Raw genomic sequence first — 144,179 nt, 5'->3', positions numbered from 1 at the left:
AATATGTAGTGGGAAATTCCATTTATTGCAATATTTTATTTTTAAGGATAAAATTATAATTGTACGTTAATTTATTTTCATAGCCTTAGCATCTTATAAAGTGATGGAATAACCTCAGCTATCTCTCTTATTTTTGGAAGAAACAGACATACACACATATGCACACACTCATATACGCATGTCACTGGGGGTCTGTCTTCTTGGTATGTAAGAACAAATTTTGTTGGATTTATTAGGCCAATAATTGCTGCATGTAGTGAACCCTGAGTAGTACTCTGGTATTTTATAATTGATGGGAAACTACAAAATTCCCACATAACTTTGTGTTGTGATAAGGCTGCAGAATGAACTATAATATACAATTGTTCGGTGGACATTCATTCTTGACACATTTTTTCTGTAAAAAAAAAAATGTAACTTGAATCTATGCTCTTTCTTTCCCATACCATCTTTATTTTTTTAATCCTTCTGACCAGCTGAATTTTTTTTTGTTTAGCATATGAGGGTATGGAAATAGTATTGGGGCTATGAATATGTCAAAATGATTGTGATTTTAAAAATGACAGTTTATGGGACAAAGAGTTATTCTCTGAAGTAGTATTTGGAGTAATTTGGGAATTGAGAGCATATAGGTCAAGATTGTTTTTGGCATATGGGAAAGAGAATCATTCTGAAAATAAATTGATTTGTAAGGTCTAGATGGACACCGTGGGAATTGGAAGCCCAATCCTAAAAACAATGAAATGAGAAATACTTTAGCTTGTGCTCTCTTTTACTCAAAAAATGTATTGGGTCTTCTTTGAGCTAAAAACTTCAGACTTTAGTGATGTGCTTCGGTTGCTGTACTATGCACTGGATTTCCTGAGCTGGAGGATACCCTGGGAACACCTAATAGCAAGATGCCATATAGATGAAAAAATTCAAAGTTGTTATTACTCCATCCTGTTTTCAAAGAGGAGAGGAAAAAAAGTATTAGCAATTTTCAATATTTGAATAGCTAGTAAGAAAAATAACCAACTTAAAAGCTTTGATTAAAATATCAATGAATTGACAGGGATGAACATTTCCAAATCAATTTGAAGTACAATTAAGTAGTTAGAAAAATATTTATTTATTTGTCTTTATTTCAAACTTTTAGAGGAGCATATCAAAGTAAATTTTGTACATTGATGTGTTCAAGAGTATGTGAATATACAAAATTTTTTTTTTTTTTTTTTGAGGCAGCGTCTCACTCAGTCGTCCTTGCCATGGTGTCATAGCTCATAGCAATCTCAAAATGATTGTGATTTTGAGCTCAAACTCTTGGGCTCAAGTGTCCCCTTGCCTCAGCCTCCCAAGTAACTGGGGCTACAGGTGTCTACCACAACACCCAGCTATTTTTGAGAGATGGAGTCTCTGTCTTCCTCGGGCTAGTCTACAAGTCCTAATTCAAATAATCCACCCGCTTCAGCCTCCCAGATTCCTGGAATTACAGGTGTGAGCCACCACACTTAGCACACTAAAAATTTTAAATTATTAATAATTTTAACAGCTTTACTGAAATATAATCCAGTCCAGTATAATTCACTTACTTAAAATGTACAATTAAATGGGTTTTTTTTTGGTATATTCACAGAGTAATGTGACCATTACTAATATCAATTTTAGAAGAATTTCATTAACCTTTTCCCCCTAAAACCCTTGCCCATTGGTATTCATTCCCTTTCCTCAGTCCTCACTACCTGCCATATGCAACCACCAGTGTACTTCCTGTCTCTGCAGATTTACACTGGGACATTACACGAAAAAAAGAATCACACAGTGTCATATTTTGTGACTAGTTTCTTTTACTTAGCATAAATAACATTTTCAGGGCTCATCTGCATTGGAGGATGTATCAAAATTCCATTCCTCTTTATTGCCAAATATTCCATTTATGGTTATACCACATTTTATTTATCCATTCACGAGTTGTTGTATATTTAAATTCTTTCCATTTGCCTGCTATTATAAATAATGCTCTTATAGACATTCATGAACAAGCTTTTATATGGACATAGATTTTCAGTTCCCTTAGGTATATACCTAGGAGAGTAATTGCTGGGTCACATATGAATTACATGAAAGATTTTTCAGTTCATATATTTTAATTTTAGTTGGATGCAGGGTAGACAGAGAGAAAGAAACAGACAGAGGAGAAAGAAAGGGAGAGAGAGCCTAAATATGACAGGTGGAAAGTGGTTACTTCTAGATGTCGGTTGCACCTGGAGAAGCACCAACAGCTCTATATACAAGGACAAATAAAATGAGAGAGGCCATCCACGGTGCAGGAAGGGAGGACACGCACCTGAAATTTATTCTGCTGAGTAAATCTTATTCTCAAGCATTGAATAGAGCTTTGGGTTTTTTCCCCCTTTGAGAGCACGAGAAAGGTAGGAGGCCTATGTGTCCACACAAGCACGAGGCAAATGTCAAGGCTCTTTTTAAAAAGCTGTTAAGTTCATTCATTCACTAATCTATAAAATTTTGAGCACTTATTTATGTTTCAAGTTCTTTTCCAGGTGATTGGGGTTCATCACTGAACAAAATAGACAAGTATTCCTACCTTTAGGGAGCCTACTGTCTAACAGGGTGTGGAAATGTGTGTTAAGAAACCACTCTTCAAAATAATGGTTGGAAAAGACAACAAAATAATGTTGTAATGTATACAAACATGGTTTGTACACATTAAAGTAAAGATATCTAGAGTTAAAAAAACACACCCCCAAATCTTTTACTGAAATAGAAATGAATCTATTATCTAATCAATTAATTATTCCATTGATATTAAATAAAAATTAAAAATCCCCATTCATATGACCTTCCCCTACTTCATTGTTTAGAAATGGTATTTGTTTCTATGCATTTCATAATTATCAACCACATTCTCTGGTTTTATGAGGTTACCAATTATGCATTTCATAATTATCAACCACATTCTCTGGTTTTACGAGGTTACCAATTATGCATTTCATAATTATCAACCACATTCTCTGGTTTTACGAGGTTACCAATTGTAAGCTACACTGTTTAAATGCTAATATTTTAGCAAAGATATATTAATAAAAGAAACATTATCAGAGTAAATGTACACATTGATTGCAAGAAAACTAGGGAAAATGAGTTTCTTAGATTTGAATAAATGCAGTAAATGCAACTTCAGTAACCTTTCGTTCTTCACCTTTATTGCATGTAGTTACTGAAGTCCAGTCCTGTACAGTATTTCTAAAGATTCTTCTGAGGGATTCACTCCAAATTCTTTCTTTGTACTTCATTATTGATTACCTCAAGCAATCTTATCACCCTACCTGTAAGTAAAGTAACTACACCAGACCAATCTGGCTCAACTTTTAGGTAACAAAGTTGTGAGATATTTTTCAGTTACCATGGACCCTCTAGGTGGAATGTCACACAACTCAACGATGACCTAATGGACCATGCATGAAAACAAGTGCAACCCAAGTGCTTGGATACAGGAGCAGGGACTAAATTAAGAAGTGGACACTACATAGCAGGATTCGGGATGCAATCAGATTGAGCCCTGACTTCACCTCTTGGTATGATCCAGACAGATCATGCCTAATTGCCCTGTGCTTATAAAACCTAACCTAGCCCCTAGCTTGGGGAGATGGATTTCAGCATTTCTTCCTGCTTCGTTGACAGTTGACCTGTAGTAAAGCTTTTCTTTTCTCAAAGGCTAGTGTCATAGCATTGGCTTCTATGCACATTGGACAGCAAATGCATTAATTCTCAAAACCATAACGGGACAAAGGCCTGAGGCCTTGTGGCCCTTTGGTGGATGTAGGCCTCCTCATTGATCCCTGATTTGTCTAGAGATTCAACTAAAAGGACTATGCTTCCCCTTGTTAACAAGAGCCTACACCTAAAAGCTGTCCTCAAGTATTGTCCTTTGGACAAGGGCTGTAGGTTTTGGTCCCACCCTCTCCCTAGGATTATGGACTTACATCCCACCCTAAAAGGGGAGGATCAGGATTGAACTAGAGCCTCAGAACTGATTTAGGTTTGAGCATCAAAACCAAATTCGGGTTAGAGTCCCCAGTCAAAACAATGCTAAAAGGCCGTAACCACTGAGATGCTCACTATGGTCTAAACCTTGGATTAGAGTCCTGAGTCTCAGGATAAAGTCCTGAGGCATTTGTGTTTGTGTTAGATTCCTAAGGTGTTATTGCCGGGTTCTGGTCTGGTCCTGGCCTAGTTGTGGTCCAGTTGTGGGTGCCTATGGTTGTCCATGTATTGATCTGTATAGCACAAGCAGAGGTTAAAACCTTTGATTGCAAGAGGGACTTTACCTAACAATTGCAATCAGTGTAACCTGGCTTATTGTACCCTCAATGAATCCCCAACAATAAAAAAAAACAAAAACAAAAAAAAAAACCCTTGAGGAAATATGAAAAAAAAAACAAACCTTGAAGAGTTGTAGCCAACAACTATTTAACATATTAGAAAATTATGTTAAAGAGGGTCCCGTTGGTAATTCCTTGTGATGGAATCCCTTTAAGTCTCACACTCCAAAACTCCTCCCTATTACAAGATCTTTCACTGGCCGTTTTAGATAAACCTCCACCTCAAATGGAGATTGCTTATCATAGCAGGACTCCAGCCATAGGAGCCATACAAGTAGAACAGTAGCCAAAATGTAAGCACTCCAATTTGTACAAATTATCAACACACTGAAATGGGCATACATGTATTTATGATCTATGTACAAAAGACTTAATAAAAAAATAATAATAATTAAAAAAAAAAAGAAAAGAAAATCCCTCTGCCTTTCTTGACATTGATCCTGAACACTCAGGTGACATGAAACTTGTTTATATGAATTTCATCATCCACAGTGTCCCTGATATGAGAGAAATCCTTTAAAATTAAAAGGGGGTGATTAGGGATGCCAATATCTCAACTGGTCAAGATTCCTTTCAGGTATTTGGCAGCTGTGATTAAGTCCAGTTAGGGCAAAAAACAATGTGGCCGGAGACAACATGATCACCATGGTCACAGCCACCAAGGATACAAGAAAGTCCATGTTGGGGAAATAAACAGCCATGAGTAAGACACCCAGGGGCCTCCATTGTCTAGCCAAAAAAGCTGAATCAATGTGCATACTGTAAACAAGAAAGCCACTGTCAAGAAGAGTGTCCTAACCATCCCTCAGGGGTGAGGGAAGAAGATTCCAGCCAGTTAGTCTACCAGATACTATACTATAGTCTGCTAGTAGTGACCAGAAATGAGGGGACCCGGGGCTGCAGTGCTGTCTAAAAACCCTGGATAATAATTGCTGTGGGAAAGAGGCTTGAGGCTTTCTAACTGACACTAAAGCTAACCTTCTTTTTTTTTTTTTTTTTTTTCGTAGAGGCAGAGTCTCACTTTATGGCCCTCAGTAGAGTGCCGTGGCCTCACACAGCTCACAGCAACCTCCAACTCCTGGGCTTAAGCGATTCTCTTGCCTCAGCCTCCCGAGTAGCTGGGACTACAGGCGCCCGCCACAACACCCGGCTATTTTTTGGTTGCAGTTCAGCCGCGGCCGGGCTTGAACCCGCCACCCTCGGTATATGGGGCCGGCGCCCTACCGACTGAGCCACAGGCGCCGCCCACTAAAGCTAACCTTCTTCCACTAGCTTTTGGCCTCCTTCCTGCCGCCTTGCCTGTCTACTTTGCTACCATGTTCTCTCTCACATTTAGTAAAGGGCTTCCGTCATTCGGGATGGATAAATTTCAGTTAAAATTGTTAGTTTGAGAGAAACACAAGCTTTAAAAATTAAAGGTATAAGATCATTGTGAGTATCTAATGGTACATATAGGTCTAGTTACATTATTCTATAGTGCCTAATTGCCTTTGAAAGAAACGAATTCTAGCACTTGGGGAGGCCGAGGCAGTAAATTGCTTGAGCTTATGGGTTTGAGACCAACCTAAGCAAAAGTGAGACCCCGTTTTTACTAAAAATGGGAACACTGAGTCTAGAGGATCGCTTGAGCCCAAGTTAGAGGTTGCTGTGAGCTATGACACCATGGCACTCTACCCAGGGCTTGAGACTACCTCAAAAATAAATAAATGAATGAATTAGCAAAAAGAAAAGAAATGTGTACTCACAAATTAAGCAAGTGAGCCTAAATGCTTTTCTTTTCTTTCTTTCTTTCTTTCTTTTTTTTTTGAGACAGAGTATGTCGCCCTCTGTAGAGTGCTATGGCATCACAACTAGTAACAACCTCAAACTCTTGGGCTTAAGTGATTCTCCTGCCTCAGCCTCCCAAATAGCTGGGACTACATGCATCTGGCTATTTTTTTTTGTTGTAGTTGTCATAGTTGTTTGGTAGGCCTGGACTGGGTTCAAACCCGTCAGCCCCGTTGTATGTGGCTGGCGCCCTAACCACTGAACTACAGGCGCCAAGCCTGTAAGTGCTTTTCAAGTTCACATGGCTTAGTAATCTTTTGGTGAATAGGCCTAGTCTAAAAGTTTTGATTTGAAGAAAATGGCTGTGTCTTCTGAATTATTTAATTTCATGTTCCAATTTTGATGTTACTTGCCTGTCATGCAGTTATATAAAATATTTAAATTCTCGTGATTATTCTTGGTAAATCATTAAAATTAAATAAATTAGGTAAAGGTACATAATTATTTATAAATAATTTTTGTGTAATTTCAAATCCAAAATTGAGTAATGGTTGCCAATTAAATAAATGAGTCATTTCAAAATGAGGTAAAAACTGAAACAGTATCACAAGAATGGAAAAGCAAGTATCCAATGTACTCAATACTAATATGAATACTACATGCTCACAAGACAGTAAAACACAATTAAAATCAAGAGGTGGGAAGGGGGAGGAGAGGAGGAGAGGAGGGGAGGACGCCAGGGGATTAGTAAGCCCTCATCTAATGGATACAATGAGCCCTGGGTGAAGGGCTCAACTAAAACTTGAACTTTACCTAACAAATTCAAACAATGCAAACTAATCATTTGTAGCCTCATATTAATTGAAATTAAAAAGACTGAAACAAATTGCTAAACATAAATACATTTGTCCTTGGCTTCTTAAATTTGACAGACCAATTATGTTTGGGTCTATAAACACACATAAAAATTATAGATAAACACATTTTTATAAAAGTTATACAATTTGTCTTGCCTATAAACACTGACATATTTCATACGTCAAGTCAGGATTTTGTGCTTCCTAGATTTCTGATAAAATTTAAAATTACTAAGAGCTAAAAATTCTAATGAATCACATTTATGTGTATAAAGCATGCCAAAAGTAAGGTGTGTTTAACAAGAAAAATTACCAAAGGGCATAAAATATGTCCTTTACTAAGGAAAAAGTACAATTTTATCCAATTCAGAGGTTCTTTAAAGGGAAGATAAAAATATGGATTGGGAAGGAGATAGAAAGAAGATAAAAGGGAACCAGTAAACAGGAGAGAGAAATGTGAAGAAGTTACGAATGTGAAGATATATAATTTTGCAGGAGGGAGAATCTTGTGTAGTAAAATCCTATCCTGATTACTTAAGAAGGAAGAAGTAGAGAAAAACTGAAAGTTTAAGCAGGGTGTAGAAGGTCCATGAGAAATTAATTTTATGAAGAGAATTTTATGTGTGATCAGGTGGGATGCAATTGGAAGGAAATTGTTCGTGGGCTTTTCTAAAGGTTGAACTTTGATGTTAACATGCATTGATATAGGACTGAAAAATTTGGCCTACTGTATTAAAACTACAGGTTTTTCTAAAAATATATTAATTTACCCTTAGTAAGATTATAAGGTATTTTAATTTTTAATTCTGAAACTTGTATCTTTAACAGCCATTCTGTGAATGATCAACAAATTTCAATTTCTGCCGTAATTCTTCCTGAGAACAGCCTGGTTTCCCTGATTCAGGTTTATCATGGAGGTCTGGCAGAGCAATATTTTATCTCGATTCTATACTCTTCGCTTTCCTTGGTATGTCTGAATTGTTTCATGTAACCAAGACTTCATTTATTGTTACTAAGAAACAGGTATTCCCTGCCCCAGGTAACTGGCCTAGGAAACAAAGATTGCTTAGGAAAAATGAGCTTAATAAAAGTTAATGTTGGGCCGTGCCTGTGGGTCAGTGAGTAGAGTGCTGGCCCCATGTACCGAGGGTGGCAGGTTCAAACCTGGCCCCGGCCAAACTGCAACAAAAAAATAGCTGGGTGTTGTGGTGGGCGCCTGTGGTTCCAGCTACTCAGGAGGCTGAGGCAAGAGAATCGCCTAAGCCCAAGAACTGGAGAGGTTGCTGTGAGCTGTGTGACATCATGCCACTCTACCAAGGGCAGTAAAGTGAGACGCTGTCTCCACAAAATAAATAAATAATAAAAAAAGACAACTTAATGCTGTTTGCACGTATGTAATGTTCTGTATTGCTTTTAAGTCTTTAGACTATTACTGTTCTTGTGATTGAATAGGTAACTATTACTTAGCAGGGAGGTATGATTCTGTTTAAGGAAGTACTGTGGGTCTTTTGACCTCTTTGACAGGTTTTCCTAGGATCAAAATCTTAGATTAAGTCTTTGTGGCCAAAAATTAATTTAGTGATTTTCCAAGTGGACCTCCTGGAGAGCCTCAAAAGACATATCTCTTATCTTATAGAAATATTAAATGATTAGGAGTATCTGGTAAATAATATAGAAAGGGCTGCCATATAAGGAGTGGTGTTTAAATTCCTTTAAGTTACATTGTACAAATGTGCTATTAAGTGTGTGAAATTATATGCGATTCCTAAAGTTCTGATGTATTGTGATATATATTATCAGTCATTTTTATAATTATTGTGTTAAATAGTTAAAATGCCTCAGGAATAACTGGACTGCCCTGTCAATTGTATACTCTCATTAGATGGTTGACTTTGGATGTTCTGGGTTTTTTCTCATCCACAGTTATTGTTTTAAATTCTTCTCTGGAAGCATTCATAATCAGCTATAGTCCAAAGTTGCTCATAAAATTAAGTAATTGATAAAGACAACATTTTATGACTTAAATGATTTTTCAGATTCAAGAAAATTTCCTGTCATATGTTATGTATATTTTGCAGTAATCAGGTAAAGTATGTTTTTGTGAACAAATGTGGAAACATCTGCTTTTTCTCTATATATGATTCCTCCCCAATTCAAAAACTATTGGTGAGCATTCTTATTTTTATTTATATAAGTTCAGTAAAAATCTGTTCCCTCCCTACAAACAGGATACAATTAGAAATATTGTTTATATTACCAAGGTTTGCAATGTAATGTTATATTTAAGAATGCTCAGAAAATGCCTGGCTTCAAGAATTTCCAAATTTTCAGTGAGTGAGTAAAAATGGTCACTTCCTGGAAGGTCCGAGAATTTTAAGACTGTGAGTAAAATCTCAACCCTGGCTTGGTTTGGCTTCCTAGCTTCTACATGTTCTAAATCTGAGATTTTTCTATATAATCAACATGGAGAGAAAAAAATTATACTTCTAACAAAAGCAAAATTACACCTGTTGTTAGATTGTAACTCCGTGCATTGTTTTCAAGTCCTTGTTATTCGCCTGTAGACTGGACTAGATCTTGAGTTCTCCTAATTTGGCTAAAGCAAAGTCCTGATAAAGTCCTGGACCCTTTTCCTCTAGTTAAAAACTAGGGATGCTCCAGAAACAATCAGGGGATTTCCCCTTTCAAAATCTAACCAACTAGGGGAATTAGCTGTCAGAATTTGAGGCTAACTTGAACTACAGGATGCTATAGTCATCAGTTGGATCCCATTACTCAGGGATGTGCCCCGGGTCTCACAGCAGTTGATACTGTCTGTGTCTTTGTAAACATCACAGAGAAGATGGTTTTGGTGTCACTTCTCAAGTTTACCTCCCTCACTGTCAAGACTCTCTTCAATTGACATCACACTCAGCCCCTCTCTGCCAGCTGCCTAGAAAGTCATAAGGTTCTTTCTCTATCATCATGTCATCTTATGATCACCCAATGTAACTAAATTAATCCTGCCACTTTCCTTACTTTTCCTGGTGCAGCTCTTCCTGACAAGCAGAACTGAATATCCTTTGCAGGGCAAGTCTTTAGCCAAATGTGAAATAGCCATTATTTATACAAACAGCAGGTACGTCTTTGGGGTCTCTCACGACCTTGGTACCTGTGTTAAATTTGTCCACGATATAATACTAGACAACCATTGCACATCCCCGTGGGCCACTTCCCGTTACCAAAGGTCCCTTTGAGGTCTGACCGAAAGCTTCTATTCAGCTCCTACGTCTCAAGAATACCAGTATGCACTAGCTGTCATTTGCATGTTTTCATGTTGGGTTGAAGCCTTCCCTTGCTGACACACCACAGCCATGGCAGTATTTAAGGTGCTATTAAAAAAAAAAAAAATTACCGGGCAGTGCCTGTGGTTCAAAGGAGTAGGGTGTCGGCCCCACATGCCGGAGGTGGCGGGTTCAAACTCAGCCCCAGCCAAAAACTGAAAAAAAAAAAAAAAAAAAAAATTACCAATGTGGGGAATCTTTCCACTGTTTCATTGTTATTGAGTAATTAATTTTGTATGATAAATTAATTTGGCCCATTTATCAACATTTCTGTCAGGCTTGCCACTGCCAGTCCTCTGGGCTGGTGGAATCGATTAACAGAATAAAAAAGATGAAATTGGCAAAGATCTGTGTGGCAATTAGCCTGCCATGGCCCAAGGCTCTTTTTTATTAGTCCTCCTCAACCTTGACACTCTTTCAAAGTTCCTTCCCCAGAGTTCTGAGTTCATACAGGTAGGCAGGGTAGCCAGCCAACTGATGGCGTAGTCCCTCCTCTGTACCTACTGCATTCTGACCAGGATCCCTCACTGGCAATCTTTCCTTTTGCTTGTTCCATTGGCCCCCACTTACCTCCAGGGAAATGGCTTCTTAGAAACCTGCCAGGCCCATATTTCCTTCTCCCAAAGAGAAGGCTATAATACTTGAATTATCCTTGTAAGAAGATTTGTCCATGGGAAAGTTTTTTATCCAACTTTGCATCTATTTACTTTGCCTTTTCAGTGTTACTAACCCTGCTCTCTAAGAACTACCTAAGGGTCTTGGGTCATAGTACACCACCAATTATAGCTCATCAGATTGTATAATAGTTGGTGACAGTCTCAAGGGTACAATGTACTCACAAGGATTAATCCTAGTGAAGGTGCAGTATTAGGAAAGTTTCCAAGGTCCTCCTCAGAAACCTTCCCTGCACTATTAATAGAGTTGCTCACTTCACTACCCAAATTATCAGGATATAACCAAGGTCTCTAGAGTCCCTTGCTTGTGTCGTCCTGGACACACGGGGCAGACTGTCACCTCACTGCATAAAGTGAGTGAGGTGTTGCTAACACTTCCTTCTTGCAGTCAGGTTGGAAACATCTGAAATCCTGAAGCTGGCCAAATCTCTGAACCAAGCAAATTTCAAATTTTGATTCTTTATTTGCATAAACAGATTTGATTGAGAACTTGTGTGGGAACTTCTGCTATAAAATTTGAACTTTCTGTTTTTCTCTGGAATGAATAATGTTTAACTCCTTCTAAAAACATCATCTTGACACCAGGTAACTCCTAAAGCAAATTGCTAAACAATTTTGTTCCTCTAGCCCAGGTATACATCCCAAACCAGCAGAAAGCAGCTCCAGTTGCTGTTCCTGCATGTCCCTTAGGACTGAGGAATAGACACAGAAAAGGAGAGATCTGAAATTTTACCAGACCAATCAGTTGCCATGGACTCCCTCTAAGTTGAAGGTGACATAACCTGACCTATGTTGATGGACCAAGCAAAGCAATACAGGTGGAACCTAAGTACTTGGGCCCAGGAGCAGGAGGTGAATTAAAACTATTAAGAAATGAGTATAATTGTGATGGATGTGTTACTTAGTTCAATGTAAGCATTTCACATTGTATATCGAAGCAATACCCTGAATCCCATAAATGCATCAATGTATAAAGTTATGATTTAATAAAAATGAATAATAAAAATAATAAGAAAATATAAATGATTTATTCCAATAAAAAATGAAATAAAAGATCAAAAAAAAAAAAAAAAGAAAGAAAGAAAGAAAAAAAGAAATAGACCCTGCATGGCAGGATCCAGGAACTAAGTAGATCAAGCCCTGCTCCATGGTATAGTCCAGTCAGAGCATGCCTCCTGGCATTACCTCCTTGCAAGACTCAATCAGATCACACTGCATTACCGCATGCTTATACAGTAATGTTTTATACTGTACACTATATACTTACCCAGTCCCCCAGCTCAGAGAGATGGACTTGAGTGTTACTTCCTGTTTCCTCACTAGTCAACTTGTAATAAAGTTTTTCTTTTCTCGAAGTCTGGAGCCTTGACATTGGTTTCTCTATGCATTGAGCAACAAGCCCCTTATTTTCTTGGTAACAGTAACGATCTGGTTAAAGCTTATTGTCACTTTGTACCAGAAGTAATAGTTTTCCAATTGTCTCTTTAGATTGGTGGGATGTACTGGCATCCTATACAAAGATCTTTTGTGTTTAATCTCTTTGGTTTTCCAAGTCTCAGAACTCTGGGGGAAAAGATTCTCACCATTTTGTAATATAATGTAATTTAAACCTATTCTTTGACTCAAATCCATTATATTGTGGCCTAGAATAAGAAATTCAAACTGTAGTTGTCTTTTACAATATGAATTTTCCTTATTTCTATGTATGTAGGATTATATTTATAAAAATTATAATCACATCACACATATACTATGTACAAATGTGTGTGTGCATTTTACGTAACTAAATATTATGGACAATGATCTTAATCATTTTACTTGGATATATAGAGTTCTGTATTAATATATGAAACAATAATTCACAAATATTTAGGGTGTTTCCATTTTTTATCATTACATAGCTATAATTCACATCTTTTATAACACATATATTGAAGATGTATATACATATACGTGTGTATGTATCTTGATACCAGGGACTATAGATAATTTGAAATTTAAATATTTTTGATTAAACAGTATCTCATTTCACCCTGATAGTGTTTCCAATGTCCTAGGCTGGAAGCCATAGCTGACACTGCCCTTTGCTTTGTGATAGTCGTTACAGGCACTAAATGAGATGAAGAAAATGTTTAGATCTATTTTTTTTTTTTTTGCACTCTCAGTATATTGGTTAAAAATCATGGTGAATGGAATAATTTTGGTCTAGGGATTTGCGACATCCAAAAAAGAAATGCACTCTACAATAATAGTTTCCTATGTGTCTATGTCTTCGAACTACAGGATGTCACTATTAGGGGGAAGTATTTGATAGATGATGATAAAATCTAAATGGTAATTAGGGCCATGACAGTAACAATAGCAAATTGAGATTTAGAGGCCATGCTTTAGCCCTATTCTCACTTGTTCAACCTATTTTTATTGTATTTGTGTGACTCAGTATACTTATACTGAACTTATTATTCATTCCATTTTTTTCTATTTTCAAGTAACTCTCTAAACATGCAAATAATGGCAGAAAATCAGCTTGACACAGATATCTGTGCTTTTGCATTGCAGCATACTCATCAAGCTGACTGCTGAATTATTTCATGATAAGATAATTTTCCTTCAAGTCTTAATACCATCAAGGTCACATGGTGTGGTGATATTCATGAGGGAACTGTCACTTTCAGGCTTCTAATATCAGTCACTCTTCTATCTATATTTGGTTTATGGATTCGGGAAAGTGTGATAGCAGTTATTAGCTGCTCTCAGAAAATCCTCTTGCAAGATAGATTTATTTCCTGATTAATGATGGAAACGATCTAGTATTAATTTCAGTTTTTGATATCAACAATTTTATGTTAACATCATTCATGGTATGTTCACCTTTCAAATTACTATGATCGTTCTAATGATTAAAAAGCTATTATTTGATTTAGATTCATTCTATAATTACCAGCCATAGCATTTCTGATATTTCTAACTAAATTTAGGTATATGAGGTTACATCTTGACTAACAAAAAAATTTCTATAGGAGTTTTTCCTCGTGAATTCAGATAAACTTAAGGCATAGAAAACGAGGAGAGTAGTATTTGTCATAAATTCTATCTGAATATGATTCTTGATAGGTGCTGAAAAATTTGTTTTATACTTTTTTTTTTACCTTGAATTAAGATACCTTATGCAATCTTTCACTTGGCTATATTTCTCGACATTTATTTTATAACAACACCAAATTGCTTTGTCTTTAAGTTGCTTATTTTTTGAGTTGCATTCTTAGACTAGTTGATCTTTTTATTCCATGTTATTCACTATGATTAATGAGAATTAGAGTTGTAATTGTACTATAAGAAAAGTTCTCTCAGTTGCTTACCACAAAATGCAATAATTACCTTACATCTGTTCAGTTTTGAAGGTGTTTTGATGAAGTAAATCAATGAAGACAGCAAGCAATTTGCCAGTAAGTGCCAAAAATATTATTGAATTTATTCATTTGGTATTTTTGCCTATTTATCTATCTGTAATTTTTCCAGCCTTATTGAGCTTTAATTGACAAGTAAAATTATGTATATTTAAGGTTTAAACATAATTTAATATACATATAACTGAGAAAGGATTACCAGAATCAAGTTAATTAACATAGCTGTCACTCCCACATACTTACCTTTGTGTGTGTGTGTGTTGAAAATGCTTAACATCTACTCTCTTAGCAAATTTCAAGTGTATAATGCACTATTTTTTGTTTTTTTGTCTTTGAGACAGGATCTTGCTCTGGAGGGCAGTGAGATCATCATAGCTCTCTGCAACCTCAGATTCCTGGACTCAAGCGATGCTCCTACCCCATCTTCTCAAGTAGCTGGGACTACAGGTGCATACCACCAGGCCTGCCTAGTTTTCCTACTTTATCTATAAAGAAGAAGTCTCACCTAAGCTGGTATCCATGAGATCAATTGTTTTAATATTAAACTCCCATATATATGTAAGTTCATGTGAGATTTGTCTTTCTGTGCTTGGTTTATTTCACTTAGCACAATATTCTCCACTTACATCCATGTTGTTGAAAATGGCAAGGTTTCATTCATTTTAGGCTATATAATATTCAATTGTGTTTATATACCATGATTTCTTTATCTTTTCATCCATTAACAGGCAAGTGGTTTGATTCCAAACCTTGTCCATTTTTTTTAAATTTATTTTTTTATTAAATCATAGCTGTGTACATTAGTATGATCATGGGGCACCATACACTTGGTTCATAGACCGTTTGACACATTTTCATCACACTAGTTAACATAGCTTTCCTGGCATTTTCTTTTGCTAAGACCTTTACATTCCACATTTACTAAGATTCTTCACTCCTATGTTTACTGCAGCACTATTCAAAATGGACAAGGATTACACCTGCGGTGCAACCTTGTCCATTTTGAATAGTGCTGCAATAAACACGGGAGTGAAGATATCTTTCAGATACACTGATTTCCTTTATTTTGGATATATATTTAGCAGTGGGATTGCTCATTGTATCAGCTATATGTTTAGTTTTTGGAAGAACTTCTCCACAGTGGTCACACTAATTTACATTCCTATCTATAATGTATGAGGGTTCCCCTTTTTCCACATACTCAACAGGATTATTTTTGCCTGTCATTTGGATAAATCCATTTTGAGTGGGGTGAAATGACATATAATTGTAGTTTTGATTTGTATTTCTCTGTTGATCAATGATATTGAGCATTTTTTCATAAACCTGTTGGCTATTTGTATGTCTTTTGAGAAATGTCTGTTTGGATCCTTTGCCTATATTTTAATTAGATTATTCATTTTTCCTCAATAAGTTATTGAGCTCCTTATATATTCTAGTGATTAGTTACTTGTCAAATGGGTAGCTCGAAAATATTTTCTCTCATTATGTGGTCTGTTTCTTTGTTTATTGTTTTTTTTTTTTTTTTTTTTTTTGCTGTACAGAAGCTTTTTTGATTGAAGTGATCCCATTTGGCCAATTTTGCTTCAGTTTCCTGTCCTTTGAGGAATTACTCAAGAATTCCTTGCCCAGACCAATGTCTTAAAGCATTTTCTTATTTTTAAAAATGCTTCCATAGTTTCAGGTCTTAAATTTAAGTCATTATTCCACTTGATTTTTTTATGTATCTATTGAACATTGAAAGTCTAGTTTTATTCTTCTGCATATGGATATACAATTTTTTACAACACTATTTACTTGAGAGACTTCCCTTGACCCACTCTATGTTGTTGGCACTTTTGTTGAAGATAAGTTGGCTATCGAAGTGTGGACTTATTTCTTGGCTCTCCATTCTGTTTCATTGGTCTGTGATTTATTTTTGAAGTGACTAATTCTTTCTTATGAATGACTGAGTTTGTGTAAAGGCTGTTTCTTGAACTTTTCAGTTCTGTCATTATAGTTTTCACCTCCAGAATTTGGTACTTTTTGTTATCTATTAAACTTCTCATTTTGTTCAAACATTGTTTACTGATTTCATTTAGTTGTCTATTTGCATTCTCGTGCATCATGTTGAGTTTCCTTAAAATAATTATTTTGAATTATATGTCAGGTAATTCAGATCTCCATTTCTTTGAGGTTGGTTCCTTTGGTGTTGACATCATTGCCTGTTTCTTTGTGATCCATGTATCCTGTGGGTGGTATATCTCATAGTCTGTATGTTCTACTATAAAAAATAGTATGACTGGGGTGGCATTTGGTGGGATCTCAATTAATGTAACAATGTGAGGGTATTCAGCACACCACCCTGGGTGAGGGGCTCTCCTAAAACTTAAACTTTACTTTGAAAGTGAGAACAATGTGACTTAAAAATTTATTCCCTCAATTAATTTGAAATAACAAAAATAAAGCAAGAAATAGCATGACTGAGTAGCTTATAAACAACAGAAATTTATTCTCACAGTTCTGAAAGCTGAGAAGTTTGATATCAAGCCATCAGCAGATTTGGTTTCTGATAATGGCTCATTGTTCCTTAAAGACAGTATCTTCTCACATTGTGCTACCATGCTGGAAGGGGAAAGCAGACTCTCTTTCAAATATCTCTTCCAGGTTTTATAGACTGATTTTGACAGGTAAAGCCTGCCTACTATTAGGTCCCCAGGTTGATGGGATTTCCTCTGGAATCTCAACTGAGTGGGGTTAGAATATATCCATATGGCTGCTATGTCTGCAGTGGGGTATGTTGTTGGTGTACTTGTTAACCAGGATCTCTAACAGAGATAGAATCTAGTACCTGCGTAGACCGGACTACCTCCTGGACATTGAGTAGAACCAGCTCTGGGATCAGGGCTGGCCTTAGGCTCCACAGTTGGGTCTGTGGGTGGTGAGCCTATTGCCAGATGGATGGAAAGGTGTGACTCCTGCTGGTCTTTGGGAGGTTTCTGTTGGGTGAATATATGTTAGGCATATCTCCCTGGGGCAGGCAGGACTATCCCCAAACCACTGATGAAAATGGCTGGAACAAAGTCATAGAACTGCAATGCCACAACTAATACTGGTTTGCAGGCTTGCTTCTGGGTGTGTGTATGCATACACTTTTTGCTGAGTTTCTGGATTGACAGCAATGTTCCTGGACCAGTGCTGAGGAGGACTGGAACTTGGCCACTTTAAGATCCATAGGGAGACTGAGATCGACAGGACTGATTATAAGAGTGGAGATGAGCATGTATCCTGAAAAGTCTCTGGGAAGGCAGGACTGCTTCTATACCACAGCTGAGAGGGGCTGAAGCAAAGTCACAGGCTGTTTCAAGATCTGTTGTGGAGTGGAAGTACGCAAGTTTGTCTCTATAGGCATGGATATGTGTGTCCCCTGGTGGTTTCCTGGGCAGCAGAACTACTTCTAGACCATGGCCAGGAGGGGACTAGAGCTAGGTCATCAGCCACTTCAGGGCCTATAGCCAAGACTACAATCAGTAGGTCTGTTGCCTGAGGCACAAATGTATATGACTCTTCCCAGGTCCCTTGAAAGATGGTGCTGGTGGCAGGACCAAGGCTAGATGGGGCCATGTGGGTCCTCAGGAAGATGGGGCAATTTCCAGGTCTGTAGACAGGACGAGAGTTTGTGAACCTGACACCTTGGCATGGGCCTGCAATTTTAAAATTGCTCTCTCTCATCTTGGGCTCCACCAGGCTTTCACAACTTCTACCTGGATCCCAAAAGCATTTATGTTTTTAGATATTTTTTGTTGTTGTGGGGGGATACAAATGAGAGACTATCTACTCTGCCTTTTTGCTAACATTACTCCTCTGGTTAGTTAATTGTGATTTTTATATTATTTACCATTTATAGGGTTAGACTAGAAAGCATCATACAAGATTTTATAGTCCCCTTGCTTAGTGAAATCCTATAACTTTGAATGGATGATATTTGTGAAACATCTTCAAGTGTATCTTTAATTACTGAATTTCATGTGATTTATATTCCACTACCAGTTATATTTTTGTGATGCCATAAAATCTTATCTAATAAAGTATATCTTATTTAGGGCATTTTCTTAAGGCTAATTCAAATTAAAAATACCCATTTTTTTGTTCCAAATGTCTGAAGACTGCAAAACAGTAGAACTTCTTATTAATACTTTTGTATCATTTACACTTAACCAATGTTTTATTTTATTTTGCTTGTTTTTGTTGTTGTTGTTTTTGAGACAGAGTCTTACTTTGTCTCCTTTTGTAGAGTGCTATGGCATCATAGCTCACAGCAACCCTCACTGACCTCAAGTGATCCTCTTGCCTCAGCCTCCTGAGTAGCTGGGACTAGCTACTTGTCGTAGCAGGTGCTAGCGACAACACCTGGTTCCTTTTTTTTTTCTTAATTTTTATTAAATCGTAACTGCATACATTTATGGGGTGTAATGTGATGATTTGATATACAACATGGAATGCTTAAATCTAATCAACATAACCATCACCTCACTTAACTTATTTTTGTGGTAAGACATTTATAATATACTCTTAGTTGTTTTGAAATATGCCCTTGCGTTTTGTACATTAGGTGAGATCCCACCAAATACCTTCCCTCCACTCACCCTCCCCCCTTCTCTCTCCACTCCCTCCTCTCCTTTCCTACTATCTGGACTATTTTTGTGTTTTATCATTCAATTGATAATTTATCATTCAATTTAATTTATCATTAAATTGGTTTCATAATAGCATTGACTACATTGAATATTTTTTTTCCATTCTTGAGTTATTTTACTCAGAAGAATATGTTCCAGCTCCATCCAAGTAAATATAAAAGATGTAAAGTCTCCCTCTTTTTATGGCTACATAGTATTCCATGGTATACATATTCCACAATTTGTTTATCCATTTATGGGTTGATGGGCATTTAGGCTGCTTCCACAACTTGGCTATTGTGAATTGGGCTGTAATAAACATTCTGGCACAAATGTCTTTGTTGTAAAATGATTTCTGTTCATTTACCCAGCAATGATATTGCAGAATCAAACTGTAGGTCAACTTTTAGTTCCTTGAGATTTCTCCATACTTCTTTTCAAAAAGGCTGTACTAGTTTGCAGTGTCAACAGCAGTGAAGAAGTGTTCCCCTCGCTGCACACCCATGCCAAAATCTGCAGTTTGGGGATTTTGTGATATGGGGTAATCTTACTGGAGTTAGGTGATATATCAGAGGTTTTGATCTGCATTTCTCTTATAATTAATGAAGATGAGCATTGTTTCATGTGTTTGTAGGCCATGAGCCTGTCATCTTCAGAGAAGTTTCTGTTCAAGTCTTTTGCCCACAAAGAAATGGGGTTGTTTGTTCTTTTCATATTGATTAGTTTGAGTTCTCTGTGTATTTTAGTTATCAGACCTTTGTCAGAAACACAACCTGCAAAAATCTTCTCCCATTCTGAAGGCTGTCTGTTTGCTTTACTTACAGTGTCCTTAGCTGTTCAGCAGTTATTTAGCTTGATCAGATCCCAGTAATATATTTTTGGTGTTGCTTCAATTGCCTGAGGGGTCCTCCTCATAAAATATTTTCCCAGGCCAATATCTTCAAGCATTTTCCCTGTACTCTTTCACCTTTCACCACTAACAAAAATTGATTCTCACTGGATAAAAGATTTAAACTAAAGACATGAAACTTTTTTTTTTTTTTTTTAAAGACATGGTCTCACTCTTGCTCAGGCTGGTCTCAAACTCCTGATTTCAGGCAATTCACCCCCCTTGGCTTCCCAGAGTGCTAGGAATACAGGCATGAGCCACCACGCCTGGCTTTAACATTGAGTTATTTCTTTTTATTTTTCATATTATGCTTTTAATACTATGCTTTTTGTCAAGTACATCATCTACAGTGGATCTTCATTGTGGAACATCAAGGTTAACTTTAATATTTACTCTACATGTTGGATTATCATTGAATTGAAAATGGAAGTTTGCTAAATCAAGTTCTTTTAAAATCAGTCTGATCCTCATGATTAGATGTCCTTAAAGAAGCAAGGAATTAGGTAAGAAATTGAAACAACATTGAAATTTAGGAGTATAAAATATATTTTGGGAAGCTTGTTTCCTAATTGTATTTCTGTATTTTTGTATTTCTGTATGCAAAATGAGTGTGCTATCAGTATTTATCCTTGGTTTCACTTGCTAGGATCAGTGCTGCTGGTTGATAACCCCTAAAATGTTCTCTGAGTATTACAGAGAGAAATAATTTCTTAGAATAGAAAGTGGTGCCCACACTATATAAAAAATTTTTTTATACAAATCTGTTATATTAAAGATAATCTTCCATTCAAGAGCATTAAAGGAAAGGTCAAGTTTATACTTAACTTTTTTTTTAATATACTTTTAATCCCCATACAGATTTAAAAAGAAAGTAAAAATGGCAATTTAGATGACGCCAGAGAGGACAATTTAGGAAAAAAAAATCTTATTTAGTAAAGATATCATTGAATATTCAGAATTCTCTCTAGAATTGAATGATATCTAAAGTTCAAAACCAGAAGACAATATCCATCATTTTATATTACACTCATTTTATTGATTTAAAAGAATGGAATTGGAAATGATTGCAAAAGGTTCATAAACTTTAATAAATGACAAGGCGGGTTAGCTACTTAGTGTTAGAGGCAATTCTGAAAACCAGTTCCCAGGTTCTTATAAAAATGCTGCTTTGCTTCTTAACTATCCCTCACAGAAATCCTTCCTTACTTGTTTAACACTATTTCCTGAATCTCCTTTTATAGCCATTATCATCCATTATCAGAAAAATGTTTCATTTTAAATTCCTTATAATTCAATATAAGCTTAACTTTATAAATATTAACAATCAGAATAAAATTGAACATCTTTTTTTCTTCTTTTAAGCTAAGTGTCCTAATACTTTGTGATGCTAATCATTGCTTTGTAAGATCTTGTAATCAATATAGGAAAGTTATAGTAATAATTTTAAATGTAAAATATTTCACTCTTCTCTATCTTTATAAAATATCTACAAAATGGGTAATAGATAGCCTAAAATGTAATGTTTATGTCACAAAATTATAGGTTACATACAATGTATTTTTGTATCATCTGCAGAGTACACTCTAATTTATCAATCTTAAAATTGCCATTTTCTTTTGAGAACAATATGTCACAGAGTTTTTATTCATTTCAAATACATCTCTTTCCTTCTACCAAAATCTTTGCTTGGTCCATACTTTCTGTTTTTTCACTTCAGGATACACTCTTCTTAGAAAGCATTCCCTTTACCTTATATAAATCAGCTTTCTTTTTTTTTTTGATTTTTTTATTATTATTAAATCATAGCTGTGTACATTAATGCGGGGCACCATACACTGGTTTTATAGATCGTTTGACACATTTTCATCACACTGGTTAACATAGCCTTCCTGGCATTTTCTTAGTTATTGTGTTAAGACATTTATATTCTACGTTTACTAAGTTTCACATGTACCCTTGTAAGATGCACCGTAGGTGTAATCCCACCAAGCACCCTCCCTCCGCCCATCCTACCGGCTCTCCTGACACTCTCCCCCTTCCCCATATTCTTAGGTTATAACTGGGTTATAGCTTTCATATAACTGGGTTATAGCCAATTGCCACATTAACTTCTGTATAAAATGTACCGTGATGGACTTGTCTGATGATTCCCTACTAAGCTCAGCTTTGTCTTAGAATTCACATGCTCAATTCATACTGGGTAAACTTGAACAGCTGCTGGTGTTGCTTCATACATTTTTTTTTTCCTGAAGATCTTTAAGAATATTTTATGTGGATTTCATCTCCCCGATGAGACTGTAAGTTTTAAATTGAGGTGTCACATTTTTTGTTATCTTCATTATTTCCTTCCACATATCCTTCTTCCTGCAACTTATTTTGGTGCACAAAGATGGTTGACTTTTTGATTTACTGAAATATAACAAAGGGTTTTCCATTCCAGATCACTGTAGTTTATTATTTTGACAGACTATAAGCCTCATTTTCTGATTTGGGAAGATAAATGGCTTAGACTGGCAAGCAAACATGAAGATGAAGGTAAGTAGATTGTAATATTATTTATTAATAAATAAAAGTAAACTCTGTAATAGTATTTTCTTAATATTCAATTCTACAAAATACTGCTGATTATTATTTGTGAAAGAAATATGAACGTTCCCCAAAGCTATTTTGCTTGATTTGAAATGTACAGTGTGCTCTCTCTCTCTCTGTACATATATGTCTATTTAGACACTTAGTGTCAGTACTTTCAAGACCAAAGAAATTGAAAAGGCAGCTTGCAGTGTTGGCACATTAGAACACACAAGACATCAGTTATAGATCTTTGGGTTAGTCACAGGTATTCTTCTGGGTGTGGATATGAAAAAGATGCCCGGCCCACTTTGCAGGTGGAACAGACTAAGTGTCCCTTCTCGTTAGATTGCTCAGTGTCATCAGGCTCTTAGCAGCCTCAGAAAATTTGTCCACTCACTTCAAAAACATTTATACTTGTCACCAGGCAAGTTGTATATATTTATTTTTATTAGATTTTATAACAATGACTTCTTCTTAAAGGCAATAGTGAATATCTTCAGAAACTATTAAGAAAATTGTAGTCTATTAAACAACTTGTGGGTACAAATGGCTCAAGTTTGCAATAAATATGTATTGACATCACCACCTTAAAGTAAGAAAATAATGAATAGAATTTTAAGATTTTATCTAACCAATCCAATGGCATAATGACACTAAGTTTATCACATATTTTATTAAATGATTTTTGTTCACCTAGTTAAATAATTAACAGCACAAGTTCCATGTAGGGTAGTTTATTTGCATGTGTGTGCTTGAAAATATTAATATGTAAGACTGATTGATGATGTTCCTGAGGCCTGCATTAACTTGAACCATGTTAATTTCTTAAATAATAGTATAAAATGTATTTAAAATAATTAAAAACTAAATTTACAATAAAAATTAGTTTTATATATTATGGGCTGTCTGATGTTTAAAGATATTTAAAAGAAATATGGCTACTGATTTTTATATAATAAAAGGAAATAATCTTCATTAACATTATCTGAATATTTTATTTTATACAGTAAATTGTTTTTACCTAGCTCATTTGTAACAAATACTCAAATGAGTTGTGAACTATTTGTATTTATATATATATATTTTTCACATAAGTGTGCATATAAGCAAGATAAGATATATTAAAAATTACATTTATCTTAATTTTAAATATGTTTAACAGAGTTTATGGAGTACATTAAATAATTTAAAAGTTTTCAATAGGTTTTAAAAAAGAACACAGAAATGATTTATTTCTCCCCTGAATATATGTAAATATATTTACTTTAAAAGATAATTCATTAAAAATTAAACAAAATATGCTACTTTTTCAGATTTGCCTTGTGTCACAGAATATTTAAAGAAGAGGATTTATAAATAGCTATTTCGATTGAAGAATACAATGTTAAAATCACAAAAACACTATGTCTATTACTTACAGGTGGAAATTATCAAGGAAATGGAATGATTAGATTTCTTACTAATTATGGTAGGAAGGGGGAGTGTTAGCTTGCAGAGGTAGACAAACTTTCATGGCAACAATTTAAATAGTTTTTCTAAGTCTCCATGCCCAGTGTTGAATCATCAACTTTGTTGCAGATAACATATGGTTGTTATTATATTTGAAATAAATGTTTTAATAAATGTTTTAAAATGTGTATATACTCCTAATATATTAAAATAAATTGTTTTTCATGTGGGGGTCAGGAAATAGGGGTGGACTTGGTAAAATACATTTAGAATATCAATTGAGTAAAATATCCTCAGGGAACCAAATAAATCTTTTGAAGAGATAAGGCAAAAGATTTTCTTTTGTCTAAAATCTTCATCAAAATGCCATCGAGGTTGACTGGGCACATACACTCTAGGAATTTTCCTTTCCTCTGAGCCTCTTTCCTTGTTGAGGAACAATTCATTCGGGAAGATGTTGTATTTTACCCTGTTTGTTCATCCTTGGACTAGGAGAAGGGCTAGTTGTCCTTAATGGTTTCAAATGAACACTAACTTCATTTTATTTGCAGGTGAGGTGAGGATGGTGTTTGAAATTAAGGCTCATATAAGATAAAGATGGGTTTCCCGGAGTGCCTTCTGTATTTGTACCATTCAAAAAATGTTGCCTGCAAGAATTTCAACAGTGGCACCAATAATGGGATTCCAGGAACCATTCGAAACTCTTCTTTCACATGAAAGCTGTTGCCTTTTGATCATTTAGAAGTGTATCTTCAGTCGTTGTAATAGGTGTTAATTGCTGTATATACTTGGGTTTTGAATAATATAAAATGGATTTCTCAGTAAGTTGACCAGTTTGATCTGAAATATTGTGGAATTCAACTCTGAACGCTGGAGATCCGCTTTAGGAGCAGGTCACCCTTTTATTATGTAAGTATTAAATCATTGTGCTAAATAATTAAAATTAGAAGGTCTGAAATTAAAATATATAAAACTACAAATTAGAACTAAAAAGATATGATTCAGTAAGTATAAAGATAAACAGTTCGTGACATTAGTCTTCCATATTTTTTTTTTTTTTGTAGAGACAGAGTCTCACTTTATGGCCCTCAGTAGAGTGCCGTGGCCTCACACAGCTCACAGCAACCTCCAACAACTGGGCTTAGGCGATTCTCTTTCCTCAGCCTCCAGATCAGCTGGGGCTACAGGCGCCCGCCACAATGCCCGGCTATTTTTTGGTTGCAGTTTGGCCAGGGCCAGGTTTGAACCCATCACCCTCATAATCTTGGAAAAATACTTCATAACTCTCCATTAAACTTCTTGATTAATGAAAAAAGGATTATAGTTGAAAACATTGTGAAAATATTAACTTCTTCATTGATGTGCAAAATAAATGAAGACCATTGTCTCTATTTTTGTATTCTGTTTTTCTAACCTAGACAAACAATAAATATTTCTTTCAGATTTTAAGAATATTCACAGAAATTAAGTATTTTATTAAATTCACCAATAACCGTTGGTTAAACATAAAGAAATCAGTTATTCCTATTTTTTGGTTACTACTACCTTAGTTCTTAAAATATGAATACAAATTTACTTGCAGCAGAAGAGTTTCTTGCAGAAATCAAGAAATAACTAACACAAATATTTGTTATGTTAAGTTGTGGAGTTTATAACACCATAGGACAAGACATGTAAGAACAAATACTGTGAATAGAAATGGAGAAAGAGAATATTATATACTGAGAGAAAGAGAGAGAGAGACACCTAGATGTTAGGGATTAGTTTTATTCTCTAATCTTGAGGAATTAATTTAATCATTTCTCTCAATTTGTCTGTTTTGACCATTGTCCAACATGTCTCTGATACTCTATACCCACTTCCTAGTATCACACTACTTCATAATTTCTTTCTTTCAAATTCTTACATTTCCCTGGCTTTTTTTTCTTTATTAAATCATAGCTGTGTACATTAATGCAATCATGGGGTACAATGTGCTGGTTTTATATACAATTTGAAATATTTTCATCACACTGGTTAGCATAGCCTTTACGGCATTTTCTTAGTTATTGTGTTAAGACATTTATATTCTACACCTAGTAAATTTTACATGTACCCTTATAAGATGCATCGTAGGTGTGATCCCCCCAATTACCCTCCCTCCACCCATCCTTCTCCTCCCCTCCCCTCTCTATCCACTTTCCCCATATTCTTGTGCTATAGTTGGGTTATAGCTTTCATGTGAAAGCTATAAATTGGTTTCAAAGTAGGGCTGAGTACCTTGGACACATTTTCTTCCATTCTTGAGATACATTGCTAAGAAGAATATGTTCCAGCTCCATCCATGTAAACATGAAAGAGGTAAAGTCTCTATCTTTTTCAAGGTTGCATAATATTCCATGGTTTGCGTATACCACAATTTATTAATCCATTTGTGGTTCAATGGGCACTTGGGCTTCTTGCATGTCTTAGCAATTATGAATTGGGTACAATAAACATTCTGGTACAAAATCTTTTTTCCTGGCCTAAAATTACCTGATTCTACATAAATCTGTCTTCCTTCTTATCCCTTATATTTAGGAAACTGATTTTGGCTAAGAAAAATCACAGGGCTATATGTAGTAATGATCCTGCAAATTTATCATCTGCACATGTACTGAGACCTCAATTTTGTTTAAGATTATTTCTGACTCAACTTCCATTTCTTTTCCTCTCAGGTGCTTTGAAACTTTCAGTAAACTCTTACATACTCTCTTTTATTTATTGTACAATGTTTCTCTTTTATAGTTCACGTGATAGTAATAGAGTTTGTTGCTTTCCTCCTTCCAATCAATTTTTCATATCACTATCATAACGATATTTCTAAGATGCAGATGACTTTATTTATTTGCTTAATATTTTCATTATCACTTAATATTCATCATTATAAAACCTAACCCTTGATATGACCTTTGAGACTTTGGAGTCACTCACTCAATAAACACTGTTGATCAGCTCCTATGTCTAGGCTCTATTCTTTGTGCTTGAGACACATTAGTAACAAAATAGCCAAAACACTGCCCTCACAGAGATTACAATCTAGTGCTGGCAGAGAAAATAAATGATAACTATGACCTGTAAATAAATTATCCAGTATATTAGGAGATGATAAATGCTGTAGACTAAAAAAAATGGATCAGGAATCTGGGGGTGATTGAGGCAGGTTTGTGTATAATAGAATGATCAGGGTCAGTCCCTGTGAGATTTGAGGGCACGTCTACCACCACATCCTCTATACTTCCTATCATAACTTTTCTTGTCCAAAATTGATTTTCTTCTTGCACTTATTAACACTGTGGTTTTACACAGAATGCCCTTCCTTTTTTCAGCACATTTCCACTTTTGATTCTATATTTTCCTGTGCATCATGCCCCCACAACACCTTCACTATCCCTTTACTTCAAGACAAGGTTGATTTTTTGCAATGACTTATATATTTTTATATTTTGCTAAGTTATGCTAGCAGATAAAAGAACTCTGAATTTCAGTGGTTTATTTCTCGTTCATTGCTTCTGGGCTATGGCAACCACAGGAACACGGTGGCTCTGCTCCCTGCATCCTTTCATCCCAAGAATAACTCGTATTTGGGTGGGACATGCCCTCCTCATGGCAAGAGGAAAACAGAAATTGTCAAAACCCATAATGGCTCTGAAACTTCTACCCCATTGTCATAGCATACATCACTCACGCACACCTTCTTTTGGATAAAACAAATTACGTGGCCGAGCCCAAAGTCAGCAGTGTGGAAAAGATTCCTAGAGAATTCTTAAAAGTCATATGGCGGGAGATGGGAGCTACAATCCTCTTACAGCAGCAAAGAAAGAAATAGTAATCAAGCTGATCTACTACAACCGAGCATCTTTTCACAGTAGGCCCCGTGCAACTTGAATTAAAGTTTTGTGGCTTTCTTTCATTACCAAGTGTACTTCCTAGAACATAACTGCAGGTTAATACACATTTCTAAAAAGTGGTAAGAAAAATATGGAAGGAATTAAGATTTATTTAGTGCCATTTTGCCAGATACATCCATGCTTTTTTACCTGAATGCTACAAACTAGGAAAATGAGATTTCCAAATAAAATAATTTGTTCATGACAGATGGTTGAGAAGCAGTACATTCACGATTTAAATTCCACTCTGTTGGACTTTAAAACTGCTTCCTACTTCACCATTCTGTCTCTTTAGATGTGTGTAATCTACAAATATTATTCAGTGATTTCCTGATATTGAAATAAAGAATAAAATTAGATTCTATTTCTGCAACAACTTTTCATTCGACCAATTCTTATCATACCTCCCACCTCTTTTCTATTTCAGATGTTTGTTACATCTCATTTAGATTTTCATAAAACCCCTTAACTATTCCCCTTTCTGTCTAAGTTGTATTCTACATGTAAGTAATATTGCTAAAGCATATCTTTTACCATGTCATTCTTCTGTTCAAAAGTGTTTCAAGGTTTCTAAGTATCTACACTACAAACTTCAGTTTATGCTTGTAACCTACATGATCTCACTGTTCTTCTTAAATGCCTATGCTGAATTGTTTACAACTTTAGAATCCAATCATCACTTTTTCAGATGCATACTGTGCTTCCTCTTGTTGCTCTATCTGGAATAAATCTTTTGCCTTTGTTTATATAAATGCTTACAGGAAAATGCTGCTTATGCTGTAAATACAGTTCAGTCCCCACCTGAAAGTTGATTTCTTCCTCCTTTTGCATGGTCCTTTATAGGTGTAAAATGACTGAAGTTATCAATTATCAGTATGGTAGCTACCTCCAGATATTTGAAGGTGTATTAGTCTATTTGGGGTTGCTATAAAGGAAATACCTGTAGATGGGTAACATATTAAAAAAAGAGGCTTATCTGGCGCATGGCTCTGCACACTGCCCAAGCAACACTGTGCCAGCATCTGCTTCTGAGGAGGGCTTCGGGAGCTGCAGGTCAAGGAAGAAGGTGAAGGGGGAGCAGGCATGGCGTGTGGTAAGAGCGTGAGCAAGAGAGGGAGAAAGAGCATGAGCAAGAGAGGGAGAAAGTGCTTCCATGGTCCTTTAAACCACCAGCTCTCAAGTGAACCAATAACGCTGATAATCACAAATCACTCATGATTGTGGGGAAGGCACCAAGTTATTCATGGATGCTCAGCCCCCATGACCCAAACACCTCCCATTAGGCCCTACCTCCAACAACAAGGGGTGTGCGTTAAATATCGAAACCTTATTGGGACTGTCGGCTGAAAGAATAGACTTGCTTTTTTATGGTTCTAAAAGTAAAAACAAAGACAAGCATGGATACATCACTGAATCTTAGAACATCAATATCTGCCTCAAGATAAAGTAAATTATTTATTCACAGGGGTTAAAAAAATCTAGCTGATTGATATTCTGATTTGAACATCACTACTTCTCTGTCTGCGGTGCTTTTGTCTTGTTTATGTTTGTGTCTTCCACAGTGCTCGCCAGATCGGCCTTTCTCTGCAAGAGGTGTATGGACACATAACCCTCACACCACATGGTATAAATATAAAATGGATATTACTAGGAAAAAATCTTCAAAAAAAGAAACAGCAGCGTGTAAGTCATCCTTCCCACTCTTACCATCCCCATGGAGGTGGGCGCTGCTGTTTCTATGTTGGCTGTGTGTGCCATGGAAAGTGGCCCAGCAGAAGGGGCTCCAGTAGGGATACACCTACTAAGCATCAATTGCCTAGAGAGGAATCGGCCCTCCAAGGAAAGTAGAATCTGTGGATATCGGCCAGTGATATCAGTCTATCAGTCTATTCTGCCCTTGAGCTAAGATTTGCTGACTCAGTATTGCTAATTTAGCAAAAGGGTTGAGGAAATAGGTGCCAGGATATTCCTATTTGTTTCCTTTTATGCTTGAAAGGCCTTTGAATGAAAACAAATACCACCAGGAAGTGATCGTTAAAAGGGAAAGAAGGTAAATAGATGTCTGTCATTTTTATATTTTATTTGACACCAGAAAAGAGGGTAGAAAATGGAAAGAAAGCATTTGACTTTGTGTCTAGCTTGAAGTTGATAGCAAATGTGCCCAGTAAGGAAGTGTTTTGACTCCTTAACCCTTGTGAGAGTACAGAAACCAGTGACCCTGGCTGACTCCAAGAAAGGAGAACTATGGTAAGGAGGAGGCACTAACAGACCGGTGGAATGATTGAACAACTGGGTTTGGGAGGTGAAACCTCCAAGATGGGACCAGATAAATGAAAGAGGAAAGCTAGGGAAGCTCTAGGACCAAGAACAGACTGGTCAGTACTAAGAAATGCTCCCATAGAAACAAACCTTGAAAACATCACGTTAGATGAAATAAGCCAAACCCAGAAGGCTGTGCAATGTGTGAGTCCATTTCTATGAAACAGTGATCCTACCTGAGTCCATAGAGACAGAGAGCAGACCAGCAGTTGCCAGGTGCTGGGGAGAGAGGAGAATGGGGAGTGACTGTTAATGGATGTAGGGTTTCCTTTGGGTGTGATGATAATGTGTTGAATTTGGTTAAGTGTGATGGTTGCATAACCCTGCAAATATATTGATGATCTTGAGTGGTGTGCTTTGAACATTTTTTAAATTAATTTTTAATTGAAATCACAACTGTATACACTTATGATATGATGATTTGATATACTATGTGGAATGCTTAAATCAAACTGATAAAATGGTGTATGGTTCATTTTTTTGTTAACTAAAATTTTATAAATAAGCTTTATAAATAAAATTTTACTTCAGAAGAAAAGACAGCTCCTTTTTCCATTTCCTATTGCTTATAACAGAATATCTGAAGGTGGGTAATTTACACAGAAAATGAATTTATTTCTTACAGTTATGAAGGTCACAAAGTCCAAGGTAGAGTGGCCGCATCTGGTGGGAGCCTTCTTGTTAGTGGGGATTTTCTGGGGAGTCCGAAGGTGGTGCAGGGCACCACATGCAACCCATACATGAGAACAGAGGCTTCATCCAATCACCTCTTAAAGATCCCACATTTCAATACTGCTAGATTGTAGACTAAGTTTCAGCAGGAGTTTGGAGGGGACCTTCCAAAATGCCCTGTTTGGAATATTTAAATCATGGTAGACAGGTTGAGACTACTCTGGGAGCAATGGATTCCAACAGTTTCTTCCTTTTTATGCTTTGCTTGACCGAGATTACAATGCTTTAGTTTAGCTAAATTTAGGTTGTGTGTCCTTTTTGTCATATGAGAGAAATGAAAAGAAGTATCTCATCCTCAGGCTTCGTAGTGGCAAGTGGGCTGCAGGATTTCACGAACCATCACAATTATAGAAACAATTGGAAAGATGTAATTTCCCCCCCAATAATAACAGTGTTGTTGGGAACAGATAGTAGATATTGGGCATATAAGATTACCCCTAAAATATCCCTATGGAAGTACAAAATAGTCTTTGTGAGTAAAACTGTTAAGATGTCTTAAAAAATAATAAGAATCCTGGAAGGTGCCTGTGGCTCAAAGGTGTAGGGCGCTGGCCCCATAAACCTAAGGCAGCAGGTTCAAACCCTGGCCAAAATAACAATAATAATAATAATAATAATCCTCAAACATATTTACTACTCTTTTTAGATTCTAACCTTAAAAATACATGTGGTTTCTCTGTGCCTAAAACCGATGTTTTGGAATATTCAAATAATTAATGAAATTCTATTTCTTCTCAGTGATTACCCTAACCCTAAACCCTAACCCTAACCCTAACGGTTATACTGTAAGTGATTATACTATATTGTACAGAATTCAGAAGATAAATAGAGCTGGCATACAGCCTCTTGGAATGTAATACACATTTTGAAAGCAATATGGGAAAGAAGGCATAACAATTAGTTCCCCACTTTTCACTAATCACAGTTCTTTGAATTTTTTGCAGATTGTTTTGATTAAAACGTGGCAATTTAGATGGATTTCCTTGAGGTGCCTGACAGTTTTGAAGGGAGACTATTGAGTCATTTTGTTTTTAGGACACAAGGATACCAATAATCCCGCTGAAGTTTATGTGTTTCCATTTCTGTGCTATGTATTTAACAAGTACAGTTTGCAACGATGTTTGTTCTCTTTGGCAACTGAGAAGGTTGCACCAGAGAAAATGCTTAAATGTTGTACAAAATTGAATACAACCACATCAAGGTAGCTTTTTTGTGTATCAAGGAAATAACTTGGTTAGTCACCATTTATCACAATAGGAAGCCAGATGACCTGTATTGTAATCTTGCAGTCTAGCAACGTATCAGCAGTATTCATCCAAAGAGGGAGGGAATTAATTTCAGATTCCTAATCTGCAATGTAATTAGTTTTTCTTGGCACACAGAACTGAAAATGTACAAATTTGGACATAGGTCTAACAGAGTAGAAGAATCACTGGGTATAAATTCCAGATACCTAGATTTAAGTAGTGTATGCTACTACCTCTGCAAGCTGAAGCAGGCCAGCTGAGGTCTCTGTATCTAAGACTGATGCCTTAGAGTAATGTGGGAAGAGACGTGTACATTTTCTGTTATTTTATGGATTTTTTTCTCTAACAACAGGTATATTTCTCAAAATACTGCATGTGATTTTAATGCTATTTAAAGTGAAAGAGTAATAAAAGCAAGTTTAATGCCATGAATTACCCATTCTAAGAATAATCATTTTTCAAAATGCTGTCTTTTTATTGGAAAAAATTACACATTTGCTACTATTGTGTGGAGAATGCAATCTTATTACTAGCATTTTTTTTTTTTGCAGTTTTTGCAGTTTTTGGCTGGTGCTGTTTTTGAACTCGCCACCTTCGGCATATGGGGCTGGGGCCCTACCCCTTTGAGCCACAGGCGCCGCCCTACTAGCATATTTTGACCATGATTACCTCTTACTACCAACCTTCATCTCTTACTATCTCCCCACTCCCCACTTTACACATAGTGAATTCACTTAACATTGTTTTTGGTTCTAGTTTAAGTGTCTTGCGTGATGCAATCCCTGATATTAAATAAAACAAACAAAAAAAACCCCACAAAATAAAATAAAATAAAATAACCCAGCATGAAATCTGTAGATGACAGGGTGTAATAGTAGGACAATGGGTATGGAACCAGTAATATTAAATAAGCACCGGTGGAGAGTGGTGACCATTCTCTTATTCTATGAGATGGTGAGAAGTGGAATAGAATTGGAAGGTGTGTGGTTATGGGGAGGGGAAAAACAAAAGGAAAACTAGAGAGTCTGGGCTGAAAGTGAGGGATGGGTACCCAAGCACAATTGGTTGTACATAGATTCTATTTTAGATTATGTCAACGAACACTTTTACCTGTGTAGCTATCAGGAACTGACATTTAATTAGTGAGTGACAGGCAAGAAATAGTAAGGTGACATGGAAGCACTTAGGAATAAAGCCATCATTAATTCTGATACAGTTTATACTTGCAAAAATGTTGTATTGTCCTTTATTAAACCTTCACAATATTACTGTGTGAAAGAGGGATAACAAGAACAAACCACTCTCTCTCAAATGTGAACTTAACAAAAGGAAATTGGTTTGTAGTAGAATAAAAATGTCTTGGCTAAAAAGCTCATATCTGTGCTAAGAGGTATTTCCTGAATGAATTGCCCATTTTAGCAAATGGCTATTGAATTTACTATTCTTTGTTTTTACAACACATCAGCTTTATGCCAAGGTGATTACATTCTAAGACCCAGGGTTGAACATAGAAGACAAAGTCAGCTTTCCACACTGTATTTTTAGCTTCCTTTTGATTTCAAATTTTCCTCCATGGGTCTGTGAGATTTCCTAAAATTTTCACATTAATCATTCTTAGGAATGAGTCACTGGGATCCTGAAAAAAGGAAAATAGTATACAGCTTACATTGTACATTACTTTTAGCCATCTAAACTTATATGGATAATTTTTTCAGAATAATTTCCCATCATCTAGGAAATTTCAACACAATGGAACACAGGCGGGACTGGTGGTTTTCAATGGAGTAGGGAAGTGAGTAAAGAGTCACTTAAGACAAGAGTTACTGAAATTTCATGGTGGTGGATGGTGAGCATGAAAATCCCTGGTAGAGGAGTCCAGCCATTTGAGAAGATGAAAGACACATCCAGGAATTGAATTGTCCATTCAACAAACATTTACTGACCTTGTAAAAATATACCAGGCCCTATCGATGGTGCTGAGAATAGAGTCGCAAATAGAACAAACAAAGATCTTTGTCCTCATGGAGCTTAACTTCTAATGGGAGAGACAGATACTGACAAATGATAAAAATGTATCTATGATAGTATACTAAAAATTGGCACATGCTAAGAAGAAAAATAAAGCGGGTAAGGGGCTAAAAGTTATATGTGTGTGTGTGTTCCCCAGAAAGAGGGCTGTTTCTGATGAAAGTTAAAGGAAGCCCAGAAATGAGCCCTGTGGGGGAAGAGCCTTCAAGCAGAGGAAATAGTCAAAGGCTTTGGATAATGTTGGGAGGGCAAAAGGAAAGAGAAATTTTAGCATGAATGATTAAACAGTGAAACGACTTCTTTAATAATTCTGGTAATGCCAGTCCTGCCTTGAACCACCTCTTCAAAGGAGCATACAGCTGTGGCTGCTCTGTCTCACCGCTCCCCTCACTGCCAAGCCTCTGGCTCTTTGCTAATGAGTGCTGTTATCTGCAGGCACTCGTCCACAGTGTCATCTCTTCTCAGCCCACACCCCTTCTCCTCGTATTTATTATTTGATTTCCTGATCTCTGGAAATTGATTTTTTTAAATCAACTTTCATGACTCTACTGCTCTCTTATAAATTTTTAATTTACAAGCTCCTTCCCTTTTGGGAAAAATCAGTCTACAACTACCAACTTGTAATCATTCCCATCACCCTTGTCTTGGAGTAAGTCTTCATCTATTCCTGCCTTAGGGCACTATCTTTTCCTGACCAAATCCCACTCCCATCCCTCTCCCACAGCCTATTGTTCCCCTCTGCTTATGTAGAATTTTAAAGCTACCACTGTTTGTCCAATATGTATATTTCTGAACTCCACTTTAATTATCATATTCAAGATTTTGCTGGATCAAAATTCAAGTTGTTTGAAGAAGAAGTTCTGCTTCTATTTGCAGCACTGGACAGTATGTGTGATATGACAAGTCATGAAGACTGTAAGTATAGTCACTGTCCCTCCATATCCATAGGGAATTGGTTCCAGGACCCCCAGGAATGCCAAAACCCATGGATAAGCAAGAACTATACAAAATTGCACAATGTTTCCATACGAGCTCCACAAATCCTACCATATACTGTAAATCCTGTGATCACTTATTAACATCTAATATAGCATAAATGCTACACAAATAGTTGCTATACTGTATTTTTATGTTGTATTATTATTATTTTCCGTGCATATTTGATCCTCGGTTAATTGAATCCACAGATCTACAAACTGCAGATTTGGAACCAACCGACGTTAGGATCAGCTGTAATTTCTCTCTAAAGCTACAGAGTCAATAGGAATAGAACTAAAATAAGTGTCATTGACTGCAAATGTAATAAATCATGAAGAAAATGAATAATTTGTTTCTGAAAGTATAGAGTCGATAGGAACAAAACAGAAATAAGCAAGTTTTTCTACCTACCTCAATTCCATTTGTATCATATTACTTTGCATTCAGTAACTGAATTTTACATAGAAATTAGAATTATGGTTAAGGTAATAAAGAAGATTCCTTACTCTCTCCATAGAGAATAATGATTTATATGTTATAATTTCACAATTATATTTTGTGAACTTTTCTTAGCATTCTATAAAACTTAAGAATAATTTACATGCAAATCTTTTCATGTAAACATAAAAATACTTAATAGGGAATTAAGTCTCAGTGATCTTTGTAAATATAATTACAATAATAATCTTTTGTGCCAAAATACAGTATATCCCACTCCATTCTGTCCTAATCTTTCAGTAACTTTCCTGTAATATACTTGCTCACATCCTTTGGCATCTTTCTTCTCGTGGCATGCAAGAAAAGGTGTTCTCCCTGCTGCCACTGTGATTTTGTACAGCTGGATACATGAGATGCTAGTTCAAGGAGTAGTCCTGATTTTGCTATGAAATGTTTGCATTTCATCATTTAAAAAGTTATTTTAAACACTACTTGGTGATGGCAATTCATCTTTTCTTCTAAATGTGTCTATCCCGCTGAAGCTGAACATTGCTAATAATATGTTTGCATGCTTCTTTTAATAGAGCATGTACCTTTTTAATTTTTTATAATACCTGGCACAAATTCTATCATATAATAAATGCTTTATAATGTTTGTGAACTAATGGAAGAGTTTTTATTCTTAATATTTATTAAGCATGATTCATAATTTTCAAGTTTTCTTATTGATGGTGCTGATTATTCTCTGATATTATTAAAATGTCCCAGTTTAGAAAGGAACTACTGGTTGCGTGTTTTGAAACAGAGCCACTCCTAAAAATAGTTGAACGTATGGTGCATTTTAGAAGGGTACATGTCAAATCGACTAAGTATTGAGTATAAATGCCTTAACACAATAATTAAGAAAGTGCGGTGAAGGCTATGTTAACCAGTTTGATGAAAGTATTTCAAATTGTATATATAACAAGCATATTGTACCCCATAAATGCATTAATGTACACAGCTATGATTTAATAAAAAGTATAAAAAATATTTGAACAAATATGTCTTTATTCCTTCCAGATAAAGCTCAAAAGTTATCTTTTCTGAGAAACATTTTAAAGTCTGATTTAATCATACACCTCTATGTATTAAGCTAAGTAAAAATGCAATGTGATCTATATATTGAACATTATTAATGTAGCCTGTTCCTTTGCTTTTCTGAACTATATTCCATTAAAGATACACCTCTGCCTTGTTGTAGATTACCACTTCTTCCAAAAGGAATGAAAAGAAAAACACTCAGGTAATAATTAGTATTCAAAAATAATTTGCAGCAAGGCAATAATAGTCTCATTTTCAGTGATTGAGAATTGGATGTTCACATTTGTTTACATCTATATTGGCATAGACTTGGGAGCCTAGTCCTAAGGGATGATGGAGGACAAGCCTGCCCCTTTCTAGTCCTGGAGAAATATAGCAATAAAAAGAAAGATGAAAGAATTCATTGAACAGATACCTTCTTTCTGTGAGTAAAGATATTGGGCACAGAGTGAGGTTTTGCCTCTGCCCTCTGCCCCGTTTGGGACTCTAGGTAAAGGTGTTCTCATAATTTTCCTTGTACCACCCTGGCTGGAATTCAGTTATAACAGAGTAATTTTGAAGGCACAGCCTGAAATTTAAGTTTTCCAATTCACTTTCTTACCCTTTCCTGTTTATTATAGACCCCAGGGTGGCTAGGGGTCTAATTGGCGACTTGCCAATACTTGCCACACACGACTTGCCAACACTTGGCAAGTGGTGTGTTCCTGTGGTGGACCACCTAGGCTGGTTCTCGGCCAAGTGTTTATAGCAACAGTGTGAGCAAAAATGAACTCAAACCTTCTAGGGGAGCAACACTGGCACATGGCGGAAACCAAAAGAATGGTTTATAATTTTCTCAGTCAGACTCAGGTATTGAAGAACCACAGAGTATCCTGAAACCAGGCCATCCAGGAACATTGCCAAGGACCTGGAGGGTCCAGACCAGCCCATAAAGGAGCCTTCCAGTCTCACCATCCTCATACCGTACCCAGATGCCAACTGGGAGGAACCTAGGAAGTGGGGGGAGAGAGCGAGACATGAATCTGACAGGTTGAAAACAACTTGCTGGAGTGACTACATTTTACTAAAATATCTTATTTCACTTGTTGTGTGGGACTAAATTTAAATTAAATTGGACAATTAGTTAATACTTCTCCCAGCAACCCACAGGTGGAGTCTTTTGAAGAAGACCAGATTAGCTATAGATAAAAATAATGAAACCGTATTTGCCCTAAGAATTACATTTTGTAACTCAGCTTCATCTTTTTATTTAAGAAAACTAAAATGTATTCTCCCTAAATATTTAATCTGTGCGTTTATTAGTCTTTTCATATTCTTTTCTCCGAAGTGAGATATGGATCTGTCTCTGGGTTCGTCTGTGAGGGCTCCCATAAGGGAATACCACAGGGTAGAATGGCTTAAACAACAGAAATTTGTTTATCTACGGTGACAAAGATGACAGTCCAAGACTCCGTGATGACTTTCTCCTTGGCTTGCAGATGGCTGTTCCTCACGCGTGCTCATGTGGGCTGTTATCTGAGCGCACGCACTCCTGGTGTCTCTTCCACATCTTACAAGGATACTAACCCTATTGGATTAGGGCACCCACTTGTACGGATTATGTAATTATTGCCTTAAAGACACTATCCCCAAAAACGTAGTACATAAAGGACTAGGGATTCAACATATGAATTTTAAGGGGGAGGGGGCGAAAGTCAGTAGCAGTGCCCATCATTATATTAGTTGCCCAAATACATCATTAAATCCACACTCTTTAGGATGGAGACTGGCACATAGTAGGTGCTTAATAAATAAAGAATAGACACAAAGGAAAGTAATGCATGTACAAAGCAGTGTAATATGGTAATTAAAGGTACAGAGTTTTGCGACTTTGGTTTGCGTTGCAGCTAGTCCTCTCTGATGCAGACCCAATTTCTTTATCTGTAAAGCAACATAATAAAAGCACCTCTCTTGAACTGTTAAAAGTTAAATGATTTATTAGTTAGTGCTCAATAAATACTACTTATAATTGTTGTTTAACTGCTTCATTTTGTCAGCCTACATTCATTTGCATATTAGCTAAAGCTTTCTTGTCCTATCATCAGAATCAGAACATCCTAAGTTGTAATCAGGCCACACACACGGGGACGGAGCGAGCGCATTGTGGAGCCCTCATCCTGGGCTGTGTTCTCCATTGGATTGTTGCCACAGGCTTGGGGGTAACATTTTGGCCATCATGATGGCAATATTCTTAGTGTTTTCAGGCAAAGTTGGTCTGAATTAATTTTAGAACTGACCCACTTACATATTTTTTACTTTAGATTACTGCAGCTGAACAGCTAAGATGGGCAATTTAAAAACTATATTACTGCTTATATGGGGCGAGCCACTCTCGAAATAGGACCTAGAGGCCTGAGTGTCCCAGTGAGTGGGTGCTTGACAGATTCAAAATATCAATTAAATTTTTAACTCCTGGTCTTCTGATGGAAATTTCAAAATTCGGAGGGAGAAGAAAAGAGAACGTGCTGTATTCTGATTGGAGAATCAAAAACTGAAAAAGAAAAATGAAATCTAGAATGTCAGAGAATACTTATTTAATAAACAGGAACTATAGCAAGTTTCAATTACACTAAACTGCATTGACTTCTAAATTTAGATTTTGAAAACTGAATTTATTTGGTAAATTTCCAGCCTGTTCAGGTGTTCAGACGATGATATAGGACACATCCTTAACCTCAAAAAGTATTGTAAAATCTCTTACCATCTCCTCCATGATTCTTTAAAAAAAAATAAAAAATCCTTGGAACTAAAATAATCTTTTTCTAAAATGCCAATTAGCACTTCCTCTATACCCTTCAAATGCCACTTTTATCATTCAGTGCAATATGGTTTATTTTTCCTTCTCCATCCTTCTCACTCTGCTGCCTTCCTTGAAGTCAAGAATTATAACCAACTTAACTTGTATCTCTTGGAGTAATGTTTGCTGAGACTTCCACCTTCTAGGTGCTGCATAAATATTAATTAAATCCAATGTCACCAGCCTCTATGTAGATCGCACTCCCTGCTTTTTGCTAACATGTAGGATTCCATATAACATTTTCCTATTGGTCCTACATTTTTTTTCCCCCTGTAGTGCTCTAAGTTGCTCTGTCAGTTGATCTTGACATGAGAATGAAACATCTTTGCCATCTGGTTCTACATTTCTAGCTTGAGATTTTTACTCTGCTTCCCTCCCTCTTCCCTTCCTCCCTCCATCCCTCTTCTCTCTCTCTCATTTATTTATTTAGAGAAGCGGTCTTGTTCTATCACCTAAGATAGAGTGGCACAGCTATAGCTCACTGCAGCCTCGACTTCTGGGCTCAATTGATCCTCCTGTTTCAGCCTACCAAGAAACTAGGACTACAGATGCCAACCACCATGTCAATCTAATGTTTTTCATTTTTTTAAAAAAAGAAGAGGGTCTCACTATGTTGCCATAGTGGAACCCAACTCCTGAACTCAAGCAATCCTCCCCCTTAGTAGCTAGGATTATAGGTTTGAGCCACAGAGTTTGGCTTCCAACCAGAGATTTAATCTTAAATTTTGGTGATTTATCTAAGCTTTGTTAACAATAAATGACATGGGGTGCTTTCAAGTCAAGCCATAGTTACTACTGGTATTTACAAAACAACTCATGCAATCTATTATATTAATAACTATCAATAGACTATTTAAATATAGTCAATTGTGACTAAATAATTACAAGAGTTAAATGTAAAATAACACTCTTAAGTATTATGAGTTACATTGGGTAAAATTAATTGTCTTTAAATTAGATATAGGGGTAGTGCTGTTTTGATTATTTTAATTCAATTGGGTATGAAATAATTAAAAGATGTTGGCCTAACATTCCCACTAAACAATCAAAATAGTTTATTGAAGATTATTGAGTTCTCCTTTATTCTTCTTTTAGTTTAAATTATTTGATACTGTTATTATGTAATGTTTTTAAAAGAAGTTATAGACCTTTGCTTCTAAGTAAACAAGTTTATTCTTTTTAAAGTTGGACAATGTTAATTATGGTATTTATTTTTATTATTTATTTATGTATTTGTATTTCAGAATATCAAGGGGTACACATGTTTTGTTTACATACTTTGTTTTTGTACAGACTGAGTTAGGGTTATAACGGAGCTCTTCACCATGTTAGTGTGCATTTTACCTAACAGGTGTGAATTTGACCAACCTCTCCTTTGATCTTGATTTTCATTGAGATTTACTACCATGTGTGCCCTTAAGTGTTGATCAATTTGTTCTAATTTGGTATTGAGTACATGTGTTTGCTTAGAAGAATGGTTTCCAGTTCCATACACATTGTCACAAAAAAAATACTTGTTTGCCATTTTTGTGTGTGTGTGTGTGCGACTGAGTAGTGCTCGACAGTTGGCATATATAGCATTTCATTACTCTATCATGTATTGGTGGGCACTTGTGTTGTTTCCATGTCTTCCTGATTATGAATTGTGCTGCTATAAACATTCCAATGTAAGTGTCCTTTTTCATAGAATGACCTTTTTTTCCCTAAGGGCATATACCCAGCAGCAGGATTACTAGATCAAAATAGTGGGTCTACTTTATGCTCTTTGAGGTATCTTTGTGGAATTTTCTGTAGAGGTTGCATTAGTTTGCAGTCCCACCAATAGAGTATAAGAGTTCCTTTCTCTCCACATCCATGACAGCATCTGTTGTTTTCAAACTTTTTAATATGAGCCATTGTCACGGGAGTTAGGCAATATCTCATTGTGGTTTTGATTTGCATTTCCCTAACAGGTAGAGATGTTAAGGATTTTCCCATGGGTGTTTTGGCCACTAGTGTATCTTCATTTGAAAACTTTCTGTTTATCTTTTGTCCAAATTGCAATCAGGTTATTTGGTTGTTTCTTGCTAATTTGCTTGAGATTTTTGGAGATTCTGGTCATCAGACCTTTATCTATGGACTATGCAAATATTTTCACCCATTCTGTGGGTTGTCTATTTTCTCTACTGATTGTGTACTTGGCTATGCAGAAGCTTTTTAATTGATCAATTCTATTTACTTTTGTGTGCATGGAAATCTATTTATCTTATCTCTACCACAGGTAAAAAGCGCATGACCACATTTGACCAAGGAATCCATGAACACATCAGCTACACTCAAGAAAATGCTAGGGAGGAAGGCCTTTATCTCAGTGGAACCAGTGTTCCCATTTGATTAGAGTTAAGAAGACACGCCAGTATTACCCTAAGGTGAGAGTCAGTTTGGGGTTATAATATCCGTTCATTTTTGTAGAGAAATCCGTAGTGATAACCAGCTACTTTCCTCATGGAGTGATGCCTTTATACAAGTAGACCCTAAAGGCATTGCTGTACTTGCTAGTAGCATTGACGCAAGAAAAAATAGGAGAAAAGATTACTTGACCAAAAAAGAATAATGAAAACAGAATAAATAAATGCTCACAATCAAATCTGAATATAGTACTATTTCTTCAAGTAGGTGATACTGTATAGCCTAGTATGGAAGATTCTTTCAATTGTCTTTAGAAGATACATTAAAACCACATAATCATATAAGATTTAAATTTCTAATGTCAAAAAAGTACTACTATATTTAGAAGGAAACTTAAACATATTAGAATTTTATCTTGTCAAGCAAACTAAAGAATAAGCTTACTTCGTAGTCTAGGATTTATTTACTAGCAAATTGTTTCTCGTCAAAAATTCTATAAGGAACTGATTTGATTTTCTAGGCTTATTAAAAACAATACAGAAATCAATAATAATTTAGTCAACAATTTCTTTCTACCTCACCCTCCCTCATGTGAAATGAGTGTGAATATTTTATGTGGACACTTATTGAAAGAGAAGTAAGGTCATAATCTGTTGACACATAATCAATGTCTCCTGCTTTACCTCAGCCTCGCTATTTTATCTAAAGCAAGGAAAACTTATCATGTGAAAAAGTTTGGGAGTAAGCATGTGTATGTAAACTTGATAAATTGTGAATACTCCAGTCAAAAAATCTGAAATCATAAGAATGTTCCTCAGTGTTTATCAATACTATTGAATTAACATCTGATTATGGAGCACATTTAAACAGTGTGCTACTAATAGTTCTTCTAATATAGGAAAATAAAAATTTACTGCAAGGGTTATATTCACAATTACTAGAATTAATCGGCAATTATATTATATGAAATGAGTCTTCAAAATTATTTTAATATAGACTAAAATCTTTACAAATTATTGACAGAAAATTGGATAAAAGTATTTTTAATGATGAAAAAATTATATAATTAAAATAGAAATACCATTCAAAATTAAATTCACAAAATCTTTGTCAGTATAGGCTGCTTTTATTTTTACTGGAAAAATCACAAGATAATTCACTTCATTATTATCTAACATCTTTTGTCTCCCTCAGAAAAAATAACTTTGAAAACTAAAATCATATTGGATCTCAACTTTGTGTTTCTATAATTTTTTTTATAATTCTTTAAAAAAAGAAAAATATTCTTATTTGTAAGTGTGATGAAAACTTTTGAAAGTTTTAACTTATATTAGTTGTAAAGTTCATAAAGTTCTATTTGCTTATTGTACATGATTCCATTTTTGTTTGGTGGTATTTTTTTTAAAGTTAGGTGAATTAAATATGCAACAGGCAGAGTGTTTAAAAAAAAAAAAAACAACAACAATGGAACACCAACATTTAACTTTACTCTGCCTTGATCCCTGCCCTGCTTATAGCCCCAAATCTATTTCCAGTTATGTCTTTGTTCTCATGCTATATTTGGAACTTCATATGAAGACCTTACAGGGAGTCCATGCGTGGAGCATGCCTGCCACATGCTGGGCAAATAGAAACCACTGTAATTATCTCCATTTTATAACTGATGAAACTGAGATGCAGAAAGGTTAAGCCATTTGTGAGAAACCACATGTAAGTAAGCATTCTTGGAGATGGAGATAGAAACCTTTAATCAAGAAAAGGTTAAAATGTCAGATTCCAAATCTGAAATAGATGGTCTGAAATGGCAGATTCTTAAGGGAGAATAATTAAAGGAGTTGATGCCTCATTGTCTTTAACGATATTCCTCGCTGTTCCATCAAACCATTGAACAGATAAGAGGTGAGCAATAAGTATCAAGCTGATCTTTTGTGTAGCTGGATAATTTAGACAAAAGCTCATAAGGATAGTGTGGAAAGTAAATTCACCTAACTGGCCCCTAAACTCCTCAAGTTTCAGCAGAGGGTGAATGAGTAACACCTAGACACAGGGACAGAGAAAAACTAGTGTATATTCTGGCTTCCTTTCTGGAATTTGCTATGTCGAGCCACAGAACATGTATGCTGTGATAATTGTGACTGAACCTTGAAAACAGATGGATAAGCCACTTCTGAATTTTCAACTAGGCAAATGAATAGATGCACATATTTTTGCTTCACCTGTGATCATAAGACTTAAACTATAATTATATAATATAAGACAGTTAATCTTCATTCTTTCCTGAAGTGATTGTAATATCCAGTGTTTACAGGATGGAAGAAAATGTCACCTTCCAAGTAGGCTAGGACATATTTTTTTCCAGTTTTTTCTCTCCATGTCTGGAGAATTTCTGGATTAGAAAACCTGTCAAGCACCTTCCCTCTCTCTCTGATTTAAATTCTGATTAGCCTCCTCAGGAAAGGAAATAGGCCATTCCTAAATTTAAAACCTTTACAACCAGGGGGAAGTAGCGACAGTATATATTTATTACATTTCCTCTAATGGTTCTTATTCCCTCATATCAATATTTAATGGATCATTACTCTCCGATTTTCATATTTTATATGAAACTATACTTCTCAAACATGATCTAATGTTAGTCAACTGGTGTATGCATTTAACTCTTTTTCTTCATACTCCACTCTTTAAAGTTTTTGTTACCTATTCTTTTTTTTAAAAGTCTAAAATTTTCAAGGATTCAAAAATAAAAAAGAAATCTATACAAAACACAATGCAGATTTATCCCATAACGCTTCTTATATAAATGTGTATATAAACTTCATGGATGTGATGCCGTCCACGATGTCTGCTTAATACTGTATATTATATCCCGTTCAGCTATTCTGTTGAAGGGGCTCTTTGAGAAGATACTCTTTACTCAGGTAGACAGGTAGACTCATCTAAGCAAAGATGAGCAGAAAAATGATGATGCAGCAGAGTGGTAGGAATTCCTTTTCAACTTGAGGAATCTTCTTTGGATGTTCTCGTGTCATGGGTTGTGATAATAAATCTTGTGTGTTTGCCTTATTTAGAGCACAGATGCTACTTCCCTTCAGGAGACCTGTCTGATTCTCAGTTTGATTTTATGGGCCATCCCAGTGTTTGGTGTGAAGACAATTAGAATATCTAGAAAAGGAGGGTCCCGCTTCTAATGTTTAGGAGGGTACCTTCTGAAGAGCTACAGGGGCATGCTTTAAAGAGCTTTTAAAAATTATTCAGCAAATATACAATTAATGAGTTCAAGGGGAAAGACCAGGCGCTAGTTTGCCCAACCCATAAAAGCACTAGTGTAATAAGAGGAGGGAAAATCCTCTTTGTTTCCTTTTAGGCCTTGCTTTTTACAATCAAATGAAGCAGAGAAATCTAAAGGCTTGCTAGAATACCTTCCAATTAAAATTTGCTCCAGTGTAAAAACATCTGCTGGTAAGGCTGTGGTCTTGAAGCTATGAGGGACACAGATCATTTCTGGCTATTTATTTATTTATTATTTTCAGTGATGAGAGGACCAACATTATCAGTAGTCTCCTATATACCATGTTTTTCCAAAAGACCCTTAATATATGTTAGATACATTGCCTGTTGGTTTACAGTTTGTAACTCTATGATAATCATCCTCATTTTATAGATATGGAGATTAATCTCACATATCCAGGGTACAGCCTTTTCAGTGCCCTGCCCTGCTTCTTTCTGATAGGGAGATTGACCAGTAGCTTCTGTAAAATGTGGTCCCCAGAGCCCTAGAAATCCCCAAAACTCTTACAGGTGTTTGATGAGATTTAAACTGTTTTTATAATATTAACATGATATTTAATTTTAACTCATTTTCTCATAACTGTACAGTAGAGCTTTCTAGATGGTATATGCTATATGACAATTCATTGTTCTGACAGATAATGGTATGTGTGGTTCTAAACACTTTCATTAATATTTCTCAGATTTTTTCACATGGTAAATACTGATAGATATGAATCAGGGGGAAAAAAACCCATTTTGGTGTTAAATGCCCTGAGATCATAAACTTGGAGAATGAATGTTAAATAGGAACTGGGGACCTGAAATGCAAAGGCCTCTGAAATTCCCTCTTATTCAAGATTTAAGGATATAAATAAGGGAATTGTCTGGAAAGAAAAGGTAATCCCAAATTGTGTTTTTTTTAAACACCAAGTTGTGGCAATTCTTTGTTAAATGTTAATATCCTCTTCACTACCTCATTCAAAATCCTGGAATTTTCCTTTGAAGACTCAGCATCTTCACCAAAGAGTCATCCAACTTTATGGCCAGGGACAGAGAGAGTACAATAATAATAAGGTAGGCTCATTTTCAATATCCTTGGTTAGCTTTCTTCTGGGGATTATTTTACTAGGAGTTTTGTTGCAGATAGTTTTTTTTTTCCAATTTATAAAATTGAATCTTTAATTTATAACATTAATTTTTAAATTTATAAATATTAAAATTGATTTTATAAAAAATCATTAACATGCATTTGCTTGCTTGTGTTTTTTTTTAATTTTAGTTTAGTTTTTTTAAACTTGGTTTTATTGTGGCTTTCTTTGTTGTTGTTTTTGTTTTGTTTTGTTTGGGGGGGTTTCTTAGTCACAGTTTTCCTCTTTTTAAAAAAGATATTTTTTCATGTAGAATCAAATTTTATTTTTTCTTATCAGTTATTCTTTTTCCTTTTTAGCCATTTTAATTTTTATTTATATATTTATTTATAATTTACTTCAAAATATGGGGGTACAAATTTTTCTGGTTACATGTATCAACTTTGCCATGCTTTAGTCAGTGTTGTAAGCATGACTGTCACTCAAATAGTGTTTTTTGTACCCAGTTAGCCAACCTGTGCCTCTTTAGAGGACAATTTAAGCCATTCACATTAACTGTAAATATTGATAAGCCTGGTAGAATTTGGGATATCATATTTTTCAAAAGTCCAGTGGACATTTTTAATCCTTTCACCACTGGGAAGTTGGAATTGATCAAAAGTTTCTGAGTGAGTTTACTTTTGTGGTGGAGGATTGCACTGGTCATTATGAAGGATAGGTCTGAGAATATCCTGAAGTGCTGGTTTAGTTATGGCAAATTTCTTCAACATGTGAATGTCATTAAAGTATTTAATTTCTCCATTATAAATGAAACTCAGTTTCACTGAATACAGGGTCCTGGGTTGAGAATTATTTTGTTTTAGGACAATAAAATTTGATGACCACCCTCTTCTGGCTTGAAAGGTTTCATCAGAGAGATCTGCAGTCATTCTAATATTCTTCGCCTCGTAGGTTATGGTTTTCTTCCATCTGCCTGCTTGCAGAATTTTCTCCTTCATTTTAACTTTGGTGAAGTTAATTATAATGTGCCTAGGAGATGTCTTATTCGAGTTGAGTCATATTGGGGTTCTGTTTGCTATCTGAATTTCAGAATCTCTTGGCATGTCTTGAAAGTTATCCTTCATAATCTCATGAAGAAGAGCCTCTGTGCCTTGTGAAGCCACTTCGTTGCCTTCAGGGATTCCTATAAGATGAATATTAGTTTTCTTTGAATTATCCCAGAGCTCTCTGAAAGAATGATCCATTTTTGCTCTCTGTTTCTCTTTCTCTTTGAGAGTTTGGGAGCATTCAAAAGCTTTGTCTTCAATGTCAGAAATCCTTTCTTCTGCTTGTTTAATTCTGTTACTGTTGGTCAAAACTACTTTGAGATATCATCTAACTCTAATAAGATTAGCCAACGTCACAAAATCCCAAAACCAGAGATGTTGGTGTGGATATAGAGAAAAGCGAACACTTCTACACTGCTGGTGGGAATGCAAACTAATACGTTCCTTTTGGAAAGATATTTAGAGAACACTTAGAGATCTAAAAATAGACCTGCCATTTGATCCTACAATTCCTCTACTAGGTATATATCCAGAATACCAAAAATCACATTATAACAAAGATATTTGTACTAGAATGTTTATTGCAGCCCAATTCATAATTGCTAAATCATGGAAGAAGCCCAAGTGCCCATTGGCCCATGAATGGATTAATAAATTGTGGTATATGTACACCATGGAATATTATGCCGCCTTAAAGAAAGATGGAGACTTCACCTCTTTCATGTTTACATGGATGGAGCTGAAACATTCTTCTTAGCAAAGTATCTCAAGAATGGAAGAAAAGGTATCCAATGTGCTCAGCCCTACTATGAAACCAATTATAGTACAAGAATATGGGGAAAGGGGCAAGGGAGGGGAGTGGAGGGGGGAGAATAAATGGAGGAAGGGTAATTGGTGGGACCACACCTACAGTGCATCTTACAAGGATACATGTGAAATTTACTAAATATCGAATATAAATGTCTTAACACAGTAACTAAGAAAATGCAGTGAAGGCTATGTTAACCAGTTTGATGAAAATATTTCAAATTGTATATAAAACCTGCACATTGTACCCCACTATTGCATTATTGTACACAGCTATGATTTAATAAAAAAAAAAAAATAGTGTTCTTTGTACCCATCAGGTAGGTTTTCCCCACTCCCTCTTGCCACTGGAACTTGCTTGATTTCCACTGAGTTTTAATTCCTTCAGTGGACATGTGTGCTCATCGGTTAGTTCCAATTTAATAGTGAATACATGTGGTGTTTGCTTTTCCTTTCTTTAAATACTTCACTAAGATAATGGTCTCTAGGAGCATCCGAATTGTTGTAAAAGTCTTTAAGTCATCCTTCTTCATGGCTGAGAATATATGCACACACTACATGGTGTTAACTCACTCATGAATTGATGGGTACTTGGGTTGATTTCACATCTTTGCAGATGTATATTGTGCTACAATTAATATTCAAATTCAGTTGTCTTGTCAGTAAAATGACTTCTTTTCATTTGGATAAAAAGACAGTCCTAGGATTGCTGGATCAAATGTTATGTTTGCTTTTATTTCTTTGAGGAATCTCTATACTGTTTTCCATACAAGTTGTACTAATTTGTAGTCCCACCAACAATGTACAAGCATTTCTTTCTCTCTGCATCCATGCCAGCATCTATTGTTTCTGGAATTTTTAATAAAAGCCCTTTTAACTGCAATAAGGTGATTTCTCCTTGTGGTTTGAATTTGCATTTCCCTGATGACTGGTGATGCTGGCCATTTTTTCATTTATTTATTGGTCATTTGTCTACCTTCTCTTGAAAAGCTTCTGTTCATATTTTTGGCCACTTTTTAATGAAGTTATTTTGGGTTTTTCTTGCTTATTTGCCTAAGTTCTCTGTAGATTCTTGTTATTAGCCCTTTATTGGACATATAGCTTAAGAATATTGTCTCCCATACTGTAGGTTGTCTATTTACTCTGTAGATTATCTCCCTAGCTGTGCAAGGTCTTAATTCAAGTCCCATTTATTTATTTTTCTTTTTGCCGCAATTGCCATTGGGTTCTTCTTCATAAATTATTTGCCTAAACTGATATCTGGAAGAGTTTTTCCAACATTTTCTTCAATAATTCTTATGGTTTCATGCCTCATATTTAAGTCTTTTATCCATCTTAATTTTTATAAGTGGTGAGAGATATGTAACTTGTTTCATTCTTCTGTGTGTGACTATTGAATTCTTCTAGAATCGTTTCTTGAATTTTCCTCTTTTTCTAGTGCATACTGTTGTCTGTTTTTTTGAAGAACAGTTGACTCTATCTGGCTGATTTTATAGGTGAATTCTCTGATCTGCTTCATTTGTCTGTGTCTCTATTTTTGTGCCAATACCATGCTATTTTGGTTACTATAGTCTTATAGTATAGTTTGAAATCTGGTAATGCAATGTGTCCGGATTTTTTTTTTCTTTCTTTTCTTTTGCTTTTCTTTCTTTCTTTCTTTTTTTTTTTTTTTTTTTGCTTAAGATTGTTTTGGCTATTCAGCCTCTTTTTCTGGTGTGGAATTATTTTCTCTATACCTGTGATATATAACATATGCAAGAGTAAGACCCTGTCTCTAAAAATAGCCAGGTGTTGTGTTGGGCACCTGTAGTCCCAGCTACTTGGGAGGCTGAAGAAAGAGAATCACTTGAGTCCAAGAGTTTGAAGTTGCTGTGAGCTATGATGCCATAGCAGTCTACCCAAGTGACAAAATGAGACTCTGTCAAAAAAAAAAAGAAAGAAAGAAAGAAGGAAAAGAGAGAAAAGAAAAAAGAAAAAAGGAAAAAACAAAGCAGTAATATAAAATGGGCATCTAAATTTGAAAAAGTATAATGTTTTACACAAATTTAAAGCATTAAATTACTTTATCTTTAATTTCTCTACTGTGTCATGCCATAGCTAACTGAACATGTGCTATGTGCTAGGTAGTGTGCTTGGACTTTTAATATGTGTTATTATTCCTGGAAGTACTATTATCACCTTTGTTTTACATGTCTACAAAGAAAATGAACATCTTTTAGAAAAATCAAATTCTTACCTGGGTGCAGTGGCTTGTGCCTTGTAATCCTAGCACTCTGGGAAGCTGAGGCAAGTAGATCACCTGAGCTCAGGCATTCAAAACCAACTTGAGTAAAAGTAAGACCTGGTCTCTAAAAATAATTGAAAATCTAGCCAGGTGTGGCAGGCACCTATATCCCAGCTACTGGGGAGGCTGAGGCAAGGGTATCACTTGAGCCCAAGAGTTTGCAGTTGCTCTGAGATATGATGCCACAGCACTTTACCTAGAGTGACAGTGTAAGACTGTCAAAAACAAAAAATAGAAAAACTAAATATTTGCCTTAGGTCACAACGCTAGCAAAGTAAGAACCATAGTCTCAGTAGAATATTCTTGAGTGGGGTCTTTTCATAATGTGCTGCTCTCCCTCCTGTAGATTTTGATTGGATTTATTATACAGTGGTGAGTAGGTAATGGGTACTGGCTCTGAGACTAATGATGTTCTCTTACTAAGTGTCTGTGATGGGGTCAAGGTTCTGGGTCCCTCTGACCTTTTCCATCTACATCTGTTAAAAAAAAAAAAAAGAGGTTTAGCTGAAGTTCCACATTTCTCTAGAAATCTGTTCCATTTTGTTTTTTAAAGGTGTTCTTATCACATCGTCTAAAGGATAAAAGCATTTAATTGTTTTTTCATCAAAATGTTCATTGTAATCATTGCTTTACAATGAAGCAGTTGTCCTTGGCATCCAATCTCATATTTTATCATTATATGATCATTAGACATTTGCACATGAAGAGGTGAAGGAATTTGGAAATATTACACGTAAATGTCAATAATAATTTAGATTTTAAAAAATTATGTCCTATTTAGAAATGCTTATTGTAACAAAGCTGGGTGGTGTAACTAATATGAAAACTGGATGCAGTCAGTAGCTGTTGAAACAACCTGACAAGAATAATATTATCTAACATTTAAGGTTATAAAATTAATGACTGAAAAATAAATTCTGGGAGAAATGGAATTTTTAAAAGATAGAGAAATTTACTTATTCTTTCCACTTTGATGTCGTAGCTTATGGCAGACTAATGAATTGTCAGAAATAATTATCAATGGAAAGGACAGAGAAATGGTTATCGGATGTGATTTTAAAATCACTGTGATCAGTAGACTTAAGAAAACAGTGCAAGGTGGAGAATTTTACTGGATAATTTTATTTTTTATAATTCAGGTAGAATTAACATACAAAGAGTAAAAATTTACTCTTTTAAAGTCCATCATCCAGTGGTTCTTTTATTTTTTTATTTTTCACATTTATGTACATTAGCACTACCTGATTTCTGTTGCCCTGGAAAAAAAACCCAGTAGCATTAGCAATCACTTCCTATTCTCTCCTTTCCTGAGCCCCTGACAGCCACAAATGGGGTTTATATTTCAACAGATTTGCCCATTCTAGACATTCCATGGAATTCTACAATAGGTGGCCTTTTCTGTCTGACTTCTTTTACTTAGCATAATGTCTTCAAGGTCCAACCTTGTGGTAACACGTATCAGTACTTTATTCTGTTATATTGCTGAATTACATTTCATTCTATGGGTATACCACATTTGTTTATCCACTCATCAATGGATGGACATTTGAGATCTTCCTACTTTAACGATATCATGAATATGCTGCTATAAACATTCATGTAAGACTTTTTGTATGGACTTATGTTTTCATTTCTCTTGATCATATGCCTAGGAGTGAAATTACTGGCTCACCTGGTAACTTGTGTGTAACCATTTGAGGAAATGCCAAACTGTTTTCTAAAGCACCTGTACCATTTGATGTTCCTACCAGCAACATATGTACACATGAGAGTTCTGATTTCTCCAAAGCCTTAGCAACACTTGCTGTTGTCCGTTATTATAGCTATCTTAATAGGTATGAAGTGGTATTTCATTGTGGTTCTGATTCATATTTAATTACTAAACAACACTGAACATATTTTCATGTTTTTCTTGACAATTCATCAATCCTCTTTGGTGAAATGTCTATTAAACCATTTGCCCATTTTTAAATTGGGCCATTTGTTTTATTATTGGTTTTTATAAAAGTTTTATTAGATTCTAGGTATGGGATCTTATCAGATATATGTAGATACTATTTGTAAACGTTCTATCTTGTTCAATAGGTGGTCTTTTCATTCTCTTGATAAGGTTATTTGGAGAAAAGTTTTTAATTTCCATAGAGCCCTTTTTTATTCTTTTGTCACTAATGGGTTTGTTGACATATCTAAAAAACAATTTTTGAATCCAAGCTCATGAAAAATTATGCCTATGTTTCTGTTTACAAGTTTTAAAGTCTTAATTAGCTCTTACATTTAAGTCTTTGATTCCATTCTGAATTAATTTTGTAATTGATGAGAAATGAGTTTAACTTAATACTTTTTAATGTGGATACCCAGATTAAATGCCATACCTAGTGGTAAAATATTATAATCCTTTTACCAGGTAAGGACTTAGAAAAGGATACTATTTACAGACACTGCTATTGAACACTAAACTTTTGCCAGTGCCATAAAGCAAGAAGATAAAGAAAAAGATACAAAGAGGAGAAACTGAGAAATACTGTCATTATTCACAAATGACGTGATATTGTATACATAAAAGACAAAATAAATGATAATAAACTACTACAATTAATAAATAAAGTTAATAAGATCACTATATTCAAGGTCAGTAAATATGTGTTTTTTACATAAAATCAAGAGAAAAATTTAAACAATGGTATGTTTAAAATGACATTATTGATTACAAATCAAATACCAAGGAATAAATATGATGATAAATGTGCAAGTGCCTCTATGGCAAACTGCAAAATATTATTGAGAGAAATATTTAAAAGCTAAAATAGTGAGGGCTATACAATGTTTATAGTTTGGAAGGCTCAATAATTTGAAAATGTCACTTTTATAAAGATGTCAATTCTTCTCAAATGCTCTTAAATATTCTGTGTATTTAATGAATTCTGCATAAAATATTAGCAGTATTTTTTTGTAGAAAATAGCAAACTGATTCTAAAATTTAAATGAAATTGCATAGGGCCAAGAAAATTTTGAAAGAGAATGAATCTGGGACTGACTTTGCAGGATATGAAGATTTATCATAAAACTACAATAATGAAAATTGTGATTTTAGCCAAAAACCTCCACTAAAATAGATTTATTGTCTAGATTAGAGAGTACGAAAACAGATCCTCACACATATGGCCACTAATTTTACTACAAAGGTGACAAAACAGTTGGGGGGGAGGGAGGAGTGATCTTTTCAATAAATTATACTGGGTAAGTTGGATATTCTTATGTAACAAAAATACATCTTGATTCTCCTACTTCATATCTTACCCACAGATTAATTCCAGATGGACGATAGATCTTAATATGGAAGGCAAATTGCAAGCAATTTACATAAAAACTGGCAAAGGAACTCCATTTAAAATGGGTTATATTCATTGAAATACACCATCAAGAGTGAAAAGGAAATTCACATACTGGAAGAAATAACCACATATAGGCACGTTCACATGTATGTGACAAAGGACTCATATTTACATATACACAGGTTGCCAAAATATGTATACTTATTTTAAGAAAGGAAAACTGTATTAACTTTGTAATAGTCAAGTCGTGTTTGACTTCTGCAATTACAAGAGGTGCTCAACATGACTAATATGACTTGTATTCATGTTTTGTTATTGGTATATGTTGAGTATTACAAATTCAATACAATTTTTTTCTTAACACCATTTGTGTATATCTACCTGCCTATCTAAATTGAATAATACTTCACAAAAGCAAACATCCAAATGGCAAAAAAATAAAGTGCTCAAATTTATTAGACATCAGTAAAACTCAAAAGTGAAACACAAATAAGATACCACTGTACAACAACTACAGTGACAAATAAAAATATCAACAATCCCAGAGCTTGCAAGGGTATGAAACAAGTTATGCACTTTATTGTGTGGGAGTATACCTAACAGATATACATAAACATGTGTACACAAAATGACGTATGTGAGAATCTACATTGCAGAACTGCCATTAGTGGTTCAAATCTAGAAACAAACAAAATGTCTACTATGATGTATTTTTAAAACAATATGATATCAACAGTGTTGATTATCTATTCTTTGAATTTTGTGGAGATTGAGTGCTTAAATTCACCTTGGAAAAAATTTACTGATCTCTATAGTTGTGAAACGAACTTTTCAGTATGAATATGGTATGTGACAAGTTTTACTTTAGTTGACATAATAAATTCTTAAGAAAAATTCTGATTAAAATCGTAAGCTCTAGGTATATATCCAAAAGATCAAAAATCACTTTATAACACAGATATTTGCACCAAAGTGTTTATTGCAGCCCAATTCATAATTGCTAAATCATGGAAGAAGCTCAAGTGCCCATCGACCCTGTATATGTACACCATGGAATATTATGCAGCCTTAAAAAAGATGGAGACTTTACCTCTTGCATGTTTACATGGATGGAGCTGGAACATATTCTTCTTAGCAAAGCATCTCAAGAATGGAAGAAAAAGTATCCAATGTATTCAGCCCTACTATGAAACCAATTTATAAACACCCACACTTCCATATGAAACCTATAACCCAACTATAGCCCACGAAGAAGGGGAAAGAGGAAAGGGAGGAGAAGGGAAGTGGGAGGATGGGTAGAGGGAAAGTAATTGGAGGGATCACACCTATGGTGCATTTTAGAAGGGTACAAGTTAAATCTACTAAGGGTAGAATATAAATGTCTTAACACAATAACCAAGAAAATGCAGTGAAGGCTATGTTAACCAGTTTGATGGAAGTATTTCAAATTGTATATAAAACCAGCACATTGTACCCCATAATTGCATTAATGTACACAGCTATGATTTAATGAAAAAATCATAAGCTCTTATGAGGATATCAAATGTTGCTTCTAAAACACAAAAATAAAACACAAAATGAATGTAGATTGTAATATGGCATAAAATAATATTTTGTTAAATTTTTTTTTTTTTTTTAACAGATGGTACTTTTTTATTAGCTTATCTCATCAGCATAATGTTTCTTTTTTTTTTTTTTTTTATTGTTGGGGATTCATTGAGGGTACAATAAGCCAGTTACACTGATTGCAATTGTTAGGTAAAGTCCCTCTTGCAATCATGTCTTGCCCCCATAAAGTGTGACACACACTAAGGCCCCACCCTCCTCCCTCCATCCCTCTTTCTGCTTCCCCCCCATAACCTTAATTGTCATTAATTGTCCTCATATCAAGATTGAGTACATAGGATTCATGCTTCTCCATTTTTGTGATGCTTTACTAAGAATAATGTCTTCCACGTCCATCCAGGTTAATACGAAAGATGTAAAGTCTCCATTTTTTTTAATGGCTGAATAGTATTCCATGGTATACATATACCACAGCTTGTTAATCCATTCCTGGGTTGGTGGGCATTTAGGCTGTTTCCACATTTTGGCGATTGTAAATTGAGCTGCAATAAACAGTCTAGTACAAGTGTCCTTATGATAAAAAAAAAAAATCCATTTTGTTAAATTTTTAAAAAAATGAAATGTGCTGTATTATGCAGCAGTGAATTGCATGTGTCTAACATAAAGATAGCAGCACTCTTCTTAAAGAAGAGTCTTTTAAGGGTGAAGGTTGGACAAAAGGACTTCCCAGAAGCTTTCAACTGTAGGATTACATAATTTTAAAGCTTACAATGTCACACAGCACAAACTCCAAAATGCTTTATACCACAATATTCACCCAATACTGTTCACTCGTAAGTGCATCCTTAAATTGATTTCAAATTGATTCCACTTGAAGAAATATAAGTTCTTCTTCTACTTTTGACAACTTTTTATTATGTGGTTTAAAAATATTGACTCATGTACTGGACTAAACAAAAGACTATGCCTAGTTTTTTTGTTTGTTTGTTTGTTTGTTTGCTATTCTCAAGAAAAATTCAACATAACTCAAAGATAGTTGACTGCTCTATGGTAAAAGATAATTTGACATAGGAAAAAATAGAATAATGTTAAATATATATATACAGTATATATATATTACTGTACCAAATATATATATATATATACTGTACCAAGATGTGCCTTTTGAAAAATTAAGCAAATTCTATTTATTTCTCACCTAAATATTCAGATTACATATGCATAATATATAGGTATTAATATAAACATCATTATGTATTTTTAATATCACATAGCCAAAATATTTCTATAATGAATGTTGAATATGTTTGGACTGAACAGTATTTTCGGTGCATAAAAGGCACAGACTGGAATGTATTTTTTTTTTTTTTGTAGAGACAGAGTCTCACTTTATGGCCCTCGGTAGAGTGCCGTGGCCTCACATAGCTCACAGCAACCTCCAACTCCTGGGCTTAAGCGATTCTCTTGCCTCAGCCTCCCGAGCAGCTGGGACTACAGGCGCCCGCCACAACGCCCAGCTATTTTTTGGTTGCAGTTTGGCCAGGGCCGGGTTTGAACCCGCCACCCTCGGTATATGGGGCCGGTGCCCTACTGACTGAGCCACAGGCGCCGCCCAGACTGGAATGTATTTTAATTTTAATTCATAGGACCAAATCCTACTGATAATTAAATACTAACTTGTAAATATCAATAATAATAATAACTATTATTAGTAGGTTCTTCAGATTTTAGGTCAGGAACCTGAGATGAAAATTTTGTATACTCTACACAGTATAATGTACATATGCACAAATTTAACATGTAACTTCAGATAATTTTGGACCCTTTGTTTTCCATTTACAAACCCTGCAAAGTCCATATGTTTTAAATTATAAATGCCTCACGTAGTAAACTAATATGATATAAAATTTTGACAACTATGAAACAGCAATAGCAGTGATTCTGAGTTTGTTACCATATTAAACACTATTAGGCATCTGGCCTTGCATGATAAATCCCGTTGATTCTTTAAATTGTTGCAGAGACATAAAGCACTCATTATCACTCAAAACTGTGCCAAGTCCTGCATAAAGCACAGCATAATCTTCGAACTTTTGGAGAAATCTATAGTTACTGCTGAATTTTTATCTATATTAAGTATCCCAAAGTACAGAATATCCATAAAAAAGTAAGTCATCTATCTTATAATACTACCCTCTCAACAGACTGGAAAGAATGTAATTTTGTGTATGCCAATTTATTTGGGATATCATAATAAAACCCCCAGAAACTCTTAATTTTTCACATTTTTTATTTCCTGTTCTATGTTGTTTCATCCTATCTTAGACCATTTATTAAATTCACTCATAATAAGAAAGGACTAGTCCAGAGTGAAGAAGGTAAAAGTCTTCTAATAATCTGAATTATTTTTCTTTGGACTAATTCAGATAGTCCAAAGGAAATATGTAGTATATGCCTCTAAAATAAGAGTAGTACAAAACAAATCTGAAACACCTAAAGCGATTCTTTTTTCTGCTCTTATTTGGACGTACATAAAATACATTGTCACCAACATCATGTATCGATATTTGCTCTGTTTAGTATGAAAAATATTTGGTCTAAATGAAGAATAGAATGTCCAGTTTAACAAATAGGATGGCAGATGGAGAATGGCCACATACAGCACACATGAGGAGCCTTTTAATGGTAATTTCAAAGCTACTTGAGGATCTTATATATGTATTATGAGCACTGATTTTTAATATATTGAAGTATATAAATAACAATAAAAGATAGTATTGATAGAATAGTAAGAAGATTAGGTGTTATGTTAAATTCATCCATTCTGCCTGCTATCCATCCAGTCATCCACCCACCTGTCCATTCATTGATCTACTTATTGATTCATTGATCCATCCATCCATTCATCCCATCCTTTCCATCATTTACATACTATGAGATTTAGAAGGATGCAATGGTTTTGTTCTAATGGAACCATTAGAAAACTACCTTTTCACAAAGAAAAAATGTAAGAAAATACACAATGGCTATACTAGACGATAGGATTTTAAGTAATCATTTTCCTTGTAAATTTTTGACGATGATATTTTTAATTGACTTGTATTTTTATTCTTTCAAAATCTTTCCATGTATTAACCCACTTGATGCTTGTGACAAACCTTTGAGGTACAGCATATTATAATTTTTATTGCACAGATGGGGAGATAAAGTAGATTATTTAGATTCAATAGAAAGAGTAAATGATTACCTAAGGTCACTCAGCTAATAAATAGAAGGAGCAGAGTTGAGCTTAGGCAGTGCATCTCCAGACACTGTGATCTTCAACCCCACACCTGTATTGTCTCTTAATGATGGAAGTATTCAATATTATAAGCATGAATAGCAAAAATGATATACACAAATTTTTACTCTTTATAATGGGCTTGTCACTATTGACCACTCCTTATGGATATGTTTTAGTTTAATCCTTACACATGTTTCCGGGCTGATGCTCTACCTAGAATGAAAGTGCGGTGTGGAAAATGAGAAGAGCATTTGGGTTAGCATTCTAGCACTACAGTTCGTGCAAGAGACTAAGATTAAACAAATAATAAATAGAATAAAATAAATAAATACAAATAAATAGAATAGATGAAGTATTAATTCATTACTAATAAGATTTTAATAGTAAATACTAGTCACAAGAGTCAATATCTTGCAGGATTTCAAGGGCAAGCTTCTTTGAAATAAGGATGCCAGGCCCCCGGCTACTGACAAAGATTATAAAATTCTGTGTGTGAAGCAAGAGTCCAAATCTAACACGATAAAGAGAAGAATGTGAGTACACCCCTTAAACTTGAGCTTATTAGTATTATTCTCAAGATTTCCTAATCAGTGACTGAAGCTATTATGTAAGGAAGTAAGATCCATCCTGATGGAGAATTTCTGTTGTTGCCTATCTCATCACTAGATACTTGGCTATGGAGAACAGATTCTGTGTTTCATATTTAACTTTGTATCTCAGGATCTAACAAAGTGCCTCACGTGGAGTAGGCCATCAATGTATATTCGCTTTGCAAATAAATGACAACTGTCATGATAAAATGTCCATGTAGCACAGATTCCACTGTTTTTAAGACATTTTAGATAATAAATATTGAGACATTCATACAAAGAAGTTAAATAATATCCAATCTCATACCATTTATTAATGATAAGCATGACTGTAAAATTTAGGCCTGCTGACTCCGAATCCAGTGTGTTTAGCTATACATTTTAGTATCAACATGTATATACTATCAGCATATATTTTATGTTTCTATTAACAATTTGCTATGATATTATCAGATGAAACCTGTCTTTACTTTTGTAATACCTTAGTCTTCTAGGGTTAATGCTGGAATTGCACACAGCTCAAGGTAGAATCTAGTTGATCAACTAGATTTCAATTCCTTATGTGTAAAATAAAGGGGTCATCGTGATGCTTGCTAAGCACCTAAGAACTTTAGATATCCTTGACTCTACTTTATATGCATTTATTTTGGTCAAAGGAGTTTAAAACATTATATAATACATATAAAACAAGCACTTGGTGCTTGAGTACTATACTAGTTTTTCTCTTACAAATTAAGCTAAAGAATCTGGAGACTGCCTTTGGTGGCAAAACTCTTCTGTTAATATGATCAATTGTCTAAAATGAATCATTCACCTCTCTTAGGAATAAATGACACACCTCTTTAAATATTTCTATGATAAAGCTTCCATTCTCTCCTGACTTCTCTGTGCATGCCCCATTGGTAGATGTGAACATTTTCAAGGGATATTTTTTCTTTGATGCCATCTGACAAACAAATCTCTGTCTCATACTATGTTGGAAGTACTATTCTTTCAGTAATAGTCTTTTAAAATCCTAAATATGAATATCAGTTCTAAAGAGATTACATAATTCATTGTATAGCTTAAGTCAGTAATTCCCAACTAGAAATACAGCAGAGTCTCTGAGGGAGAGAGAGAATAGTGTAGGATATTATATTTATCAAAGGGGGCAGAGGTTGGATAAGGTTGAGAGACCTTGTCACAAACAAAAATTATCTGGACACCCCTGGAGATCTTTCATCAAATGGAGAAGAAGAAAGTTCAAAAAAGTTAATTGATTTAAAAAAAATAAACTAAATCTAGAACGAATTAATTTTAATGACTATTTCCAACAAATGATTAATTTGTTAATTATAAATTCTAAAACTGGAAGTTGGCATATACCTGGTATATGCACGGAGCATACTGGACTGAAATTCAGATAGAGCTGCGTTCAAGTCAGCTCTCTGTTACAAAATAGTGCTTCTGGATTTATGTTTTCTTATATGAAAATGAAGTTTCTAGCCTAGCTGGTTGCTAAATGCCTTTAAAGTTCTGCTACTCTGTAACTCTACCTAATTCTATGTCATTTTTGGTAAGCCTTTTACAGCCACCATATCTAAAAAGGGACAATAGCTGCACTTGAGGGATAACAGTTAAAATTTTTATAACTAGAACATAAGTCCTTGCCTCTGGCTCACAGACCAGCAGGTCATACATCTTAACCAGACCTATATACCAGAATCACTTGTGAAACATTGTCATCCTAGAAACTCTTGCTCAGTAAATCTGATAGCGCATCTGAGCTGGTGTAGTTTGAATATCTCTCCTGGTGATTCTGATATCTATCTCTGGGTAAGAACCACTGTTCCAGATTCTCTTTTGATAAAATGTTTCCTGAGCTTAGGTTGCAGTCAGAGACCTACAAAGGAAACAAATGCAAGTTATAATTTATCTCCAAAAAGAGCATTTCTTTCCTAGCAATTTGTGGATAAACTCAATGTCAGTCAGTTGTAATTTCCACTGGATCAGATCTTATAGACCTTAGAAATTTGAACTTTTTTTTTGCTTGAAGCTAAAAGATCAAGTAATAGAAACTCAGTTGGCATGGGAATGGAATTGTATAAAAATATGAATGTGCATATGTATTTTCACTTGCATGTATGTTACATATACATTATAAATGTACATATCCATGGGCACATGTTTAATCTCTAATATTCTCTGATTCTTCCTCCTTATCCACTTTCCACCATTTTTTACCCTGATCTCTGCTCCAGGAGACTGGCCTGAATGTATTAGTCTCCTTCCTAATGGGTACCCTGGTAAGATATGACAGGAAAGGAAAAGAATGAATTCAGTAATTTATGTTCCTGGATCACTCCCACCAAGGTCATCTTCAACTGGCCGTGTCCCTTGACCAGGTCTCCAACTGGTAAACTCTTCATGGCACTCTTTCTGTCAAATTCTGTTAATTGGTGTTTTCCCTTAACACTTAAGGGGTGGTAACAGCTCTGATGTGACTGGCTCCACTTTGTCACCCTAGTTCTTGTGGCTTTTCTACATTTACATTTTTTAAATAGACCCTTGTAAATAAAGCTTCCTGGGATTGTTATTAAAACACACTATCTATTATCTTTGTACTGGGATCCTGACTGAAACTTTCTTGTCAAAGATACCTTTGAGAATCTTTGATTAATAACAAAAACAAAATGTGGAAAGTGGGCAGATTTGAGCTTTGGTTTGTAAAAAAGCTCCAATTTAAGCAGGTGAGGGAAAGTGTGGCAAAAGTTGGGTGGAAATTGAAGTAGTAATGGATATGAGAAAATAAAATGTTGGTCTGATCTAGGATGTGGAAACAAAGAATGGAAAAGCAAATTGTAACTGAAAACAAACACTAAGTCACAAGGCTGAGGCTACTGATGTTTCTTTTCATGCACCAGAGACACCTGACCCATAATATTGCGTTCATCTGAGGGTAGCTCGTTAACAGAATAAAACAGGCAAGCTGGAAGGAGTTCATAAAGGAGGAAAAAAAATGATAAAAACACTGGAGGATTGAAGTGTGAAGAGATTAAAAAAGATGAAATCACTCTGCTTTAGCTAAGTGGCGAACAAGGGAGGGCATGCCAACTGTCTACAATTATGTGAAGGTTATAAACTACAAAACAAAAGGAGTGTTTACTACAAATCAAGAGAGTAGTTCTCTGTGTAGAGAGACACAGTAAAAAGGGGAATGTTTAGATCAGTGGTTCTCAACCTTCCTAAGGCCGCAACCCTTCAACACAGTTCCTGTGAGTTGCGACCCACAGGTTGAGAACCACTGGTTTAGATCAAATAACAGGACCATTTTCTAATGTAGAGCTATGTTATGTCTCATAAAGCTAAATGTTACATACTATGGCTTTTGAAAAAGACACAATGAAAAACAAATTGCAAATAATCCCTTAATGTTTTATATATATATGGATTCGCCATTATCTGTCTTCTGTTGATCTGCTGTATGATAGAAATCAGTCTGTCACAAACACGTGGAAAAATAAAAATTATTCCCATTTACTATGAGTTTTGTCCTAGACATTTAATAAGCATCTTATTTAATTTTTAACATCGCATTTTTAAAATGAAAGATATTGAAGATCTGAAAATTTGAGGAGCATTCTGAAGGTCACCTAACTGGTAAGCAGCAGAACCAGGATAAAGACCAAAAGACCTTCATCTACATTCCTCTGCTCATAGTTAACCACTGGAGAGTTAAAAAAATGTTAGGACATTTTTATTTCATAAGTTTTCATTATTCTATTATTTATATGGCTATATGGATTACTTCATTAATTTTACAAAGTATTTTTTAAATAATTTACTTGACCACATAACCATATATTTTAGGTACCTTAAAATATGGCTGATCATGGTCAGGTTTGCAAGGGATGGCCATTTCCATGGCCATAGGCCATTCGTAGACAATCCATGTAGTCACCATTCATTATAGCTATGTAGATGAGATAAAGCCTTAATAATTTCATTTCCTTATTCTCCTTATTTCATTCCTTATTTTATTCTTTTTATAAAAATTTTATAAAATTTTTTTATAAAAATTATTTTATAAAATTTTTTTATAAAAATTATTTTTATAAAAATTCAAATTTTATAAAAATAATTTCTATATTCACTACTTTATGCAATTCACACTGTTCAAAAAGTTATATTTATAAAGTTATCATTTGAAGAAATTATGCCATTGGGCTCTTTTTAAGAAAAAAGTTAATACAAAGTATTTTGTCAATTTAATTTAACTTACAGATATTTTGGAAAAAAACAAAAACATTTTCATGTCTATACATGGCTACTGGGTGAAGTAAGTAAGAGCTCCTTTCCCCAACATATCTTTAACCTTTGTGGTTAGAGGTGAGCACTGCTACTATTTTCTTCATATCTTTTCAGGAATTTTCTATGCATATATCTGTGTACATTTTCTTCTTCTCACTTAACCATTTATCTTGTTTATCTTTCCATATCAGCACATACAGTGCTACTTTTCTGTACTTTTCCACACTGATAGGGAAAATTTCTAGCTGGGGCACTTCTGAATCAAATCTTGTGTGCGCTTAACAATTTTTATAGGTTTTTATCAAATTGTCATCCCCAATGTGCATTTTATGTTATCAAAACAACGTATGAGAGGATAAACAGACTGTTTACAATTTAGGACTCACATCAAATACTAAGATGTCATGGAATAAACTTCTGTTTGGCGAGCATAAAGTGGTAATTTGCAAAAGATGAACATTTTATTCTGCATAAATATTTTACTCCTGGGCCAGGCTTACCTTTGCCCACTTATACTTTGAGTTAATTTTACAGGACTTGTCAGTATTTTTCCAGAATTTTTTTTTTAATTTACTAATATTTAAAATAATGGGTTTCCTTTATTCTTTGTCCTACCTCTTGACTCAGGCTGTTTATTCCACCTGGAAAATACCCCCCACCAACGGTACTTATGGCAATTCTACCTAATCTTCTTGGTTTATTTCAAATGATACTTTCTCCATTGAAATGATATTTCCTTCCTCAGAACTTTCAGTATCTCTATTTAACCCTTCCTTTCTAGTAAACGTTTTATATTTATAAATCCTGGGAAATGGTAGCTATCCTTCGTAGCAGGCTCTGGATCTCTCTGGCTCGGTAAATATTCTTAAACTCTTATGTCTGTACTTCCCTTCTTCAGGGGTTGATTTACTGAAGATTACATATTCAGTATTGTGATACTACATTCCTGATGTTTTAAAATACCCTGTTTTAATTTTTAATGTCAACTACTAAAATAACATTTTATCCTAATGTTATAGAATTTTTAATGCAGCATAAATCTGTTTTTAAAATGCTGCTTTAAAACTCAATTCATAAATAGATGCAACTTTCAAACCTGAGCGTTAAATCTGAAACATACTGGCTAGGATAGCACAGATGCTATCAAATGAAAGGCCTTTGGAGGCAGGCTCGCATAGTTTACACGCCATCGGGCCTATTTATAGATCTGACTCCTTTCTGCAATGTCAACAGTAACATTATACTGATTTTAAGCCTCAGTATCTCAAATATCAGCCTCTACTATTGTACAGTTCTCCCCTATTTGATATCAGAGAGCCCAATGGAGCCTTCTGAAGTACCGAGTCAGATTAGCAAAGATAATTTTTTAGAAGTTCCTAATTTATCTGGTTCTCTTTGTGAAGATGAAGAAGTTAAAGTTAGTTTCAGGCCTGGTTTCTCCCCTCAACCAAGCAGACGAGGTTCTGATTCTTCTGAAGACATGTACCTGGACATACCAGCTTCAGGTACCAGGCGAGTTTCATTTGCTGACACCTTTGGATTCGATCTTGTGTCTGTTAAAGAGTTTGATTGCTGGGAATTGCCAACTGTTTCAACTCATTTTGACTTCAGGAGGGACACTGAAGAATATGTTTTATCTCCATTGTTTGACTTACCTTCTTCAAAAGAGGATCTTATGCAACATCTTCAAGTAAAGAAAGCAATCCTGGAGTCTGCTGAATGTCTTCCTGGGTCTACGAGTATGAAGGGTATTATTCGAGTTTTGAATGTTTCTTTTGAGAAGTTAGTGTATGTGAGAATGTCCTTAGATGACTGGCAGACACATTATGATATTTTAGCAGAATATGTTCCTAATTCGTGTGATGGTGAAACTGACCAGTTCTCTTTTAAGATTTCATTGGTTCCTCCTTATCAAAAAGATGGCAGTAAAGTTGAATTTTGTATACGTTATGAAACTTCGGTTGGTACATTTTGGTCAAACAATAATGGCACAAATTATGCATTGGTTTGTCAAAAGAAAGAACGAGAGCCAGAGCCTGCAAAACCACGGGAAGAAGTTCCAAACAGACAAATAAAAGGCTGCTTAAAAGTAAAATCAAGGTAAGGCTGTATTTAACATTCTTTACTACTCATAACCTTCAATTTAAAAATGTCATTTCATGTAGGGAATGCGTAGTCATTTTATATGAAAGCTATGTAAAAAAACTATGATGCCAAGCTATAACAAGGTCCTTGCTATTCAAATAATAACATTGCACTATCTTTTCAAATGTGAAAAAAAAAGTATGGGTACAATGGAATAGATTTAAGAGGGCTAGTGCCATATGTATAGTAAATGTATATATTACTTGCCTAATAAGTTATAAATGACTTATGTTTAATCATGAAATCTAGATTTTTCACATACAAAAACTATTTTGACTTTGAAAGTGTATCTATTTTCGGTGTTTTTAAAAATGTCTATGCTCTACCTTGAAACATTTTTGATAAACATAAAACTGTATTTCGATACATACTTAGTGCTCAGAAATTTATAGACTTTTCCAAAAAGCTGCAACAAACGTTTTAATGACTGAGTCACAGAAGGATGTTTGAAGTGGTATGTGTGCATGTTAAGGTAAATCCTAAGAGATATGACTTTAATGATAAACTAATAGGAAGATAAGAATAGGAGAAATACACAAATTGCACATAAAATTTCATAATTATAGCAAAATGTAACATTATGGCATACAAATTAGTATACTTCAGTAAGTAAATAGAGTAGAGTAAAAAAAAATGACCCAAATATAAATAAGGATATTCATTTATATAGATTAGAGAATTGGGATGGGACCTCTCATTAGTAACCCTGCTCTCCTGTTAATGTGAAAAATAAAGAAAACTGGCATTCAGCTTTCTCTATAGTGCAGAGTTGACTAATTTCTATGACACTAGGTTAGCAGTGGCATGGAAATTAAACATTCAGGAGAAGTTAGACCCCCTCTGTGCCTCAGAGTCCCCATGGGGAGGTCCACATTGCTTCACCAGCCACAGGCAAGTGTCTGATGGTCCTCTGAGTTCTTAATTCTAACTGTCCCTAAAACCAAATAATTTAGTAACTGCACCAGAAACAGTGTGATATGAGGGAAAGGGAGCTGCATTAGGAATCAAGACACCCTGATTCTAATTCTCTAAGTGTAATATAATTAGAATAAAGGTATGAAATCAGTAAATTTTTTAATCTCTTTATGCTTTAATGTATAAAGGCATAAGTATTAACTCCTAAATGCTTTGTTCCAATGCATTCACAAACTGAATGTAGTACAGGTGAAAACAATTCTAACATAAAATACTTTTAATTTTCTTTTGAAATTGTCTTAAAGACTGGCTGAATCAAGTTTGTGAATTATGCCAACTTTTTTAGTCCAAATGAAAAATTATCAGATTTTAACTGGTGCTATTAAGAAAGGCAACATCATAATCTCTAAATATTATGAAATAACAATTTAGATGCCTATGAAAATACTGAGTAACATACTAGCTACACAGACAAAATAAGTTTAACATTATTTAGGAAACTAAAATATATGTAAATATATACATCTTAAATACTTTTCCAGCAAGATAATTGTCAGTAAATATCCACTAACCCTGCTACAACCTACTGTATATGTTACACCAAACAGAATCTAGGAAAGCTGCAGCTCGTTATTAAAGAAGCTGTATTGAACTCAGTGGATTTTTCCCAAGTTAAAGATGCAACATTAACATTACGACCAATACATGCTAAACTATGGTTTTGATAGGAGATTACTTTGATAGAACAAACTTGACTTGATACCACGACAAAGACTGGATAACTGATAAGCATAATCATCTACCTCAGTCCTGATATTTTTGGAACCTTTCCTAGTTGAAGATGTATATGACTATATATATCCACACACACATTTGTATTCAGAACAGTAATCATTGGATTCATAGCGGACACTATTCAAGTTTTAATATTGCTTTGGGGAAAAACCTGAAAAGAACTAAACCACAAAATGGTCTAAAGGCCTGTAAAGTTTCCTAATGAGTTATAAAAATGGAAAAAATCTCTCTCCTTCGAAACCACAAATACATTTTCTGCACTTCTATAACTTAAAAATGACCAACATAATTCAAACCACATTGTGAAAAAAAAGCATTTGCCTCTGGAGAAGGCTTTTTGTGCTGAGTTTCAGTCCAACATGAATTTTTACATCTGATTTATATACCACTCAAAATGGAGTGTATAAAGGAAATCCTGACAGATCCTTAGAGCTGCATGTGCCATAATAGAATATTTATACAGCTTTTCCATGATATAATTTATATGCAATGGGGTTTCAAATATTCCTAAAACTCACACAAGAGAGCATTATCAAATTTCTAAATGAATATTGCAGTTGGATTTTATTGTAAAGAATTTGGTTAGAGAAAAATAGCACACCTTATTAGTGTTATTTTACAAAATATATACTGGGCTAAAATAAAAATGAACTAATGTTTGTTTGATCAAAAAATTTCAGCTTCTAAAATATCTTCTTCCCTCCAAATAGTTATTGACTCTAAATGGGTCTTTTTGGGCATTTTTACACTTCTTGTGTAGCTTAATTTGGAGGCTATTTCTTTCAGAAGATGAAAACAAAAGAGAAATTTATATATATTTTTGCTTGGTACATGCAACTAGATTAGTAACAGTCTGCAAAATAAATCAGAATGAAAATGAAATTAGGCAGTCCTTGTATACAGAGTAACATCTAACTTTAATTCCTCTTAAGACCAAGTTAATTTGCTATCAGTGTCCCTGAGGTAACATTTTCTGAAAGTGTCAATAATCCCGTGCTAATAAGTATAGAATGAACTGTGGGAACACATTTACGTAGGATTTCTGATATGTCAATCACCCACCCAGGTGTTATGTTTTTTCTATGGAGATTTTTCTTTGGTTAGAGTTTGCAAATCTCCCACATTGGTGTGGGTTTTCTTTTTCTTTCTTTCTTTCTTCCTTTCTTTCTTTCTTTCTTTCTTTTTCTTTTCTTTTCTTTTTTTTTTTTTTTGATGTTTGATAGTCTATTCACTTTGGACAGAAGAATAAAATATCTAGAGGGAGAGGAAAGCAGAGTTTGTAACTCAGAGGCATGTGATTGAGAGTGACCCAAAGTTATCTAATTACTCTGAGTGGCACGTATCACAAGACACCTGTTACGTGTCACTACATAGGCAGCACTGGAGTGTGCGCTAGTAAACACACTAAGCATATTTGATCTATATCCCCTGGGATTTATTTAAAGACCAAAAACAAAGGATGACAGATAGATCACATTAAATAAAGTAAAAATATCACACAGAAACAGTATAACCTCAAGCTCCACCATGTCTTAGCTATGTGCACTGAAACAAGTTTGGTTTCTTCATCTGTTAATTGAGAATAGCGGTAGGTCTATGTCATGAAGGTTGAGATTTTCATAGGGTAAAATTTTAGCATAGGTGTCTGACACATAATAAGTTATCAGTAAATGATAACTACTACAATGATAATGCTAATTCTAGCTTTAGGTGGATCTGAAACTCTCCAGCAAAACTCAAGCTGCACCACAATTTCCCTTCTTCTTTCCCTTCAGGGTTCCTAAATTCTCAGCTTTGGAGACCCATTCCTTTGTCTCTTGCAGGATTTTAATCAACAAGCAAAAGTTGACCGGTAAATTTTCTTGAGATACGTGTCAGCTTATATCTGTAACATCTTAAAGCTGGAAGAGAACTTAGTGACTGTTAACGTTTTAACATTTAGTTGATGAAAAAAATGAAGAATCAGAGGGAAGGGGGAAAAGGCATTCATTTTGGCTTTGAACAAACATGCCTATTCATCCCAGGAATATATATGCTTAGTAGCTTTGTGGCTGTGAGCATATTATTTACTTCCTCACCTGTCAAATAGGGGTCATGATGCCTGATGTTGAGATGATTAAATAAATGAGATTATGTCTTTAATGCTTCTAGTTAAAGTACTTATAAAATTATCGTCAAAAGCTAACTATTATAATTGGCATAATAATATAATATCATCATTTGTTATCAAATCTTGTTCAGCTAACCAATCTCCTGATTCCTGGACTTGAATTATTTGTCCAGGTATCATAACTTTGATTATTCAGATTCCAAAACTGATTCAGTAAATGTTTATTGACAGCCTGTGTACCAGATTCTGCACTGTTAGGCAGCAGTATCCAAATGAGAGACGTGACTGGACTCAGGAGTTTATGCAGAGATGAGGTCCCGGTGGAAAAGACCTCAAAGGGCAGAGAGAGGAGTGGGAGAAATAAAACCCCAAAACCAAGCCCAGAGTTGCTGGGTGTACAATGGAATCCACAGATAAAAAAAAAAAAAATAGGAACACTATTCAGTGTAGATTTTCTAGGATATGGATCTATAACTGGCATTATATACTGGCCAGGGGATCGGTCTTCTCAGAATCTTGTGTTTCTGCCCCCTCCAAATGTAAAATGTTTGCCTGTTAAATGTGTGGTCCCAGCACTTGGGTACATAGGTTGCCTATGTCTGGCTTTGAATTTCATTAAGTGAAATCAATTTATTGTTGTAAGTAAAGAAATTGTATGATGTAGGTATTTGATTATAAGTATTTATAATGTGGCCAGGTGAATGCAAATGAAGTCCTAAGTGGTTTTAATGCCAGAGAAAGGGAAGTAAGGAGTCCGACCTTTTTGAAGCATAGAACCAGGCACATCTAGGAAAGGAAAAGACAGAAATCTTTTCTAAAGCTTGATTTTTAAGAATACGAAGAGTTTATATTTCAGGGTGGTAAAATCACTAAAACGAGGCCAAGAAAAGCACTGGGAAGTGGGGCATAAGACATGGCCGTGCTGCCTGTTCCAGCCAGAGCTGTTAGATTGTGAGACTTCCTTCATTTACACATACAGTGTAATCTGGGGGCCTGGAAATAGGCCAAAGAGGTGTAAATAGCCCCACGAGGCCTTTGGGGCTGACCGTATTCCATAACGAACCCGTTTTGGGTCTGCGCTAATTGTGGGAGCAGGGTCTGTTTAAGGGGAGGGACCTCTGGCAAGGCCATATGGAAACATAAAACACAGCTGCGCGGGGCCCGTCAAGAGGGTGTTTGGACGCGGCCAACTGTTTGACAGCAAGTTGCCAACTGGCTTCGAGTCTCCTTGGAGAGTCCCCAAGGCATCGTGGCTTCCTGGTTTTGTGGAAATCCGTACACCCGTAAGCTTAGACTTTTCCTGGAGTAGTTTTCAAACTTTTCCGAGAAAAGAAGAACAAGAGCGTGTCCTCATTTGGTGGTTTGCTCAGGCAGCCGCTGAAAGGAATCACCAGCAATGTCACCCCTCCCAGGGCTCCTCTGGGGTCTCCGAGTCTACCCTCCCCACCTGAAACCCAGCTGCAGCCTGGAAAAGTGGAGCAGGGCCTCTGAGCCAAAAATGTTCCAGGAAAAAAAAATGATGGGAGCATGGTGAAGTGGGCCGACTTCGTTTTTCACCCTCCTCCAGTCCTGCTAACTGTGACTCGTGTCCCTGCTTTAAACCAACCACTCCACAGGAGTAACAGGGAAAGCCACCTCAAATCGCGGTGGGGTGGGCAGTGGGGTGGGCCTGACTGCCGAGTAAGCGACCCATCACACTCACGAGGTCCTCCGTACACTGACATCGTACCCATGCCTAAAACTTACATGTACATGTATTTATGTGTGTGATGCACACACACATACACGCACATATGGTATTTCCCTCTTTAAATGCAGACACCTTTCGGCTACCGGTACGGTACCCGTTGAGGTTGGTTGCACAGGGGCACTTTGGGTTTGGCTCAGACCGTGGTAATGATCATTTTAGAGCAGAGAGCACCACAGGTTATGAGACAGATTTCACTACTTAGATGTGCTAAGGGCTCCGTGGCAGTCTGAGGACTCTGGGGGTTTGGAGCGTGTGTGTACTGGGGAGGGGGTAGTGAAATTCAAAAACAATGAAGCATAGTAGAAACAGCAAGGGGTCTCGAATAGGTAAAGCCAAGCCTTGGGGCTTTACTTCTAATTATTCCCTGTTTGAACTTAGATAAATTGTATTTTATATCAATTTTATTCAGGTAGAAAATAGGAAAAGTAATTTCTACTGTCACTGTTTTCTAAAGGTCTGAACCGGTAAGCTACATGGTAGTATTTTAATACAAAAGTCAAAGAGGCCATCCAGCAGCAAGCAGCTGGTTCTCCTAAGGGACAATGATATTGCTGTGACAAGGACCGAACATTAACAGTACTGACAGATCAAGGGGAGCCCAGGGCAGCGCCTGTGGCTCAGGGAGTGGGGCGCCGGTGGGTGGCGGGTTCAAACCCAGCCCCGGCCAAACTGCAACAACAACAACAAAAATAGCCGCCGGGCGTTGTGGCGGGCGCCTGTAGTCCCAGCTGCTCGGGAGGCTGAGGCAAGAGAATCGCTTAAGCCCCAGAGCTGGAGGTTGCTGTGAGCTGTGTGAGGCCACGGCACTCTACCAAGGGCAGTAAAGTGAGACTCTGTCTCTACAAAAAATAAAAATAAAAAAGGGGAGCCCAGTAGGTTAACAGCAGTCCACAGCTTTCTTTTGCTTGGAGTTCTGAAAATTGAAGATACTAGTATTACAGTATTTCCTCCGGGAGCCAGAGAATCAGAGACTTTATTTGCCAAATTAGAAAGTTAAAACTACTTCAGAAGATCACTCAGTTTATTTTTCCAATCCTACCTAAAAAGATAGGTGTATTAGAATTCTTGAAAACCTCTTAGGCAAATAATGAATACTTAAGAATAATAGTTACATTCTTTTCTACGTATCTAATTTTTTAAATAACATTTCATTCAAGAATGTAACTGGTACAAATAAAATGTTGAAAAGAAATTTTGAATAAATTTCTAGAAATCAAATGTAGAGCAACTGAGATTTAAATTGGTTTAAGGGATATCTTTTTGTGGAAAGGGTTAATATTGTGTCTACGAGCGGAAATCATTTGAACATATGTTACATCTCTGTATCCTCTGTGTGTGTATGTATGTACAGTTTTGACTAAGAGCTTTATTCTAATCAATGAATATATACAGAGGACTGATACAGCCACTCCAGTTGATAATGTATGGAGGAGATTAAACATAGGGAGTGGTATAATACTTCCTCGGTATATTCAACTCAGCCTTGATACACTGCTATTTTTTGTGTGAAAAATAAAAACACACATACGCATATGTGAGATTTTCCCATAAACTTTCTATTTTGTGTGTATATGTGTTTTTTTTTTTTTTTTGTAGAGACAGAGTCTCACTGTACCGCCCTCAGGTAGAGTGCCGTGGCGTCACACGGCTCACAGCAACCTCTAACTCTTGGGCTTACGCGATTCTCTTGCCTCAGCCTCCAGAGCAGCTGGGACTACAGGCGCCCGCCAGAACGCCCGGCTATTTTTTGGTTGCAGTTTGGCCGGGGCTGGGTCTGAACCCGCCACCCTCGGCATATGGGGCCGGCGCCCCACTCACTGAGCCACAGGAGCCGCCGATATATGTGTTTAATATGTATGATATTCTTTAGATAGTTTATGTTCTAGCTAGTTATTTTATATTTTCTATGTCAGTCGTATCTCGTTCAAAACTAACTTATGTGACCCAAATTAAGTTTTTAGACAATGTCAATTATGTAAATATTCAAGGCAATATTTGCAATCTCAAAAAAGCCATTTAGAGCAATAGGACCCCTAGTCCTTTTGTCTGGTTTATCCATATTATGGGGCTTGCTTTTGACCTTTCATTGCTTTGTTTTGCTTCCTTTAAACAACCTTTGCTGTTAGTCATTATTACAAATTAACACTTAGCAAAAGATTTACTGCTTATTAAATATTTTTGTGTCTGGAATGAATAGGACCTTTGCCACCCTGGCTCCTCTTTCTCTGCTTACACAGAATGTTTACAATGGTAGCACTTCTAGGCAGTCCTTATCCAGGGATTATCTTTTTTTCACCTTCACATTAAAGTTTATCATTTATAATTTTTATATTTTAATATGTAGTTTTATTCCTTTATGAAAGAACCTAAAAATTATTTTATTACAAAGAACTTCAGTCAATACTTAGACTAATTTCAGTGAAGGTCGTTGACTACACTTACACCATTGCTTAAAAACAATTGTGATGGGTGGCGCCTGTGGCTCAAGGGAGTAAGGCACTGGCCCCATATGCTGGAGATGGTGGGCCAAAAATTGCAAAAAAAAAAAAGAAAAAATTATGAAACTGCATTTTACTCGCCAGAACACAGACACGGTGATGAGAATAAGTATTTGGATTAATGTGGTCAAATTCCAGAAAGGTATTCTTTTATTCCTGAAAAGTAGTTATTACGATGAAGAAACTAAAACTGTGATACTGAAACCGACTTTTGAAGGTAACTCTTGACAAAACTGGGACGGAGCTAATTCTGAGTTTAAAACCACCTTCCCCTTCATTATTGACTCGACCTCATTTTAACATCTGGGAATAATTAAGAATATTAAATCTGAGTAATGTAGTGGATCCTCAACACACTGAAATACATATACTTGGGAAATTCCACAGAGTTTATGATTATAATCCTGTGACTGGATTAGGCCCTTTCTGACTTCTGAAGCTATTAAAGAACAGTAGTGATACACCAATACCTTGTGGGAGATTCAACGGAGGGCGTGGTGGAATCCTTCCTAGCTGGGTTCAACTCATCCTTGATGCACTGCTTTCATCCGTGTCGAAAATAAACAGAGTGCTCTGTTGAAAGATTCCAGTTTGCATGTAAACATGAACAGAGCCAAAGGTTTATTTTTAAAGCTTTCTGTCATTCAGACTCTAGCTCCTTCACCTGTCTCCATAGTTTCTATTCCAGCCAGTGGCCTGCCTTGAAAACTTTTTTTCTTGGTCTTTGATAATCCCATTCCTACCTTCCACCAAGACCAAGCTCAATTTTCTCTTTTCCTTGAGGCTGTTCTGCTCTAATTTATTCAGGTCCTTCCCTTCTCCAAGTTTAGCATTTAAAGCCTGTATCATTTAACTGCTTTGTACACAGTTAAATATTGCCTTTATCTTTTCACTTTAAAAAAACTTGCATATCTGTGCCCTTCTTTCCAACTGAATTGAAGTGACTTGAAGTCAGGAATGGTGTATTAGTCTAAGTATTATGTCGTATTTTCCACAGTGACTAACGCCAGCTTTTATATATGAAAAGCTTTGAAAAAAAATCTGTTTGTGGAAAATGGTTTTTCTCATTGATAACCTTAAGACCTGGCAAAATACAAAACTAACTTCTGAATAATTAAATAATGAATTATGTGTATTATACTTAATGACGAGTGCTTTTATTGTTTTCATGATCTTTTCCCTTTTTTTCATGATCTTTAAAATAAGATGCCTCCTGGATATTTTATTGGATATATAAGTGGCAAATTAATTACCGTATGTCCCAAACCAGAATTACATCCCCACACATTCTGGTTTCTTTTCATCCATATTTTGTTCAAAATCATAGACATTATTCTTGTCGTAAAAATAAGAGGCTTCAAGATCATAATTGATTTTCTTTTGCTAATTTCTATTAATTTTATACCTATATTACATTCTCTGGACATAGAGGTAATGATTGCTTATTTGATCAAAAATAAAAATTATTTTAAAAATTAATAATAGAATAGAATATGCAGAAAAAATAAACTGATAAAAGAAAATTTTGTCCTTGCAATTACTCTACTACAAGTTGTTGAATAATTTGGCTCAAAATTAAATATAAAATTGGACACATTAACTATAGTAACATCTTACAGAAAATCTACATGTAGATGATCCTTTCAGTTACAAAGGTATCAAAGAAAAATCAAATTAAGAGATTAATTTAGTCTACTATAGAATGTTCTAACTAGTTCTTTCTTTTTTCCTGTGGCTTCTAAGGGGATGATTCATTGGGCCACTAATATTTTACTTTTCAGTATTGTCAAGTATTTCTAGCATGTTAAATAAAGGAAATATTCATTGATCAGCCTTTGATCTCTCCTTCATACTGCAATTCAGACAACTGGGACCAGAAACAGAAAAATTCCACAATCTGAATAATAGAAGACCAAGGCAGATTTCTGTGCCCACAGGTCGGAATTGATCCATTCATTCTTTCTTCTTGCCAGGGCCAGGCCTGTGCTCAAGTTAGTGTTGATGTGAATGTTGGGGTGGTTCTCACAGGTTGGTGTGGACACCTGACCTTATGCCAGTGGCATCTCTATCTTGAGATTGGAAACAGTCCTGGTCTTTCTGTATATGAAACTAGAATAAGCAGAAAAGATTAAAGGCTACTAGTGCAATGCTTCTGAATTTTTAAACTTTAAACCTTCAAAAAGGTAGTGTAGTGTATCTGCTATACTCTATTCAGTACTATTTAATTATTTTATTTTGATGTAATTATAGATTTGTAGAAAAATCTATAGGAAGAATAGGGAATTTCTGTATTTGTGTATATAAATGTTGCAAACTGTATAACAGAGAAGAGCCATGTCATTAATTCTGGGTGAAGAAACTTTTACTTTTGAAAATTTTAACAATGATACCGGTTTGCAGCTGATTGCTGATTTTACTGAATATAAAACATTGGTGGGAGAAGAAAGGGATAGAATCCAATTTGTTAAGTGATATAAAAGTACAACTAGATTGGAAGAATAAGTTCTAGTTTCTCTAGCACTGCAGGATGGCTGTTGTTAACAATAATACATATATAGTTTCAAATATCCAGAAGGAAGGATATTGAATGGTTTCCACACAGAATAGTGGTAAATGTTTGTGATGACTTTTATACTAGTCTGATCTGATCACTATGTATTACATGTATTGAAAAGTTACTATGTATTCCATGTATGTATGCATTATTATTTGTCCATTTAAAAGCTAAAATTTAAAACATCTAAACAAATTTAAAACACAACACATCTTGTGAAAATATTAACAATTTTAATGGAATTTGTATATTATAATTAGTCATACTGATTTTAAAATTTTTTAAATTATACTTTTATGGAAATAAGAATTGGAAACAAATATCTATCTTAGGAAATCAGCATGAAGTCTAAATAATTATGTATTTTACATGGCAAAATAATTATAAATCCCATCTATAATGATATATCAATTAACTCTTACATTATCATTCTTAATTAATTTTCTCAGTTGGGGTGGTGCCTGTGGCTCAGTGAGTAGGGTATCGGCCCCGTACACCGAGGGTGGCGAGTTCAAACCCGACCCCGGCCAAACTGCAACCATAAATAAATAGATAAATAAACAATAAATTAAAAAAAAAAAGAGTTTTAGTAAAATTTCCCTAATACCCTTAAGAACTTTATTTTATAAAACCTAAACTCTCTATCCAAAATATAAATGCATTATTAAGATAGGTAATGCATGACATTTCAAAATATTTTATTTTTCACTTTCTTAGAATAAGAAAGTTACCAGTTAAAGTTTTATTATGTACCTCTCATTTTTCAATTGACTTTCAAAATACAACTATGGGTAAATTCCCATATTTGTATACAGAAATATACAAATATAATGAGTTTGAATTAAATATAAAAATATTGTGAGATTAATTTAAAAATTTTCTGAGAAAGGATAAGCTATTGACTGAACAATACTGAGGGATACTCTTTTTACTGCAATAGAATATACTAGCCTACAACAAGTATATTGTCTATGACAAATTGTGACCATTGAGAAAATTTGCTTTTTTTAAAAACACGTTGTGAAATTATTCTGGGTTGATAATAAGGTACATTTTTTTCCACTGTCTATATTTCTACAATTCTGGGTAATTCTTTGACTACTTATAATAATTTGGGAACAATTTCCTTTCATCTTTTTAATTTTGTATCTGAAGATCCAGCATTTTTTAGAAGCTGACTACAAAACTATGTAGGACTCTCATCTCATGTGTGATGAACTGTAGCTTATTGACAACTTTACATTTATGGTATTTTACTATGTTAACAGTTTAGCTTGTTTCTAATCAATTTAGACATTTCTATTTATACAAACTTAAAGAATATATGTTTTAAATCTCTCCATTATTACTTCTTAAGCAATACAACATTAGCTCCCATTAAATCATTTATACATTGTAGTGAGCAGAGTTGGTCTCATTTCACATAAGAAGAAATTTAGCCAAATGAGATTTATTTAATGAAGTCCAGGAAATAAATAAGATAAGCTGGGTTTGTAATTCAAGGTTTCTAACTCCTGTAGCTCTGAGGCACCGTGCCTCAGTAAACCGATTATTCATAAAGAATTTGTGGAGTCATCATTTTGCATAGAACTCTATTAGATTGCTTCTATCTTTGAGCAAAGATTTGGCTAAGTAATGATATTTGTATAAATGAGAAGAGCATGCCAAATAGGATGAGATACTCTATGTACTCAGAAGAGTTGATGGGAAACACAGAGTAAGGAACACTAGACAGATGATGATACTTCAAGCTGCCCCCAGTAGTGACAGCACTATAGAAGAACTGAACTACTGAACTTGACCTGAAACAGTAAAGTTTGTGCAGGTGTTCTGATCATGAAAGGATGCTGGATATTATCAAAAGCTTTTTCTGCATCAATTGAGAGAATCGTATGGTCTTTGTTTTTTATTTTGTTTATGTGATGAATTATATTTGGAGATCACTTAGGGATCTAAAAATAGACCTGCTGTTCGATCCTTCAATTCCTCTAACAGGTATATATGCAGAAGACCAAAAATCACTTTATAATAAAGATATCTGCACCAGAGTGTTTATTGCAGCCCAATTTATAATTGCTAAGTCATGGAAGAAGCTTAAGTGTCCATTGACCAGTGACTGGAATAATAAATTGTGGTATATGTATACCACGGAATATTATACAGCCTTAAAAAAGATGGAGACTTTGTGTCTTTTGTGTTTACATGGATGGAGCTGGATCATATTCTTCTTAGCAAAGTATCTCAGGAATGGAAGAAAAAGTATCCAGTGTGCTCAGCCCTACTATGAAACCTATTTATAAAAACCCACACTTCCATATGAATGCTATAACCCAACTATAGCCCAAGAAGAAGAGGAAAGAGGTGGGGAAGAGAGGGGAGAGGATAGGTGGAGGGAGGGGAATTGGTGGGACCACACCTATGGTGCATTTTACAAGAGTACATGTTAAATCTACTAAGTGTAGAATATAAATGTCTTAACACAATAACTAAGAAAATGCCGTGAAGGCTATGTTAACCAGTTTGATGAAAGTATTTCAAATTGTATATAAAACCAGCACATTATATCTCATAATTGCATTAATGTACACAGTTATGATTTAACAAAAAAATAAAAAAAAAATCGTTCAGGTGGAGAAGGAGAAGGAGGACATTTACACAGAGGAAACATGTACTTGTGGAGATGGCAGCCAAAGAATGAGGTGAAGATCTTGTTAGTTAACCAGGCTGCCTGACATGGAAGAAACTGTGGGAGTCAATCTTGAAAAAGAAAACGTTGAAAAAATGTTGTACAGTCTTCTTAGGCTAAATATTTTTGTATGTTAGTCTCTATGCTTAAGAACAAAGGATTATTTTAGTTACATTAATACTCCAAAAAGATTATGCAGGATAAATTAACATGGAGAAAAATGTATGATCTAACTGTTCACTAACTATAAAAAGGAAAATTGAATGTGATTATAAGTGTTGAGTATCAATTCCCCCAAATTTTTCTGCTAAGATATTTTACATTGTCTTGAAAAACTTATGACATTCATGAATACCACCATCATACTTATTGTGGTTTTGGCATGCCATGGTTTAAATAATTAGTTCTATGTTCATAACCATTTTTGACTTACTGTTTCTTTGTATATGGTGGTATTTTAAAACATAGATCTCATCCATCTATTAATATTGATATAATTCTACTATATGCTCGCGTTAGCATAATAAGCAGATATGTATTAACGGCAGAGTTTTTTTGTTTTATATTTCTATACTTATTTCATAGATGATTCATCTTATTACTCTAGTTATGCTTAGGGAAAATATGTAGTTTTCTTCTTCTTCTTCTTTTGTTGAGACAGAGTCTCACTGGGGTTGAGTGTCATGGTGTCATAGCTCACAGCAACCTCAAACTCTTAGCCTCAAGCAATACTCTTGCCTCAGCCTCCTGAGTAGCTGGGACTACAGGCACCCGCCACAATGCCCAGCTAATTTTGCTATTTTAGTGGAGATGGGGTCTCACTCCTGCTCAGGCTGGTCTCGAACTCCTTAGCTCAATCTACCCATCTCCACCATCCAGAGTGGTAGGATTGTAAGTGTGAGCTACCACACCCAGCAAGAGGAAATTTCTTACTACAGTTAGTTTTGATTCAAATTCTTTCTTCAAAATCTAAGGTTTATGTTTTAACATACTGAAAAAAATTATCTCAGTCATCTCAACTTGTGCTGTCTTGGATAAAGACGTGGAAATTACTGTGGTTTTTCCGATAATACCAATGATCTCAAAGTTGAGAGGACATGGATCTTTGTTATGATGAAAGAAAAAAATTATCAAAATAGAAGTAGCCAAACTATTAATAGGCTCTTCAACTTGTACATTGATAGTAATAAAAAAAAAAAATCAGTAACTAGAAGAAAGAAATCAAGGATCTTCATTCATTTAGCAAGTATTTATTAAATATTTACTATGTGCCAAGTACTGTTCTAAGCACTGGGGCTACATCAGCAAAAAATGACAATCCTGTCTTAGCGTAGCTGACATTGTAGTGGAGGGAAAACTAATAATAAATAACAGACATCAAGATAAGTAAGTTATGTTAGAAGATGATAAATGCAATTGAGAAAATAAAGTGCAGACAAGCTTAAACAGAATAAGGCTTATTTCCTCACTGTCTGAGTGAAAAAATGCACTTCATTGAGAAGGTGACAATTGATCAGAGCTTTGAAGAGAGTTAACCATGGAGATATATGCAGGAAGACAGTTCCATGCTGACAGAACCTGCCAGGGCAAAAAACTCCAGGAGGGAGTGAAGAGGATGGTTTGAGCAGTAGCAAGGAGGCCAGGGCGTGGCAGAAGCAGAGTGAAGGAAGGCGATCACAGGAGATGCCGTCAAGTCACTTGCGGGGAACCAAGGATGGAGGGCATTATAGTCCATGGGAGTCTTGTTCCAAGTGGAGAGGCAGACTGATAGGCAGACCTGCGGTTTGGGAGAGAGTTTAAGGCTGGTGAATATTTAGGAGTTGTCAGATGTAAATGATTTATAAAAACACATGCCTGGAAGTTATCACCAAGAGAACAGAATTCATAAAGAAGAGAAAAGAAACAAGAGCTGAGCTCCGGGAAATTCCAACATTAAATAGTCAGGGAATAGATGAAGAAGGAGCAGAGATGGTTAAAATTAGGAGCCAAGTTATACAACATACTCTCTAAAAGTTAAGACTAGAATTGCATCTACAAAACTAATTCAGTTGCCATGAATTAAAAAAAAAAAACCTGTCTTGTCTGGGCACCGTGGCTCATGCCTATAATCCCACCACTCCGGGAGGCTGAGGCAGGTGGATAGTTTGAGTTCAGGAGTTCGAGAACAGTTGGAGCAAGAGTAAGACCCCATCTCTACCAAAAATTGAATACTTAGCTGGGTGTTATGGTGGGGGCCTGTTATCTCAGCTACTTGGGAGGCTGAGGCCTCTGAGCTCAAGAGGCTTGAGCCCAAGAGTTTGAGGTTGCTGTGAGCTATGACACCATAGCACTCTACCGAGGTACTGAGGGCAACAGAGTGAGACTCTGTTTCAAAAATAAGTTTCTAAAAAGTGCCTTTGTGCCTATAATCTTATTTGATTTTCACAAAAGCACCGTGATGAAGGTCAGGCTGGTGTTACTATCTCCATTGTGACAACTGCAGGAAGCAGATTAAAGAGATTTACATACTTTGTTGAGGCCACAGAATGAGCATGTGGGTTTTGAGGGAACTTGAAAACAAATATTTTTGATGCTACTGCATATGATTTTTCTACTACAACCTACCACAGGACCCCACACCACTCACAGCTAAGACTAGTTCAATTAGTTGAAACAATAGTCCCTTATAAAAGTCTTTGGGAGGAGGGTTGTCTTTGTTGTTGTTGTTGTTTTTTAAATTTTTTTAAGAATACTAAAAAAAGAAAATAAGGAAAATACACCCTTCCTTACAGAATTTTACTCGCAACTTCTTATCTCAAACTTCATTTCCATGAGGAGAAATTAATATGAAATACAAATTCCAGGTTTTTTCTTAAGTTACTAAAAATATATGTATGCATAACCTCACCATTTTAAAACAAATGTGAAATTATGCAATGCACATGTATTGGAATAGAACCTGCTACGTTTATTCACTGATATATTGTGTACTACACTGTTTCTGGATAGTTTGTAGAGGTGGAGTGTCTATTTTAGAGTGGGAATGGTGTCCATGTTTAGAAATGTTCTTTGTAATCCTAGCATCTGGGAGGCCAAGGCAGGTGAGTTGCTTGAGCTCAGTTTGAGACCAGCCTGAGCAAAAGCCAAAACGCTATCTCTACTGAAAAATAGAAAAACTGAGGCAGGAGGATCACTTGAGCCTGAGTTGGAGGTAGCTGTGAACTATGATGCTATGGCACTCTACCCAGGGTGACAGCTTAAGACTCTGTCTCAAAAAAAAAAAAGAAATAGAATTTTCTAGTGATTGACTTTCTCCTTCTGTTTTCATTGGCTTCTAATGCTCCTTAGGTCTCTGGTAGCCCACTGGGATTATTCTCAGGGTCTCAGCGAAAGGGAGCGTGCAAGGAAGGCACAGATGAACACATACCACCTGCACTGCAATTTGTCTTTGACAACAAACTCTTCTGGGATCCCTTTACTCTGGCTGATTTTTGTCCAAATACCCAAATTCTATTCTGTAGGTGTGTTTTTATCTACTTAAGGACCCATGTGCTAATTCTCTTTGAGTGATAGTGGAGTTATGCAATAGTTAATCAATGAAGATCAATGAAGAAATTCCACATTTGAGTTATTTTTAAAAATACTCTAAACCGGCGGTGCCTGTGGCTCAGTGAGTAGGGCGCCAGCCCCATATGCCGAGAGTGGCGGGTTCAAACCCGGCCCCAGACAAACTGCAACAAAAAAATAGCTGGGCATTGTGGCGGGCGCCTGTAGTCCCAGCTGCTTGGGAGGCTGAGGCAAGAGAATCACGTAAGCCTGAGAGTTAGAGGTTGCTGTGAGCTGTGTGACGCCACGGCACTCTACCGAGGGCGGTACAGTGAGACTCTGTCTCTACAAAAAAAAAAAAAAAAAAAATGCTCTAAACCGTTGTAGCTATCATTGCTTTATTTTTTGAAATGTGTTGATTACCTTGAGTATAGATTACTAGTTCTGTACGTACTAAATTCGTTTGTAAATTGGTACTCATGAGAAGAAAATATTTTCTATAATAACAGTGCATGCTCTCTCCCTCCCCTTTTTTCTCTGTATCCCCTCTCCTCTCTCTATATATATATCAAGCAAACCATTAAAAAGTGATGATTCTGAAAGACACCAATTGTAATGTTTCAAGTGCCATCACTTATGTACTATATCAGGCAAAAAGAAAAGACTAGAATATATGTGATGTGGTATTTTTATATGAACTATTCTCTTACACATAATAAACTCCAAACACATTAAGCTATCATCATTATCCATGAACTTGCATTTAAATCATTATATCACAGCTCTGCCTTTTCAGTATCTTGCACCTCATCTCTATTATTTTCACCTCAAGACTAATTTTTCCTTTTATGATATCTAACCTGCTAGTGTCCATAAAGTGATACACTTTATGGCGCTTTCATTTTCAGTAATTGTTTGGGCAATTTGCCGCATAGTTCAACTGGAAAACATTTTGCCAGCCCAGGTCTAAACCTTCAGAAACGCATTCAATTTTAGAATAAGCCATAGTTTCTAACTTAGAAATGATGTATGTCTCTTATTCAAAACAACATCTAGGTTTTCTTTCAGTGAAAAAATAAAAGTAAATTTAAATTCATTGAAGTATGGATAGGAAATCTTCACGGTGAATGGAAACTGTTTTATAGAGTTAATAGTAGCAGAAATGCAATTCACGTATCTACCCCTATTCTCATCATCCCCCTAGAAAACTTTAACAGTAGAATTACCCATTCCTTCATAGTAAAAATCAGTGTAGAATAGAAGAGTTAGCTAGTGTTTCTCAAACCTCACTGCACATAGTACAGGGAAAAGGTACCCATGCCCAGATCTCACAACGAAGAGTCCAATTTAACTGGTCTGGATGGTCCCAGCTTAAGTATTTTAAAATGTTCTGCAGATGATTCCATATGCACAAGGGTTGAGAATGACTGATGTAAACAAAGGACATAAATATTGCTGTTTTGATTTATAACTTAAAAAAAATCACAGTATTCCCAAAAGAATAATTTTATTTAAAAAGAAAGAAAAGTTAATAAATCCAAACAAAATAACACATTGAAAAATGTGGCATGAGAGACTTTTAAGCACTTTTTTCCCCCCCAGAGGGTATTTCTTTTTTTATTATTAATTTTTAAATAAAATTACACTGTTAACATTTATGGGTACAATGTAATGATTTGATATACAATGTGGAATGCTTAAATAAAACAGATTAACATAGCCATCAACTCAATTTTAGAAAATGAATGTATTGTATATACTATGATGTATTATATTTACTAAATGAATGTATTGTATATACTATACAATGAATGTACTATATAAATCACAACATTCACTCTTAACAAAAATCTTAGTAAAATACAAAGTATAAGAAATTTTTCATTCTTTTTATTTACTTATTTATTTTTTATTAAATCATAGCTGTGTACATTAGTGTGATCATGGGGTACCATACACTTGGTTCATAGACCGTTTGACACATTTTCATCACACTAGTTAACATAGCTTTCGTGGCATTTTCTTAGTAATTTTGCTAAGACCTTTACATTCCACATTTACTAGGATTCACATATACCCTTGTAAGATGCACTGCAGGTGTAATCCCATTAATCCCCCTCCCTCCACTTACCTCCCCCCTCCCTCCCCTCCCTTTCCCCCTTCTCCCTATTCTTAGGTTGTAACTGGGTTATAGCTTTCATGTGAAAGTCCTACATTAGTTTCATAATAAGGGTGAGTACATTGGGTACTTTTTCTTCCATTCTTGAGATACTTTACTAAGAAGAATATGTTCCAGCTCCATCCATGTAAACATGAAAGAGGTAAAGTCTCCATCTTTTTTTAAGGCTGCATAATATTCCATGGTGTACATATACCACAATTTATTAATCCATTCGTGGATCGATGGGCACTTGGGCTTTTTTCCATGACTTAGCAATTATGAATAGGGCTGCAATAAATATTCTGATACAAGTATCTTTGTTATGATGTGATTTTTGGTCTTCTGGGTATATGCCCAGTAGAGGGATTATAGGATTGAATGGCAGATCTATTTTTAGATCTCTAAGTGTTCTTTTAAGCACTTTTAAGCTTACATTACGTAAGGTGGGACATCAAGATATAAAGAATAAGCTTTATAAACTATTTATTATTTTGTCCCTATGATGACTTGGATACATGGCCCATTTCCTTAGGGAAAGGGTACATTATACAGCATAAGCAAAGTTAATTTTCCTTTAGAATGAAGTAAACTTTTAAAAGATATTTTTCTTGTGAAGACATTAATTAAGGTGATTAAGACAGTTTTTAATCAGTACTACACTGCTGCAATAAAGAAGAGGGCCCAAAGTGAACCGGACTCAACTTGGCTCTGTACAGAAGTGAATAGGCATTTAAAGGGGAGAATTAAGGAGTGGAGAAAGGGGCAACTGAGAGCTCGCTAGAGTCAGGAGAGCGAAAAGTAGAAGGGATTGGTCTGTGTAAATGCTGCCTAGGCTAGCTTTGTCTATTAGCAATTACTGGAGTTAAGATTATATCCTTCCACAGAAACTGGGAAACAGAGGCCCTGTCCTCACTGATGATCACATTTTAATGAAATGGGTTCTGATTCTTGAGGAAAACACTACTGAGTTGCAGAAGATACCTATACATTTAAAGAGGACAGAAAAAAATGTTCATAATTATAAGCCCTGTTTCATAAATGGTGGTCAGGGGACTATCTTTAGGTTTTGGCTAGCACAAACAGCAAATTCTTTTGGAAGCCTTGAGCTTTCTCAAGTAAGCACTTTAAGAGAGGTGAGGGTCATCCTAGGAATGCAGCCTTTCATCTATTAATAACCATGTGAGTATTTGTTTAAGACTTCAATGTGCAGAGAGTGGGTGAACAAAACTCGTCTTTAGAGGCCAAGATTGAGGCCTGGTTGAGAACCGGGGCTTGCAGAGCCTGGCGAGGGTTTGGTCAAGGAGAGAATCTGTCATTACTGTGTCACTAAGATCCGCATCTACTCAGCTGTTAGCTCTTTTCATTGGACATCAGTATCCCTTTCATTACCATGTCCCGTAGTATTCTGTCTGCCTAGAATATTCTTCTGCTCCCTCATCTTTATTTGAGTATATACTAAGACTTCAGTTCTCAAACTACTATCTCCTCCAGGAAGCCTCTCTTGGCCACCTCTCTTCCCAGAGTTTGAGTCAGTTCCCCAGTTGTTTTCATTTTATAGGGCTCCATGCTAACAATCACAAAACAGACAATTGCGATTTTTAAAGTGCTGGTTTGAGTTCACCTGTATCCCTCATTATACTGTAAATTTTATGAAGGGAAAATTTTTTCAATCTCAGCCTGCACTAGTTGTTTTACTAGTTGTTTTACTAGAGAGTGCCTGGCATGCTCTAGATGTTTGTTGAATGAATACATGTTTGATTTTATCCAGTATTATTTTGAATTAGCATCCTGTCCAATAGGTGGACTGAATCATTTTAAACCCAATTGATAGTAATGTTCTTCTGAATGTTGACTATGAAGCCCTGTGCTACTTGTTAAAAGTGGGAACAGAGGTCCCTGTCTTTGTCAACATAAACTGCATCTCAGAAGTTTGGCTCTTGCACCTGACTCCTTTGGCAATCCAGGATGTGGTCCAACTTCCTCAGTCACCTTCTCCTTACCTTTCGGTTTGTGTCTGGTCCCAATATGCTCATATGCTAATCACTAATCCTCAGCCGTTGTTTTCTTAGTGAACTCTCTTACTTCATCTTCTTAGGATTCCTGGTAATGAACTTTGCTGTATTTATTCAGGGATACACAAGCCTTCAACAGGGCTTGGTATTTATAAGCCAGGGATACACAAGCCATCTTGGTATTTATAAGCTTCTCCTGAAATCCTGCAATTCCCTCAAATGGGAGTCTCCAGAGAAAATGATTTGGCGGCTCTACTGTAAACTTCCTAATTGCTGGGACTTATTTTTCTGAATGTGTATGTTGAGGTGTGCCATCTCTGAATCTGTTTACGTCTGTGCAAGATTAGAATCTGGGTAGAACCAATAACCATTGGATGTATCATGGCATTTAATATCGAAATAACATTAGTTAGAATACGAAGTGTAATTAGCTGCTTGTGATAATTATATTAAGAAGTACTGTTTATGTTAAAAATGATATTATCTCTTATTTAAAGTATTTTAATCAAATAAAATCTATGTGGGATCTCTTCAAGGGAGTGAGGACCATAAGGCTAACATAAAAATTATATTACTGATTTTATATGGAGATGTGACTGCCTTATGATCAATAGACATAAACATCTATAGACTCACTACAGAGTTTGGGGATATGGAGTGTAAAACTAAAGAACTAAGGGTTTGAGTCTCCTGAATTTTAGTAGAGTAATAGTAGTAAAGTCTTATATTGTATTTTAGATTAACCTAGAGGAATAAAGTGGTAAGAAAATGAATATAGACAGTAAATAAGGTTCCAGATGAAAAGTTATACTATAACGTATTTTCCACAACATGTTTTGTGAATAAGCTTAAAAAATACTTGATAGCCGGGCGTTGTGGCGGGCGCCTGTAGTCCCAGCTGCTCGGGAGGCTGAGGCAAGAGAATCGCTTAAGCCCCAGAGCTGGAGGTTGCTGTGAGCTGTGTGACGCCACAGCACTCTACCCAAGGGCCGTAAAGTGAGACTCTGTCTCTACAAAAAAAAAAAAAAATACTTGAATAGCTTTCCATGGATTCTGCAGCTAATTCTGTTGCAGAAATATTAGTTTGATTTTGCTCCCCTTCTTCCTGGACTGTTAGTTCAAAGACTGAATGATTTTTTACTCCATAAAATTTTTCATGTTGTTTCAAAAGGGAACATGGGTGTTAACCACCATTTTGCATAAATATAAAATGCCAGCATAATACTAACAGCTAAAACTTACTGACTGCTTGCTGCTCACCAGGCCCTGACGGGTTTACATCGGTTTCCTTGACTGCGTATTACATGGACACGAATACTTCTTCTCACTTGGTTTAACTGCACCCTTTTTTGGTGTCCTCTCTCAGGCCTTTCTTGGCTCCCATTTTTCTTTTTTCTATTCCTCTGCCCTTTCCCCAAACTCATTGTCAGACCGTATTATTCCAGTGCTGATTACACTATCCATGTCTCACAGTTTCAATTTAAAAAAAAGAAAAAAGAAAGCATCTTCTTTCTTTGCTTTGGTCTGTGATTAGGTACAAACCAAACCATTGAAGCAAAATATAAAATCAGTTTTGTACCAGGTCCAGAATTTGACTGATTTAGTCAACATGAATCGAGTGGTTTATGGGTATAAATCTGCCTTAAATCAAAGAAACATGTGCTGAAGGGGAGGGAGTCTTCCAACATGAACATTAGAGTCTACATGAGGATAGGATCTTTTGTGAAGATCTCTGTGACAGAGAATGGAAGAAAGAAAGTAGTTTACAAAAGGTGTGGGTGAGGGGTTGCCAACGAAAATATGCAACACAAAATGTGGTATGCCTCAGTGCTTTGCATTAACATTTGCATATTAAGAAGTCACCAGTCGGCACATTAATGAATCCCTAACTAGGCTCTCACACAATAGACTGATCCCTCCCTGGAGAAGTCATTATGGCCTATCATGTCAATGATTCGCATATTAATGACTCTCTCCCTTGCTCATCAACAGGTAGCCTAACAGGCCTTCCATTGAGTTCTTTTTCATTTGCTTTTTAAATATATTCTCTCCTCCCTTTCTTTTATAACACTATTGTGAAGAATTGACAAAAAGGTGCATTAAGATGATTTTAACGTGTGACGTAAGTTCACAAAAGCATTAAATGTAGAAATAATGCTTTAAGTCTTACTTAGTCTGCCAAGAAAACTTTTTAAATACATTTAAATACAAATCTAGTTTGATAATAGGTTTCTTATTTGGATTTTTAACATGAACCATCTAACTTAGTTTACTGTATTTCGATTTTCTTTGGTGTATGAATGTATGATATGGTTAGCATGAGTAAAAGAATTCGTTTGAAATATGTTTGTAAAATGAAATTGCTTGAAAATGGATATGAATTCCTGCAGCCTTTATATCATACAGGCTGCTGAACACTTATTAAAACTAAAAGGCTTGAACTAATAGGGGAAAAATAAAAATACAGAAGAAATACTAGACATATATTGGATGTACAGCAATTTAGAAATATGCCAAGGATCTAAAAATGGACTTCAAAACTTTTAAATTTAAGATTTAAGTAAAAATAGCCCCAGCAAGGCAGTGAGTATCATAATGTTTTTACTTGCTTCAGCATGCTTTAACTTTTATTAATCCAAATTTTACATTATAATTTTTAAGATAGCTGGTGTTTTGTTTTGTTTTAACAAATTTAAAGTCTATGATTGAAATAGATTCTCTCAGTACTTTTATTATTAAATTATATACTTGTTCACTTGATTTACTCTCCAGATAAAGGAAGAACTATTTTTTTTTTCTCTGAGACAGAGTCATACTTTAAAGTGCAATGGCATCGTAGCTCACAGCAACCTTAAACTCTTGGGTTCAGGCATCCTCTTGCCTCAGCCTCCCAATTAGCTGAGATTACAGGGGCCTGCCACAATGCTTGGGTGGTTTTTCTATTTGTAGGAGGGGTCTGCATTTTTTCTCGGGCTGATCTTGAACTCCTAAGCTCAAGCAATTTACCTGCCTTGGCCTTCCAGAGTGCTGGGATTATAGGCAGGTGCCACCGTGCCCAGCCAAAGATGAACTGTTGATACGTGTTTGAAATTCTTTTTCAAAAGCCAGGAATGGGACAGAAACTGGGGGGAAAGTTGGAGAACTTTGGTACTTTATCCCCCATAAAAAAATGACAAAGCAACCAACCACCTAAGAACATCACCACTTTGAGGAACAATAGGAACTCACCAGATACTCAGGTGAGTGTCTACAGGTCCATGATCTGTGCCACCGTCAGTTTGGCAAGGGATCCCTCTCCTGAGAAGTGTCACTTCTGAATGATTTGATTGCAAAGTCTGGAAGTCTCATGCCCCTTTCTATTTATTTCTTCTCTGAACCCTTACAACAATTCACCGGTACTATCAATTTACATTTTAAGTTATCGTTTCTTAACACAGTTTCAAAGCAACATGTAATGCAAATGCTGATACAACGGTGTCCAAACATTTTTCTTTTCTGCAGTATATTGGAAAAATAAGAGTTGTCTTGGGTCACACATAAAATACACTAAGAAAAGATGACGAGCAAAAGAAAAGTTCTGTGTGTACTTCTTGTGACATCCAACACCACAGATAAGCAAAACAGGTCTCAAATAATTTGCATGTGGCCCCCCAGGCCATAGGTTGGACATCCCTGCGTGGATGTCGGAGCTCAGCATTTAACAAATCAAATAATCTAGGTGATGGTTACTGTAGATTCCACAGAGAAAACATGTTTGAACAGGTTTTCTTTAACTGCTATTAACTGACTCAGTAATCATAACTCCATGATAATAAATTTTGTATACAACCACAACAAACTGATATAATTATGAAGAAAATAATGCCCCAAACTCAGTATCTTTAGGAATAAAAAAGTACACATAACAATACTCTGGTACTTTTGGAAAGAGGTAAGTAGTATAAAGCTCTTAGCACCCTCTTTGTAGGGAAATTGTGGAGAACAGGGTGGGGTAGCAGATCTCTCAGGAGGACAATCCCTTTTCATCATTTACCTGCTTCTAGGGCAGTGGTTCCCAACCTTCCCAATGCCGTGACCCTTTAATACAGTTCCTGTGGGTCGTGACCCATAGGTTGAGAACCACTGTTCTAGGCTGATGACTGCTTCCTTTAAGAACTGAGGAAAATAAGAACTTCAGGTGAACAAGTTTAAGAATGTTTTATCTTAGGTATATTCTTCACTTTTTCCATGATCTATCACTTTTAAAACTTACATTTCTCTCTTGATAGAATATATTTGGCAGATTGTGGCAGAAGAATTACTTGGGCAAGGTTCACTTGTAAGTCTTCTTTGACTTAAAATGTATGAATTTTGTTCATCATTACATCCCATTTCAAAGCAACATACAATTTTTCTGGTTCACGCTCAGATCCTCACAATTGAGTGTCTCTTTACAAAGTACAGATCGGTACAGAATTGTACATTGTGCTCAATTCAATTACAGAATTAAATCTAAAAAGTTTTTTTCTCTCCCTGATTCCTTTGGGGAGCTGGACAAAATCGTATGCACTTTTGGACATGACAAAGCAGATGTATACCTATGAGATAGGACGATTAAGTTCACAAACTCTTCCTAGAAAAGGTACTACATACCTCATTGCCACATGTTACTACAGCCACCAAAGGGCCATGGAGAGAATGTTAAAGGCAACAGCATTATCGTTTTCAGTATGTTTTCAAGATCAAATGCCAAGGCAATGGTCAATATTCTAATTTATATATTTAAATATTGATCTTTAGAAGAGTTTCAGGAATATTATGACTCAGCTTTATACAAAACTTCAAAATAACTTGACAAAACTAACTGGTCACTAACTTGGAAATTCTTAGTTACTTGTATACGTGCTCAGTTTATTCAAGGAGCTTATGGCTTTCAATCGCTTATGATTGCATTTTAAAAGCAGTAATTTCTCTTGTATGATATGTATTACTCAATAACATATTGGTCTTAATCAATTGAAGATGCTAATAATGTTTTGCAATCTGAAAAGTTTTATTGGACATAATTGAAATGATGTGGACATAAATCATTCCATATTATGTAGTCAAAATAATGTTAGAATACTAACAAAATATGCTGGTAAGATTTCTGCAGTAGTAAATTTAAACAGATATTGCTGACCAGGAGATTTAATGGACTATTTTTGACTGCATTGCAATTTTAAGTTGGTAGTTTATTATCTCCATCAGCATTTTTGTCTTTTGAAAAAGAAGAGTTTTTTGAAATTAAGCATTTCTACATCATATGCATATAATTTGTTAGTGATATAAATATAGAGCTAGAAGCTATGTTACTTGATATCAAAGAAACCATATCATTTAATATCAAAGCTCAGAAGAGCAGATTGGTTCCATTTTAAGCAATGGGGGGGGTTAATACATGGCGGCTATCCGGCTGTATAAAAATAGAGCTGTGGGGCTTTATCTAGCCACAACAAGAAAGTCCCTTTAGCTGTTATCAATGCTTGCTGCGGGTGCTGCAAAGGGAGGTCAGTGTGTGTTGTACTTGACCTCTCTAATCTAACCTACAGGTTTCACTTTATAGATAAGGAATATGATGCCCACCAGAAACCCTGTGCCAGTCGAGAAAAAACAAATCAGAACAAAATGAGACTTAATGTGCATTACCATTCTAGTTACTGTTTCCCAGATTCAGCATATGAGGGGAATATAAAGCCATTTTTAAAATTCTGACTTTTTTTCTGCTTTAAGATTATTTCTTGCTTTTTTCAAAGCCCGTTAATAATATTGAATTCTATTCATTTTGCTTTCCTTTCTGGAATTACCATTAAGAAACTTAATGCCTCTATTTATCCTTTATTTCTTCTGCATAATGCCTTAACTCCCCCCCCCCTTTGGACACTTCTGTTCACAATTAGACATTTATCTCTCTAATTATCTCTCTTTTGATCAAATATTTCTCTTCTGTTTTCAGTTTTATTCCTGATCAAGAGAAGACCACCGGTATTTTAACACCAAAGGAAAAGATAGTGAGCTGTTGCATTGGCTAATGTATTATGAACTTTACCTCTACTTAAGTACAAGTCTTTGCTTCCCTCCTCCCTCCAGTATATACATGGCCATGAAATGTCAGAAGGCCAGAAAGACAATTTTTAGGGAAACAGCAATAAAACATTATGAAAAGAAATTTTACCCTAGGAAAACCTGGATAGTATTTTTACTTGTGTCTACTTAGCACCAATGCTGATATGCTATTCTTAAAAGACTTTTAAAAAATCTCAAATGAGGTTTGTTAAATTATTTCTGATGTAAAAGATCATTTATTTTCCATTTTTTCTTGTGCTTGATAGGGGGGTGGTGGTGAAAGTAATCAAATGCCATCCCAGCTTTGAACAAAGAGGACGGGTCTGAACTTCTTGAGGAGTTTCACATTTTCTTTTTAGCTGTTTATGTTATAGAGTGAGAGGTGATGCCACGAATTCCAAGTTTGATCTTTAGACAATTCTGAGCACTTTCAGGCAGAGTGTTAACGAGACACACATACAACCTTCAGGACTCACTTTGAAATGATCTACTTTTATGCCGACATTTTGATTCTTGTTGGAAGAGAGTTACTTTGCATCTCACAACCTAACCCTGTCATTCACCCTAACAGGTTGGGCAATTCCATCACACCAGACGTATTTTGTGGCAAAGGTTTCCATGAGGTTTCACTCATATTTTAAGAGACATGTGGGGTTTTAGCACAATGGCATTACAGGACCTTAGGAAAAATGATATTATTACTTATAGTGCAAACGACTACATTTTGACAGTGTTAAAATTAACCAAAACTCCAAAAGCAGAAGTGCGACATACCCAGAAACTGCAGTACATCCTGACACAGAATAAATCAACTGGGTAATAAAAGAAGGTGTGAATTAGCATTCCAGTGCTCACTGGATTTGGAGAGGATACTTTTAAATAAAAGCTTACTTTTATTGAAGATCCACTGATTTTTCTTTGAAGAGAGGTCTTCTGATATTAAGGATATATTAAAAAGAGTAAGCAAGTATGGTACTATGGGTTGCAAAGTTTACTCTTAAAAATGGCTTTGTGAATTAAACATAAAAGAGAAGGTGACAATCGATGAAAAATAAACACAACTCCAAGTAAAAGAAACATCGACGGCATTGGTTCTGTGATAAAGTAGAACTAATAATCAATGTGGTACTAACTACATTTCCCTAATAAAAATAATGAATCTACTATTTCACTAATAATAGATTTATTATTTCACTAAATAATAGATTTAACCTTTTCATTTCCCTAATAGATTTATTAGTTCATGTGTTAGAAGCTATGTTAAATTATCACTCTGTGTAAACAGTAGGTAACATTTTGAAGAAAAAAGAGGCAGGCAAAGGTTAAGTATCTTGTCTAAAATTACCTGGTGAGTAATTGTCTTAGTAAGTGTTAATTCAGAAAGTCTGAGATTGGCATTCAGTTCTTTCTGCCCTTTTCCACTATGGACGGGCCCTCTGGGGAGAGAGCCCTGGCATGGTGACTAAGAAACTTGGATCTGGTTACAGCCTTACCACCAGTTAGCTTGCACAACTTTTACCATATTGTTGAACTGGGCTTTGGTTTCTTTCTCTATAGAATGATGAGATGGGACTATCTAAGTGTGAATTCTCCTGCAAATCAGTGAGGAACTTGGCATACAAACTAAAACACACTTTCCGTAAGTTAGATGGGACTCAGAATGAGTCTATAGAACTCAAACTTTTGAAGGATTAATAGCTGACCAGAAATAAACATTATTGTTTGCTGATTTGTTTTATTAACTAGGTTGAAAACATTTTTCAATTTCTACCCCATTAATACCTTATCATTTCATTCTGTAAGGCACATAAGATGATTGGCCTATTCTTCAATACATTTTTTTTATTTTGTTTTTCTGGGTACATACGTGATACATAAAGAATTATTTGTGCATAGACCTATAGCTGTTCTAATATAACTAAGTGTGACTTTTTATTTGAGGTATGTGTGATTAGACAAACACAAATCAATGTCACCTAAGTCTGAGATTCCAGTTCAACATGCAGATTCCCACTCCCTACTCCAGAGATACTGATTCATTAGATCAGATGGCAGGCTTCTAAAGGAAGCATTTATTACAAGCACCTGGGCACTGTCACACAGGAGGTCTGTGAATCAGTTTTTGAGAGGCACTATTTGGACTTAAGTGTGTGCTTCTTGAACTAGCTGACTACTAATAGATGCCCTGGCTTTTAGCTTTCATTTTTCCTAAACTGTATCTTGAATTACTTGACATATGTGGAATAATTCTTTTTTACTTAGTAGGTATTTTTCGTATGATGTCTTAAGCTTGGAATTGCATTTCTGCTTTTCACTGTTTCCCTCTAGGAGCCATGTCATTCTGGAAGCTATTTGACCTCGCTGTGCACCTTGCTAAGCACACAGTCATCAGATTCTGGGGTTATTGTTTTATTTAAAGGTCCATCCTCTCTGCTAGCTTGTGAGCCATTGAGGGCAGGGACACTGACTTGTTACTTTGTGGTGACTTAATGCAACATTTGGAACTTTGTGAGTACTCAATAAATATTTGTTAAATGATGAATGAATGAATATAGTTCACCACAAATTTAAACTTACTATTATACTTTATAAATGTAACTATTGGCTGGAAACCATTCACTTCTTCCTATGTTCAGTACATTTATTTTTTATTATCTACTTTAGATGATCACATAAAATTTCAACATTTTGTCCCATGTCTTTGAAGTAAGGGTAAATTTACCTCAAATTGTAAAAATGGTGCAAGTCTTTGTGCATTGATATTATGACCAAAAAAAAAAAGGAAAAATGAAAAATCTGAGCATTTTACATTCAACAAGCACCAGTTTTCACTGATCACCTCTGTAAGTTAGGTCTTGATCACTTGGACAGTGACACAAAATATTAATTAACCCTTTATAACCCCTTATAACTTGATCAGTTGAGTCTACTCTACAACACAACATTGGTTTTACCCTTAGTTATGTTATTGTTGCATTAAGCTTTCAAAATAGCTTAATCCAATGGATTTGGTGCAATGAGATACACTGTTGTCTATGTCAAGAGTTTGCAAATCTGGCCTCAGGTCAAAATCATTGTTGGGTATTTTAGCACCATCATTCTTTATTCCCCCTCTCACCTCCACGCATAGGTCTATTAATTCAGACTTTACAGAGCTAGGGTCTGGGAACCGTTGTTATGTTTGGGAACTGTAGTATTCATGTAAGAAGGAAGGGACAAGGCAGCGGAACTCCAAAACAATTGAGAGGCTTATAGTTTGTATGCAAACTTGATTTCTAGTTTCCTAGAAATTCATCCATGTTGAATGCCCATTCCCACTAAAACAGATTGGCAAGGACTACTTGGAATGTTATAAACGCAGTTCAACAAAGAATAAACAGTACACATTCCATTTTCCCCAGCCAAGGACTGGAATGAAAATCAGGAACCTAGGCAAATCTTACTGGTCTACTGTCTAGGCATATGTACCAGAGATTAGTGTCCACACAATCACCTGAAAAATAAATCATCCGGTCCATAAGAGACCAGAAAGCAACCTGCAGATTAGTTTAAGATCTTGTTGGCTCATAGCACAGGAGATCTAAATTAGCCGCCACACTTAACCTTGTCTTGGGTCTGGGGACAATCTTGTAGATTTCTCATCCTCATGAATGTAAGAAAGTGCTAAAAATGTTTTTTAAACAATTTAACTGTTTTTAAACTAATTAAAAACGTTTTTAGCATTAAAAAAATCTATATACAGGGAATTTATCAACAACTTATATTGACACTTACATCAAAAGATACAACTCCAGGTCATCTTCTCTTTCTTCATGATCATCCCCCTTCCTTCTCATCATTTTGTGCCTGAAATATCGCAGGAGACTCATAGGACTAGAATTCCGGCTTCTTTGTGGTTCATCCCGTCTAAGTTCCCCATTACATTACCTCCAATGTTAGTTCCCTCAAAGTCAATCTCCGTCCTATTTAACCACTCCCCACCTGGTTAAAAAGAAAAGTAAAGACTTCAGTTTCATTTTGCCTAGCTTGCTGAACCCTTCACAGGCTGGCACAAACTACTTCCAGTTTCTGTCCCTGAACATTCTTTCTCCAAGTCCAATCCTCTGAAAAGCTTCTCACTGTTCTTAGATGGGCCTTTTTCTTTTGTGCTTTCTCACTTTCATCTTTGTCTTCCTCTTGTTTCCTCTGCCCATGATGACCTTACTCTTCTTCTCTGAGTGGGAAACTCCTTGTTATGCAACTCTATAAACTCTAATTCAGAATGTTACTGCCCTTATTTTTCCTATAGCATCTCATTTCTGTTCTTTCTTCTTCTCTCCAGAATTTCTGTAACATCCCATTACTTATTATACACTTTATTGTTTTATGATAATAATTATAATTGCTTATTGACGGGTCTATATTCATCCGGACACTATAGCTTCCTTGAAGTAGGAAGATAGAGATTATCTTTTATTTCCCAGTATTTATTAAAATTTATGGCACACAGTAGGTATTCAAAAAGTATCTCCTAGAAAAATGGAGTGACTCCTCTTAGGGTAAATAATATACCTGACTATATTATGTGATTTAAAGTGTACTGAAAATTAACTATTGCTCTGCGAAATTTATATCTCTTTGGCTTTTTAATTTCAAAAGTCAGAAGAATTTTAAAATTCTATTTAATTATTTGACCCCATAATTGAAAGCATTGTCCTGAACTTTAGAAGGGGTGACATTTTAATGCCTTAGAAGACATGCAAAAATATCCATACTTTAAAATATTATATCCTTATCTGAAATTAAATCCTAATGATGAAAAAAGAGGGAACAATGACATGGTGCTGTTGGCAGGAGGTAGAGAGGAGAAGAGGAAGTAGATGCTTTTATGCTTTTATTACGCCACTATTATGTGTCAGGCACTGGGAATTCAGCAACAAAAGAAAATCTCCTGTTCAAAGATAATTGAAGGAAGATAAAGGGGAGATGAGAAATATTAAAAAATATGTTTTATTTATATCATAATTGTTACAGTTCTGGAAACTATCATTATCAACCACATTTTTTGTCTTTTTCTTTGAATTTTCTAAAGCTGTTTAGTTAAACTCTTTACCATGTAATTGGTCTTATGAAAAATGCTTTCAATATCAGAGTGAGATTTTATTTGTAGACATTCTCTACTCTTGGCCAGAGAGCAACCCAGATGTCTGCATAAGTTATCTGAAACTGGAGTTAAACTGCATATTTAGATACGCGCCCACCAAACAGTCACCCCATTCAATGACCGACTTCTAGTCATTTTCTTTCCCAATTCCTTCCCCTTACTTTGTCCCACCTGATAAAACCATAATCTTGAAAATAATGTTCTTTTTCATATAATTGTCATTATAAAAGCTTGTGTCCCCATATATATTTCAAAACATATATACTTCTGTAAATATATATTGAAATTATTTTGGTAGGTTTTAGTTTAATAAAAATACTTTCCTCTGATGAAACATTTTGGGATTGTTCCTTTTCATTTAATATTATATTGCTAAGATTTATCCACATTGTTGTGTGTCTCTGTGTTTTATTAATTTTGAGTGCTATCTAATATTTGAGTGCTATCATGTTGTGATAGTCACAGTTTTGTATCTACCCTTTTGTTGATAGGAACTCGGGTTGATTCAAGATTTATACAGTCAATACCAAGGTCAACATGAACATCCTATAGGGCCTCAGGGAATGTGCATGCGCGTTCCTCTTGGATCTATACCTGGGGATGGATGTAGCACTGACAGATTATATAAATGTTAATCTTTAGGAGATGATGTCAATTAAGTTTTCCAAAGTGGTTTCACCTGTTTATTCTCTCACCCATTACATATAAAAAAAAGGTCTGTAGCTCCAAATCATCTATTAATCATGGTATTAATAGATAGATTAATAGATCATACTATTAATCATGGTATTAATAGATATTCAAAATTTTATCAGTTAAATAGGTATAAAATTTTACCTTTTCATGGCTTTGATTTTTAATTCTCTGTTCTCTAATAATATTGACCATTCTCTTACATGCTTATCAGCCATATGTGTGGTTTTTTTCTCTTCTGTGAAAATCTGTCTCCCCCACCTCTTGCAATGAATTGTTTGTACTTTTTATTGATTTGGAGTTCTTTATGTATTCTTGATACCTATATACATGGATATTTTATGATGTAAATATCCTTTTCCAGTTTGTAACTTCTATTTTTTCTTTACAGAATGTCTTTTAACGAACAAAAGTTTTAAAAGTTGAATAGTTAAAGTGACCAATTTTTTAACCGTCTCTGATTTCTTTCTTTATTTAAGAAAATATTTCCTACTCTGAAGTCTAAAAGATATCCACATGTATTTTCTATTAAGAATTTAAAAGTTGCTGACATTTAAGGTCTGAATGTAATTGGTAGCCATTTTCCCTATCTCCATTTACAGAAAAGTCCCCTACTGTCCTTTAACAAAGTTCTAAGTTCGTGTGATTCTGTTACCAAGGTCATTTCTGTAGTTTTTCTGTCTGTGTATCAATGTAGCTCTTTCTTAATAATTTAATCTTCATAATAACACCTGAAATCAGGTAAAGCAGGTTTCTCCTTCCTGCCGTTTCTCACAAATATGTCAGCTATGGTTAACCCTTTATTTTTCTATTTAGAATCATAATTTCAAAATCTGTAAAACTCATTTTGCAGTTTTTATTAGATTTGAACCAAATCTGCAGATAAGTTCAAGAGAGAATTAATATCTTTGTAACTTTTTCTTCATATCTATGAACATGGTATATTTCTTTTTTTTTTTTATGGCTGTTTTAAAATATTTCTTGATAGGATTTTATTCTTTTCCCTGGAGAAATCTTGTACATTTTCTACTAGTTTTGTTCAAAGATATTTGATATATAAAAATTTCATTTATTTCTACTTTCTTTTTTCATTTCTCCCTAAATCTAAATTTTTCCTCTTTTATTTCTACATTTACATATTTTTGTGAGACACTACCATAATGATGCACAGTTGAGTACTTCATCATTTGTTCTCAAAATAAGTTGAAGGAGGCTCCTATAGTTGTGAATCAAACATTGTTTAAAAATTAAGGTATTTATTTTCAATAAATCTAATTGAATTAGGTTTATTAAAGGAAACAAAATTATGGCCAGATAGGAGAAATAAATTTTAGTGTTCTATAGCACTGTAGGATGATTATAATTAACAGTAATATATTACATAATTTCAAATATCTTGAAAGAGAATATTAGAGGTACCCAGCATGAAGAAATGCTAAATGTTTGGGACAATGGATATGCTGATTACTCTGATGTGATCACCATACATTATCTATATCAAAATATCACTATATTTGCTCCAAATATTGCAATTATTATCATCTAAACAAATTAAGTGAATGAAAAAAAATTTTAAATAAAAATTACTGATAACATTTTAATCAGGTACAAAAAAAAGCCTTTGAGTGAATATTTTCCTTTACAAATGCAATATTCGGGATTGTTATGGGAATAAAAAGGAAGAAGGAGGAATTAAAAGCTACGTAATGGTTTATATTTTTTTAAGCACATAGGCATTCTGTACGGGGGGAAGGGAAGATGTGTCAGCTTGCAGTTGAATTTTATAACAAAAAATCTTCGCCTAATTTTTAGCTTCATTTAGCAATATAGATTTATAGATTATGTCAGCAACCATAATGGAAACAGTATATTTTTCTAACAAAGTTATATTCATATAGAAACATTATTTTCATTTATGGACCCACTAAAGATACCAAATGATTTTAGTAAAGTTAAAAGTAAGCATCATAAATATACAAAACTGAATTACCTTCTTCTTTGGTCAGAATGGAGAAATTTGCAATCTTGTCATGATTTATTGAAATAAAATTAGTCTTCCTGGAATTTGGATCAGAATTCTTTATGCAGTGAAGATTAAATTCTGTTTCATAAATGTATCCATCAGCCGTTGCCAACTTTCCAGGTTTCTTTTGTTGCTGAAAAGTCATTGAGAAAAGAAACTAGAAGAAAAATCTGCTGGGCCAGTATAAGAAAATGTGGGTACTAGTCAAATATTTCTGATAAATTGACTCGTGAAATAACTATACACAAAGGGGGCTTTTTCACTAATACTTTTTCACTGATACTTTTTCCTTTGTCATGGGCAAATCTATTCTAATTGTTCCATAAATATACCAAAAGATAGTAAATTTAAAAGAAAAAGGCATTTCTCTTTTTTAATGGGTATGTATAATACGCTAGAAAAGGGAATGCAAGTTGAATCATTTTAAATAAAGAAATTATATGCTTGCATATGAAAGATCTGAAGTTTTGATTATAAAATTGGCCTGTGGAAATACATTTAACTGAATATAAATTTAGCTGCATTTCAGTTTTCAGTTAGCTTATTTCTTTTCTTATTTTCTGGAGAGAGAACTGATGTTACAGCAGTTCAACTGAAAGAATTTTCAGTAAAACAGAACACAAAAAATTAATAATTGAAATGTTAGAAAGCAATTTCTATGACCACAAATGGACTGGCAGTTCATAAAATTTTATCATTTAAACCAAAGAAAAATGTTCATACTTGTGAAGATTAAAGTCATGAATAATGGAATAATCTACATTTACATGTATTTTTATACTTTGGTCATATGAGAAGCACAATCTGGTTAAGAAATATGGCATTGTGTAAATTATTGTTAAAATTTTTCTACAGCCAATGTTTACTAGTGTATCATTTTACAAGATCAATTTTACTTTAAAACATTCAGAGCAATATTTGAAAATATGAAAGCTCACATAATGTTTATTTGGCTGGCTTGCTATTGATTTGAATTTCCTTCTATAAAAAACAATTCTTAGGCAATGCAGTCCCAGGAAAACATATAATATTTTTTGTTTTAAATTTAACAGTAAAGAAGAATCATCGGTAACATCAGAAGAGAATGACTTTGAGAATCCAAAGATTACAGGTAATATTATTATTTATGTTTTAAACAAAATTTGTCTCTTTGGTTAAAACCTACAGTTAAAAGAATCTTACACTAGTGCACTTATATTAACTTTTCAGATACTTATATCCCAACAATCGTTTGTTCTCATGAGGACAAGGAAGACTTGGAAACCAGTAATCAAAATGTAAAAGATGTAAACAGAGGAAATGATGAACATAATGAAAAAGAATTCGAGTTGATGGTAAGTGTTCTGGTTGCCACGGTGTTAGGGAAGATGAATCCATTTATGCTTCAAACATGCCACTATGCCTGCCTTTCAAAAGCTTCCTCTAATATAATTTGCAAATGTGAAAGCGCAGCCTCGTCTAGCCTTGCATCTCTAGCTTGATCAACAAGGCACTTTGATTTCAGTATGTTGTTTCTGGTCTCTGCAGTGGTAAATTAATGACTTTCATTTCTTATCTCTTTACCAGCAGCTCTGAGTAACAGTTGGTAGGAATTACAGGAGAGGAGCACTGTCCTAATGTGCATTTCTGATCTTTATGACAAGTGTACACTTAGCATAAACTTGTCTGTAAAATGAGAGGGCTGGACTGGATGATTGTTAGGGTCCTGTTCAACTCTACAAGTCTATGATTCTTGCATTTGGCAGCATTTTTTTTTTTCACTTCCATCCTCGTGAGCATCTCAAAGTTCTACATCACTGTAGAGTGTTAAATTACCAAGTAAGGAGAAAATAGCCTGTGCCATAATTTTTAGACAGGAAACAAAATCAGTGCTGTCCAATTTGGTATTAAATTTGTTATAAATTTCACACTTGACGAACATTCAATCTATTAGGAATTTTTTTGGGGGATGATTTAGATAGCACTTTTATCACATGGGAAGAAATAGGAGTAAATGAGTCACATAATGCAATTTATCCTTTATTGTATTTGGTTGGAGCTCATATCATTGTGATACATGGATTTATAATCATCTAAGATTAAAATGACATTTGCCTCTTCCAGTATCAACGCTGAAACAGAAAAGAAATAGAGCTCCTCTCTTTCTCTACATATTCCACCTTTTCTATAGTGCTATGGGAGCTGCATCACTAAAGTATGCAATTTACTTTGCTCCAACTTTAAGAAACTACAAAGTTGTCATCCATTGTGAGAATTCTCACCAGCTGAAAGTTAACATCGCCATTTTTTTTTTCAAACCACAGAATATAATGAAAGGGCCCTGAAAAATCACATACTTCACCAATACATCTCATTACAATGAGCGAGCTCAAATATAAAAGTTTGTTTAGAAGTTACTGAGATTGTACGTCCAATAAATGAACAGGGAGCTATAATTTAGATGCTAATTTGCTCCATGCTGACGTTAATGCATAAAACAATGAAGCTCTATAATAGATGGAAATACAACCAAATCTGTGGAACCCACAGGCATTGGCTTACAAGACAGCTGTGCAGTTGACAAGTAACATGAGCCTTATGTGAGAAGAAGGGGAAAACGTAAGATTTGCATATAATTATTGAGATCATGCAAATGTCAGTTATGAGGAGGAAAAAAAAATACAGGCATCTCACTGTTAAATCCTGACAGTTGGCATCACTGAAGAGCTCAAATACATTTGAGTACCAGTTGGCAGAGGGTCATTAAAACAGAATTTGCAGAGACATTAACTCCCTCACTTTTCTTTGAGTGACGTTTTGCTATTAATAGTTTGCAGAGGCTTTGCAGAAAACATATTAATAAGAGAAACTGTAATGGGGGCACCTCCAGCAAGTGTAAATGTAGCAAGGGGCACCCAGGAAGCTGCTCTCTAATTGATTAGCATGGAGCTATCAATGTGTATATCCTAAGTGAGGAGAAAGTGCAATGACAAGCAAGAATAGTTGAATAATACAATGTGATATTTGGAAGCTGGGAAGGAGGGTGATTAATTTGCGCCCCCTTTTTACTAATCTCATTCCCTACTCATAGCCTACGAGGATGTCCCCCAAACATCTGGATTCCAGACTATGTATGCAATTCACAAATGAAATGAGTCAAGGAAATCTGCCAGATAATTTCCAGTCCAGTTAATAAAACCTATCTAATTCATTGTGTGTATTTAAAAAAAGATCATATACTCATTATTTTTATTGTTTTCATCCCATAAGATAAACCAGCACTTAATAAGATCTAGAAGTGCGGCTTCCAGAGATGAAAGGAATACATTTCCCACAGATCCAGTCAATTTTCCAAGTAAAGCCGCGGGATTAGCGAAGAAGCAAATCCATGGTGAAACAAGCGCTGACTTGCTCCAAAGGCCTTTGTCTCCAAGTTCATCAGCAGAAAGCTCCTTAAAAGGAGATTCTTACTGCAAAGAAAAATACTCCTTGGGAAATGATAAGTGTGGTCATCAACCTCCACAGGAAATTGCTGCAGATATGGAAAGAATCAAGCTGTCGTTGGGAGATGCTAGTAGTAATGAATTAGTGCAATTACACGTCAGCAGCAGAAAAGGCCTAGATGATGATGCTCATCCAGCCCACAAGAGGGGCAGAGTGCATGTGCCTTGCCCTTCCTCGGATCTCCTAATGGCAGGAAACCTTAATAAAACACAAGGAGGAGGAGCTAATGAAACTGAAGTGAAAGACTGGCAGTGTTTAAGAGGAGATTTCCACTCTGATGCCTCTGCATATCTTGAGGAACCAACAAGTGTATCTTCCAAGGAAGATTATGGCAGTGGTAAGGGTGATGAGGAACAAAGAACTCTCTTAAGTGTTAATGAAAAACGAAGCCACGTTTGTCAATCAATCTCACTTGACCAAGAAAGGAAGATGGGCCACTCTGAAATAAGCGTGGAAGGGACTGGAGCTACTGACAGAGACCAGACTGCCGTGCTGAGCAAAGATACCTCACTTCCCGCCTGGGCAATTACAGCAGACGCGTCTCATTCACCAAGGACAAATTCAAGTTGGGAAGAAGCTGTATTAAACCCAGAGCGTGATCGCTTGACTAGTGAAGGCATTGCTTCAGGAGGAATAACTAGTCAAGTCTGTTTACCAAGAAATGGAAATGTTTTGAAGAATGATTATCTTTTCCAAGTTGAAGAAAGAAAATCAGGTTGTATTAATCCTGAAGATCGGGGTAAAAACTCACAGCATACAGAAAGTTGGAGTGTTCTGGAAAGTCAGGGAAAAGCAAGAGAAAGTAAGACAAATCTACCAGAGAAGATCAAAGAGCAAGCAGATTGTGAAGACTTGTGGGAAAAAAGAGAGAATACAAGGGGTTTGAAAGCTACTACAGAATTGTTTACCTGCCAAGAAACGGTGTGCTGTGACCTGTCTTCTCTAGCTGATGATGGTATTACTGAGAAAGCAGAAGCAGGTACAGCTTATGTAATTAAGACAACATCAGAAAGTACTCCAGAGAGCATGTCTGCTAGAGAAAAAGCAATAATTGCTAAGCTACCCCAAGAGACAGCACGAAGTGACAGGCCCATTGAGGTAAAGGAAACAGCGTTTGATCCACATGAAGGGAGAAACGATGCTTCACATTATACCCTTTGTCAACGAGATACAGAGGGTGTAATCCGTGACAATGGTTTTGAAAAGGAATCACGTTTAGGTATTTGTAATGTGCGTGTGGGTGCAATAGAGAAGAAAGAAGCCGTGTCTATGTACAATCCTGGGAAGACACGTGACAGGGAGAAGCTCGGCCTGGGAAGTGTAACATCTGTGGAGGAAGAATCCTCGCACGCCATTACAAAAAATCAAAGAGCAACTTCTGAACCAGATTTACAATTGGGAATATTACCAACAGGCAAACAAATATTATCAGAAAACATGGAAAGACCCAGAGATTGTGGAAAGGTCCAAGAATTATCCCATGAAATGGACTTAGATCCCACCGTGATTTCTGCTTTAAACTCAAACACTAATACAGGTTCTCGGAAGGGCTCTGCCATTTCCAAATACCACACTAAAACTACAGGGCCATCTTACAAACAGGCAGTTTCTGTACAGAATACAGTTACTACAATGACTTTCAAATCTCTTTCTAGTAAATCAGAAAATAATTGTAACCAATCAAGAGAAATCCAGGGTATGGAGATGCACGCTCAGACTGGGTCTACACCTGAAGAAATTTCCGGAAGTTCAATAATGAAACCAGGTAGTAGAAAAGAAAGCTGTATGGGCCAGATTTTCCAAAAGGGAGAAAGCAGTGTGGAAAAATCTCTAGGGCCTATGATTTTAATCAGTGAACCTCTAGAGAACATGGAAGAAGCAAGGCATGAAAATGAAGAGTTAATAAACTCTGGACAATTGCCATGTTTTTCAGGTGAACATGAGCCTGAGAGCTCTGCTTCTGCTAGTCTCCCTGTTCAGGAAAGTCAAGTTCAAAGCAACAAACCTTTGTTTTCAAAATATACCAACTCTAGAATACCGCACTTCCTTTTGTTTCTGATATTTCTTGTAACGATCTATCACTATGACTTAATGATCGGTTTGGCATTCTACCTTCTTTCATTGTACTGGCTGTCCTGGGAAGGGGGTAGACAAAAAGAGTCTGTCAAAAAGAAATAACCTCAGCACGACTATTATTCTCTCTTAAAAGATAAGCTATTTAGCCCCTAACATTTGGTTTGGCGAAAGAGACTATTCATTGTTCAAAGATCCAGCAGTTTTTCTCTTGAAGGATCATTTAAAAAGGAATGCGTACGAAGTTTGCTCCTTCATATAAGTAATTATTCTATATAGGACCATTATGTTTGGATCATTAAATACCTATATGAATATGAGATCTCAAGCACATCAAGTTAAAATTAGGTACAGCTGTTGCTCCTTAGCAGGCTATGAAGTTGCAATGCTTCATGTCTCTTCACTACTTAAAGCGCTAGTTCTTGCATTCATTTCTTTTGCAGTAAAGATTCATTTTTTTTTTTTGAGAGTATATTTCCCCCTATGTTTTTAGAAACAGATAAAATATGGACAATAGCAGAGGATTTTTTTTTTTTTTTGGTCCTTTAGTACTGACCATGAAATTTGGATTTACCAGCACATACCAATAAATCAAATATTTCAACTTCTAGTTCATGTTTTTAAGAAAACCCCCATGTATATTGAAATATGTAAACTTAAAGAAACATATTCTGTTCACTTGAATAATACTTTATATACACACTTTATATACCTAGAAAGTCAGTGCATTCATAACCCACATGTGACAAAGATTGAAACTATTGGGAGATTATCTTTCAAGTCCATTTGTGGGTGGCCCATCTTTATGGTTTTTTCCCTTGTAAAAGGAGACTGTAACACAGCTGAACTATTTCAACACCAACTATTCAGAGTTGGAAAATGTAAATTAAAAGTTCCACAAGCATTGTTTCAGAGGAAATTTGTACCTGTAAAGCATAAGGCATTAAATGACGATAATAAAAATATTCCAAATGGACTATTTGTTCTTCATGGCAGTATTTTTGTCTTCAAAGTTTTAATCTTTTGTCATTGTAAAACAATGAATTATTCCCTATGGTGCATTTAGAAAACAAATAAGTCTTTGGTGATATTTATTCTATGATTATTAAGTCATTAGATGATAACTCAAAATTGTAAGTAGACAAACAGATTATGTGGAAATCTGCTGAAGAAGAAATGAAAATCTGGTAGAGCACTCTGGCTGCTCTTATCACTCATAGTTAAAAGTGTGAAATATGGGTGGCACCTGTGGCTCAATGGAGTAGGGCGCAGGCCCCATATGCCGGAGGTGGCAGGTTCAAACCCAGCCCTGGCCAAAAACTGCAGAAAATAAATAAATAAATAAATAAATAAATAAATAAATAAATAAATAAATAAAATAAAAGTGTGAAATAATGAAACATCATTTTAGTGAAATAAGGGTAATGCAAATATTCATTTACAATTTATTTCAACAACTATTAACTGAATACCTACTGTATTCAAAATTCTGTTCCATGGTGGAGCACTTCCTTTGATATGCTGCCCAGCTATGTGGGCATTGGTTTGCAGTACTATGATCCTTTTGACTTGGCTAGGAGGCCAAGTGGAAGGAAGCCACTCAGAGCAATACTACTTGAATGATTCCTTTTTCATAAGAATGTCTTTATTAAAACATGTAGCATTTATCTACAAAGAGAAAAAGTAATCAGCTTATTTACCTGTAAAGGTAAATTCAATGAGTAAAACTTGTACACATCACCCCATAGGTCTAAGAAATATGCATTTATGGGAAGACAAAACAAGAACAAAACATTTATATGGACATTCATTGAACAATAAATGAAAGGTTTCCTTATTTTCATTAGGTACACAGCTATTTCCAAATCTAATCGCATGCAACCCGCGAGTCCCATTGAAAATGAATGGTTGACTTCAACTTTTTAGTTGACCAAACGCAAACATCCTGAAGTAGAACTGAGGGCAAATATTTGATTATTTGAGAAGGCACATTTTCATTAAGTGTGAGTGGAATACTGCAAGCAGTGCCTAGAAATTATCTCTAAAATTGCTATCCTGATAATTTTGTTGACAGGTCAAAATTACCATGGAGTTAAGGTTAGCATTTCTGTAGTTCTTAAATGGCTTGGTTTTTGAATTCTAGCTTTAAGAGTCTTAGTCAACATGCTATATCTCCTTAATGCAAAGAACACTGCATTCATAACTTTATCAACACAGGTGTCCGAACTGGAATTATTCCCTTAAAAGAATAACGCAACTGCTTTTATCTCTTTTATCTGACTTTTGGTAACATTAACTTAACCAAAACTTCTCATACTCATACACATTTGTAATATGACAATGGAAGTTTCACCAGGTTTTAAATGCTCAATGTGTTTCTCTGTATGCAAAGAAGAAATAATTGATTATTTAACTGCCTTCCAAACATTACTTATAAACAACTTGAAACAAGTCATAAGAACTTGTGAAACTATTGCTAAGTGTGGAAGAGGCGGATTGTTACTACCTGTTTTGATCACATTATGTCAAGCCAGAAAAGTGGGTCTCAGAAAGAACTGAGAACTGGGTTTCTGACTGTTAGAATCAAAATTCTAAAAATTAATTCACAAATCAAGAATAGGTAGTAAAAACAATTGTCTTTAAAAAAAATCACATTTATATAAACTATCAATATTGCAACAGCTCACTGAATGTGAGAAGAAACAAGCGTGGGATGACGCCCCACATCAAAGAACGCTGGGTCAGCACTGACACCGTGTTGGTGGCCGTGGCTTCCTGCTGAGCTCTAATATGTTGACAGTAAATCATTTCAAAGAATATCTGTATCTATATTATCTATCAACATTGTGTTAAAGAAACAAAATGACCTTTTATTTTTTTCATCTCACGTGTGCTGGTTAACTGGAAAACTTAAAATTGTCCATACCAAATCTGGGAAAAATAATAAGGTATTTTATTTTTTCCCAATATCATTGATAGTGCTTTCTTAATAAAAATTTTTCCAGCCATAAATATTATTTCCTATCCCCAGGTCTGTTGTTTTCTTTATGAGGCTCACTTTTTTTTTTTTTTTTGCATATAAATGAACTAAAAAAGGAGACAAAGCAAAACAATAAAAAGAAGGAAAAAAACCTGGCAGAACAACTAATGAGGATGCAGGCAGCTCCATCTACTGATTTTTGTTGTCATGATCCCTGACCTTTCTTTCAAATTTGTACTGAGTGACTATAGAAATTGAACTACACAATAGGATCTTCTTTTGTTATTTGAATTTTGCTTTAGCCAGTTCCTGTGGAACTGAGGAATAGGACTGACTTTGATTCTGCAACAAGGTACAACAGAAATACGACAGGACAAACTCTTCAGGCATCTCCGCAGCTGCACACCCGGATGAAGAAACAGTCACAAAGGTTACGGACATATCTGGTCTAAGTCCTTTGTTTATCTGTTTTCAGAAATAATTGGTAACAAAAATCATGGCAACATAATTTACTTTTCATCTTTTAAATACAGAATTGGTCATTAATCCAATATGCTTCCATTACCTCACCAAAATGTCTTTAAATAGTGGATTACATTTTTACTAGATTTGAATGATCACATTTTATAAGAAATGTCTTTATTGTAGTGTGTTAAAAACCTTATTAAACAAAACACTCTCTGAAAAGTTCGGCATTTTTGGTGTTATTTGTATATATCTTAGATGCATACATTGTCCCTTCATTTTTCAAGCAATTAAGTGAAACAATCCATGAAGTGAAGATGTAATGAAAAATCCCTGAGCCTTACCTCTATATATCTAATTCTTTATATTAATGGTAATAAGTAAAAAGAGGCCTGGGCAAATCAAAAGTAGGTTACGGAGAAATTATTTTTAATTGGCTATGATGTCTCCAACATCTGATTTTCCAGCTGCTATCAATGCTTACTTAAGTTCATGGTCTTGGTTAGAACTGCTGCACTTTCCTTCTTATCACCCCACTCGAACCATCCAGCCTTATGTCCCACTGTTCTCTGCTTCTGTCAGTGAAGCAAATCATCGTCCCCAACATGTGTCATGCTTCTCTGTTCCTCCACGGTTTTGCTCATTTACAAGCATTTAGTTATCACAACTCCTTTCCTCATATCCAAGCATGTACCTTTTGCTATGTAAAGTTGAAGTCTCCATCCTTTTGAAGGATGCTACTACTTCTGTCTGTGGGACTGTGCCACTTTCATATCTTTTGTGATACTAGCCTTCCTCTTGCCTGCCTGGACATTCGATTATTTATCTTAACTGGACTATCTTGTCCAGGAGAGGGACATAGGTCTCTTTCCTCTTGTCACTCTAAAATTCAGTGTGTAGGAATCCTCAGTTAATACTTGTGGACACAACGGAATTGCATTATTGCTTGCTGTCTTTGAAATGTGCACAACATAACGTGAGGTCTGATTTAAACACGCATAAATTTAACCAAACAAAAACAAGATGTTTTAGTAAACTACCGAAGGCAAGGTTGAAAAAGGTAAGGAGAACATGGGGAAGGAAGACAGAGTGGGCCAGTGGATTTAGAATATGGGAAGGAGAGAACCAATTCTCTCTCTCCATTTCTCCTAACAATTAAATTGATTTTCCATTTTTATAAATCTTTTCTAGCACATGAAACATTTCCTTTATTCTATTTCATGGAAAATAATATACCAATTACATATCAAAAGAATAATAATTTAATTCACTGGCTAAGGTGAAAATTAATAGAACAAGGTGTATTTTCAGGTAAAGTAGCTCAGTAGCTTAAAGACCAACAAACATCACAAGGCATAAAGTGTAAGAAACTTAATCTTCCTAACTGCTGCCATGCCCTTTGCAAATGGCTGATCTCTCAATTTCACACCTGTTCTGCATGGCAGCTTTTAAGGTAAGCAAATAGAACCACTAGAAAACTATTATCAGTGGATATTTAAAAAAGAAAGCATTTGCTTGATTATAAGGGAGTGTGCACACACACACGATTCTAACATCCAATAAATGCTAGTCATGGCAGTGAACATAATCTATTACTGCATGTAGAAATGTACATAATATGTAGGGTTATCCTTTCCTTGAAGAGACTCATCTTAACAGATTTAAATATAAAATTAAAATGATTAACCAGAGACATGTCTACTTTTGAGGCAGAGTCCAAAAGAAAACTGTATACAGCCTGGACATGCAGTAACATGTCATGTAACAGTTTGAGACTATCAATAAACTGCAGAGACATGGTGCTTAAAAATCATTAAAAGAGGTTAGAAATTCTCTTTGTAAACATTCAGATAACCCACACTCCACTTTTAGTAATGTTATGTAAAAGGTCTTTATTTCGGAGTCTGTAAAATATTTTTTAGCATGGAGCATTTGTGAAAGCATTGTCTCCCGCATTGAAATCATTTTATACATATGCTTTAAAAATTGTATTTTATTTCTATACAGTTTCATTTATTTATTAATAAATAAATCCTCAGGAAATCCAAATTGTCTTTTTTCATGACACATATACATTTTCCCTGTTTCTAAGTGAAATGATTTTTTAGTCCCACCTAAAAAATTGAATATAAATATAAATGTAGATTGAATATAAATATAAATGTAAATATTTTAAATGCATTTCTACTCTTTGAAAGTTGGAAAAAATATAAGAAATAAATATAAAAGATTATAAATGCTTTTCAGTGTATTTCGTGGTCTTTCCTGCTTTAATTATTATTTTTAATTAACATAATAATTATACATATTTATAGGTACAGCGTGATATTTTGGTACATATATACAATATGTAACTATCAAGTCAGGGTAATTAGTATAGTCATCACCACAAATATTTATTTATCATTTTCTTGTGCTAGGAACATTCAAAATCTGCTCTTCCAGCCACTTGAATAACTACAATAAACTGTTGTTAATTATAGTCATACTAAGTGCTAGAGACCACTAGAACTTACTCCTGCTATAGATGCAATTTTATATTGGTTAACAAACCTCTGGCTGTCCCTGCTTCTCTCCATTCTTTGCCAGTCTCTAATAATCACTATTTTATGCTCTACTTCTGTGACATCAACTTTTTTAACTTGTAAATCTGAGTCAGAACAATGCAGTGTTTGTCGTTCTGTGCCTGGCTAATTTCACTTTAACACAATGTCTCCCAACCTCATCCATGTTGCCACAAATGACACCTTTTTGTTCTTTTTATGGCTGAATATTATTCCACTGAATATACCACATTTTTTTTTTCCTATTCATCTGTTGAGGAGCACTTAGCTGGACTCCACAGTTTGGCTATTGTGAATAGCACTGAAATAAACATGGTTCATTTCAGATTTCTCTTTAACATACTAATTTCCTTTCCCTCGGATAAGGAAATTATTCCAGTCATGGAATAATGAGTTGGGTTATTGGATCCCATGGTGGTTCTACTTTTAGTTTTTAAGGAACCTCTACATTATTTTCCATAAAAGCTGTACTAATTTATAACCACAGCCAACGTGTAGGAGAGTTCTCCTTTCTTCACATCCTTGCCATCATTTGCTATTTTTTGTCTTTTTGATAATAGCCACACTACCTGGAAAGAGGGGCTATTTGCCTGTGGTTTTCATTTGCATTTCTCTGATGATTAGTGGTGGTTAGCATTATTTTTTCATGTGTCTGTTGGCCATATATATGTCTTTTATTGAGAGATGTCTATTTCGCTTACTTGCCGCTTTTGATTAGATTATTATTAATTTTTTTTTTTTTTTTTCCTGTGGAGCTGCATTGGTTTCTTATATATTCTGGATGTTAATTCCTTGTCAGATGAACAGTTCGTCAGTATCTCTTTTTGCTAGTTGTCTCTTCACTCGATTGTTTCCTTTGTTGTACAGAAGCTTCGTTTGAAGTGCCCATTTGTCTACTTTCGCTTTTTTGTTGCCTGGATATTTGAGGTCTTTTCCATAAAATCTTTGCCAGGATCAGTGTCTTGAAGCATTTCTCCTGTGTTTTTTTCTAGGACTTACATTGTTTTGAGTCTTACCTTTACACCTTTAATCTACTTTTAGTTGATTTTTGACCATGATGAGAGAATCTAGTTTCATCGTACTGCCTAAGCATATTTACTTTTCCCAGCATTATCTTATGGTGCCTTTGTCAAAAATCAATCCGCTGTTTCTGTGTTCTGTATTATGTCCCATTGGTCCATTTGTCAATTTTGATGCCAGTCTGAGGCACACTATGAAAGTTTTAAGATACACAAAAATTTAAAAACGTGAAATCATTTTGATGACTATACTTTCTCAAAATAATCTCCATGACATTCTATGGATTTTTTCATTCTTATAAGCCATATTTAAAAGTCTTTCCATTCATTTTCTTCTGTAAACTCACTGTCATAGGTGTAAACAGCTTCTTCAGGGCTGGGGAACCTTCTTCTGTGCATGAGAGTTTTTACCATAGAGAACAGAAAATAATCACATGGGGCCAGGTCTGCACTGTCAGGTGCATGAGTTGTAAGGTTAACCTCTGTGGACTCCAGGAACTAAATGGTGATGTTGACTGTGTGGGCAAATGCATTGTCATGGTGCAATATGGTCCCTGGCAGTCCTGTCCTAGGCCACTGTTCTTGAAGCTTCCTGAGAACTTTTAGAAGGCATAGTCTTGTGTACCACTGAGCAGTGACAGTCTTTTGTTCCTCCAGAGGAACAGTTGCAACATGACCATCTTTGGAGAAGAAAGTGTCCACCATTTTCTTTCTGCCACTTCTGCAGCCACTTTATTTTTGTTGGTGGATTTTTATGCAAACATATCTGCACTGTTGACTGAGACTTATTCTCTGGATTAAAGTGGTAAATCCAAGTTCATCACCAATAACAATGTCAGAAATACATCTCGATTTGTCCCTATTGAATCTGAGCAGTATTTCTTCACATCATTCAACACTCATGCGCTTTTGCTCCTCTTTCTAAGTGTGAAGCCCCATTCGGGATGAAACTTTCCTGACCTGAAGATAATTGTGCAGAATTTTAGATACTGCTGATGATCCAATCTGTAGTACCACTTTAATATACTTAAATGTCACTCAATTGTTTCCGCAAACCATTTTTTTCCACAGTACTGTTTTCCTCAGTCACTATGGTCACCAGATTCAACTTATCTTTCAGTGAAATTCATCCTCTTCTAAATTTTTGAAACCACTGAAAAATTGTTGCACAGAAAGTAGTAAGGTACTCAAAATCCTGTTGCAAATGCTCAAGGCTTTAAGACTCTTTTAACCCACTTATAAAATTATATGTAGGAAATCATCACACAACAATATTGTCTTCCCCAGCTCCACAGCTGATGTGCTACGTGGACAGAAACAAATGAAGCCCTCTCAACAACAGTGATAGGCTCAGTAAGTTGAAACTTGCAAGACTGAATCAGAAAGGACTCTACTATCAATCCAATTTCTTGAAAATGAAATAATACCCCATAACATAGTCTGTCTCAAAACTTTCTTTTTTTTTTTTTTTGTGGTTATTGGCCAGGGCTGGGTTTGAACCCGCCACCTCTGGCATATGGGACTGGCGCCCTACTCCTTGAGCCACAGGAGCCACCCTCAAAGCTTTCATTGTGACGTTAGTGGCATGCTGTTTTAATTTTTATGGCTTTGTAGTATATTTTGAAGTCAGGAAGTAAGATGCATACAGGTTTGATCTTGTCTTTAGTATTGCTTTGATTATCTGGGGTCTTTTGTGTTTCCACAAGAATTTAAGATTTTTTTTTTTTTTCTGTTTCTGTGAGGAATGTCATTGGCATTTAGCTAGAGATTACATTTTATTGATTGCTTTGGCAATATGGTCATTTTCACAATATTAATCCTTTCCATCCAAGAGTGTGGAATGTCTTTTCAAATTGTTTGTGTGTTCTTTTCAATTATCATTTATCAGTGTTTTATACTTTTCCTTGTAGATGTCCTTTACCTCTTTGGTTAAATTCTTCTTTAGTATTTTTTGGTAGATATTATAACTAGAATTGTTTTCTTAATTACTTCTCCCACACAATTGGTTTGTAGAAATGCTCATTTTTATATATTGATTTTGTATCCTGCAACTTTACTAAATTTGTTAAACAGTTCTAAGAGCTGATTTTAAGGTTTTAAAAATATACAGCAGAACCTCTGTAAGTGATCAAGGCATGGTAACAAACTGGTCAATATAAGGAGGTGGCCAACATAAGGAAGTAGGCCTATCATATTGATATGCACTGTGATGTATGTCAGTCAATTAATTCAACATAAGGAAGTGGTCATTGTAGGGAGAATGTCAACTAGGGAGCTTCTACTATATATATCACATGCAGATCATGTGATCTGCAAAGGCAATTTGACTTCCTCTTTTCCAATTTGTATATGCTTTATTTTTTCTCTTGCTTAATTTCTCTAAGACTTTCAGTACTTGTTGAATAAAAGTGATAAGAAAAGTCATCCTTGTGTTATTACTTATCTCAGAGGAAGAGCCCATTCAGTTTGATTTTAACTGTGAGTTTGTTGTAAATGGGCTTATTGTGTTGAGATATGTTCCTTCCATACCTTCTTTACTGAAAGTTTTTATCATGAAGGGATGTTTAATGTCATCAAATGCTTTTCTGCATCTGTTAAGATGATCATATGAGTTTTGTCTTTCATTCTATGAATGTAATGTGCCATGTTTATTGAGGGCATACGTCAAACCATCCTGACATCCCTGTGATAAATCCCACTAGGCCATGGTGAATGACCTTTTTAATACACTTCTGATTCAATTATTTTATTTAGAATTTTTGTATTTCTGTACATTGAAGACACTTGCCTGTAGTTTTGTACTTTTGTTGTTGTTGTTGCATCCTTACCTGGTTTTGTTATCAGGGTGATGCTAGCCTCCTAGGAGGAATTTGCAAGAATTATTCCTCCTCAGTTTTCTGTAAGAGTTTGAAAAGTGACAACCATTAGCTAGACTAACAAAGAAAAAAAAGACCCAAATAAATAAATTTAGAAGCAAAAAAGGAGATACTATAACTGACACCAAAGAAATTCAAAGGATAATTACAAACTATGCACTGATAAATTGAAAAATCTAGAGGAAATGAATATATTCCTAACCAAGATTAAACCAAAAATAAATAGAAAATCTGAACATACCAATTATGAATAATAAGTTTGAGTCAGAAATAAAAGGCAATAAAATAAAATAAAATCCCAGGACCTAATGGCCTCACTGATGAATTCTATCAAACTTCTAAAGAAAACTAACATCATTTCTTTTCATACTCTTCCAAAAAATTGAAGAAGAGGGAATTTTTCCAGATTTGTAGCCTTTAGTATGTTGTGTCAGGCCTATAGTCAGTTTGGCCCTTCCTATGTGAATTCTTTGATCTAGTTCTACTATGATCCTTAAATCATTATTTAATTCAAGTGAAACAGATAATTTGTTTTACATAAATAAACAAGGCATTATATCCTACTGACTAGTGTATGAGAATTTCTGTCTTTAATAATAATAATATCAATGGTAAAAACAACAAATATATAGCCAATTCTTGAGTATTTATAATAAATTGGGCAGTGTGCGAAGTTCTTTATGGGAAATATTTTTACTTTTCACATCTTTATGAGAGATGGAATTACACTTTTTTGTTTTATAGATAGAAATGGCTTCATAAAATGGTTAATTTTTCCAAGATCACACAGTTAGTAAGTGACAAAGTCTAGATTGAGACTTTAGCAATTTTTCTTTAGAGTTGATCCTCTTAACCATTGTACCACATTGCCCCTTCAATCCAGAGACACTGAGCTATCTTATGACTTGCTTAGTTCTATGCCAGCATGATGTATGATGCTATATTCACACATTATGTGTAACACAATTTATCTCTGGCACAGATAATTCTCTTACTATTAATGGCCCTTAAAAGCAAAAAGTTTCTAAAAATATTCTGTTCTTTTCAATTCATTTTTACTCGAATCATTTCAATTCAAAAAACACCCATGGGCTGATTTCAAGGCCACAAGCAATGTGTTAGGTCTACATCCTACCCAGCTTGAGTACAACAAAGTCTTGTGACCAATTTAAGAATAGAGATAAGGTTTAAGAACATAAATGACACAAAAGAAAAACTGTTTCATCTTGCAAGCACATTGCTTTATGCATCCCAGAGATGTGGTATATTTCTAAAACGATAATTTCAGGGATTAAGAAAATTACAACAAAACCCTCCACATGTCTTATTACACCTACATTTTCTATACACAATAACTAAGATGAAGATACATCTTAATGTGATTGGTATAGTGTTTATTTATGCCTGATGCCCCAGTATAACTATTAACAACACTTCCTTTAACTTTCAAACGTTTGAAAGTTTGGATAATAAATAGTTTGGATAGTTAAAACATAGTTTGGATAATAAATTATAAGGTCAGTCTAAAAATCTAAGAAACTAAGCTAGCCAGTAGATGTAAAGTACCCTGTGTCACTTGACCAAAATGGACAGCTTCTAATTCAAAAGCCATCTACAACCTACAGATAGAATTCTTGTCTTTAGGGTTTTACACTATAATTCAGATACACCAAAACCATGATCATTTTAGGTAAAACAGAAAAAAATTTTTTTTTTTTTTTTTTCAGATTCAGTAACATCAGGGATATGATAGGAAAAATGAAAAGAAAAAGTAGGGATATTTTAAAAATAATTTGCGGGCTAAAATTTGTTAGAACAAAATCAGTTACCCCAAAGAACTACATTTTTAAACCAGGTACTAGAACCTATTCAGAGGGCTCCATCACCCAACATAGTCAACATGGGAACAAGATGGATAAATTTCTGCAATAGTCACAGAGGCTACTGTGTGATACTCAAAATTAGATTGTGTGTGCTGCTGAAAGCTGTGAGGAATACACATTCTGCTCATCAGTAACAGGAGTTAAAATCGTGAAGGAAGTACCTAGATCATATTACTGGGATTTAATAGTTACGGAATAAGATTAAACTATTAGAGTAGAAAAAATAAAAATGCAAACAAATGACCCAAGATAGGCAGTAAGAGATCAATGTCACTCTGCCTAAGTTTTGGTCTTGGCAGTTAGTTTCCTTAACTTTAGTTTTCATTCAGGCAATATTGTTCTGAGACTGTCAATGCATGTCTTTTTCTTATCTTCTGCTGAAGGAATATGCGTGTGGTAACTTATCCAAAGAGTTACTGTCTTTACTTAAGACTTCAGAATATGTTCACACTGATGTGTTAGCAAAAGGTTTAGTAGAACAGTTGTCCTAAAAGCCTTGAGCTGTGACTCTATTGGTTTCAACCTAACCTTTCTCATGCAAGACACAGAGGGGCAGTTTTTAATACTACTCTATCTTCTCTTTGCTCGGATTAAAAAGTATCACTGTGGTCAATCTTGTGCATCTATAAGGCTGTTCTAACATTGAAGAGCCTGCAATATTTTATGAAGTTGGGCATTATCATTTTTAAGACCAAGGATAATTTGATAATTGTCAGGCTGTTGCTCTTTGGTTGTCAATAAACAAACCTCCTCAACTCCTCCCCAGAGTTGAAGCCAAAAATGAAACATAAATGAGGCAACTCCAGGGTGAGAGGTGTTAATAGGAGTCATTAGGAACAGCATCTAGGAAATAAAAAGCCAGTATTAGAAAGGGAGTTGCTCCTGGTTTTAATGTTTTCTCATTGTTTTTTCTGCTTTTGGCATCCACTTAATTATTCTGTTCTTGTTAATGGGCTTTTTCTTTCCACTTACTTTTCAGGCTGTATAGTGCCTAAAACAGAATTCCCCAGCAGCATCCTTACATCTGAAAGCTAACTGATTAGAGTGTTCCCAGTCTCATGAGAGACTCTTAGGACAGAAGTTCATTGCCTCAGTTTGGATTAGATATTCATTCAGAGTGCAATCACTGTTTCCTGATACCTGGAGGCAGAGGGTTTGCTGCCTTCTTATAGGAAATGGGAGAGAATACTCCCTGTAAAGGGAGTGTTTCTAGGTTCTCAAAAGGCTGGTGAGAACAGTAGATGGGTAACACATGTCTGTAATATGCTAATAGTCACATTTTCATGAATAAGTTTCTGCCTTTCTTTTTTCCTTTCATAGATTTACAAAGCCCTAATTTCTATAAATTTATATTAGATCTTTATATCTAATAGGACAATTTGTTCTTTAAATTTCTATAACTCTTGGCCCCTTCGCCTTCATATGAATTGCAGAGTCAGCTAATCAAATTTCATGAAGAATGTGATTTTTATTGGAGTTTTATTTTTTAAATTTCGGCTTAATATAAGGGTACAAAGGGTACATATGATTAAGTTACATTGTTTGTGTTTGTAAAGTAAAGTCTGAGTTGTAATTGAGCCCTTCACCCAGGAAGTGTGCCACATAACCCTAACTGAAATTTTATTAAACGAATACATTACTTCAATGAGATTTAATATTTGAAGAATGTCAAGTCTTTCCATGTTTCCTAATTTATTCATGTCTTTCATTCCTTCAGATATAATTTATAATTTTCTCCATGAACACATTACACATTTATTATTAGATATCGTATATTCTTAGGTACATTATGGTTGCTATAACAATAAAAAGGGGAAGACATTGTAACAACACATTTTTGGAAGCTCTAGCACATGGATGAGTGATAATTTACTTAAAAGACCAAATAAAGTTGAAATTTAGCCTGGTATTCACAGAATATCAGAATCAACCCAACTTCACACATGACAGCAGAAATGTTCAGAAATCAGAGGCCCTAAGTGCCTCTGAAAATGGCAATTCAGTTGGAGTTGAAAACATAAAGAATGATTGAAAACTTATGTAAGACCTACTTAGACTCCTAGACTCCCTTGCTTTTCCTACACAGCTAGTCAACTGTGTTTCCCCAGCCTTAGCAGGACTAGTGGTATATTTTCTGAGTAAACTGGCCAATGGAAGGAAAGAAAAAATAGCCCTCAGAGACAGTAAACTTTGGAAGTCCATTATTTGAAGACTCATGATGTATCCATATATTATACTACCTCATATCCTGACATGAAATTCAAAAGACATAGAATTCATGTTTGAAAATCATTATATTTGGGCAGCGCCTGTGGCTCAGTGGGGAGGGCTCTGGCCCCATATACCAAGGGTAGCGGGTTTGAACCTGGCTCTGGCTGAACTGCAACAACAATAACAAAAAATAGCAGGGCATTGTGGCTGGTGCCTGTAGACCCAGCTACTCAGGAGGCCGAGGCAAGAGAACACCTAAGTCCAGGAAAGTTGGAGGTTGCTGTGAGCTGTGATACCATAGTACTCTACTGAGGGCAATAAAGTGAGACTCTGTCCCTAAAAAAGAAAAGAAAAGAAAATCATTATATTTAAAAAATGGTAATGATCCATTCTTAAAACTTCCTGGACAACTGATAAAATACTTGTTTTTGTAGTCCAAGGGCTCCCAAAGGTTAAACAGCATATGTATAAATGACAGCAGAATGAAAAATACCTCCTTTGTTAAAAATCGAAGTACTTGATATTTGAAGTAGTTGGTATTATTTCTTAAATATACCTCACCCTGTAACAGGGAAACTGATGGCTACTTGTATGTACAAGGACATGCAATTCCATTTAGAAACCTGAGAAAGAACTCAGTTTTTGGATTTCTAGGCTCTTTTTTTTTTTCCATTTCCATTTTCCATCCTGCCTTCCCCTCTTTTTTCCTAACCTTCACTATGTGAGTTTGTTAGTGTTACCTTGAGATAGTCTCAGACATTTAAATATTTCTCACTAGGTTTTAGGATCAGTCAAAGCAAATCAGTGCTTTCCCCACTAAATTATAAAATCACTAAAATATGAAATAATACCTAATATTATGTTGATTATTCCCACTGAAAAAAAGGATGAAAAATTATCTTATGTTAAAATACACATTATCCAAGGGTTGGATTAAGTTATTGTTATGTTTCAGTTTTAAAAGGCACGGCCAAAGTGCAACAACATCAAAATATCCCAGGGCGACCTCTTCCCTGGTTATTTGTCTGGTATATATTTACTTTTCATTATAGGAAAATACATCTGTATGGAGTACCTCTTAAAAAGCATGCTGTAATGCAACCTAGGAAATTGAGTATGGTTCCTAAGATACCAAAACAATTCCTGCGTAGGAAAAGATTGAATTAAATTGGGATTTTACTAGCATATTGAGTAAACACTTCTTCTTTGATATGTTAACACTACCTGGAGATCTTGAGGGATTTTTTTTTTTTTCCTCCCAATTTACAAATTAGAATTTTGCTGTAGGTGTGACCGAATATAAGAGTTTTTGTTTTGTATAATCCCATTCAGGTCTTTCAAGGTGTCCTGCCAGCTGCGGAAAGGCAAGTCAGCGAAAAAAATAGGATCCAAAACACGAAAGATTAGATAATCATTCTTTTCTTATAAGAAAGAATTTCATAACTCTTTGTAACTATTTCTCACATTATAGCTAACTATCGCTGACCATAATGATTTCCTATAGCCAACATATCTTCTAGTTAGCTGATGTGTAAGGTTAGACATGTACAATGGTGCGAAAGAATAATCATGTTGACATTGGAAATGATTTCACAGAAGAGTTGGCTTCTAGGCAGGTCCTTAAAACTAGACAGGATTTTGACAGGAGGTAGGAGAGAAAAGGCGCTCTACTCAAAGCGATTGAATTCATTAACTCAATAAATACTTAGAACAAATTATAGTAAATAGAGTTAACATCAAATCTGCATTGCTATGTGCTAGGCACTACTTGAGTATTTAACATGAATGATCTAAATTAATCTACTTAAATACGTATTAATATATAGCTGAAGCCCTGAGGCATAGAGAGATCACTAAGATATTAACTAATAGAATCGAGATTCAGCCCCAAACAGCCAAATTCAAAGCCCACACTACTGAAAACAAGGGCCCTAACGCTGACTGCCTGGTTTCAAATTCTGATTTCATCTACCATGCTTAAAAAAGTGCCTGAAATAGGATAAATGACTAAGGAATGTTAACTATTTAGATTATGTTTATTATTATTAACAAGCTTTATCTCCATGGCTATGTACATAGTATAAGTTATTCAATATACAGCAGATGACAAAAATATTCTAAGTCTTAGTTCCCAGTGATTTCTCAGCCCTGTGGAAGCAATAGATATTTGTAGGTTCCACATTTGTGGTGTCAACCAAGTGCAATGGAAAATATTTGGGAGAAACATGTATGGTTGCACCTGTACTGAACATGCACATATTTTTTTCTTGTCATTATGCCCTAAACAATACAGTATAATAACTATTTGTATACTAACTATTTACATAGTATTTACATTGTGTTTAGTATTATAAGTAATCTGGAGATGATTTTGAATATGCAAGAGGGTGTGTGTGTGTGGTTTATATATGAACAACATGCCATTTTGTACAAGGGACCTGAGCAGCTGTACATTTTGAAATTTGCATGGGTTCTTGAAATCGAAGTCCCAGGGCTACTGGGGAAATTGTTGGGTAAACCCCAGAGGTATAATTGCACCTGCAGGCGATCACAAAAGACACAGAGGTGTTTTTGTTTTGTTTTGTTTTCTTAGCAAAACACAGGACAGAGAAGCTTGAAGTTGAAGTAAGGGGAGAGCATTGTGAGGTAAAAGGATAGTGTATAGTAGAACATGTTGTTTTAAAAGCATTCAGCATATGTTTGAAAAATAACTTGGCTTGTGTTTAGTTTGCATAGGAAGTGGGAAGACTAGAGAGAAGAAAGGCCAAAAAAGCAGCCCAAAGTTCAGATATCAGGCTTTGAATAAGTCTTTTTACAGATTCATGATTGATCAAGTCTTTTTACAGATTAGGGACTGTAATGGCATTTTTAGAAGATCATTGTGGAAACAGGACTTAGGGTGGAGGAAGAGAGGGCAGGGGATATACCATAGGCATGAAAACCAAACCTGAGCTTGGCTGGTTTTTCATTTCACATTCACAACTCTAATAGCAAACACCATCATTTAAGTCATGATGGTGATTCACAGATAGGAATATCTTCCTTCTTTTAGTAAATTCTTGCTTTTATTTAATTTTTCCATTTATTTGGCACATAATACTATATTATTGATGATCAATTTCACCTTATTTGCATTGCTTCTCAAACCATTGTTATATCAGGCTTTTAGATCTAAACAGAGGGTGGTGTATAATATAGACCCAAATAATATTTATTAATTGATTAATGAAAATATAAAGTTCTATGCTTTCTTTTTATTATTTATTTATTTATTTTATTAAGTCATTTGTACATAGATTATGAATACATCTATGCCATTATGGTATTCAATGTGTTGATTATTTTTACAAATTGGACCTCTTATATCGTACTAATTAACATAGCCTTCACCTCATTCACCTAATTACAGTGTTAAGACGTGTGTTTTACACCTGATGGATCCAACTTGTACTTGCAATATGCTCCGTAGGTGTGGTTCCCCTGAATAATCTGGTGTAAGTATCTTTGTTATAAAGTGATTTTTTGTCTTTTGGATATACACCTAGCAGTGGAATTGCAGGATCAAACAGCAGGTCTACATTTAGATCCCTGAGTGTTCTCCAAACTTCCTTCCAAAAGGAATGTACTAGCTTGCATTCCCACCAGCTTTCTTAATGGTTCTTTTCTAGTGATTTGAAGAATTTGCCAGATCCAGTTTTTTAGAACAAATATGACACACAAAATTAAAATCACGATTTGTTTTACCATCACTTCTTAAGTAAAGTATAAAAAGAAATTAATTTTTGCTGTGTGTATTTTGATGTCTTACCTTCAAAATCAGAACATATACCACTGAAAAAGGTAGAAAACATAATTTTACCCCAAATAAATGTTTTAATCCATAAAATAAGAGACAATGATACAAACATTATTTTTTAAATCATGTAAGTTTTCACATATCTTTCAAATAAAGAAATCTGATATCAAGCTAAATAGCTTCTATTTGAGAATTTTCATGTGACTTTTTACATTGCTCTTTGGTCTGTATAGTTAAACATACATCCCTTGATATTTGAAACCCAAAGTTCCCCTAGATACTTTAAGATGCAACAGCAAACAAAGTCCTATTGGTCTGAGAAGCCACTAGAAGTAAATCTTAAAACTAATTATGATTCTGAGACTTTCCTTAAGAGCCACTTTCCAATTTCTGTCAAATACTTGCAGTTCTAGTACAAATACATTTTTTTTGGGGGGGGGGGATTAATTCACTTGCATTTAAACCTCCAGAGAGTGTTTGCCTTTCATTGTGAAACAGAGAAACGTTATAAAGAAATTTCTAAGGAATTAAAAAATTAAGTCTAAATACCCTTTTTTAATTTTGCAAAAACTTAATGAGTCCAGTCCTAACAATCATAGAGTTACACAATTATCTTATGGATTTGGGATGATCTTATTGCTAATTCAGGCTTTTAAGAAAAAAAAAAGTCAATTCTTAAAAATAAACTCTCTGAGTTGATGGTGTTGGCAGTCTAAACTTTAGTGGATAATGACCAAATGCCCTTTTTCATTTGGTCTCATTTATTTTCTTTCCCCTTGAGACACAAACACAGAGGCAATAAACGCCCCCCTGCTGTTCTCTGCCCAACACAGATGAGGTATAATGGCGTGTGGATGATACATTATCCCCAGTCACGAGTGGCTTGTAAACTTTATACATGTAAAGTGTCCCTCTGCCTGATATTATTTTTGTCCTAGAAAAGGAAGTAGATTGGATTTAGTCCAATTTGCCTCTAACCACTACAACTTAACAGGTTCAAAGAGAATAATCAGAGTCAACAGTAAGTATAATTGGGTCATTTTCACCAATTAGAAAACTTATTTAAAAATCAATAGTTGTTACCACATATGTATCCACACAAACACAAAAATTGAATTTGTATTAGATTGTCAAATACTATGGCTAATCTTCTACATCTTACCAAATAATTCACAGAAAGTGTTCCTTGTAGCCTGTATTACATTAACAACCTGAATGGAGTGAAGGCTACTATTTAGAATTTATTATTATGTCTAATAAAATGTGTACAGTTAGCTTCATTAACTAGATTTACATAATACATTTTTCTGATGACAATCAGAAATCTGAGATTTCTGAGATCTCTTATCACCTTTAAGAATTAACTAGGTTTACATAATACATTTTTCTGATGACAATCTCTTATCACATTCAAGAATATATCCTTTTTAAAATTTTTAAATAAACTACTCATTTTTTCTTAGTTTATTGTCATTCAACTTGAACCCCTCGGTTACATCCAGGAAGAAGTTAAAAATGAAATTTCTGTCAACTATTTTCTACTAGCAAACATAGCAACTCGCCTTCCAAATAAAAGCATATCAACATGAAAGTTTCCCAAGGGTATATTCTAGGTCATAATCTTTATGTTAATGAAGTCCTTACTGAATAGTAAATTGTAAGAATATATTTCCTAACTCATACAACACTTTACCTGTCAGCAGGTAATTACCCATCAAAACCCAAACAGAGAGGAAGATTGCCCTGTGACACCAGTGACCTCTGCAGGTAAATGAAACAAAAAGGTTCACTGTAATTGGACAAACTCACTGCATATTAGAATGTGGCAAGATAATATAATATCAAAGCATTAACATTCATCAGTAACTCCCAATGAGATTTGTTATTATTATTTACTAATTACCATAGATACTTCATAATCTGTGGAACAGTCAATTATATGTTTGGGGATTTTATTAGCTATTGCTGGACACGTTTATATACTGCTTGTCAACTATGTGTATGGTTTCTAGAGAATGCTGTTCAGATAGGACTCTTAAAAAGATGTTTAAAGTTATTTGATTTAAAAGTTAGAAAAGATCACACATGGCCATCTAGCAGGCTGCCTAAAGATTAATTCAGGTAACTGTATACTTACAATGTACAAAGCACCCCACATGTGATTGCAGGAACTCTCAGTAAGATAAGTTTTGTTATTAATACATTACAGAAAGAGATGGTTAAGTGGCAATGTAAGTGTGGAAGCTGGAATACATCCCCTAAAGTCCCTTCTGAGCACCCTACAGGGTGAAGGTCATTCTTTGGAAAGGTCACCAAGTGGATATGTGTATTTTAGTGCTATAATTCATGGCATGTATTTAATTACTGCTCATTTATTTGATATGTTTAGAGTGCTTACTTAATATACCCTTATAGGCTGGGTTCTGAATAGTTTCAAAAAATAACCAACAATTAATTAGCATGTTTTTTTTTTTTTTTTTACAATAATACTGTGTCACATGAGTGGTTTAAACAAATGCAGTTTTGATACTCTTATGGCCACAAGGGTAGTAGTCACCAATGTAGCCATTTTGTGTATGTAATTTACTCATTATTTATGGTAGTTATATCAACATTAAAAATCTCTAGCAACCAGTGAGAGCTATAAATAATTATTATAGTTAGACCTTAGTTTCTAATTTTAAAATAATTTTTAGAAAGTAGAATTACCTTTTTAAAATTGATGCTTTGAAATTTACTATTAAATTTATCTTTGTCTAAGTTTGCAGTTAACCCAGGTAAAATGGGAAACACAAATAGAAGAATGCTCGTGTGAGTATTTCTCTTACTTACATTACCATACAATGATAGAGAAATATTGTCAAATATTTCTTTAAAAGAGCTGTAAATTAAATGTACAACTCCTAAAATCATAATATGCTCCTGAAAACAATACAGCAACAAACAAAAATATATTAAATAATTAAATAAATTAATTATCTTGGTATTTCTTTGATTTCTTTCATATGGTAGTAAGTGGATCACCAAAGGGAAAAAAATAGTGTTAAAAATGATTTGATCATTGCACAATGTATGTGTGCATCATAATTCCACATATTCCCAGAAAAATGAACAATCATTATCTATTAAAAAAAAGAAAATGCATCAAGACGTGACAGTGAATTTAAGTATTAAAGCCTATTCTTTTTTCCCACAAAAATTTTTTTTTTTTTTTTTGTAGAGACAGAGTCTCACTTTACTGCCCTCAGTAGAGTGCCGTGGCCTCACACAGCTCACAGCAACCTCCAGCCCTTGGGCTTATGTGATTCTCTTGCCTCAGCCTCCCGAGTAGCTAGGACTACAGGCGCCCGCCCCAATGCTCAGCTATTTTTTTGTTGCAGTTTGGCCGGGGCTGGGTTTGAACCTGTCACCCTCGGCATGTGGGGCCAGCGCCCTACTCACTGAGCCACAGGTGCTGCCCTTCCCACAAATTTTTAATGAACACCTTAACGTATCAGGTAATAAGACAGGCACTGTATGTGTGACAGTCAACAAAACAGATACATTCTGTGCATTTACAGAACTTGCCATCTAGAGAGGAAACTGGTAATCACAAGGAAACACATAAATAGTCAAGGGTACTAAATGATCTTAAGAAAATAAATGAACCTGAGATTAGAGAATAACATGAAAGAAATCTACTGAAAAAACAGTACGTTTGGGCTGCTGTAACAAACATCGTAGACCAAGTGGCTTAAACAACAAACATTTCCCACAGTCCTGGTGGCGAGGAGTCCACGATTAGGGTACCAGAATGGTGTGTTCTTGCTGTGTGCCCTCTGTCTGGTTTGCTGAAGACTAGCTTTTTGGAAAGAGAGAGAGAGACTGTACAATCTCATCTCACTGGTCTGTTACGAGAGGGTGCTCCACCTTCATGACCTCATCTAAACCTAATTACCTCATCTCCAAATGCCATCACACTACAGATCATCAAGGCCTCAGCATACAAATTTTGAGAGGACACAAATGAATATCCAGGTCACAGCAGTGTCCGTGAAGAAGTATCCTAAACACAAGCTGACCTGAACAATGAAAAGGAGCTAGAGTGGAAAATGGAAGAGCCAAGAAAACTGGGAGAACAGAGGATCTACGGAGGCAAGAAGCTGTTCTTGGTGAATAACTATGTTAGGAGGCCAGTGTGGAGTGTGGCAGGAATCAGGACAAGTGGACCAAGTGCAGGCCAGGTAGCATTTTATAGACCAGGGCAGGGTGTCTGAATCTCATTTAACATGTAATGGCCTTCTCCCTCTACTGTGTAGTGATGGGTCATAGATGGAGAAAGAATGGAACAGGAAGATAAGACATTAGATTAAAGCTAAGTCTTGGCATTAGAACAAAGTCAATTATTTCCTCAGATTCTTATAAATAGAGCAGGTCTAAGAATATTAGATGAGATTAGGCGTGTTCAGGGTGGGATGGCCATGGACAGGTCTAAGAATATTATAACAAATATTATGTTAATATAAAAATAGAAGGTTTGTGTAGATTAAATTGAATTAAATATGGTTTATACTAGGTAAAGAAATACATTGCCTTATTATACGGGCTTCAAATTCTGAGTGTGTGCTCTGTATTAAAATAAAATAAAAGTACATCCCTTTTAATTAAAAATAGGCAGAATTATTTTATATAACATCCTTCAAAAAGAATAGTAGAGAAATAAATCTCCCAAAAGGTAAATTAAGGGTGATTCCCACCCCTCCTACAATAAGCACAGCCCACGTACAAAACCACAATGAGTCAATCTGTACCTTGTGCCAAAAACCCAGTAAAGTCAGCAAGGAAAAGTTAGTCAAGCCAGTTATTTAGCCTAAGGGAAAAATCAAAAGGGTGGTTTTTCAAATTGAAGTTTATAAATTGATGACTTCATGTTAACTATAATTATTTTGTTCACTTATATGTAAAATGGATAAAATAATGCTTAACACAAGATTTTGAAGAGAGTTGAATAAGAATAGCCTAGAACCTGGTGCATAGTAGGAATTTGGCTTATGACCTGAGTCACAAACCTATCTACAAGCAATCTGTATTATAGATAGATCTAGGGATTTCAGAAAACTGTGCTAAACTGCAGTTGTTTGGCAAGCCAAATTAACTAGTTTCAGGCAAGTTTTAGAAATTTTGCCAAACTACAAACTAGGAAACTGTTCTCCAAATATTCTACAGTTTTTAACAAGTAACAAAGAATTCTGAAACTAGATTGAGAAGGTAAGTCAGTGAAATTCAAATGGAAGTCTAAGTGCAGTTTTGCTCCTTGCCAGGAGGTTCTCCTCACACTCATACATGAATTATAGACATATCTTCCACAGGATAGTAGGCTTAGGAAAAATGATTGAGAATTGTCATGTTTAATTATGTTCCTCAACAAAAATACGTTGAAGTCCTGACCCCTAGTACCTTAGAATATGAATTTATTTGGAAATAGGCTATTTGCAGATGCAATTAATTAGCTTAAGAAGGGGTCGTACTGGAGGAAAATGGACCTTTAATACAAAATACCTTAGCTGGTGTCCTTATGAGAAAAGAATATAGAGGCAGAGGCGCTCAGAGACAAGATAGGCCTGTGACAAGAGAGACAGAGACTGGAGTGATGTGTGTACAAGGCGAAAGTGCCAGGGACTTCAGCCAGACAAATGCTGCTACAAGGGGCAAGGGAAGACTTCAGTGACAGCATGGCCCTGCCAAAACCTTGATCTAAGACATCTAGCCTCCCAAACAATAAACTTCTGTTGTGTTAAGCACCGTTTGTGGTTCTTCGTTACGGCAGATCCAGGAAACTGACACAAAAGTAGAGCCAAAGAGAGGCCTGGAGACCTCCCTGACTGTAGTCTTCCACCTATAGTTTTTTACCCCATCACAATAAGAGAGTTAAAACCCCCATGGAAGGAGATGATACTAATAGCATTTCATTCTGAACCTTAATTTGGTTTGGTCAACAGCACGCCTTAGCCAAAACAAAACAAACAATGAAATAGCAAACAAACACCCCCACCTTTAACTGTACCTTCTCTTCGGATTAATTCCTGAATTATTTAAGTGACAAACAAATGTTTATTGCTGCCAGACTTCCAGAGCCTACACAGCTCTAGAGAAATAAGGTCTATTCTATTGACTTCATGCATCTTTAACAAAGGTGCCATCTATGGTCCGACACCAGAAATCTCTTTTATTGGTGATGATATATGAAACCAGAAGAACACAATCTGATTTTTTCCAGACGCAGGTACATAACATTGAGCTCACAGTGCTGCAAGTTAGGAAAATCTTGCTCTTAAGGCTGTAAAATGCATATAACTTCGTGAATATATTCATATGCATGATATTAAAATAGCTTATGTGTGCCTAAAATCCTAGATTATAAAAATAGCACCCAGCTAAAAACCTGATTTTTTTAGTCGACGCACTCGCCTTCTGTGACCGTTATAGTTTTCTGTGTCCTGTCTTTCCTGCACAGTCTTATTTGCCATCAGTCTCAATCCATTTTTACAAACAAACTAAGGCAGATGCGGTATGTGACTCCCCTCTCTATCATTCACTTCCTGATGCCTCTGTCAGAATCAATAAATACTCATTCAAAGGAGGGGGCCTAAGCAACTCATTAATCCTCCTGCTTACTGCCTCCAAAATATGGGTGGCTTGTTAGCCTCTGAAATTCACAGTGTAGTTCAAAATGTAGTTCTTGAGAACTGTTAAAGATAAAGCTGTATAGGAATACAGCACAAGGAGGCGATAATTAGACTGGTGAATACATGTTCTGTGATTCATCCACCCACAGCATTTTCCAAATAATATCTTTTCTTCATACAGGATAGATAGGTTGTCTTTATTTTCAGAGACTCATCTGAGGCTGATGTCTCCTTATTGTTTGAGTCTGTCCTTGAACATGAACAACACTCTGGATATTTCCAATTTTATACAACACTATTCAAAGTACACGAAAAGAAAGTTCTTCAAACTCAAAAGAGTGAATAGAGATTTACCTGGCTTGTTTAGAGTGAATACTGAAGGAAATGCTATGCAAAACTCTTTCAGCAATTCATGTGAGGAGTTTGACTATCGCATAGAGAAATTCACATATAATAGTAGGGGTTAAAGGAACCAGGCAAATATAGACATTGAATGGATCTATATGCTCAAGTTTCTTGCTGTCCTTGACCTGAAAGTTAAAAGTGTGATATCTTGGGCTTACTCTTCTAATGCTTTTGTTGCCTCAAGTTTGGGGGATTTTATTGCTATTCCTTGTGGATTTTCTAACTTTAAGAGAAGTAATGTGAAAAATAACATCAGTCTGAACTTGGTAACCTCTAATTTATTTTATTTTATTTTATTTTTAGTTTGACTTGGCTAAAAGCCATTATAACTGCTGTTTATTATTTCAAAATACCATTAATACTTATCATGTGATTCATTTCCATGTAAATTTTTCTTTCAGAGGACTTTGGTTTAGAGCAATGTATGCATTAAAAGGAAAACATCAGATAATTATTTACTCAAAAAACAAGAGAGAGAAGGGTTGAAGAGAGCATACCCCATGAGATTTTAAGACTGACAGATTAGCAGCAGAAAACCTTTGTCTGGAAAGTAAGAAAATGATCCTGAGAACTAAGCACAATATACCTCTCAACTTGTCAAAACCAAAGAAGCTTTGTATGTGCAAAATGTCCAATTCTCTTTTCTCATACAGAGCTAACTTAAAGATTAATCTGGCTTGGAAAATAACCAAAGTTAAAAGAAAGCCTATAATCATAATTACAACATTTTTTTAGATTAAAAAATGAGACCACTGGATCTTTCAGAGGAGTCTGCTGTTTTGTAATTTCAAATACATATTTTAGTGTATTAATTCATTTGTAAAGTATAACAAAGTGAGAACTCATCAAGTAGATGATAGAGAGCATCAGAATTTCAGGGATAATGAAAATAATAGCGTCCATCTTCTAAGCACTTACATTACAAGCATGATGCTTCCTTCTTTACGAGGTCTGACAATTATCTGAGAACTCCTCGTGGAGAAAGTGCTACATATCTCATTGCTGAATATCACTGTGGTCACCAGATGGCCAAGGGGATTACTTCAGACGTTACCATCAGCACTGAGGTACGCAGCAGTTTTTCTAGGATGATTTTGCAAACCTAATTGTCAAACCCTGTATCTACAATTTTTCCTCTAATCTCCACAATAAACCAGTGGATTTAATAATGTTATTTCCATTTAATAGACAAAGAACCTGAAAGTCATAGAGATTAAATAACTTGTCCCCGATCACATATCTGAAAAGTGTCAGAGTTGGGGGTTACATCCAGTTTTGACTTCACTAAGGTGGGAGTTTTGTCTACTTTGCCCAAGGAGCCTTGCTGACCAGATGCTAGAAATGAGGTTAAGTCTTACCCATTCACTGGATTCCCTGAACTCAAAATTATTTCACCTTTTTAATCAAATGGATTTAATTCACTTACTTTTGGACTTGATTACATCAAATTTAACACTGCGTTTGCTTTCTCGTTCATTTTCTTTTTCTCTCCCTTCTTTCCTTCCTTTTGGTTTTCCTTTCCTTCTTCCTCCTCCCCTCCACCTCATTCCAAAAATAATTGGAAGGGAATTATAATGAAATACAGATATAATAGAATCACTAACAACTCTCCAAAAGATTATAAGTCCATATGTTGCATGATATCAATGATTAAAATGTGCAACAGAGCTCTTTTTGAAAAGGGATATTAATTTCAACACTTCATCCATTAATTTAGTGTTTACTCATTCAATGCGGTATGTTGAGCTAATCCTGTGGTCTAGGGATTGCGATGAATCCTGAGATTGTGAGGACATGTATATATGTAAGCCACAGATTTTTCCTTTACCTCATGTACTGTATAAAAGCAGTGGGAATAGTAAATGTGTTTAAGAGAATTGAAAAGATTTCACAGGAGATATTCCAGAAGGTCACAAAGAATAAGTAAAAATCATTCAGAAGAGAATAGAGATAAAAATATTCCTGAAAACTGGTGAGTGAAGGCTGGCCAGCTTTGCAATTAAAGCACGTGATGGTCATTGCCAGGGAAGTGTTACATACAAGATATAAGGTGAGATACAAAACCAGAAGGCTTGCGGTTATGCTGTCAAGCAACTTAGATGTGATATTAAATCATGTGTAATTTTTGAAAATATTATTTGAAATAATCCTCTACTTACAAAAAAAAAAAATTAAAGTACAGAACAAAAATCCCTTTTTCCCCCGAACCACTTGAGAATGAGTTGCTGAACTGATGCCCCAACACTTCAAATTCTTTACTGTGTCTTCTACAAATGAGGATATTCTCCCAACATTAACAAACACAAGATACTTATCAAAATCAGAAAGTTGATTTTCAGACTCCATTCAAATTTGCTAGTTGTCCTGATGATGTTCTTTAGGCCACTTAGCTGTAATATTGTTTTAGTCCTTTCCAGTCTGGAACAGTCCTTCAGTCTTCCCTAGATATTAGTAACTTGGATACTACTGATGATTTTGGCCAGTTGTTTTGTAACTATTCCTCAATCTGGGTGTCCCGTGCTTCCTCATTTCGTGAAAGTTACACAACTTGTATAGAGTATCACACAGGAGGTGCTTCTTTTTTCTCATTAAATCCTATCAGGTATTTTAATCTGTCCTACTAATAATGGTTCACTTTGACCACTTGACTAAGATAGTTCTGCCGGCTTCCTTGCCGTGAAATTCCTTTTCTTCTTTTGTAAATAATAAACATTAGCACGGGGAGGTAATATATGGCATATAGCCCATTCCTCACTAAATTTTATTTTGTTTAACCCAGTGGGTCATAATCAGTTACTATTATTATTTATTCTGATGTTTAGGTGGTTTCAGAGTTAGGCAACAGAACTCCTCCACACTGACCCCTTAGCCTCATTCTTTGCTTTCTGTCACAAGAGGTTCTAGACTCATTCTCATTTTGTGATTTTCCTGATCTAGCTCTTAGATTAGTTATTTCCGTAGGAGCTTTGGTTCTTCATAAAGAAAAATGGTATTTGGAGGCCAAGGTCTGGCCGCCAGATATGGAGTAGAGCAAGACTGTGGTTCTTGGGACCTCTAATTGAACAGAGTTAGATAAAATGCAGACACACAGATATGTGTATATCAGTGTGTGTGTATATATCTGCACATAATGTGGTACATTATATTTTCCAAGATGGCCACAAGAAGATTGTCTGTTTCATGTCATCTTTTTACAATATAATGTTGAGGCTTAGAAGTTAGATCTATGCCTATCACCTAATCTGTGTGTTTCATGGGCTGAATTGTGCTCACCTTCCAAATGTATGTGTTGAATCCCCAACCCCCAATAAGATAGTATTTGCTGGTAAGGCCTTTGTTAATGAGGTTTAGGTGAGATCATGAAGGACGGGGGCCAGGGGAAGGGTGGATGACCTCATGCTGTGTTAGTGCCCTTATACGAAGGGGGACCAGACAGTTGTGTCTTATCCATTTGGGCCGCTACACCAAAACCACATAAACTAGTTAGCTTAAAACAAGAAACATTTATTACTCACCAGTTGTGGAGGCTGAGAAGCCCCAGATCAAGGGGCTGACAGATTTGGTGTCTGTTAAGGCCCTGCTTCCTTCACAGAAGATGTATTCTCACTGTAAATTCATATGACCGAGCTCTCTAAGATCTCTCTAATAAGGGCACAAGTCCCATTCTTGAGGGCTCCACTCTCATAATCTAATCATCTCCCAAAGTAACACCTCACCTCCCAGTAACACCACATTGGTTGTTAGGTTCTCAGTATATGAATTTTAGGGACACACAAGCATTCAGACCATAGTACCTGGGATAGATCCTCTTCTGGGGTTCCCTGAACTTAGCATCTCAGCACTGCAGCTGAGAAGGTACAGATAGTTTCCCTGAATGCTAAGGCAGGCTCAGGGCTGTGCCATAGCATCCAAAATATGTGTCAAGCTAATGTGTCCCTGACATCAGTGTCAGGAGGTGAAATTTGTCAAGTAGACCCAGTGTAAAGAGAAGAGATTCTAATAAGGTGATTGATAGCTAAGGCAGCTGCTCCCTCACACCAGGATACCAGAGAGTGGTGGAGGCCTGAGAAGCAAGAAATCAAAGTCTGTTAAACACGAGCTAGTTAAACTGTTTGTAACTAGAGTCCTAACGACACCTCTACCTAAATGTGGAAAATTCCCACATGCTCTAGTGGCTTACCCTGCACTTAAAATAAAACCAAACTCTTACCCAGGCTATAAAGCACTACAGAATCTGCTACTTATTTATTTCTCCAACTCCATATCCGGCTACCACTTTCCTCTCAGCTCACTAAATCGTAGCCACTTCGGCATTCTAGCTATGCCCTGAACGTGCTGCAGCTGTTCCTGCTTTCGGCTTTTGCACTAGATGTTCCCTGAGATGGGAACGCCCAACCTCAGATCACCTGGTATCTTCCTCACATAATTCAGAGCCCAGCTCAGATGTCATCACCTCGGGAAAGTCTTCCAATTTAAAATTGACTCACCCCTTTTCCACCAGCCCCCTTCCCGTCTTCTCTCTCACTTCACTCTGTAAGTCTTCCCAGCACTTCATCACTTTCTGAAATTAACTTGTTTGTTTACGCCTTGTTGCCTGTCTCTGCTCTGCGACCACAAATACTTGAGAGCAGGGCCTTGGTCTAGCGAACTTTATGACTTCCCTGTGGTAGGTAATGTAATTAAAAATGTAACTTGAATAAGTGGCAGGATAAATGAGAGAAAGTGAAGTAGGAATGAAGACAAAACTTCGCACTGGCTATATGGAAGGAGTCAGGATAGGAAAAAGCTGTGGTGTCGAAGACAGTGTGTTCAGAATGAAGGAAAAGCTCAAGTGTGTCATTCTATGAGATGGAAAAATTACCTATGCTTGCCGACTCTGCTGTGAAATGGAGATAACTATTGTATATGACCAATTTAAAGATTCAGCTGGGAGAAATAATAAATACATAAATGTGAACATAAAGAAGGAGGCACTGAGAAGGTACTTAATAAACAGCAACCATCATTATTATTAATATTAGGCTAAATGAATTTCTGTATACATAGCGTGTCGACATTGGCGATGAGAAAGCTTAAGAACTCCCTATCCAATTTTCTTCTTTTCTTAAAGCAATCCTTTTTTATACAATATATAATATATTTATGAAAGGAATGGAAATTTTAGTATATTTTGCATATGAAACAAAATATTCATATAAGCTTGATTTTCAGATGCAGCCAAATAATAAATTGGACCATAAAGTATGAATACTTTACCTAGTGATGAAAAAGTAGTACACATGAATAAAAGAGACATAATGGTTGGTCATAAAATATGATTAACCTAGTTGAAACAAAAGGCCTTAGTACCTTACAAGTGGTGAACTCATTAATGGGTTATAGGGGTTCTGCATGAATGAAGAAATCATGTATAATAGCTACTCATTACACACCCTATTTATTCTTGGGGTGCTTTTTGTGAAGCTTGTTTTTTCAATTAAGTTAAAGCAAGAAAAGAGAAAAGCATGATATAAGAACACACCAATTACATTTTTAAAGAAGTATTATTATAGGAAGTTGCTTCATATTAATCAAAAGAAACGTAACCCTTAATAATGAACAAGTTTTGTGGGGAGTCCATGCATTACCAAACTATTTAACATTGCTTTAAAATGAAGACTTTTATGAAGCAGAACGTTTTGATGGGCCATTTCTACAGCAATCCTGCTGGCCTGTTCCCTCTCGCCTTTTTTATTATAACAATTACTGCTTTTGTAGCTCCATTTTTACCACCACTTCTGTGCCTTGGGGAATATAATTAAACATTGCTGGCCTCAGTTTCCTCACTTGATACAGTAAGAATGACACCAACCTTGCCTATCTTGTTACTTAGTACCTGTGAATCTTAAAAGCCTTTTAAAGTAACCTACACATGCAATGTACTATTTACAGAGCCATCGGTGCAGTGCTGTTGTGTTACGGGTGTTCAATACATACTAACTAGCAACGTACACTTGGAGATTCCGAGCTATTTGTTGCTGCTGTTGTCATTAAGCAGATAAGTTTGCCTTCAAACAACAATATATAAGTACCCATTAACTGAAAGAACAAATCCATAGTGATAATCGATCCAGGCTTTTTATGCAGGTTGGTGCAGAAGGAGGCTGATTTATCTCTCTTTACATGCATTCTATAACTGGCTGATGATAAGATAGAAAACCCATAACTGCCTTTTTCATATGTTTCTGCATTAAATATTTTAAGTATTTAAATTTGGCTATAATTAACCAATTCTGAACAAATGCTTTAAATATGTCTTCATTTGAAAGTATTCCCTTCAAACTGCTTTTCACTGGGATTCATTTAGTAGATTTTAAAATATATTATAATATTTTGATATGATACAATACTAGCTAAATATGTTTATTTTTGGGTAAAATTTGAGACATAATGTTAGCCAACATTATGTTGCTATGAGACCGCTATGAACTTAAATTTTGAAGTTCAATTTTGGAATCTTTTTTAAAAATCATAGAAATAATCTGGTAGTTTACAGCTTAAGCACAAATGATAGACTAAATGATAGACTAAAATGGGCACAATGGCACAAATGATAGACTAAAAATTAAGTTAATGATCAATTATTTAATTGCTTAATGAAATAAATTGATATAAGCTAATCATTTGGTTAATTCAGGCCAAAATACTTTATTGTTTCTTAAGAATTAAATTTCAATCTGAAGTATCCATTCACCTCAACAGTTCCTTTAATTTCCCAATTTGTTCCATCGATCAAGGCTTCATTTATCTTTTCCAACATTTTTTTTTTTTTTTAGAATGCTTTTATTTTTTATTTTTTTTATTTTTTTTTATTGTTGGGGATTCATTGAGGGTACAATAAGCCAGGCTACACTGATTGCAATTGTTAGGTAAAGTCCCTCTTGCAATCATGTCTTGCCCCCATAAAGTGTGACACACACCAAGGCCCCACCCACCTCCCTCCTTCCCTCTTTCTGTTCCCCCCCCCATAACCATAATTGTCATTAATTGTCCTCATATCAAAATTGAGTACATATGATTCATGCTTCTCCATTCTTGTGATGCTTTACTAAGAATAATGTCTTCCACGTCCAACCAGGTTAATACGAAGGATGTAAAGTCTCCATTATTTTTAATGGCTGAATAGTATTCCATGGTATACATATACCACAGCTTGTTAATCCATTCCTGGGTTGGTGGGCATTTAGGCTGTTTCCACATTTTGGCAATTGTAAATTGAGCTGCAATAAACAGTCTAGTACAAGTGTCCTTATGATAAAAGGATTTTTTTCCTTCTGGGTAGATGCCCAGTAATGACATTGCAGGATCAAATGGGAGGTCTAGCTTGAGTGCTTTGAGGTTTCTCCATACTTCCTTCCAGAAAGGTTGTACTAGTTTGCAGTCCCACCAGCAGTGTAAAAGTGTTCCCTTCTCTCCACATCCACGCCAGCATCTGCAGTTTTGAGATTTTGTGATGTGGGCCATTCTCACTGGGGTTAGATGATATCTCAGGGTTGTTTTGATTTGCATTTCTCTAATATATAGAGATGATGAACATTTTTTTCATGTGTTTGTTAGCCATTCGTCTGTCGTCTTTAGAGAAAGTTCTATTCATGTCTCTTGCCCATTGATATATGGGATTGTTGGCTTTTTTCATGTGGATTAATTTGAGTTCTCTATAGATCCTAGTTATCAAGCTTTTGTCTGATTGAAAATATGCAAATATTCTTTCCCATTGTGTAGGTTGTCTCTTTGCTTTGGTTATTGTCTCCTTAGCTGTACAGAAGCTTTTCAGTTTAATGAAGTCCCATTTGTTTATTTTTGTTGTTGTTGCAATTGCCATGGCAGTCTTCTTCATGAAGTCTTTCCCCAGGCCAATATCTTCCAGTGTTTTTCCTATGCTTTCTTTGAGGATTTTTATTGTTTCATGCTTTAAATTTAAGTCCTTTATCCATCTTGAATCAATTTTTGTGAGTGGGGAAAGGTGTGGGTCCAGTTTCAGTCTTTTACATGTAGACATCCAGTTCTCCCAACACCATTTATTGAATAGGGAGTCTTTCCCCCAAGGTATGTTCTTGTTTGGTTTATCAAAGATTAGGTGGTTGTAAGATGTTAGTTTCATTTCTTGGTTTTCAATTCGATTCCAAGTGTCTGTGTCTCTGTTTTTGTGCCAGTACCATGCTGTCTTGACCACTATGGCTTTGTAGTACAGACTAAAATCGGGTATGCTGATGCCCTCAGCTTTATTTTTGTTACAGAGAACTGCCTTAGCTATATGGGTTTTTTTCCGGTTCCATACAAAATGCAGAATCATTTTTTCCAAATCTTGAAAGTACGATGTTGGTATTTTGATAGGAATGGCATTGAATAGGTAGATTGCTTTGGGAAGTATAGACATTTTAACAATGTTGATTCTTCCCATCCATGAGCATGGTATGTTCTTCCATTTGTTAATATCCTCTGCTATTTCCTTTCTGAGGATTTCATAGTTTTCTTTATAGAGGTCCTTCACCTCCTTCGTTGGGTATATTCCTAGGTATTTCATTTTCTTTGAGACTATGGTGAAGGGAGTTGTGTCCTTAATTAGCTTCTCATCTTGACTGTTATTGGTGTACACAAAGGCTACTGACTTGTGGACATTGATTTTATATCCTGAAACATTACTGTATTTTTGATGACTTCTAGGAGTCTTGTGGTTGAGTCTTTGGGGTTCTCTAAGTATAACATCATGTCATCAGCAAAGAGGGAGAGTTTGACCTCCTCTGCTCCCATTTGGATTCCCTTTATTTCCTTGTCTTGCCTAATTGTATTGGCTAGAACTTCAAGCACTACGTTGAATAGCAAAGGTGACAGAGGACAACCTTGTCTGGTTCCAGTTCTAAGGGGAAAACCTTTCAGTTTTACTCCATTCAGTAAAATATTGGCTGTGGGTTTGTCATAGATAGCTTCAATCAGTTTTAGAAATGTGCCACCTATGCCTATACTCTTCAGTGTTCTAATTAGAAAAGTGCCGTGCCCACGGCATTACCGCCGAAGTGAGGCGGTGCTGACCGCGTTTTAGAGTGTCGGTAAGGAGGCTTGTGCTCCACGGAGCTTCGCCCCCAGCGACCCCTGCGCAAACAGCATCAGAAACGGTGCTCTACGTGCCAAGTCACCCGCAGGAGCTCGAACGACCGTGGCAGTCTTTAAAATTTATTACTTTGTTTTTCTTTAGCATAGGTCTGTGTGTTCTGATACTAATCACAATGTGCTTTCTCAGGGCTGGACCCATTGCACTGCAGGATGAGATAAGCCACGAGTTTGCTAGACTCAGTGCCGCCTATAAGTCAGGCACTAAGACATTTAAGTAATAAATACCTTCACAGTAAATACCAATGATTTTAGACAATGTATAGATGATTTGTTACAAGAAGAATCATTTATAACTAGAATAGACAATGATCCTATACAACTTATAATAAAACAATAACGCACAGGCAGGGAAAACAGGACAGACAAAGACATTTCTAAGCATGTAGGAATGCCTATGACACGCCTTTCCTGGTAACCACACACAATACCTTATTAGACACACTTTCCCCTCTCAAATCAAGAAAATATCTAAATCGCCACAATTACCTAAAGATCCTTATGAAGGAATATATGATGAAATTGGAACACGCTGGGTTGTGTATGAAGGGGAAGTGAGAAATTATACCAGTCTTCTTCTTTTTTCTTTTTTGAGCGATTAGCTAGAGAACGCAAACCTTGTTATCTCTAGAAAGAGGAAGGAGTAGACAATTTCACAACCATGCTGAGACCAGCTCTTTTGTAGTAAGTTAAACTTTGTACTGTATGCTTTTGACTGTTATCAACTAGGAACAGAGACAGAGTAATTGAATTGTTGGTAAAAATATCTAGAACAATCAGAGCTTACCTAAGCACGAAAACTGCAACCGTAAAGGAAAAATCTGTAACTTTCCCACTAACTCAAAATAACTCTTGTGTAACCAATGACGCCCCCTGCCTGTAAGTAGAAGTGTATAAGTACTTGCATAATTTGCACAGTAAAGTTACAGCTGCATACTCCAACCCGTGGTGTGTCAGACTGTCATTCCTGCGCCGACCTCTCAACCTTCCTCGCTCCTTCTCCCTGCTCTCCCTCAGACTGAAGCCCACCGACTGGGTGGTCCGCGGCAGAAAAGGATGCTGGATTTTATCAAACGCTTTTTCTGCATCTATTGAGAGGATCATATGATCTTTATTTTTGCCTCTGTTAATATGGTGGATAACGTTTACGGACTTGCGTATGTTAAACCAGCCTTGCATCCCTGGGATGAAGCCTACTTGATCATGATGAATGACTTTTTTGATGATAAGCTGTAATCTATTGGCTAGGATTTTGTTGAGAATTTTTGCGTCTATGTTCATGAGTGAGATTGGTCTGAAATTCTCCTTTTTGTTTGGGTCTTTTCCTGGTTTTGGTATCAGGGTGATGTTTGCTTCATAGAATGTGTTGGGGAAGATTCCTTCTTCCTCAATTTTTTGGAATAATTTCTGCAGTACAGGAATAAGCTCTTCCTTGAAGGTTTGATAGAATTCTGGAGTGAAGCCATCTGGACCAGGGCATTTTTTGGTTGGAAGATTTTTTATTGTTTCTTTGATCTCAGTGCTTGAAATTGGTCTGTTCAGGAGCTCTATTTCTTCCTGGATGAGTCTAGGGAGATGGTGTGATTCCAAATATTGATCCATTTCCTTCACATTGTCAAATTTCTGGGCATAGAGTTTCTGGTAGTATTCAGAGATGATCTCTTGTATCTCTGTGGGATCAGTTGTTATTTCCCCTTTATCATTTCTGATTGAGGTTACTAGAGATTTTACTTTTCTATTTCTCGTTAGTCTGGCCAATGGTTTATCTATTTTATTTATTTTTTCAAAAATCCAACTTCTTGTTTCATTAATTTTCTGAATGATTCTTTTGGTTTCAATTTTATTGATCTCTGATTTGATTTTGGATATTTCTTTTCTTCTACTGAGTTTAGGCTTAGATTGTTCTTCTTTTTCCAATTCCATAAGATCTCTTGTGGGATTGCTGATGCACTCTCTTTCTGTTTTTCGAATATAGGCATCTAAAGTGATGAATTTTCCTCTCAAAACTGCTTTTGCAGTATCCCACAGGTTTTGGTAGCTTGTGTCTTCATTGTTGTTATGCTCAAGGAAGTTAATGATTTCCTGTTTTATTTCTTCCTGCACCCATCTGTTATTCAACAGAAGATTGTTTAATTTCCATGCCTTTGGGTGGGGTTGAGCATTTTTGTTAGAGTTGAGTTCCACCTTTAGTGCCTTATGGTCTGAGAAGATACAAGGTAAAATTTCAATTCTTTTGATTCTGTTGATATTTGTTTTGTGTCCCAGGATATGATCAATTTTGGAGAATGTTCCATGGGGTGATGAGAAGAATGTATATTCTTTATCTTTGGGGTGGAGTGTTCTATATGCGTCTATCAAGCACAGTTGTTCTAGGGTCTCATTTAAGTCTCTTATATCCTTGTTTAATTTCTGTTTAGAGGATCTGTCCAGCTCTGTAAGAGGAGTGTTAAGGTCCCCTGTTATGATGGTATTATCAGATATCATATTGCTCAGACTGAGTAAGGTCTGTTTCAAGAATCTGGGAGCATTTAAATTGGGTGCATAGATATTTAGAATTGAAATGTCTTCTTGTTGTATTTTTCCCTTGACCAATATAAAGTGGCCATCTTTGTCTTTTTTGACTTTAGTTGCTTTAAATCCACATATATCTGAAAATAAGATTGCAACTCCTCTTTTCTTCTGAATTCCATTTGCCTGAAAAATTGTCTTCCAACCCTTGACTTGGAGCTTTAATTTGTCTTTTGAAGCCAGGTGTGTTTCTTGCAGACAGCAAATGGATGGCTTGTGTTTTTTAATCCAGTCAACCAATATATGTCTCTTCAGTGGGGCATTCAAACCATTAACATTTATTGAGATAATTGATAAGTGTGGTAGTATTCTATTCGTCTTATTTTGTGAGAGTCCATTGCTTAGTTTTATCTTTTGCATCAGTGTGGAGGTTTGGTTCTGTCCTTTAATTTCTGAGTTCTTACTTTGCTGCTGATCCATTGTGGTGGTCAGTGTGCAGAACAGGTTGAAGTATTTCCTGTAGAGCTGGTCTTGTTGTGGTGAATTTCCTCAATGTTTGTATATCCGTAAATGATTTGATTTCTCCGTCAATTTTGAAGCTTAGCTTAGCAGGGTACAGAATTCTGGGCTGGAAATTGTTCTGTTTAAGTAGATTAAAGGTAGATGACCATTGTCTTCTTGCTTGAAAAGTTTCATTAGAGAAGTCTGCAGTCAATCTGATGAATTTGCCCCTGTAGGTCAACTGGCGCTTACTCCTGGCAGCTTGCAGAATCTTTTCTTTTGTCTTGACTTTGGACAGGTTCATCACAATGTGTCTTGGAGAAGCTCGGTTAGAGTTGGGGCGACCTGGGGTCTGATATCCCTCTGAAAGCAGTGTGTCAGAATCTTTGGTGATATTTGGGAAATTTTCTTTTATAATATTCTCTAGTATGGCTTCCATTCCTCTGGGGCATTCTTCTTCCCCTTCTGGAATTCCTATAACTCGTATGTTTGAACGCTTCATAAAGTCCCATAATTCTGACAGTGAACATTCTGCTTTCTCTCTCTTCTTTTCTGCCTCTTTTACTGTCTAAGTTATCTCAAAATCTTTGTCTTCTACCTCTGAAATTCTTTCTTCTGCATGGTCTAACCTGTTGCTGATACTTTCCATTGCATCTTTAAGTTCCCTGATTGATTGTTTCATTTCCTTCAGCTCTGCTATATCCTTTTTATATTCTTCATATCGTTCATCTCTGATTTGATTCTGTTTTTGGATTTCCTTTTGGTTATTTTCCACTTCATTAGCAGTTTCCTTCATTGTTTCCATCATTTCTTTCATTGTTTTCAACATGTGTATTCTAAATTCCCTTTCTGTCATTCCTAACATTTCTCTATAGGTGGAATCCTCTGCAGTAGCTACCTCATGGTCCCTTGGTGGGGTTGTTCTTCATGTTGCCTGGAGTTTTCTGCTGATTCTTCCTCATGAGTGATTTCTTTTATCTGTTTCCTTGCCCTAATTTTCCTTTCACTTCCTCTTGCTCTTT

The 144,179-nt window shown here is 35.5% G+C and overlaps 1 protein-coding gene across 1 annotated transcript; it reads left to right on the top strand.

Annotated features, from left to right (window-relative positions):
* The first annotated feature begins 64,746 nt into the window (after positions 1 to 64,746).
* Positions 64,747 to 107,499, top strand: PPP1R3A (protein phosphatase 1 regulatory subunit 3A). Its single transcript, XM_053553943.1, has 4 exons — positions 64,747 to 65,587; positions 101,634 to 101,692; positions 101,791 to 101,915; positions 103,831 to 107,499. The coding sequence occupies exons 1-4, from the start codon at positions 64,809 to 64,811 to the stop codon at positions 106,240 to 106,242; spliced, it is 3,375 nt and encodes a 1,124-aa protein (XP_053409918.1). The 5' UTR covers positions 64,747 to 64,808; the 3' UTR covers positions 106,243 to 107,499.
* The last annotated feature ends 36,680 nt before the right edge of the window (positions 107,500 to 144,179 follow it).

This window comes from Nycticebus coucang, chromosome 11 (assembly GCF_027406575.1).
Source record: "Nycticebus coucang isolate mNycCou1 chromosome 11, mNycCou1.pri, whole genome shotgun sequence".
Taxonomy (NCBI): Eukaryota; Metazoa; Chordata; class Mammalia; order Primates; family Lorisidae; genus Nycticebus; species Nycticebus coucang.
The sequence above is the reverse complement of the archived record's forward strand: the minus strand, read 5'-3'. Positions and strand labels throughout refer to the sequence as shown.

Bases quoted from the DNA above. Each gene is read 5' to 3' on its own strand.
- PPP1R3A (XM_053553943.1), top strand. From the start codon at position 64,809: ATGGAGCCTTCTGAAGTACCGAGTCAGATTAGCAAAGATAATTTTTTA. The intron at 101,693-101,790 runs GTAATATTATTA...TTAACTTTTCAG, and splicing joins TGAGAATCCAAAGATTACAG to ATACTTATATCCCAACAATC. The intron at 101,916-103,830 runs GTAAGTGTTCTG...TCATCCCATAAG, and splicing joins AAAAAGAATTCGAGTTGATG to ATAAACCAGCACTTAATAAG.